General features: G+C 44.4%; 2 protein-coding genes across 2 annotated transcripts; both read left to right on the forward strand.

The window, feature by feature from the left end:
- Positions 1–35,353: 35,353 nt before the first annotated feature.
- LOC115475856 (chemokine-like receptor 1) lies at positions 35,354–46,625 on the forward strand. Its single transcript, XM_030211900.1, has 2 exons — positions 35,354–35,692; positions 44,126–46,625. Exon 2 carries the CDS (start codon positions 44,134–44,136, stop codon positions 45,268–45,270), a length of 1,137 nt encoding a protein of 378 aa, XP_030067760.1. The 5' UTR covers positions 35,354–35,692; positions 44,126–44,133; the 3' UTR covers positions 45,271–46,625.
- An 18,379-nt stretch (positions 46,626–65,004) lies between these two features.
- LOC115476049 (chemokine-like receptor 1) lies at positions 65,005–116,047 on the forward strand. The gene is made up of 2 exons (XM_030212173.1): positions 65,005–65,041; positions 114,065–116,047. Exon 2 carries the CDS (start codon positions 114,089–114,091, stop codon positions 115,172–115,174), a length of 1,086 nt encoding a protein of 361 aa, XP_030068033.1. The 5' UTR covers positions 65,005–65,041; positions 114,065–114,088; the 3' UTR covers positions 115,175–116,047.
- Positions 116,048–144,179: the final 28,132 nt, after the last annotated feature.

The raw sequence follows: 144,179 nt of genomic DNA on the forward strand, positions 1-144,179 counted from the left end.
CAAAACCTAGAAACCCCTATTATTTTCAAACCTCACTACGCTTTTGGTACTTATGACATCTCACAGCCTCCCCCCTCTCCCCCCATGACACGTGCACACAAAGTACAGTATGTGCAAATTTTAATTTGGTCTGCCCACAGCAACCTCAACTGGTCCTGCCCATGGTAACTTGCACATAGCAACCAATCAGAAAATTGTATGATTTTTTTTAATGTAGTTTTCAAAGCAGAAAGAAATAAAGGGGTAGAGAAATGTTTACATTCCTTGTAAATGTATCTGTGGGGTCTGATTGTGTTTGTGTATATGTATGTACGTATATAATACACACACACATATATATTTGTTCTGTGCTGAGTGTGTGTGAGTATGTGTTGTGGCTATGTTGTGGCTGTGGGGAAGGTAGCATGAGATGGAGGGCACTTGCAGAGTGGCAAGTGTTACTACTACTACTTATCATTTCTATAGCGCTACTAGATGTACGCAGTGCTGTTTTAGGGGGTGAGGCAGTTTAGAGCATGTAGAAGTGTTATGATGGACTAAATTTGGGGATTAAGGAATTTGTGGGGTAGTGGTGCAATTGCATGGGGTAGTTTTAGACAGGATAGTTTATGGAGCGTCATTTGCAGGTAGGGAAGTTTTCAAGATGATGGGGCAGTTATGGGGAGTTAGATGTTGGTAGTGGGGCAGTTGTGGGGGTAGCTTTTGGGGAGTGATGGGCAATTGTGGTAGTTTCTCTCTTTTTTTTAATAGGGTAGTTTGCAAGCAGTAGTTTTAGAGGGTGAGGCCAGATTGGAAGTGGTGTAGCAGTTACAGCTGATATTTTTTGGGTGTGGGAGCAGGATACAGGTTGATAATTGTAAGTGGCTAGTTTTTGGGATATGGGGGAAGTTTGGGGAGCTGGGGCATTTATAAAGAGTGATAGTTTTTGGGGGAATAGGAGCAGTTTAGGGGTTTGGAAGAGTAGGGAATGCTACCCTTTAAACTGCGTAACCCTGTTCTCTGACTGATACATTTCCCTGTATCTAAATTTCTGTGCTACAGAAGCTGGAACTCCTTTTCCTATAGAAATGAATTAGGTCATTTCTTGGAGGAGGAGGGACTTATTTCTCTGGAAATCCCAATCCAATGTGGCCCATTTAAAAATCTCAATGTTTTTCCCACATGTCAAATTTCATCCCATTCTGTTAATTTTTTCTATGCTATAGAAGCTGGAACTCCTCCTATAGAAACAAATTGGGCTATTTAAGGGGTGGGGATTATTTCTCTGGAACCCCTATTTGGATTTGGCCCATTTTCAAACTTGGTACATCTTTTTACCCATGTTTTTCCATAATGCTAAATTTCATCCTCTTCTGTTAAATGTTTGGAGTTATTTTGCCCTCAGATAGACAGATGGACAGGCAGGTATTCTTGATACCTTTTTGCATAATTTCTTTCCAACTTCTGTTGGGTTGGAAAGAATAAAATAGAAGTTGCCCAGAGTACAAAGCAGGAAAAGAGAAGATACTTCTACTTGTGGCTGTGACTCAGATGGATGCACTCAGACATGAGCTGTGGGGAATATATGAAGATGTTTATATGCAACCAAAGGCAGAGATGAGGCAGCAACATATAGTCACTGTATGAGCACTGATCGTGTTGGACGATAGAGGAAATAAAAATCCCTGATACTTTCCAGGAAAAGTTGAAAATATAACTACAAAACTCAAAGGGCAATAGGCAGAACACTCTTGAAGGTATGGTAAGATGTTACCAAAGATGTTAAAGGACGTGTAGCCCCTTCTTTTATTTCTTCTGTGCAGAAATCAGGGGTACAGCTTGAGGAAGACCATAAGAAGGTCAATCCAAAGGTCCATCTAGTCCAGTATTGTGTTTCCAACAGTGGCCAATCCAGGTCACAAGTACCTGGTAATGGAAGAGTGATGTTCTGTGTGACGGTGTTTCCCTGGGAAGACTGCAAGTGTTTGTTTATCTGGCAGTGCTTGGGATACTTACCCCTGATGTCACCAAGGGGTCTACCAGCCTAGAAGAGCCTGCAGTTTTGTGGCATGTGGCCTTAGATGTGTGGCTGTAGATGTGCGCCCGAAGGATCATTCCCAAAGGGTCATACCTTGCACCTTGAAGTACCGCTGGAGAAGTAAAGCAGAAGTAATGGATCGATAATATCGATGGTCAAGTGAGTTAAAGACTGTATTGCTGTTCTTGTTTTTTGTCTCCTTCTGTCTGCCTATGTCTAATAGGGAAATGTAAAATCAATTTAAATGTACTAATGTCCCCATAGTTAGATAAACATTTGACAGTCACTGATGTCAGGAATTCTGCCATACAGGGGCATAGCTACCATTGAGTGAGTCCAACTGAAAGCCCAGGACTGTCCAATGGTAGGGGATACCTGCTGTTGTACCAAAGTGCCCTCTACTCTATGTCCCTGCTGTACGTAATATATCCATCTTTCTGCTTTCCCCCATGCATGCCTGGCATCTCTGTATTCCTTTTCCCCATCCACAGATCTAACATATCTCTCTGGCCTACCCATAGCACTACAAACTCATGCAGCAGCAGCAGCTACATAAACAGGCTGCCTCCTGCTGGGGTTTTTTCTCTGTTGTGTCCCACCCAGTGGTGTATCAAGGGGGGGGGCAGGGGGTGGTCCGCCCCGGGTGCATGCTGCTGGGGGGGGGGGGGGTGCCGCGGCACGCGCCTGCTCCGAGTTCACTAACTTGCTCGTTTGCTGCAGCTCCCTCTGCTCCGGAACAGGTTACTTCCTGTTCCGGGGCAGAGGGAGCTGCAGCGAATGAACAAGTTAGCGAACTCGGAGCAGGCGCATGCCGCGGCACCACCCCCCAGCGGCGTGCACCCGGGGGGGTGTCATTTCGCCGGAGGGGGAGGTGTCATTTAGCGGGGGGGGGGGGGGGGAGGGGGCGCATCAGCGATCCGCCCCTGGTGCCATCCAGGCCAGGAACGCCACTGGTCCCACCTCCTCTGATGTAACTTCCTGTGGGTGGGATGTAGCAGAGGAAAGGCCTCTTCCATTGCTACCACTACTGGTTTGAGGGCTTCAAGAGCGGGGTGGGGGGAGTGGGGATAGAGTGAGACACTGGACCTGTGGGAGGGGGGAGGAGAGGAAAGGAAAAGGATGCCAGAACCATGGGAAGGGGGGAAGGAAAAGAGACTAGGCCTAGGGGAGGGGAGGAAGAAAAGGGGGAAAGATGCTGGACCTGGGGGGAAGCACGGGTAAGAAAGAGACAGAGAGAGAGAGCACAAGAGAGACCTTGACCAAATTGAAGAGGAAGAGAGGGGGAGCAGAGGGAATGGAGACAGAGAAACTGGACCAGGGGGAGAGATACTAGACCAAAAGAGGGAGGAATAGAGAGATGCTGAACCATGGGGATAGGGGTGTCAGGATGAGAGAGGGAAAGATGCTGACCTGGAGGGAGGCAGAGATGCCAGGGGAGAGAGTGGGAGAAATCCTGGCCTAGGGGTGGGGGATGCAGAAGGAAAGGAAGAGAGGGGGGAGAAGGTGGACATGGGGAGTGACAGGGACAGAGAAAAAATTGCTGAACAGAGTAAGGTAGGGATATAGATGAATATGGGGGAAGAACAGGGACAGGGACAGGGACACAGAGGGGGAAGATACTGGGCAGGATGGATAAGGGATGCAGACAGAAGATGAATGGTAGACAGAGGGAAAGAAAGAGAAAATGTCAAAAGGACAGGAGATCCGGGAAAGAGTTTAGAAAAAAAATAGAGAAAAGCAGAAAACAGATATTGGGACCAAAGCAATGCTTAGACAGCAAAGATAAGAACATTTTTTTTTCTGAATTTATTAATTATAACATGCCAGCTATGGGAAATGTGCATCTCTGATATCTTGCAATTCAGTTTTTGTTTCTATTACTAATGCAGGTTTTCTGTATAGGTCTGGAATGTGTTTCCTTTAGTGTGTGCAGAAAGAGCAGTACACAAAAGCAGAAAAATCTTCTAATTATTAAAAAGCCTTTTATTCTTGCCACTTTAAAACACAACCCAACGTGGCCACACTTCGCCTTTCTAAAGGCTGCATCAGAGATTAACAACTATTAGGGCTACGACAGTTGTGTTTTAAAGTGGCAAGAATAAAATCCTTTTTAACTATTAGAAGACATGTGTTCTGCGTTTGTGGACTGCACTGCTCTTTCTGCAGAACTTTTGTTTTCCTCTTCTGGATTTCCTTGGTGGTGGGAGGAGGCAACATGCATGAGTCTAAAATGTCGGCTCATGGCACAGCAGTCCAGCGGTTGCGTGCTGGATTAATGTTAAAAAATAGCCCATACTTTTGGAAGAAAAGATATGTGGGAAAAAATAAATACATTGTACTTTATGTCAATTTGGGGTTCTTGTGGTGTAGCAAGGCTGATTTTAGGTGGATTACTGCTGTCGGAGTCTTGAGGCAGGTCTCGAGGCAGAGAGTCTGAAAGGGTTCTAAATGGTATTGTTGGGCATTTGGGAGGAAGAAATTAGAGTGAACAAATGTGTGTGTGAGAGCTCATCTGTCAAAGTTTTAAATTAAGTATTTTTGTGTCAAAACGAAGTGTGAATGAAAGCTACAAGTGAATTGGTTAAAACACTGAGCCCTGCAGTAATTAAGGCTCAAGGCTGTTTGAGTTGGGAGGGAACTGTAATAGTGAGAAGAGGTGTGTGAGTGTGTTTGAAATAATTTATAACAACTATTTATGGAGTTTGAGTTTGGGGTGCAGAGGTTTAGTGAATATGCTTATCGTGAATTAAGTGGAATTAATTATGACTGTAAGAAGTTTAAAAACAAATCTGTAAAGGTAACATTTGAGACACGACTGTGAAGAAAGAATGTGAAGGGATAATGCTGTGGGTTGGGTGGTTAGGGTTCTGTGAATATTTCTTTATTTTGAAAGAAGTTAGTAAACACAGACAGTAAAATGTTAAGGTAAACACATTAGAAGAGAGCACACACAGGGAGAGAGTCTTCTAAAGTAAGGAAAGTAGGGTGAAGAGAACCCGATGTCCGGAAGTTGAAGCCAGCCAACGCAAGAAACAGAAGATCAAAGAAACAGTACTGCAGACCAAAGTTAAGTGGTTCCTACATTAAGGACTGAGATATTAGAGACATTTGGAGAAAATAAAGAGAGAGGTAGTAGAGAAAAGGAAACAAACTTACCTGATCCTGAGTTTGTCGTTCCCATGTAGAATTCGAAGAACCTGTAATACAAAACGTATTCACAAAGAATTATCCCTAGAAAGGAAAAGGTTAAGTTAGTAACTTGTTTATTTCATTATACTGCTAGAAGTACAAGAACTACAAAATCCCAATGAATAAATAAATAAATATGATGTTTTTGTGGAGTTCTAACATGATATGTTGTTGATATATGCTCTGAGAGTTCTATAAAAGGGAAAGATGGGTGATTGCTGCTGTTAATTTGTTTAAATGTTTTCAAATAAAATATGTTTTTATTGTTAAACTCACTGGTTGGCATAGAGTTTATTTGGGGAAGCATGGGGGGGGGGTCTTTTACTAAAGCTTAGCTTGAGTTATCTGCAGCAGTACCCATTTTATTTCTATGGGCCTTGCTGCAGATAACTTGAGCTAAGCTTTAGTAAAAGACCCCAATGGTGACAATTTTATTAACTTATTTGTACTACCTTGTTCTGACACCACGGAGCTTACAATTAGCATCATGGACAGGATCAATCATCCCACCTAACACTGTAGAGGTAAGCTTGCCTGTAAATTTAAGGTGTATTGTATCAATAGAAATCAAACAAAATAAAACATGGAAAAGAAAATAAGATGATACCTTTTTTATTGGACATAACTTAATACATTTCTTGATTAGCTTTCGAAGGTTGCCCTTCTTCCTCAGATCGGAAATAAGCAAATGTGCTAGCTGACAGTGTATATAAGTGAAAACATTCAAGCATTACTATGACAGTCTGACAGGGTGGGAGGAGGGGGGTGGGTAGGAAGTATGCATGGGGACATCAACGCATATCATTGATATTCTAACAGGGTGGGTGTGGATAGGTGAGGGGAGGGTGATCAACAGAGACATACAGCTTTATGGTTTATAATGGGCTAGGAACCCCAGATCCTTGTTAAGTCCTTTCTGTTGGGTGTTAAAATATTCAATCATTCTGACTTCAAAGGTCTTACGTTCTTGTATGGTTTTAAAGTTACCTTTGAGGATTCTCACTGTGAAGTCACTGGTACAGTGTCCTGGTCCTGTAAAATGTTGACCAACAGGCGTGGGAACCCTGCTGGCACCAGTATTGTTCATATGATGTCTATGTAAATTGAATCTTGTCTTAAGCATCTGGCCTGTTTCTCCAATATAGCATCCTTCGTTACATTTTTTACACTGAATGATATATACCACATTGGAAGATGAGCAAGTGAAAGATCCCTTTATGTTGAATATCTTTCCTTTGTGGATGACTTTGGCTACTACTTACAATTCTGACTATGCAGAGAAACTCTGCAAACGCACTAGTCAGAAACTGAGAAATGAACTTATACATCAACTCTACAAGAAAAAACTGAGGAAAATCATAAGAGATCTACAACCTATACTCCAGGAGGATGAATTACTGAAAGAGATATTCCCATCCCCACCAGTACTGGCCTTCCGACAGCCACCCAATTTAAAACACAAGCTAATCAGAAGTAAACTTCCTTCACAGACTGAAAAGGAACAGAAGGGCACACTTCCCTGTAATTTATCCAGTTGCAAACTATGCCAAAATATTTCACAGGACCCCAAAGTCATCCACAAAGGAAAGATATTCAACATAAAGGGATCTTTCACTTGCTCATCTTCCAATGTGGTATATATCATTCAGTGTAAAAAATGTAATGGAGGATGCTATATTGGAGAAACAGGCCAGATGCTTAAGACAAGATTCAATTTACATAGACATCATATGAACAATACTGGTGCCAGCAGGGTTCCCACGCCTGTTGGTCAACATTTTACAGGACCAGGACACTGTACCAGTGACTTCACAGTGAGAATCCTCAAAGGTAACTTTAAAACCATATAAGAACGTAAGACCTTTGAAGTCAGAATGATTGAATATTTTAACACCCAACAGAAAGGACTTAACAAGGATCTGGGGTTCCTAGCCCATTATAAACCATAAAGCTGTATGTCTCTGTTGATCACCCTCCCCTCACCTATCCACACCCACCCTGTTAGAATATCAATGATATGCGTTGATGTCCCCATGCATACTTCCTACCCACCCCCCTCCTCCCACCCTGTCAGACTGTCATAGTAATGCTTGAATGTTTTCACTTATATACACTGTCAGCTAGCACATTTGCTTATTTCCGATCTGAGGAAGAAGGGCAACCTTCGAAAGCTAATCAAGAAATGTATTAAGTTATGTCCAATAAAAAAGGTATCATCTTATTTTCTTTTCCATGTTTTATTTTGTTTGATTTCTATTGATAACCTTAAGAGTGGACTAACACGGCTACCACACTCCTCTACTTAAGGTGTATTGTAAAATGTGCATTTCTGCGTTGTCTCTTGCTAACTTTTGGATCTCCCTGAGGGTCGGAGTTCACTCTTAACCACAGAATGCAGAACTGTGAAAGATATTGGAATTCAGGAGCCATTCCAGACCAAGCAGATGGCTGGGAAAAGCAGGAAGACCATTGGCACTGGAGTGAGGAGGATCGGTACCACTGGCAGCGGTTTGAGAAGGTAGGGAGATTTGCTTTTTGGAAGGAGCAAAAGAGCCCATTGGTCTGCTATAAGTGCAGCTATCAAATATGTTAGGCACTTCTCTACTGTTGCTATCCTGCATACAAAACTAAATGCAGTAGAGCACTCCTTGGAGTAATTTTACAAACACTTATATAATAGTAAGGGAAGAGTCTCATATAGTCACCACAGCCGATTTCACTTCACCCACGCGGTGAACCTCTGCTCGTGTGTGTGTGAGCACACCGGCAGATACAGATAAGTGTTATTGAGCCGTCAGCATTAATGACATTATTGAAAGATTATTGTAGTAAATTATAGAGTGAATTAAATTCTGTACATAGTGGATAGGTGGGGGTGAGTCAGTGATTAAAAAAAACAAACACGAGCAGAGGTTCACTAAGTGTGTGAAGTGAAATTGGCCATGGTGACTATATAAGTGCAGCTAAGCAGGACACATCTGGCGATATTGCTGAGAAGAGTGGGCAGTGGAAGATTCCTGCTTCGAGAGGATGCAGAGGCCAGAGGCACCTAGGTGGTGTGAGGCAAGCCACAATCAGGAACAATGACAAAGACAGCAAAGTCTTAGCCCAGAAAAGAATGGGGAATTGGGTCCCAGTCTAGAATGGTGGTACTGTGCTTACCAGACTGTTGAACACCTGACCCTCACATCTGAGGAGTTAGTCCAAAGACAGAAGGAAGCTCACCTACTGGTGATGATGCAGGAGAAGTTAAATAAAATTGAAGAGGCGTTCAAGAAGCTGGTTGAGAAGGAGAAAAGAAAGAAGAAGGAAGCAGTGGAAAATCAGTGTGTCCAGTTGGAGGTGGAGTCGCAGGTTCAGTGGGCAGAGGAAGAGCGCTTAGTGGTTGAGAAGAAAAAGATGTCTTAATGGCAGAAACCTCAGAGAAAGTAATGAAGGGTACTTAACTCAAGTTCCAGAGATGGAGGAGTCAACCCCAGGGCCAACAATGCTGTTCTTGGAGTCACGGTTGGAGAACAAACACACAGAGAACCTGTGGAAAAGGAAGAGCTCCAGGATGAGAATTCTTCAGAGAAGGGGATTTTGGAGCTACACCTCAAAAAAGACAGGGCATTACAGATACAGGTTGCAGTTCTAATGGTGGCTGAAACCGGGAAATACCCCTGAAAGTGAGGCTTCTGAAAAGGTACTGGAGATTGAGGACTTTGAAGTTGAAGAGAGAGTACTGAGAGACGTGCCTGAGCAGAGGGAGGAGCCTCATGTGGAGAATTCTCCAGAGGAGGAGGTGATGGGGCTGCAGGTAGAACTGGAATTCCTTGTAGAAGATGGAACTGTCAGAGGCTGGAAATTCAGAGTTGATAGAAGGGGACAGACCGTTCAGAGAAAAAAGGAGCTGGCACTGAGCAAAATGTGGCAAGAGTTTGAAGAAAACTCTAAGAACAGTTTGAGGTCCGAGGAACGTTATGAAAAAGACTATAACACTGAAAAATGATAAGGAAACAAAGCAATGAAAAGCAGGGGGTTGAAACAGATGAACAAAGGGGCAGCCAGTCTGTTTGGGAGCAAAAGCTACATTTATCCTTATGGGCTGAGATTTGAAGTGGATTGAAGGAGAGGGACAGTATACTGGAATTTCCTCAGCAAGAGCCAGCCCGAGAATATATATTGAGGAAGAATGCAAGAAAGCATAAAGAAAGAAGAAATTATGTTTATAAGAAAAGGAAGAAGAAACATTCTGTGGCTGAGGGGTGAACTCTGATCCATAGGTGGGTCTGGAGGTTACCCAGAAGGAACTCTGTTAATTCATTCTGTTTGTGAAAATGTGGTATTAACAAAATGATCAATTATAACTGTTCTGTAGTAAACATTTTGAAAAGTATACTATAAAATGTTCATTCACATAAGAATTGGGGAAAAAAGTTGTGGTTAAACAATGAAGTGTAAAAGCTAAGTGTGTATGGGGGTAAAATGTATGAAAGTTGTAGTAATAGTGGTATTTGTGTTTGCACATAAATAGATGTGACAAATGCAAATGGGAATGTGTGTCGGGATGTTTGTGAAATGTGAGTGAGGGATTTTCGGTGGTTGGGGTGGTGTTAAAAAATGATTATTATATGCACATTTTTTTTTTTAGTTTGCATTGCAAGCCTGAATGTAACCCTATGGGCTTAAAATAGAAACATAGAAACATGATGGCAGATAAAGGCCAAATGATCCATTCAGTCTACTGTTCCTCAGTACCCACTAACTCCTCCTTTTCCTAAGGGATCCCATGTGTCTGTCCCAAGCTTTCTTAAATTTCGACACAGTCTTCGTCTCCACAACCTCCACCAGAATGCCATTCCACACATACACCACCCTTTCTGTGAAAGGGTATCTGTTTAGATTCCTCCTAAGCCTGTTTCCTCTTAACTTCATCCTATGCCCTCTCATTCCAGAGTTTTCCTTCATTTGAAAAAGGCTGGCCACTGAGGTATTTAAAAGTTTCTATCATATCTCCTCTCTCCCGCCTCTCTTCCAACTTATACATGTTAAGGTTCATGAGCCTATCACTACTGGGCTCATTATCGAAAGAGAAGGACGTCCATCTTTCGACATAAATCGGAAGATGGACGTCCTTCTCCCAGGGACGTCCAAATCGGTATAATAGAAAACTGATTTAGGACGTCTCCAACTGCACTCCGTCGCAAGGACAGCCAAAGTTCAACGGGGCATGTCAGAGGTGTAGCAAAGGTGGGACTCGGTGTGCCTAACACTTGGATGTCTTTGACCCATAATCGAAAAAAACAAGGATGTCCCTGACAAACACTTGGACTTTTTCACCCGGACCTGTTTTTCTTACGATTAAGATACAAAAAGGTGCCTGAAATGACCAGATGACCACTGAAGAGAATCGAGGATGACCTCCCGTTACTCCCCCAGTGGTCACTAACCTCCTCCCACCCTCAAAAAACATCTTTAAAAATATGTCGTGCCAGCCTCAGATGTCATACTCAGGTCCATGACAGCACATGCAGGTCCCAGGAGCAGTTTTAGTGGGTACTGCAATGCACTTCAGACAGGCAGACCCAGGCCCATACCCCCCTACCTGTTACATTTGTGGAGGGAACAGCGAGCTCTCCAAAACCCACCACAAACCCACTGTACCCATATATAGGTGCCCCCCCTTCACCCGTAAGGGCTATGGTAGTGGTGTACAGTTGTGGGTAGTAGCTTTTGGGGGTCTGAGCACACAAGGTAAGGGAGCTATGTACCTGGGAGCAATTTATGAAGTCCACTGCAGTGCCCCCTAGGGTGCCCAGTTGCTATCCTGGCATGTCAGGGGGACGAGTGCACTACAAATGCTGGCTCCTCCCACGAGCAAATGGCTTGCATTTGGTCGTTTTTGACATGGACGTCTTTGGTTTTGAAAATCGCTGAAAGTCAGAAACGTCCATGTCTAGGGATGTCCAAATTTAAGGATTTGGACGTCTCTGATGGTATTTTTGAAACGAAAGATGGACATCCATCTTGTTTATCGTTTATTGTTTATTCATTTACTAGACCGTCACTTATTACAAAAGTAAGTCAGAACAGTTTACAATGTAATATAACATTAAAATATAACATTAAAATACTATAAAACATATTCTGAAATCCATTTATGATAGGAAAGCACAGCAAACCAGACAGTCAATTAAACAATTCATACGAATTACTTAAGCTATAATCATAATCATAAAAACATTTAATAAAATCTGAAAAAAATAAAGAGAAAAGAAAAGTATATTCTTTCTTATTTTTTTCCAACCTTTCTTTCCCCTTTTCTCCTATTCTCTCTCTCCCCCCTTCTTCTTTCTTCTCTTTTCCTATCCCTTTCCGCTATTTTATATTTAGTTTTGTATTAAACATTATCTTCAAATATATCTCAAAAATGCATTTTTAAGATTTTGCGGAAATGAGTGTAGGAGTCTTCAAGCGTAAGTTCTTTGTTTTAAAAATGCGGGTTTCCCCGCCCCTGGATTTCGACGTTTTGCAAGGACGTCCAAATCGCAACTTGGACGTCCCTTTTGAAAATGCCCCTCTATATGTTTTATGACCGAGACCGCTTACCAATTTGGTAGCCACCTTCTGGACCAACTCCATCCTGTTTATATCTTTCCACAGGTGCGGTCCCCAGAATTGCACGCAGTACTTTAAATGGGGCCTCACCAGAGACTTATACAAGAGCATTATCACGTCTTTTTTTCCTGCTGGTCATCCCTCTCCTTATGTACCCAAGCATCCTTCTGGCTTTGAATGTCACCTTTTCTACCTGTTTGGCTACCTTAAGATCATCAGACACAATCACCCCCAAGTTTTGCTCTTCTTTGGTACATAGAAGCACTTCACTCCCTATATTTTATTGTGCCCTTGGATTCTTGTAACCCAAGTGCATGAGCCTGCATTTCTTAACATTAAATCTTAGTTGCCAGTTATCGGACCATTCTTCAAGCTTCACTAGATCCTTTTTCATGCCATCCACACTCTCCAGGGTGTCCATCCTATTACAGAGTTTGGTATCTTCCACAAAGAGACAAACCTTACCAAACAGCCCTTCCGCAATATCGCTCACAAAGATATTAAAAAGAGCCAGCCCGAGGATCGACCCTTGTGGTACACCACTGATAACATCCCTTTCTTCAGAGGAAGCTCCATTTATCACTACCCTCTGCCTCCTCCCATTTACCAGTTTTTAACTCAGTCAGTCACTTTAGGTCACATACCAAGGGCATTCAGTTTATTATTGTGTGGAACCGTGCCAAAGGCTTTACTAAAATCCAAGTACACCACATCTAGCGCCCCTACAAAATCCAATTGTTTCATCACCCAGCCAAAGAAACTGATCAGATTCCTCTGACATGACCTGCATCTAGTGAAGCCATGCTGCCTCGGACCCTGCAGGCCATTCGATTTGAGATACCTCACAATCCTCTGCTTTAGAAGCATTTCCATTAGTTTACTCACCACCGAGGTCAGGCTGATAGGTAATGTAATTCCCAACTTCCTCCTTACTTCTGCTCTTGTCTCCAGTCCTTCGGGACCACTCCAGACTCTAAGGAAGCCTTGAAGAGGTCTGACAGCGGACTCGCCAGAACATCTCGAGTTCCTTGAGTACCCTCAGATGCATCCCATCAGGCCCCATCGTATTGTCTACTTTTAGTTTAGCTAGCTCCTCACGAACACAGTCTGCTGAGAATCGGTCCCGGTGTACCATACATCCATTCACATTAGCATTTGTTTTCTGTGGTCCTACTCCAGACCCATCTGTGAACACAGAACAGAAGTAATTGTTTAGCAGTTCAGCTTTATCTTTATCAGCTTCTATGTATTCCTCCCCCTCAGGTTTGAGCTTCACAATGCTATTGTGGCACTTCCTCTGGTCACTTATATATCCGAAAATGTCTTGTCCCCCAATTTAACCATGTCAGCTATCCTTTCTTCAAATTGCCTCTTCACTTTCCTTACAACTTTTCCTGTTTCTCTTAGTTTGTCTAGGTATCTCTACTGTCTTCCTCTTTCTGAGTCCTCTTGTATCATATGAATGCTAACCTTCTTTCCATTACCTTTACAGCTACTACATTTGAGAACTAGAGCAGTCTTCTCTTCCTTAGTTTTATGAAGTTTTCTAACATAAAGGTTTATTGTCTTTAAGATGGCTCCTTTCAGTTTTGCCCACTGCTGTTCTGCTTCCTTCAGCTGTTCTCATCCAACTAACTCTTCCTTGAGAAATTCCCCCATCTTGGCAAAGTTAGTTCTTTTGAAATCTAGGACCTTCAATCTCAAATAAGCCCTCTCCTCCTTTGTCTTGATATTGAACCACATCATTTGGTGATCACTAGATGCCAAATGATCTCCCACAGTAACATTAGAAACATTGTCTCTGTTTATAAGCACTAGGTCTAGAATAGCTCCATCCCGCATCGGTTCCTTCACCCACTGCTGAAACAGTTCTTCCTGTAGAGAATCCAAGATCCCTCTTCTTCTATACGACCCTGCAGCAGGGATGCCAAAATTGACATCCGGCATATTAAAATCACCTATCAGTAGAACTTCCCCTTTCCTAGCTATCTTGTGGATGTCCTCGATTAAGTCTCTGTCCAATTCTTTAAAAAAAAAATCAAAATACCTGGTGGGGGCTGTGCATTGGCTCTGGGAGTGAAGGCAATGCAGCCACAGTTTCTGCAGGGGCTGTCAGCTGTGGCCTGAGGTGGAGCCGCAGCTATGCCAGTTCTTAGTGGGAGCAGGCATGGTGGCAGGAGTGGGGCCACTGTTCAGTTTGGGTTTGGGAGGAAGTTGGAAGAAGAATTTGGGAAGGCAGGAGGCTCAGGAGTTCTACGTGTGCGGTGGTGAAGTAATCAGCTATGTATGTGTGATGGACGTTGCAGGCCCGATGCCTTACTGAGTGTGGAAGCAGCATTGGAAGTGCTCGGAGGTTGGGGACACATGCGGACTGTGAAGCTGTGTCAGAAGGAGACAGGAACCTGTAAACGGAGATATGAGCTTTGGGAGAGTATGGGGCTGAATTGTGCATGCATGTGCACCAGTGATGTGACGATGGCACGAGGAGGCAACGTGCCTGAGCCTGAAACGTTGGCTCGTGGCAGAGCCATCCAGCGGTCATGTGTTGGATTAATGTTAAAAAAATAGCCCATACTTTTGGAAGAAAGGAACGTGGGGAAAAAAATAATACATTGTACTTTATGTCAATTTGGGGTTCTTGTGGTTTAGCAAGGCTGAGTTTGGGTGGATTACTGCTGTCGGGGTCTCATGGCAGGGCTCAAGACAGGGAGTTTGAAAACGAAGTATGAATGAAATCTACAAGTGTATTGGTTAAAAGACTGAGCCTTTTGGTAATTAAGGCTCAAGGCTGTTTGAGTTGGGAGGGAACTGTAATAGTGAGTAGAGGTGAGTGAGTGTGTTTAAAGTAATTTATAACAACTATTTATGGAGTTTGAGTTTAGGATGCAGAGGTTTAGCGAATATGCTTATTGTGAGTTAAGTGGAATGAATTATGACTGTAAGAAATGTAAAATAAATCTGTAAAGGTAACACTTGAGGCACGACTGTGAAGAAAGAATGTGAAGGGATAACACTGTGGGTTGGGGTGGTTAGGGTTCTGTGCTTATTTCTTTATTTTGAAAGCAGTTAGTAAACACAGACAGTAACATGTTAAGGTAAACACATTAGAAGGGAGCACACACAGGGAGAGAGGCTTTGCTATTGAGTTTTTAAAGAAAGGAAAGTAGGGTGAAGCAGTGGCGTTCCTAGCTTGTTCACCACTCAGGGTGGGTCATCCCTGTGAGGCGCGTCACCTCCCCATGGCACGTCACCCCCCAAATTGCATCACCTGAACTTTCCTCCTAGCAAGGGTGTGTGCGAGCATGTGCATGGCTGTTGGCTCTGCCGGTCCCCTGCCAGGAATAGAAGGTAACAGCAGAGGGAGCAGGGGACCGGCAGAGCCAACAGCCACACACCTGCTCTGCACACCCCCTTGCTGCCCTGCATCTGGGGCAGACCACCCCATTGCCCCATCATTGATATGCTACTGTGGTGAAAACCTGATGTCCATAAGTCAAAGCCAACGCAAGAAACAGAAGATCAAAGAAACTGTACTACAGACTAAAGTTAAGTGGTTCCTACCTTAAGGATCCTACATAAGGATTGAGATATTAGAGACTTTTGGAGAAAATAAAGAGAGAGATAGTAGAGAAAAGGAAAACAAATTTACCTAATCCCAGGTTTGTTGTTCCCATATAGAATTTGAAGAACCTGTAATACAAAATGTATTCAGAAAGAATTATCCCTAGGAAGGAAAGGGTTAATTTAGTAAATTGTTTATTTCATTATACTGCTAGAAATAAGTACAAGAACTACTTATCTGATGTTTTTATGGAGTTCATACCTCTCCATTGGCCAAGAAGCAAGCATCCAGCTCAGGAGCAGAGTTGAAACCTGGATGTGCCTGCTATGTTTTACGAAATAGAAAGAGGAGAGCAAGGATTCAGCAATTAAAAAGGGGAAGAGCCAGGGAGCCAAAACAGGAAACATACAGAATTTGTGAGATAATATGTCAATTGTTCTCTCCCCTCCCTACCCCCCAAACTCTGCTATGAGTCTCCTGTCACCTCTTCCCACTGCTGCTGCTGTGCTACTTCTTTAGGCTTACATTGCCCATTGCTCCTGCAAAGCCCTCCATTTCTACCTTCTGTGGAATATAATGGAAGAATAATATTTATATTTTTTTTATTTAATACAGGAACAGTGTTACTATCCATTCTCCCTCAATTCAAATCCTGACCACAGCCCCTCTCAGTATCAGAGCTATCAAGAGAAGTTACGCTTCAAAAATGATTTTCAGTTCATTTTATTTCCATGCTTCAATAACCTCCTCCTCTTTCCCCATCCTTCTAATAAAATACCCCATTTACCCCTGTGACTGCAAAATTGAAACTGACCTAGCCCAATTAGCAATATTATATCTCCTACTCAGTGATACTTGGTCTTGCTCAGTTCTGGGGAGCAGCTGATAATTTTCAAGTTTTTGTGCATATGGCTATCTTTCTACTTTTCTTGATTTTCTCTTCCTTCTGCCTCTTCCATCCCTCTCTTCACACCTTAGTGCTTCTTCCATCCAACCTGATCTTCTATCTTCTCAGAACCCTCAGCCTGTCTCTCCTATTAACCCCCTTTTCACTAGGAGTTTCTCTCACAGTCTACTACTACTACTATTTAAACATTTCTAAAGCGCTACCAGGGTTGTGCAGCACTGTACAATTAACAAAGAAGGACAGTCCCTGCTCAAAGGAGCTTACAATCTACAGGACAAAAAGTGCAGTCAATCAAGATTGAGGCAGTCTAGATTTCCTGGATAGAGGTGCAATGGTTAGGTGCCGAAAGCGACATTGAAGAGGTGGGCTTTGAGCAAGGATTTGAAGATGGGCAGGGAGGGGGCTTGGCGTATGGGCTCAGGGAGTTTATTCCAAGCATAGGGTGAGGCGAGGCAGAAAGGGCAGAGTCTGGAGTTGGCAGTGGTGGAGAAGGGTACGTAGAGGAGGGATTTGTCCTGTGAGCGGAGGTTACGGGTAGGAGCGTAAGGGGAGACGAGGGTAGAGAGGTAGTGAGGGGCTGCAGATTGAGTGCATTTGTAGGTTAGTAGGAGAAGCTGAACTGTATGCGGTACCTGATCGGAAGCCAGTGAAGTGACTTGAGGAGAGGGGTGATATGAGCATATCGGTCTAGGCGGAAGATAAGACGCGCAGCAGAGTTCTGAATGGATTGAAGGGGGGATAGATGGTTAAGTAGGAGGCCAGTGAGGAGTAGGTTGCAGTAGTCAAGGCGAGAGGTAATGAGAGAGTGGATGAGAGTTCGGGTGGTGTGCTCAGAGAAGAAAGGGCGAATTTTGTGATGTTATAGAGAAGAAGCGACAGGTCTTGGCTGTCTGCTGGATATGGGCAGAGGAGAGGGAGGAGTCGAAGATGGCTCCGAGATTGCGGGCAGATGAGGGTGTTATTGACTGAAATAGAGAGTGGAGGGAGAGGAGAAGTGGGTTTGGGTGGAAAGACAATGAGCTCGGTCTTGGCCATGTTCAGTTTCAGGTGGCAGTTGGACATCAGGCAGCAATGTCTGATAAACAGGCCGATACTTTGGCCTGGGTTTCCGCAGTGATGTCTGGTGTGGAGAGATAAAGCTGGGTGTCGTCAGCATAAAGATGATATTGGAAACCATGAGATGAGATCAGCGAGCCCAGGGAAGAGGTGTAGATTGAAAAAAGAAGGGGTCCAAGGACAGATCCCTGAGGAACTCCAACAGAGAGCGGGATGGGGGTGGAGGAAGATCCATGAGAATGTACTCTGAAGGTACGGTGGGAGAGATAAGAGGAGAACCTGGAGAGGACAGAGCCCTGGAACCCAAATGAGGATAGTGTATCAAGAAGTAAATTATGATTGACAGTGTCAAAAGCGGCGGATAGGTCAAGGAGGATGAGGATGGAGTAGTGACCTTTGGATTTGGCAAGGAACAGGTCATTACAGACTTTAGTGAGTGCTGTTTCTGTTGAGTGTAGAGGGCGAAAACCGGATTGAAGCGGATCGAGGATGGCATGAGAGGAAAGAAAATGAAGGCAGCGGCTGTGAACAGCGGCATTCAAGTATCTTGGAGAGGAAGGGTAGGAGGGAGATGGGGTGGTAGTTGGAAGGGCAGGTAGGGCCTAGTGATGGTTTTTTTGAGGAGTGGTGTGACTACAGCATGCTTGAAGGAGTCAGGGACAGTTGCAGTTGAGAGAGAGAAGTTGAGGATATGACAGATGGGGTGGGGGGGGGGGACAGTAGGAGAGATGGTGTTTAGTAAGTTAGTGGGGATGGGATCAGAGGAACACATGGTGCATTTCGAGGAGGAAAGAAGGTGGACGGTTTCCTCCTCAGTGATATCAGGAAACGAGGAGAAAGAGGCCTGGGTTGGTTGGTTGAGGGAGTGGGTTAAAGGGTGAAGAGGAAGAGGTGGCTTGGTAGTGAATTCAAGGTTGATCTTCTGCACCGTGTCATGGAAGTAGTCAGCCAGTGATTGAGGAGAGAGTGGGGGGGGGGGGGGGGAGCAGAGGACACTTTGAGGAGGGAGTTAAGGGTGGTGAAGAGACTACGAGGGTTAGAGCCAAGAGAATTAGTCAATTGGGTGTAATAGTCCTGTTTGGCAAGGAATAGGGAGGACTGGAAGGAGGATAGCATGAATTTGTAATGAATGAAGTCACTATGGGTGCGAGATTTCCTCCAGAGGCGTTCAGCAGATCAGGCGCAGGAGCGAAGGTATCGGATGCAAGGGGTCAGCCAGGGCTGGGGATTAGTACGCCTTTTGGGGGCGGGAGATGGATGGTGCAAGGGTGTCCAGAGCAGAGGAGAGAGTGGCATTGTAAGTAGAAACAGCCTTGTCGACAGACTCGGAGGACATGATGGACGGGAGGAGATTAGAGATACTAGAGAATAAGGTTGGATGGTCGACAGCCTGGAGATTCCTGAAAGTAGTGGTTAGTGTGGGTGGGGACTGAGGGGGAGGATGATGAAGTGTGAAGGTGATCAGGTGATGATCTGAGAGAGGAAGAGCAGAGGCGCAGGAATTGGAGGGTGAGCAGGTAGAGAGAGGATGAGGTCAAGGCAATGACCAGTTTGGTGAGTAGGGGTGGTGAGCTCAGCTGGAGGTTGAAGGAGGATGTCAGAGTGAGGAACTGAGAAGCGTAAGAGTCGGATGGGTCATCAGCGTGTATGTTAAAGTCTCCAAGAATGAGGGATGGAGATGAGGGTTCAAGAAAAACAGAGAGCCAGGATCGAAGTCAGTAAGGAAGGAAAAGGGGGACTTATCAGGGGAGCGGTAATGACTGCAACTCTGAGTGGCAGTGGGTAGAATAGACGGATGGAGTGTGAACTTCAAAGGATGAGAAGCAGTGAGACTGCGGTAGGAGGAGGGGTTGAAAACTACAGGAGGGCGAAAGTAGAAACCTGACGCCTCCTCCGCATCCAACTTGGCGGGGAGTGTGGGAGAAAAGATAACCTCCATGGCATAGGGCCACGACTGAGGCGGAGTCGTCGGGGGTGAGCCAGGTTCAGTTAGGGCGAGCAGTTGAAGGGAACGGGAGATGAAGAGATCATGGGTGAGGGAAGTTTGTTGCAGACTGAGCAGGCATTCCACAGGGCACACGAGAAGGGGAGGGAAGAGGGGGGAGGAGGGGAATAGAGATGAGATTGGAGACATACCGGAATCGTTTGCATGGATAGGACGAGGACAGGTGTTTGCATGGATAGGACGAGAGCTGATGTGGAGGACCAGGATTGGGATTAATGTCCCCAGCGGAGAGAAGGAGTAAGAGAGTATGGAGAAGAGTAGGAAAGGTACAACGACAGCGACGAAGGCGAGATGTTACTCAGATAGAAAGGAGATGGGTGAATGGAAGGAAGGAAATGTTTAAGGTTGAGAGCTGAGGAAAAGGAAGAGGAAAAAAAGAGATGGTGAGATGATGAATACAGATGGTGGACAATGTGTTCCTGCAGTGTACAGTGGTTTAAGATGGAGAAAACAAATTAGGAAGGGACAGTGCCAAGAGAAAAAGTGTACTGGAGCCATAAGTAGTAACTGAGAGAAAAGTAGATGTAAAGAGAAAAATGCCCGGCGCGCGGCACCTAGAGCGGAGGCCCTGAGTGGATCGGAGTGGACCTGGGAGTCATCCTGGAGAAGGCTGTAAATGATATGCAGATGAGCTGCAAGTCCTCCACAGCACCTGAAAGGCAGCTGGTGGTACAGCTGGGCACCTCTCAGCTGAGGAAAAGGCTTACCAGGGGTTAGGCCGAAGCCAGCATTCCTCCCCTGAGGGTCCTCTTCATCTCTTCCAGCCACTCTCTGTGGTCTTTTCTCAGCCCTTCTCCTTTCCTTCCCTTTTTATCAGCTCCTCATGGCTTTTCCATTGGCCCTTCTATAGAGTCAACACTTCACTCTATGGTTAACCAAAGGCAGGGAGGAAGCCTGTGACCTGCTGTCTGTCTTCCACTGCTGCTCTTCCCTTCTATTAGTCTATGGTCAGATATGCTTTAGCCAGCCAATAAGCGCAGGGGAGGCAGGACCAGTAGCTTAGGGACACCAACCTTCCTTCCTGCTATCCTGCAGGCCATTGGTCAGACATTTCTTAACCAGGCAATAGCCTGCAGAAAGAGAAGGTGGGAGCAGTAGCCAGGAGACACAGCTTCCTGCGTGCTTTGCTTTCCTTGTAGCACTACTGCATCCCAAGGTTTTCATTCAGCATAATGCTGAAAAAATATTGGGGGTGTCCTGACACCCACACAGAGCTGGGACTGTGGAAGGAGGGAGTTTGATCCTTGTTAGAAGGAAGGGGATCAGAAGGAGAGGGAGCTGTTTTGGATGTGTGTGAGGAGGATCAGAGGGGGGTGGGGAAGTTACAGGGAGAGGGAGGGGACACAGAAGAGCTGGAACCATATAAAAAGTTATATGGGTCCCAGCTGATATTCAGCCAAGGCCCGTATAATTGTTTTATAGTGAGCACTAGCTGATATCGACCAGGACCCGCATAAAATCCTGCAGCTAGGACAAATCACAGATATTCAGTGTTGGTGCCTGGACATGGCCCAACGTTGACTATCTAGGGCTAAATCTAGCCAGTGACAGTCAGCATTTTAAAAAAATGCTGACCACTGCGAGCTGAATATTTGACCCATCTGGGACTGAGTGGCTGGAACTTTAGGCATGAAGGGCTTTCTCCTCACATTTAGGGGTCAAAGACCAGGAAGGCAAAACTCAAAGAACAATGATTGAAAATAGGTTTATTATACTCGTGGAGTCTCCTACCAAACTGTTCCCACCACCTGTTTATAATATTATACTCATAACTACTCGCGCTTCCTGGAAGAGGCTAGAATGGTCCAAGAGCTATGTATTGCCAAGTCACATGTACTAGGCTCTCAGCAAATCCCACCCCCCAAGGTCTGACATCTTTTTCTCTCTCCTTTCTTTCTCCCCCTCCCACAGCCTCTCCTTCCCCCCTGGAGGCCTGCTAACTGCCGGCTGTGTCCTGCTTCCTCTGAGCTTCTAGCCTACAACCACTGGTAGTGAGGGTAATATTTAAATAAATGTTGTACTTCCTATTTCTGGAGGGCAGATGTGGCAGAGGAAGAGGCCTTTGCCGGCTGAAGGCAGTGTGTCTTCTATGCACCAACAACAGAGGTGAGGTTGGAGAGCCATGGGGCAGGGAAATGAAGTGATGTCCACCAAGGAGGGATGAAGAGATGCTGGGAAGGGAAAGGAAGAAAGATATCTTGACTTGTAGGGGAAGGAAGCAGAAAGAAGAGATGCTGGACCCGTGTGGGGGATAGGGACAGTGGTGCTGGAGCCGGCTTGCACCGGCTCTGCAGAGCCAGTTGTTCATTTTTTAACAATTTGCGAGCCGGTCGTTGTGCTCCTCAGCCGGGACGTGAAGGCTTTTTTTTTTCAATATTTTGCAGCGGGAGGCTGAAGGCAGCACGCCCAAACACACCAGCGGTCACCTGTTATTGGTGCATGCGTGGTGTGTGGCAAACCCTGCCTCCTCATGCTGCACTGCAAGCAAGAGATTCCTATGCTCGTGGGCTAGGCTCGCTTTCGCTTACCTCAGCAGTGCTCCTGATCACATCTCACCTATGATCATGGAGCTCTACTGCAGGGTCCAACACTCCAATTCCAACCTCATCTTGGCTGCCCCACCGCTGTCCTCCCGGAATTCAGCTGCCAGAGAGGACAGAGGAGAGACCTGCTGGCTGCTGGGCTGATCGGTGCCCTTACCCGCCCCATGCGTTGAACATTTGTCCTCCCTCAACCTTTATCCCCCCCGCCGCTGCTCCCTCCTTCAACCTTTAACCCCCCTGCCGCCGCCGCCACCTCGTTGTCGTCCTCCGGACCGGACCGTTACCATACCTGCAGCAAGGCAGTGGTTAGGACAGGATGCCAGCGTCAGGGTCCTTCTGCTGCCACGTCCAGCCTACTCTAATTCAACTTGCTGTTTCCGCGTAGGCAGGACGCGGCAGGCAAAGAACACCGTCGGGACCAAGGAGGTTTGAAGACAAGTGATGATGAAGCCGCCTATCCACGGTAAGCAAGGAAGCCAATTTGGTTTATCTCTAGTACACTCAATCCAAAGCAAGCAAACCTATGAGCTGCTGCATCCACATTGTCGATCTTTATTGTTTGTCCATCTGTACAAGTCTAAAGCTGTTTCAATTGGATAGCAGTAGTGCCTTGAAAGGTAGAGGTCAAAAGTGTTTGTCTTTTTTACTTATTGGACAGCTTTTTAATTTATTTGAAAGTTTCCCATAAGACAAATATCATGAAATAACAATTGAATATCACTAAAACCATCATTAAAAATTTATTATAACTGGTAGAAACAGCAATTGTAAACTCTGTATTTTGTGCTCATTTTGCTACACTAAAAACTAAATAAATCCACTGTATACAATACAGATGGGCCAAATTTCAGTGAGGATATCCTGTTTCCTGATGGGTTCATCTTACTGTTGTTGTCATTGGAGCCGACTCTGTGGGTGCTTGTGGGTGCTTGAGCACCCCCAATATTGAGAAAATTCTTGTATGTGTCCAGGGAGGGGTTACTTCCATGGTCTTAGCACCCCCAATAATTTTGAAAAGTTGGCTCCTCTGGTTGTTGTAATCTACCTTGGGAAGCCTGGTGTTATAAAGATGATGGAATATATGGAAATTAAATGGAAGTAGAATTAAACTCTCCTTTCATTGGGGTACATGGAATCAGATCTTAATCTGTTTTGTAGAAGTTTATCTTTTAGATACACAAATGGATTATTCTGTTTTAAACATGTTTTCAGGGGCAAGTGGTTTTATTAGTCAAACTAAAATAAATATTTTGTTTCATGCAGATTTCGTTTGTTTAAACATAAATGGGCCATAAGCCCCTAATGCAGCCCATATTGTTTTCTTATATTTTTTTCTTGTGATAAACTTATACTGTGCGAAAACGGAAAACTCATCTCTGTCTGGTCAGTAATAGAAGGAGCTCATTGTGAACACTATCCACCCTAAAAGGTTGTTTTGTGGCTGTACATGAAGAATTGTGATATTGAATAAATAAGTGTATGTGTAGCATGCCTGCACGGGTAGGGGGGGGGGGGAGAGAAATGTGTTGTGTCCCCCCCCCCCCCCCCCACACCCCAAATTGCAGGGGCTGGCTATGCCCGGAGAGAGAGCCTGTTTAAACTATTACCAGCTCTCTCCCTGGGAATAGCCAGCTTTGCAATTTGGGGGGGGGGGGGGGTGGCAGAAGTGGATGGGGGGCGCAGAGGTGGACTGGGGAGAGACCCTGTTAAAATTTACCAGCACACCACTGGGATAGGGACAAAATGGAATAGAAGAAGAGATGCAAGGATTTACAGGGGAAAGAGGGTGAGAGATGCTGAACCAGCTGGGGAGGAGGTGTGGAGACAGAATGGAGGGAAGTGAGAGGAACACCTCCTGGACCTGGAGAGGGGGGGAAGGAGAGGAAGAGATACTAGAATTTGAGAGGAGGAATAGGGAGAGATGGCAGATCCCTGGTGGGAGGATAGAAGGGAGGGAGGGACCTGACAAGAGGGACCGTCTTTGCTCCAATTTTACCAAGTAATTAAGTATATTTCATCTGCATTTAACGGGACAATTCATCTAACTTGTCACCCTAAAAGGAGTAAGTTCTGTTACTTCTTAGACCCTAGATTCATGGTCGGGTCACCAAGGGAAGAATTGATGTTCAAGTTATATGATTAAAGAAATTGAGTTCAGATTTTAAAGGCTCCTTGTGCTTCTTTTGATATTTGGACTTTGTTCTGTACTTTGGACCTTCTCTGCGCTATTCTGTGGCTAATTTGCCACTGCGCACATAACAGACTTACGCCTCTTTCTAGGAACAGCGCGCCTAACTTGTCTCATTGTTAGAGAATAGTATCTTAGCACCCAGTTTTTTTGGTACCTAACTTTTAGCCACCTATATTGAATTTACTCCTTAGCTTTACTTTTTTAAATCTCTGTTACGTTCTAACAGTTTCCTTGTATTTTCATAAAATTCAACAAAATATAATTGAAAAAGAAAAAGAATGTACCTCTTAGTGCTCTGTAGCTTATGTTAAGGGTAAAGCACTCAAGAATAATTTCAGCTTATGATGGAATCAATTGTCTTTAAAAATTCAGAAACTGACGCATTGTTGATTATTTCAGACATCATTTAATTCATTTTTATGTACTATGGGGCCAATATTCAGACCATGGTAGTTACCGGGCTGACTCCTGCGGTCAGCGCTGAGCCCGATATTCAATGTTGGGCCATTTCCAGTGACCGGCATTAATTATCTGGTTTATTTTGAGGCAGTTTCAAGTCAATATTCATTACTGGCCAGTTAAGCTGAAATCAGCCAAAGATAGGCCTGCTATTTCAGCTGCCCAATTTGTCTGCCAAACTTAGCTAACGATGTGCTGAATATTAGCAGGTGGCTTGCTATATCATGTGATATAGGGCCCACCCATATTATCTCTGGGCCCAGCCAAAATGTCAAGTCTGGCTGCGCCACTGATGCTGATTATCAGGGGGGGGGGGTAAATTTGTAATAACTAATCATTAGGTTCTGCTTTGTCTATAATCAGTCTTTTCTGTATATTCCTGGCCTCTTAACTTTGTGACCTGCATTGAGTCTCTAATAAGGACAATTTGCGGGATATAAGAAACAAAATAATGTAATATTATAGAACTAGTAAAAAAAGACCCGTTTCTGACACAAATGAAACGGGCACTAGCAAGGTTTTCCTCGGAGTCTGTATGTTTGAAAGAGTGTGTGTGAGAGTGACTCTGTGAGAGAGAGAGAGTGAATGTGCGAGTGTGTGGTGTGACAGAGAGTGAAACTGGGTGCAAGTGTGTCTGTGAGAGAGAGAGAGTGTGTGTGTGTCAGAATGAGAGTGTGTACCAAGGGCCCCCCTCCCTCCCAGTTCCAGGGTTGTCCCCTCCCTCCGAGTTTCAGGGGTCCGTCCCTTCCTTCTCCCGAAGTTCAGGGTCTCCCTCCCCTCCCTTTGAGTTTCAGGGTCCCTTCCTCCGTCCCTCCCAGCTTCAGGGTGCCCCCCTCCTCCCTCCCTCTTCCCCATCCCAATTTCAGCATCTCTCGTTCTGTCACCCTACTCCCAACCATGTCTATTATCTACCCTTCTCTCCCTGAGCAAGCATATTTCCTTTCTTTCCATCCTTCCTTGATCCAGTATCTCCTGTCTTCCCTATTGGCTCTACTCCTCTATCCAGCATCTTCCCCTTGACCAGTGGAGTAGCAAGGGCGGGGCGGTGGAGGCGGTCCGCCCCGGGTGCACGCCGCTGGGGGGGTGTCGGCTCCGCTGTTCCCTGTTCCCTCTGCCCCGGAACAGGTTACTTCCTGTTCTGGGGCAGAGGGAGCAGGGAACCAGCGGAACTGACCACCCCCCCCCCCCCCCAGTGGCGAGCACATGGCAAGCAAGAATGCACTCGGGAGTGGGGGCTTGGGTGATGCCGAGGGGGGATGTCATGCTGCACCCCCCCCCCCCCCCCCCACCCCCCCCCCCCCCCCCCCCCCACCCCCCCCCCCCCCGTCCGCCTCTGCTATGGAGCCTAGCAGACCAACTCGAAGAAGTCCGAGAACCAGCCAGCAAGACGCATAGAACGTTGGAGGTGAGAATTATATATAGGATGAGGTGGGCTACTCAGCAAGTATACATCAGCCTGCACCATGCATAGTTTAGGCATTACCTAATTTTATAAGAGGCCTTTTATGTGAACAAAACAGTTTTACATGTGAAAGAAGTTTATAAAATTACCTCCACATGTTTATTTTAATTTGAAATGTTTAATTGGGTTATGTTGGTGGCAGTGCATTTTATGAGATGGATCATGCCATTAATCCTAAACTGGTCAGAAGGAAAGGATAGTGTCTTGAGGGTATCACTCTTTTTTCCCCCCCCCTATTCTAGCCATGTCAAATCACAACATTAGGTGTACATTTGGCCCCGTTTTCCACCTCAAACGCCCAAAATGCCTTCTCTCCAGTATGGCATATTGCTCCTTGCCCACGTGGTAAGATAGAACTAGTCCTTCCTTTGCCCTGTCCTCCCTTTCCCCTCAGTCAGTATTCTCTCTCATTCCCACTCCACCCACCCCCCCCCCCCCCCCCCCCCCCCCCCCCCCCCCCCCCCCCCCAAAGTCCTTTAAACCTCGTACCCTAGATCGTGGTAACTGCAGTGTTGAAATAGGCTACCTCTGCCAGCCTGTGGGACCTTCCCTTTGCTGGTCCTGCCTTCTCTGATTCTACTTCCTATTTCTGGAGGGCCAAATCAAACTCATGAATATTCATTGTGATATCCTGAAAATCCGATTGGCTGGGATTCCTCCAGGACTGTTTGGGAACCTCAGTCTTAGGGATTTGAATTCACTTGCAGCTCTACATTCTTTTCTTAGTTCAGATACCTGGAGACCCTCTGGCACCCTGTTCAGTCTTTTTGTTTTGCCTCCAGCTTCATGAGAGCTCAGAGACTCCTCTGGCTTGGATTAGTCCAGTGTTCAGGCTGGCTTGGTAGAAAAGGGAACCCTTCCATGTGGCTGCTTTCACACTGTACCTGAGGTAATACAGATTTGGGTATGGGAGCAAAGTCAGAACATTCAGGTCAGCTCACAGCAGTGAGTAGCCATCTTTCTCTTCCTTCCCTTATTGGAACAGAGTGTTTTCCTATTCCAAACTACTGTATGTGCTACAGTGTCCATTCATCACTTCAGAGCTTTGGGAGGGGAGTTTGGCAAAGGAACAACAAGTCTGCAGATCCCTGGCTGAAACCAAAGGAAATGAGAGAGTTGAACAAAAATAATAATAACCCCTCCCCCACACAGCGCCCACCAGAGGTCTCTGATTCCTCTCTATAATCAGTTCAGGAAGGGGGGAAGGCAGCATGATCCACCTCTGACTCCTACCGAGGGATTTATGAGGAAGGAGGAGATACTCCTAACTCTGGTTGTAACTCAGATATGATCTGTGGGAAGGATAATCATATGTTCATCTATAACAAATCCAAATGCACTGTTACAAAAAGTGTGTTGATGGCCATGGACAGGAATGGAAACAGAAGCCCTGGATTCTCTCCTAATCCAGGTTTTCAAATAATAATCCTTAATAAATGAAACTCTCTAATCTCTTAATTGTCCTGCTTGTGTGTCTTGAATACATTGTAAACTCTGTTGAGGGGGGACTGTCTCTTACATGTTTGTGTACAGTGCTGCGTACATCTAGTGCGGGCCAGAAATCTTATAAATAAATAAATAAATAATTTCAAAGGGCATTTCAGCTCTTTAATGTAGGATTTCTTTATTAGAAATGCTATTTATGACTGTTTCTGAATAGAGTTGATGATATTTGTTATATGCTTATGTTGTTTGTATTTATATTTATGTGTACAATTATGATTGTATTTTGTTACCCGCTCAAAATTGTAGATGATGCTATCTCTGTGGATAACACTCTCATCCTCCCTCTCTCATCAGCTCGTAACCTTGGGGTCATCCTTGACTCTTTGTTCTCTTCTCTACACATATCCAACAGACTTCTAAAACCTGTCATTTCTTTCTCTATAATATCACCACAATTTGTCCCTTCCATTCTGAGCACACTACCAAAACCCTTTTCCACACTCTTATCACATCTCGCAACTTGTTTCTCACAGGTCTCCCACCAAGCCATCTCTCTCCCCTTCAATCTGTTCAAAATTTTGCTGCACGACTTATATTCCGCCTGTGTAACCATGCTCATATTAGCCCTCTCATCGTCGCTTTATTGGCTCCCTATCTTTCTTTGCATACAGTTCAAACTCTTATTGACTTACTAGTGCATTTACTCTAAAGCTCCTCGGTACCTCTCCATTTTATCTCTCCCGACTCCTCCCCAAGAACTCAGTTCATCAGGTAAATCTCGCTTATCTGTACCCTTCTCCTCCACTGTCAACTCCACACTCCATTCCTTTTATCTTGCTGCACCATACGCCTATACTAGACTTCCTGTATCAGTATTCAAGTCCCATCTCTGTCATCAAATCTAAGCTAAAAGTCCACCTTTTTGAGGCTTCTTTTAACTCCTAACCCGTTTTCACTTGTTCAATACCCATATCTGTTTTATGATTCTCACCTTAAGTAATTCCCTTATCCCTTATTTGTCCTGATTAAATTGTATGCTCTGTCGCGCAGGGACTGTCTCTTTATGTTCAAGTGTACAACGCTGTGTATGTCTAGTAGAGCTATAGAAATAATAAGTAGTAGTAGTTAGTATGATGCAGGCTAGAAATCTTATAAATAAATAAATGAGTGCTGTAGTAGTAGTACCGTGTTTCCCCGAAAATAAGACAGTGTCTTATATTAATTTTTGCTCCCAAAGATGCGCTAGGTCTTATTTTCGGGGGATGTCTTATTCGGGAGTAGTAGGGGGAACAGTATTGAAGTGGGGGGCTGTATCCTGCAGGAGTAGGCTGTGGCTCGCCTATCTGCCCACAGTGACCGCAGAACTCGAGCAGAGCAGAGCAGAGCCACCCTGGCGGGCTGGGAATGGAGGAGGGGTATGAACTAGGGAAGGTAATGGAATGTGGGGCCGGGCTGCTCTGGCTGGGGGTCTCGGGAGGTTGTGAGAGGGCTTAGGGCGCAGGATCATCCCTACCATATTAAAAACATTAAAAAAAAAAATTTACGGTAGCTCGGTTCCCCGTTGGTGGCGCTTTATGCGCTCCTCCTGTACATTCACAACACTTTCCATCCTTCTAGTCTGACTTAGCCCTTGGGCAATGGAGCAGCGCCGAAAGGGCTCGGTTACTCATTTTCTTTTCTTTTATTAGTTCTGCAAGGGGGATGTTTCTTTTCTTTCCAGGCTCACTTACCGGTAGTTGATCTTCACAAAAGCATGAAAGAGGATGGTAGGAGTCCGCTGGACGATATATTTTCCACCTCAGTCTTGTTTTTTGCATTTCTTTTATGTTATTTCGTCTTTGGGTTGCAGCGAAAAAAATTAAGGTTTCTGTGTCCATGTCCCATCAGGGCCAAACAAAAACTTTGCTAGGTCTTACTTTTGGGGGAGGCCTTATATTTAGCAATTCAGCAAAACCTCTACTAGGTCTTATTTTCAGGGGATGTCTTATTTTCGGGGAAACAGGGTAGTGAAACTTCATTCCAGACCTTGACTGATGCTGAATGATTTTAAAGTTCAAGAATGGGTACTGTGTGAACATCCTAATTTCATGCTGTTCTGTGTATCTACATGGTCCCAAAATAAGTCTTTTCTCTGAGGAAAACTAAAAATTTTGTTTACAGGTATTAGGGAGACGGTTTTATAAGGTCAGTTGAAATGCTAAAATCTGACATCCCGATATGTAAACCCTGCAAACATATATGTGATCGCTATTCTCAGGGGCCCTTATACTTAAGGTGCGTAGGCGCTTATGGAAGCCCAACGCACGTCAATTTGGAGTTACTGCCCAGCTACCGCATGGCCCGGGCATTCATTTCAGTTTTACGCGCGTCCGCTACGCGCACCAGAAAATAATTTTTATTTTGTGTCACGCGGCAGAAACTGGGCAGTAATCATCATTCTATGCGCGTAGACGATTACCACATGGTTACCGCATGAGACCTTACTGCTGTCAATGGGTGGTGGTAAGGTCTCAGACCCAAAATGGACGCGCACCAATTTTAATTTTGCCGCATGTCCATTTTCAGCAAAAATAAAAAAGGCCTTTTTTACAGACATGCTGCAAAATGAATCTGCGTACACCCAAAACATGCGCCTACACTTGCACAGCCCATTTTCAGCGCACCTTAGTAAAAGGACCTCAAAGTGATTTATCTGACCAGAAACTGCTCCTGGCTGGTTAATTGCTTGTTCAGGCTAACCGGTCATATTCAATGGCACTTACTGGTTACTGCTGCTGAAAATGTCCGGTTAGTGCCCATTGCGAAACAACAATTGCCAATATTCAGCACTTAACTAGCCAAGGTAACCACATAAACAGAACTGCATAAAAAGTCCTATCTTTATGTGGTTCACCATAGCCGGTAAAGTGCTGAACATTGCACTTAAGAACATAAGAGTAGCCATATTGGGTCAAACCAATGGTCCATTTAGCCCAGTATCCTGTTTCCAATAGTGGCCAATCCAGGTCACAAGTAGCTGGCAGAAAGCCAAATAGTAGCAACATTTCATGCTACAAATCCCAAGTTAAGCAGTTGCTTCCCCATGTCTGTCTCAATAGCAGACTATGGACTTCTCCTCCAGGAACTTGTCCAAACCTTTTTTGAACATAGATATGCTAATTGCTGTTACTACATCCTCTGGCAAAGAGTTCCAGAGCTTAACTATTCATTGAGTGAAAAAATACTTCCTCCTATTTGTTTTAAAAGTATTTTCATGTAACTTCCTCGAGCCCACCTCTTTAACATTGCTTTTGACTCGTAACCACTTGTAACCACTCGCCTCCACCTACCCTCCTCTCTTCCTTCCCGTTCACATTAATTGATTTGATTTGCTTACTTTATTTATTTTTGTCTATTAGATTGTAAGCTCTTTGAGCAGGGACTGTCTTTCTTCTATGTTTGTGCAGCGCTGTGTATGCCTTGTAACGCTATAGAAATGCTAAATAGTAGTAGTAGTAGTAGTAGCATCCCCTAGTCTTTGTACTTTTGGAACAAGTAAAAAAACAATTACTTCTACTTGTTCTACACCACTCAGGATTTTGTAGACCTCATCATATCTCCCCTCACCTGTCTCTTTTCCAAGCTGAAGACTAACCTCTTTAGTCTTTCCTCATATGAGAGGAGTTCTATCCCCTTTATCATTTTGGTCACTCTTCTTTTAACCTTTTCTAATTCTGCTACATCTTTTTTGAGATACGGCAACCAGATCTGAACGCAATACTCAAGTTGATGTTGCACCATGGAGCGATACAGAGGCATTATACCTGCTATGTTTTCACTAGCTCCATAAACCCAGAAATTCAATGTCTACACAGCAGTCAGCAAAACACTGATTGCTGCTAACTGAACATCGAGCCCTATATATTTTTTAAATGTCTGTAGAAATGCTTACATTATGCATATATATATATATTGTAACCAGGTACCTCTAGGTGCAGCCAAGGATAGAACAATCTCCTTCAGCCACAGGCTCCTGGTACAGTCAAGAAAACAAATTTCCACCTGCAACTTCAATTTTAAGGCTTTTATTCCATGCAGGTTTCTAGTAGACCTGATACACGGTTCCAACAGCAGCATTCACCTTTAATCTTAAGCACATGTAAGCCACCTGAAAGTGTGTGGCAAATAGTCCCCTTTAAGCAGTAGGCTACCAGCACCGACCAGGATTCAATACAGGCTCACAATCAGCTTCAGTCTGGGCTCTTTAACCAGTGCACAATAAACAGCAGTTCAATTCCCAAGACAAACACTTCAATCAGTTCATCATCCCAGTTCAATCACAAGCAGCCTTTACTTTCAGGAGGTTTCAATACTTTAGGACTCCTCACACCCAAGGGATTTCAGCCTGCTTCAGCTTCACTGGTAAATTCAATACTTTAGGGACCTCCCTTCCCAAGGATTTCCAGCCTGCAAATACTTTTGGGACTTCCTCACACCCAAGGGATTTCAGCCTGCTTCAATACTTTAGGTAGGTTACCATATAGCTCCAGAAAAAGGAGGACGGATTGAGCCAGCCGGGTTTTACTTCCATTGCTTTCAATGGAAAGCAATTGTTTTCAATGGAAGTAATTGCCCATTGCTTTCAATGGAAAGCAATGGAAGTAAAACCGGGCTGGCTCAATCCGTCCTCCTTTTCTGGAGCCATATGGTAACCCTACTTTAGGGATCTCTCTTACCCAAGGGTTTTCAGCCTGCAACTGCTTCTCTCTCACTGAACTGAACTCCTGAGACTCCTTCCCACCTGCCTAATCAATCCCTGGCTTCTGCTCTCACAAACAATCATTCTCCTTCCATTAGCTTCCCTCACACCCATACCAGCTGAGTTAAGCATTAGACTAATGATGAGCTCCTGCACACAGGTTTCCTAACACTCTTTCCCCCTAGTGGCAGCCACTCTACACATCCTGCCAGCTTACACCCATATCTTCCCCTATTGCAGCTAGGAGTCCCAGTCCGGGTTATTCATCTCACCCCCTGGTCCTTTGCCTGCCATGCATTCTGGGACTTGTATTTCAAAGTGACACTGCCTTAACCCAAACTATCCTGGATGTGACTTTATCACAATATGTAGTGTCATTATCCAGATAAGAGGTTGCACTGAGTATATGTGTGGAGCAGTGATATTGAGTGTGTTGTGTGTGTGTGTGGTGTGTGTGTGGGTGGGTATCAGCATGGGCTACTGTTAAACTCCACAACAAAGAAAATGTTCTACTCAATGTGAAAACTTAAACGCATAAAACCTTTCTTCCCGAGGGAAATATTTCATAATTTAATACAATCGATGGTACTAAGCCATGCAGACTACTGCAATGGAATCTATGCGGGATGTAAAGAACAACTCACAAAGAAACTCCAGACCGCTCAATACACTGCAGCCAGGCTGATATTCGGTAAAACATGATTCGAAAGTGCCAAACCCCTCCGAGAAAAACTGCACTGGCTCCCAATCAAAGAATGTGATCACCTTCAAAATCTGCACCCTGGTCCACAAAATTATCTACGGCGAAAGTCCCAGGTTACATGATAGACCTAATAGATCTACCAACCAGAAACAGAACCAGATCGTCACGATCATACCTAACCTCCACTACCCAAACTGCAAAGGACTCAAATACAAAGCAATCTATGCATCCAGCTTTTCCTATATAAGCACACAACTATGGAACACACTGCCAAAAACTGTGAAAAATAATCTACGACCACCTAAATTTCAGGAAATCACTAAAGACCAACCTGTTCAAAAAGGCATACCCTACCGACCCAACATAAATGCCTAAACTCTGCAGCACAGCAAAAGCAAAGACCCGTACAGGACCACCACATAACCTTCCCTCTCCCCAACTCCATTGTGCCTGTAACACATGTACCTTATTCGACCACTACATCACTTGTATCTGTCTCCGTACCGGACTTGGTGAACGCCTTCACGGTACTATGTAAGCCACATTGAGCCTTCACATAGGTGGGAAAATGTGGGATATAAATGTAATAAATAAATAAAATACTGTTAACCCTGGGACCTGGACTAAAATAGCATGAAATTAGTGGTAAAGTAACAAATCTTGTAGCCCACATTGATAACTGCATTCATTAATCTGCAATCTGTAAACCTTTAGGACAGCGTTTCATATCGACCTGTGCTTTGTTTTCTTTATGTTCTGGTATGTGTAGAAGTGGCCAAGACAAGGTAAATCTCCTCATGCATGGTACTCTATTGACATGTCACAGACATAGCCCCAAACCTGAAGGAGAACAATTCAGCTTTACCTTTTATGCTGACTAGGCAAAAGCAATGATACCAGTTAAAGATCAGTTAGGTCTGTTACCACATCCACATCTAGGAAGCACTAGGGAAAGAAGAGGCGACTGCATGCCATATCTCTGAAGTCTGCTGTCTGTAGTCCCAGAATCCAGGGCGCCAGAGAGGGGGACAGGGGGGGGGGGGGGAAATTCCCTGGGCCCAGGCCTCCAAAGGGGACCCAGTGCCGGGGTCTCTCATTCTCTCCTGCTCCTGATGGGACCCAGGTTGATTGCGTCCCGACAGGAGCAGGAGAGAGAAAACTCCGGCCTCGGTTTGGCGGCAGCTTTTTCCCTCAGGCTGCACATGCTTGGTTTTGAAAACGAGCATGCGCTACATGAGAGAAAAAGCAGCCACAGGGGCAGACCGTGCAGCAGAATGAAGAAGAGCAGCGCTGGAGGAAGACCTCTTCTGCTGGTGGGGCCTTGGGATCCCCACCAGCCAAGGTAATTGCAGACTGCATTTGCTGCGGGTGTGGAGCGACAGTGATCCGGGGAGCAGCAGCGGTGGCGATGGTGATCCTGGGATCCAGGCCCAGTGACAGTGGCCCTGCCCCGGGCCCGGCTCAGCCTCTCGGCGGCCTGCCAGAATCCATGAGATTTCTTTAGTTCCCACCTGATGCAGGTCAAGCCTGACAGGCTGATCCAATTTGGGTTCTCTAGAAATTGGAATTGCAAGTCCATAGAAGCAATGTATAAAAATCAGGACAGAATCATCATGGCAGGACTGGCAACCAAAATGATAAAGAGGATGGAATGAATCCTCTATGAGGAAAGGCTAAAGAAGTTAGGGTTCCTCAGGTTGAAGAAGAGATAACTGAGAGGAGGCATGACAGAGGTTAACCAGATAACTCCTACCTCCGCCTCTGGACTGCCCCTTGATAGTATCAAGGCAGTCTGTAAGACAGGGATTCCCAGACCTATCCTGGAGGAACCCCAGCCACTCAGGTTTTCAGGATATCCATAATGATATGCTAAAAGCTAGCTATTTTCCAGTTGTAGCGCTAACCTGACGGTAATCAGCAGTGCCGTGCGCTACCCGGTTACCACTGATTAGCATAGGAGCCCTTACTGCCAACCTCAATGAGGGGTGTTAAGTGCTCCCCCTCCCCATGGACATGCGGTAAGTGAAATCTTACCACGTGCCATGTCATTTTTTGGCTTTTTTTACCTGACTGCAGTAAAAGGGCTGCAGCACGCAGCAAAAACAGCCCTCACTACAAGCTCAGGGCCCTTTTCACCACAGCTTGGTAAAAAGACCCTCAGTTTTTACATTTAGGAGATTAAAGCTAGATGACCTTTCTCCTTTTCTGCAGCATCCTCTGCCATTACAGTACTGAGACCTCCGTGTACTGCCAATGAATCTCTCTCCTGCATCCAGAAGCCCTGGCAAAACTCCCAGAGCACCTCAGTCTTGCCCTCCAGGGCCACTGCTGAGATCACCCAACATAGCTCTGCCAGTCTTGCTGTGCAGCACGCCCTGTATTGAACCTCTTTTGAACTGAGACAGCTAAGTGTGCCAAACTGCAGTGGCTTGGTAAGGGGATGATCTATGATCTATGATTCAGGAATGGCTGCATTGTATTTCTCTCCCTCTCTCTCTAAATTACAGACTCAAGCTCTGTAAACCAATCCTTGGTGGACATGCCCAGGCTCTTTACATTTTGTAGAAGTAACATGGAGTGGTTTGTTTTGGGGGGCTTCTTTTCTCTCAGTCTCCTCCTGCCCGGCTATCCCGCCTGCTCCCTGCCTCGCTTGGCAGATGCCTGACTAGTGCTTCCAGCTGAATCCTTGCCTTTGGGAGCATTCAGCAGCACCGTGCCGCTCTCTCGTCTCCAGCCATTGCCTGAAGTTACAGAAAACTTTGTGTCAGAGCAGAGCGGTCAGTGGGAGAGACCTACAGCCAAGCAAAGAAGAAGGTAAGTCATTTTTTTTAGACATTAAATGAATAAAGGCCAAAATCAGTTGCTAACAGTATTAGGGAAAGAAAAGCACACATTAAATAACACAGAACACAAGACAGACAGAAGCCACTTAAAGTGAGATAAATATATCTGACTTGGTAGAGCTATTTTCTCTTTATATATATTGAGATGTATTTACATTTTCCCAGCCTTAGACAAAGAGCAAATCTCCTCTATTACTACACTAATTAATGCTGGCCTAAGAGAAAAACAGACTTTCAGAACTTTTGTCAGGGTATATACATGCATAGATTGGCAGAATGTGGTTAAGTGGGGGGAGGGGTTATTCTGCCTAAAGCTACAGTACATTGTACTTTTACAATGCAGAGAAATTTGGCCACAATTAAAAGAGACATTCCAGGGCTCTGGTATAATAACTCCATGCATTGAAATTTGTTTGCCAAAACTTATGATGTAATTGACACCCTGATAATACACAACTTCCACTATCCTTCTGAAAGTATTAAAGTTAAAGAGATGTTTTATGCATGTGTAACTTTGCAGGTAGATGTTCTCCTGAAACTTTACCCAAAATGGCTCTAGACTCAGTGAAGGGAAGGTCTCATTTGCACACACACTGATTACAGATTACATCTTGAAGGGGAAGGCAGTTTTCCTTTATCACTACACACTACCTTGAGGGAAGGACAGATCTCCTTTATCAGTACACACAGTAACTCCAGCCTGAGAGGAAGGCAAGTCTTCTTTATCATGGTACACTGTGATTCCAGCCTGAGAGAAGGGCAGGTCTCCTTTAACTCTACACACAGGGCAGACACAGATTCCAGTCTGAGGAAAGGCAGGTCTCCTTTATCACTACATATATTCATTCCAGCCTGATGGAAAGGCAGGTCTCCTTTTTCATTACATGCACAGATTCCAGCCTGCGAAAAAGACAGGTGTCCTTTTTCATTACACACACAGATTCCAGCCTGAGGGAAAGACAGGTCTCCTTTATCATTACACACATAGGCTGCAGCCTAAGGAAAAGGCAGGTCTCCTTTATCATCTTATCATTACATGCACAATTATAGCCTGAGGAAAAGGTAGCTTCTTTAATACCATACACACGGATTCTGACCTGAGGAAAAGGCAGGACTCCTTTAATATTATACACACTGTTTCCAGCTTGAGAGAAAGACAGGTCTCCTTTATCATTGCACACAGAGATTCCAGCATGAGGAAAAGGCAGGTTTCCTTTATCATTAAACACACAGATTCCAGCCTGAGGAAAAGGCAATTCGCTGGTAGTCTGAGGAGCTACATAGGAGTTTTTCAATTTGTTAAAACACAAACATTTCCTCAAAAATGAAACCCATTTAGAAAGATAAACCTAGTTCATAAAGATCTTATGTAGCCTTGAAGTACTGAAATCCCCATTTTGCTGTGTATGCTAGTTCCAGTTCTTCCGTTCAAGCTGTGCCAACAGCTGTGAACATCCCAGCATCAGATTTAAGCAGTGTCAGGAATTCGTGGGGGCTTGAATCATTACATGTTATATGATTTCTGGCTGCAATATAGAAACTAGAGCCTTTTCAACCATTATTAAATGTTGCTGACGCATTGTATCTCACAGATCGAGCAAAAATGTTGCTATCAGTCCAAAACAGAGAGCATATTAGAAGCTGGAAACTTTAATACTGATATCTGAAAGAGTCAGGGAAACTTTATGAAAATATAAGAAGATAAGCATAGCCATACTGGGTCAGACCAATGGTCCATCTAGCCCAGTATCTTGCTTTCAACAGCTGCCAAGCCAGGTCACAAGTACCTGGCAGAAACCCAAATAGTAACAACAGTCCCTGTTACCGATCCCAGGTCAAGCAATGGCTTCCTCCATGTCTCTCTCAATAGCAGACTATGGACTTTTCCTCCAGGAACTTGTCCAAGCCTTTCTTAAACCCAGATATGCTAAACTCTGTTAATATAACTGTTGTTAATTAACTCCTGGTTGCCCTTGAAGAACAGGAGATCCATAGGTGTGTGCCAGCTGCTTTCTTTCTCTGGATATTCACAGAGGCTACATGTAAGCATCCCTTGAAGCATTTCACACTGATGCCACTGACATGGAAATCGGGAGGGAAGGGGGTTATAGGCCTTTTTCAGCTTTATTTCTCAGTAGCTGCTCTGTATGTCATCAGTGAATCTACACATCTTTTAGCTGCTCTTTCTCACTGCAGGGCCGCACCCTGAGAGATACCACTGAAAATGAAGTTTGTGTTCCACTTTCTTTACTGAGTTATATACAAATAAAAAGAAACCAAAGATCCTTAAAACAACAGAGGGATACAATACAAATGGTTGTAGTAATGTGTGCGCTAAAAAAGGGATAAAAAAGATTTAAAAGGTAATTCCATGAGCTGGCACTGAAATGTGGGCACCAACTGTTTATAGAATAGTGGTGCTTATGGGCATGATTTGTGCCAGTAATTGGCAGTTGTGTACATAAGTACTACAGTCCCCCCCCCCCCCCCCCCCCGATATTCAGCTGGCAGCAGGCAGCGTGGTTAGCTGCTACCACTGGTTCTGATACCAGATATTCAATGCCGGGCCATTTCCGGTGACCGGCAATGAATATCCGGGAATTTTTTTGGCCAGCTCTAACTTAATCAGCTATGTCAAGGTTGTTCAACCTTGGCCCTTGATAGGTCGGGTTTTCAGGATTTCCCCAATGAATATGCATAAAATTTTTTCTATGATCAGAGCTTATACCAAATGTTAATAACAATTATTATCACTATAAAAATATAATTTAAATATATGTGAATAGTGCTTAGAGCCAGGTGCCCATTGAAATGAGGACAACCAACCATCCCATCATCGCATTTCACAGTTCCTACCAAAGTCTTGATTGAAAAGATGTTCTGTTGCATTTGCTGTGAAACTGTGATATCAATGTCTTATTAAGGTCCCAAACATCCAAAATTCAATAATGCTATAGTTCTTCCATTCAAACTTATACAGCAACAAAACAAATCCAGCTTATCTGTTGTAAAACCTCTTATCCAGTTCTCCTTCTCAGATGAAAAAATCCAGCGCAATGGGTGGCAGAACCGGTTGGCCTTGTATCTCCAAGTAGGTGAACAAATTCATAGCCCTGACACAAGCTGTGATTCTCAGAAATGGTGGTGCCCAGGCCCTGCCCAGTGCATTCTGGGATGCACTAGGCAGGGCTAAACATCATATAAGGAATTTTTTTCCCTTATATGATGTTTAGCCCTGCCCAGTAAATCCCAGAATGCACTGGGCAGGGCTTGGGCACCATTTTATTCCAGGCACGCCCGGGGCAGGATGGGGGAGACATTGCTCCTGCCCTCCTGCCTCCACCTTGTTGTAAGGTGAGGTGAGTGACGAGGGTGTGGGTTGGGTGCGGGAGGGCGGGAGGGGTGTGTATGCCTGCACAGGGGAAGGGGTTTGGTCCACTGGACCACCAGGAAAATTTTCTTAAAATAGGTTCCGGGGTCACAGAGGGGAGGGGGGTGTTGTGCTCCATTGGACCACCAGGGAAAATTTAAAAGATAATTCAGGTGGGGCACCGGGTGAAGTGCATAACTTAATTGGTAACTAGCTAATCAGCGCTGTCAATTGGATGTTAACAAGCAATTATCAGCACTAATTGGTATTAAGATTTACACGCACAACTCGCTGAGGGCATTAAGATTTACGTGCCAGCTTGGAACTACCACGCAGCTACTGTGTGCCTCGGGCGGTAATTTCATTTTTCACGCATGCTCAAAACATGCAGTAGAAAATATTTTCTATTTTCTACCACGAGGCGTTTAACAGGCAGTAATCGGCAGTTTACGTGTTCTGGCCACTTACTGCTGGCCACTTACTGCCCGGTGCTCCTTGAAACAAGGTGCCAGGAGCTCTGAAAAACGTTGGTGCCAAGAGGACAGCTCCCCCCTCCATGGAGTCAGTGATGATGCAACAGCATGCTCAGAGCTGGTGGTGGGAGGCAGGACTGGTAGTTGGGAGGCGAGGATAGTGCTGGGCAGACTTATACGGTCTGTGCCAGAGCTGGTGGTGGGAGGCGGGGTTGGGAGGCGGGGATAGGGCTGGCCAGACTTATACGGTCTGTGCCCTGAAGAGGACAGTACAAATAAAAAAGTAGCACATATGTTACTGCCTGGTTAGCGCATGAGATCTTATCGCTAAGTCAATGGGTGGTAGTAAGGTCTCAGACCGAAAACGGACACGCGCTGGTTTTAATTTTGCCACACGTCCATTTTTATCCACAAACAAATGCCTTTTTTCCAGGTACACTGAAAAATTGACCCGCCCGCATCCAAAACATGCGCCTACACCTACGCAGGCCACTTTTAGGCGTACCTTAGGCCCCTAAGTGTATTCTGTAGCATGGTGTGCTTAAATTCTAAGTCATATAATTGAAAATGCTATGTGGCCATGGGTGGGGCATGGGTGTTTCTAAAATCCATATGCTTTGTTATAAAATACACCAGCTCTGTGCCTAATTTAGGTGTCAGGATTTATGCCAACCAAAGCATGGTGTAAATGGCCGTGATTAAATTTGGTTGCGTGGAGAGGCACTTGGCTTATTCTATATACTGTGTGGAAATCTAAGTCTATTCTATAAAATATAGACGTGCTTCAGAGAATACGCCTAGGAGTATTTTTTTCCACATGGAATTTTCAGGTTCCTTATATAGAATCTAGCCTTTAAGGGGGAAGTTATCAACATGTACTACTATTAAGACATGTTATTTTACTGTTAACCTCATGTATTAGTAAATAGGTCCCATTGCATAAAATGAGACCTGTGCTAAAATAGCACAAGTTAGTGATAAAATAACCCGTCTTAATGGCAGCCCACATTGATAACTTTCCCCCTTAGTATGACAAGTTTCAGTTTGGTAACTAGAGCTGATATTGTGAAGTCATTATGCCTCATTCCATCAATGCCTAAGGTGTATTTTCAAAGCACTTAGACTTACAAAGTTACAAAGTAACCTGTGAAACTTTGTAAGTCTAAGGGACAGATGCACAAAGCTTACCTTGCTATTAATGTTTGCTTTAGACTGGTTATAGCCAGTCTATAGCAAATGTTATAGGTAGCTAGAAATGCATAAAGGGTTTTCTGTGGCTCTAATGTGTGCCGTTAGCAGCCACTGAGAACCCCATGCAAATGTATTACAATGAGCTCATTAGTAATCAAATGTGTATTCCATGGGATGCACAGCTCCAGAGCAGCCCTAATTTAACAAGCAAATTTTACAGCTGCTCTGGAGCTGTCGGAGAGGAGTGAAGCACAGGCAGGAAGCTATATAGGCTGCCTGCTTGTGCTTCCTACCTCTCACCTCCTGGTGCCCCACCCCTGAATTATCTTTTAAATTTTCCCTGGTGGTCCAATGAAGCACAACACCCCCCTCCCCTCTGTGACCCCGGAACCTATTTTAAGAAAATTTTCCTGGTGGTCCAGTGGACCAAACCCCTTCCCCTGTGCAGGCATACACACCCCTCCCGCCCTCCCGCACCCAACCCACACCCTCGTCACTCACCTCACCTTACAACAAGGTGGAGGCAGGAGGGCAGGAGCAATGTCTCCCCCATCCTGCCCCGGGCGTGCCTGGAATAAAATGGTGCCCAAGCCCTGCCCAGTGCATTCTGGGATTTACTGGGCAGGGCTAAACATCATATAAGGGAAAAAAATTCCTTATATGGTGTTTAGCCCTGCCTAGTGCATCCCAGAATGCACTGGGCAGGGCCTGGGCACCACCATTTCTGAGAAAGCGCTTTCATTTCCACACGGAAATTAAGGCATGATACAGAATCCCAGGAAAGTGGCTTAAAATCTAGTTTAGTGTGCTTTAGATAATGCTGTATGAACAGTATGTCCAGATGTTTTTGAGACTTCTAAGATTTTTAATAAATGAAAGCATTTTGCAATAAATAAAATAAATGTTGCATTGTTAGGCATTTTTAAAGTATAATATAGAGGGCTTCTTTGCAGAGAGCCCCATGTAGTTCTTTAAAGGCTTTTGAGGTCACCATTAATGTTGGCAGTTTGCTACATTCTGTAAGGAGAGACATCATGGGAAGAAATTTAACTGGAATCGTATCAAGTAAGGTTTCTTCCAATTGAAACGAAAATAGTTTTCAACAATAGTAACATCATTAAGACACAAGCCTACCACCCCCACCCCAATGCAGAAGAAAAGCAGTATGGTATTTCAGGAAATCTGGAAAAGTTATTTATTTATTCAATTTATAGCCCACCTATGTCAAGTTGGGCTACAGTAAAAGCATGCAAAATATAATCACATACAGTCAACACTTACTTAACATATCCCTCTCTAATAGACCGAAAAATATGCTGCATTATCCTCATCTATCTCAGCACCCAAACCACTTAAACATCAGGAAAAGCAAATGTGTTTTCAGATATTTCTTAAACTGTTGCAAATTGGTACACAAATTTCGGGAGCTTAAGATTATCTATAGCAAAATGAGGGGTCTTCTTTTTCCATAAAAACGTAGGGGTCCTTTTACCAAACTGTGTTAAAAGGAGCTCTGTGGTAGCGGGGGGGGGGGGGGGGGGGGGGGGGCCGTTTTTCCTGCACACCAGGGCCCTTTTTCCAGCAGTGGGTAAAAAGCCCCCCCCCCCCCCCCCAAAAAAATGGCTATGTAGTAAAATTACTCTTACTGTGTGGCCATTTGGCAGAGAGCACTAACTGCCACCCACTGAGGTGGTGTTAAGGGCTCCCGTGGTATCCTGGCGGTAACCGTGCAGTGCTGCCTGATTACTGCCAGGATAGCACCATAGTAAAAATTCCAAAAATATTTTTCATTGCGCTGGAAATGGCATGTGCTCAAGGCAGAACTACTGCTGGAGGCTGCGTAAGGCCGGCGGTAGTTCCGGATTACCGCATGGCAACCCTTTAGTAAAATGGCCCCTTAGACAAGCATCTACCCATCTTCTGATATAAGGCATCTGGAAAGGCAAAAGGAATCATGGTAAGTATATGAATATGTGTAGGGACAATCAGTGGTGGCCATACCATTAGGCCACCTGAGGTGGGGGCTTCAGGTGACACGCACCAGGAACAGCACTCTCCCTTTCCCGTCTCAACCTTTTATCTTATTTGTTTCTTTTCTCCAAAAGGCAACAGTGGCAGCAATTCCCATAGGCTGCTCTGCCGCCGCCACTGGTCTCTTCTCTCGCTGTGGCCCGCCTCTTGAGATAACTTCCTGTTTCCTCAGAGGTGGGATGCAATAGTGAAGAGGCCAGTGCCGGCAGCACTGCAGCAGGGCAGTTTATGGAAATCGCTGCCACTGCCACATTGTGGGAAAAAAGTAAGGTAAGCACGGGGAAGAGGGTTGAGGAGGGAAGGGAGGAGATGTTAAACCGTGCATGTGTGGTGGCTTGGCTGGCATCTCATCCTGCCTTGGGAAACAAATTGCCTTGGACCACCCCTGGGGACAATCACCATCTTTATGGACATGAAATTTAAACCTTCAAGGGTTTTGCTGCTCAGTTTAGACAGATCCTGTTCAGTGTGGATCCAAATAAACCAAGAGGTAGCCCTGTGCTGGCAGCACATGAAGATGGCATCCTGTTGAGGCTGAGCCAAGCCTGGTTATCCCCAATACATCAGTGGACGTGTGGTTCCTGCCTTTGTTTTTGTGGGACCTATAGCTTTCAGCTCAGGATTAAGAATAGGATCTGGCACAAAGCCTTCATTTGCACCTACGAAGGGATTTTTCTACTGTTTTAAGCTCCCCCTCTCCTCATTTCACCCAGCCTGGTCATTTCAGCAACAGGATCCTTCCAAAACCCTGCAGTCATGGGCATTACATTGGTTCACTAACTGTGGGCATTCCATGATGACAGGGACTGTGAGTATTGCCTCAGCAGCAATCCCAGTTTGGAAAGCAGAAGATATGATCTGGTAATCAAACCCAGTTACTCTGCACAGTACTGCTCCTACTTTCCTTAGAGAAACCATTGATGCAACAGGAGAAAAATCAAAATCTAATCTGTCTCGGCCTGCCCCGATGACTCAGAGGTTGTTGACATTCCTAACCTGAAACACTCAAAACGCTTTATTATGTGATGTCTTTAAAGTGTAATTAAATAATAAATGATGCATCTCCAGAATAATGATAGATTAAACATTATAATTATTACAGATCTCAGAATGTAATTACAGCATGGCTCAAATTAAAATGATGTAGCTACAGTATAGTTACAGCATGCTTAGAATGCAAATAACACTCTTGCTTTTTGAAATACTTCTCTGATCTATCTATCTACGAAAGAGGAGAATTTACATAGCACCTGACACTAACTTTCTCCTAGCTTACATTTATCTTTGTAAAGTAGACAGAATGGATATAATATTATGGTATTATACATATTTCTTCCAGGTGAGAGAATGTCTTCATTGCATGGGATGGAAAATGCCATGCTAAGAACATTACCACCAGACTTGATAACCAATCTGTCAATTAACTGGTATGACTATGATGAAACCGATGAAGAGATAGAGGAAGATTACTCGGAAATTGAGAATTTCATGCATATTTTATCTATGGTGTTCTACAGTGTCGCCTTCCTCTTGGGAGTGACAGGGAATGGCCTGGTCATCTGGATCACCAGTTTCAAAATGAAGAGGACAGTGAACACTGTATGGTTCTTGAACTTGGCCATTGCTGATTTCATCTTCACCTTCTTCCTCCCCCTAAGCATTGCTTATACTGCACTGGGTTTCCACTGGCCTTTTGGGATGCTCTTATGCAAACTGAACAGCTTTGTGGCCTTTCTCAACATGTTTGCCAGTGTCTTTCTCCTGATGGTCATCAGCATTGACCGTTGCCTCTCTGTGGCTTCTCCAGTGTGGTCCCACAACCACCGATCATCAAAGCTGGCTTCCCTTGTTGCTTTGGTTGTGTGGTGTTTGGCTCTCACTCTTAGCTCCCCCTATCTGGCATTCCGGGACACACGTTCTTCACACAATACCTATAAGAACAGCACAGTGACACACTGCTACAATAATTTTGCCTTTTCTGATGACAACAATAGTGAACATATTCAGTATCTGATAGCAGTGAGACACAAAGCTATGATCATAACTAGGTTTGTGTGTGGATTCTTCATACCTTTCATAGTTATCATTGTTTGCTACTCTATCATTGCCCTCAGATTAAAGAAGAATCGACTAGCAAAGAAGAGTAAGCCATTCAAGATAATTGTTGCTGTTATTGTGTCTTTCTTCTTCTGTTGGCTTCCATACCATGTATTCTCCTTCTTGGAAACCACCACCCACTCCTCTCCAAGCTCTGCAATGATGAGGGCAATAATTATTGGGATCCCATTAGCATCCAGCTTAGCCTTTATCAACAGCTGCATCAACCCCATCCTCTATGTGTTTATGGGCCAGGACTTCAAGGAGAAGTTCAAAAAGTCTATCTTGTCAGCCTTTGAGAGTGCCTTCAGTGAGGAATCTGCCCAGACAAGTATCAGTAAGAACAAGTGCAAATCAATTTCTGATGCAGAAACAAATTTTAATTAACCCCTTAATTCATGGCTTGCAGAGTGTGGTTGTGGTGACCAAGACAGAATGCCACACAGTGACCACTGCTGACTGAGGGATCTGCAAATGGATTCCAGTCTGCAAAATTCTTCTTCTTCCCAATATTGGGACTGGCAGACCTTGGTGTGACAAAATACTCTGTTTGTAGATATTGACCAGGTTAGGAGCAGCTAATCATGGCTGGATACTCTTACATCATCTGTATGAATTTTCCTCCTCTTTAGAGAGGGAAGTTGCTTACTGTTCAGCCTGAGTGAGTCATGTTAACTAGTTACAGCATCCCTGTATTAACTCCTTTATGCTTAGTTTGTACAGCTTTATGAGTGCTATATAAAAATAGTGACCATGGCTGAGAATAGTTTACAATGGTTAGGACTATTGAGCATAGCATAATCACAGTCACTTCTAAGGGCAATTCTGTAACAGGGTACCTACCAAATTTACCATACGGAATACTGCCATTTTGTTTACTTAAGCATGTAAGTGGCAGCAAAACACCTAAGAGCTGTTCTGTAAGGGCGCATGCAAGTGGCATAGCACATAGCACATGGGCGGGGCTGCCACTTACACTTGCAACTTACAGAATACAGTAGGTTATGTGCACTCATGCTGCAGTTAAGTGTCTAAATATAAAGTGGACAGATATTGGGCTATGCTAGTATTCTATAATGGAATCTGGGCACCCAGGTGTCGTTATAGAATAGACTCTCACCATGTGGCATTGGGGCACCTAAATGAAGACGCCTATTTGTAGAATTGTCCCTGTTATAGTCCATTCAAAGGTATTAGACAAATAACCATATAAGAACGTAAGATTGGCTAAATTGGGCCAGATTAATATTCCATCTAGCCCAACATCCTATCTTCTACAGTGGTCCAAAGTTGTCAGTAATACCAGCAGACCTTAACCAAAGTATATCTATGTGTTGTTCCCTGAAGACAGGTGAAAGAATTAACAATACTGAATAATTCCAAAATGCATGCATTGTCTTGGGAAACCTTTTCAGATGTGTCTCATATTTCAAGTCAAAAGAATGTCACATAAATTCTCATGATTTTAAAACCTTTATTATATCAAAAAAGAAGAAAGAAAAAAAAAAAAGAAAGAAAAACATTTGTAGGGCATAAGCTTTCTGAGAAGTCATACAGCCTTGACGGTCTATTGTTCTTCTCATCCTTATTAAGCTTCTCCTTCATCTTCTGTCCTGGAAAGTGGTTGGAATCAAAGTTCAGGATGCCCAAGCCTATGTAGAGTACATAGAGTACCGCTGCTGCTCCATGTGATCTTGGGCAAGTCACTTAACCCTCCATTGCCTCAGGTACAAACTTAGATTGTGAGCCCTCCTGGGACAGAGAAATATCCAGTGTACCTGAATGTAACTCACCTTGAGCTACTACTGAAAAAGGTGTGAGCTAAATCTAAATAAATAAATAAATAAATATGTATGCTGAATGCATTGACTAATAATTGTAATAAGATATATATATTGAACACAAATGGCATGCCTAGGTTGGCTGCCACCCGGGGTGGGACCCCACTACATCCCCTGGCACATCACCCTTCCATGGCGCATCACCAATCTCCCTCCCTGAAGCACATCATACTCACCACCTGGGGGTGCACAGAGTAGTCGTGCGACTGTTGGCCCTGCTGGTCCCCTGCCCCTGAACAAGAAGTAACGTCAGAGGGGGCAGGGAACCGGCGGAGCTGACAGCTGTGTGACTGCTCCATGCACCCCCTTGCTGACTGCACCCGGGGCAGACCACTCCCACTGCCTCGCCCTTGTTACGATACTGTTGAATGCTAATTCACAAAAAGGGCAATTCAATAAAGGGCCTAGATTTTGGTGGCAATGGTGTGCACCGATTTATGGAATAGGTGCATTTAGTGCATGAATGACATAAATTGGCATTTATATGTGTATGTGCTGTTTGGGCCTGTCAGTGTTGAGTCTCAGAACCAAAAACCCAACACCTCACCCATACAAATTCCCCAACTGGTTTCTTAGCACTACTGACCTGATAAGTACCAAAAACAACTATAAACAAGAGAAGCTTCTCACATTACCAAAGTTTATTCTTACCCAAGAACATGAAAAATAAGAAATAATAGAAAATTAGAAGCAGCACATAAGAAGCAGGGTAGTGAGGGAACACAAAAGGGGGGGAGCCATGGAAATGGTCACATATTCCTTAGTCTATTGCTTCCAGACCAGGCATTTATATAGGGTTTCTCAGCCCAAAGTACAAAGAACTGATTTTTTCAGGAATAAATCATACAGGATATGTCATTTGTTTGTTACAATTGTCAAAAGGTACATAAAAACATATATTGCATTTCCTTAAAAGATACATCTCAGTCCTTTTGTTAAATAAACACATCCCTAATAAAACAATCTTTATCTTACTTCAAAAGAGTCAGGATTCCGTTCTCACAGACCTTACCCCTGCAATATGTCATTCTCCTTTCCTATCCTGACCACAGAATCTTGTCTCTCTCCTCTGCCAGATGCCCTGCCCCTGTCACATGGAAATTAGTTCTGCAACCTAAAAGTCTCCAATTAGCCTCCTTGGCTTGAACACACTCATGGTAAACAGTGAATGGCATGACTCATTGTCTTTCAATTACCTGGCCAGAGGAAGGGGGTGGGGTACTTGCTGGCCCTGAATACCAAATGGCCTTGTTTATTTCATTGTAATCCACAGAAAAAAAGGGGGTCTTCATACCTTACCGTCTGTAGATTAAGATGAGTTCTTTATATTAAATATATTATATTAAATATTACCAGCACTGGAACTGCAGGGTCTAGGCCTTCATAAGTGCACCTCCACCAACAGTGCTCAGCACTATGCTATAAAATTGGCATACTAGTAGCATGCCCCTGGTTTCTCTATATGACATCCAAAGTTGCACGCTCAACTTTTCTGTGCTTCTGAGATGCGTGCACAAATGGATAATGAGTTCTGAACCATCAAGAATTGGGTGCTAACAACCAATTATTGATATTAAATGGCACTCATTAAAATTTGTCCATGCATCTAGATGCACGCTATTCTATAAGGCACGGGGCCTAATTCCCATGGTGCGTATCTCAAAAGGGGACGTGGCCATGAGCATGTTGGGGGCATTACCACACCTCTCTACTCAAAAGGTTGCACACAGAATTGCAGATTACTGTGTAACTTTGGCACTGGCATTTATACCAGGTTTCAGCAGGCATAGGTCTGGCACCCAACAGTTAGGCGTGGTATCTGAACTAAACTCTATCGGGCTTAGTGATGAATTTTTTTGGAGCCTAAGTTTTGGCACCATTTATTGCATTCCTTCCATGGCGTGTACCAGCAAATGGGTTGTACCAGTGGGTGGAGCATGGGCATGTCATGGGTTTTCCATCTAGCAATGTGCACACCTTATAGGATAGTGTCAGATGTGCACATTGAAGGGGGCACTTAGCTGTGCCCACTTATGTCTGCCATTGACCTGGTGTAAGCTGTCATGCCTAAGTTTCAGTACACCAAAGCAGCTTCACGGTATTATTCTATAATGGTTTAGGCACACCTTAATGCCGTTACAGAATTGGCACTAAGTGCGCTTCTTTGTCGCACCTTCATTTAGGCGCCACTTTATAGAATTATCCCCAGACTGAATTTTTCATTGGTTAAAATGATGAGTGAAAATCAGTGTCAGGTGGCTACAGATCTTCTCCATCCTGAGAAGGCCCCCAGTATGGCATAACCACGGGTGGGCCGGGGCCCACTCAGTTTCTCTTTAGGCCCACCCAGTAGCGACACACATTATTGTGTAGCTGTGAAGCTCCCCATGCCCTGCCAGCTGAAGAGTCCTTTCAGCCTAGAGTTCCACGAGCAAGCAGTCTCAACACTGCAGCACTCAGCAGCATGCTTCCAGCCATTAATGCTGGCACTGCCCCTCCTCCCACCATTTGCACATGTTCAGTTCAGTTGGCATCATCGCACATGCATGGATGGGGATGCTGGTTGAACTGAGCAAGCATGGGGAGGGGGTCATTGTCGGTGTCGGCAGCTGGAAACATGCTGGTGACTGGTGTTTGGATGAGAATTCTCGGACCTCGAGGGACTCCAGAAGATTCTTCATCTGGCAGGGCCTGGAAGTTCCCTCCAGCCAAGTTATCTGTATGGGGGTGGGGGTGGACAAAAAGGAAATACATGGTTCATGTTCACTCAGTCCTTTCCCAGGCCCACCCAAAAGTTGAGGTTTGGCTATGCTACTGCCTGATCTACCCATTTTTCGAGTCATTAATTTTTTCTCTTACTCAAATGAGGCAATATAGTTTAGTCACTGTTTGGGGGTGGGGAAGAAATCCATGCCCTACTGAAAATTGCTCCTCAAGTTTAACTGTATTTCTTCAAAAGCCAAGAATCTAGTTTCTATGGTGTAAGTTTTAAGTGTTTTATGCCTAATGAAAGCTGCACTCTCTGTACTGAGCAGCACTTCACAAGTATATCTGCTATGTGGTGATATTTGCCCTATATCAGTTGCCCAAGGTCATGTTAGTGACCAAGCCAGGGATTAAAACTGAGGCACAGGGAAGCAAAGTGACTCTTGCTAAGGTCATGCAGAGAGAGTGAATGCCAGAGGTGGGATTAGAACTGAGACACCTAGAAATTTTGTAACCCTATGTACTGAGAATTTTATCTGTGGAAACCTAATCCGAAAAACTCTTCAAAATACCAGAGGTTCCCTTGATTGCTACCAATCACAAAACCACTTCCCCTAAAATAGCTGCATCTGCTGTAAACAGGCCTGCAAGAGCTGTGTTGTAAACAATCTTTGGACAAAGAAATTTCATAAATGGGCTGTATGTATCAGTGATTATCTGATGCACAGCACAAGACAGATTTCCGAAAACATTTCTTTCCCCAACCCCTCCCTGCCTACACAAACATAACTACCTGCTAATTTAAATTCCTTTACCTTACTTATTTCAAACTTTCAGCCTGATTTACCAAAGCTATATTCCCAGTCTGTGCCATGGTGGTGCAGGACCATGGAAAACCAGACCCTTCACAGCTATTAAGAGAAGAGATTAAGGGGCTCATTTTCAAAAGATAAAAATGTCTCAAAAGTGGCATTTGGATGTTTTTCTAAAAAAAAAAAAAAAATTCCAAATAGCTTTTTTCAGATTTGGATTTGAGCCTTTTTTCCTGAAGTGTGTCCAAATCTCAAGGGGGCATGTTGGGGGCAGGATTTGGGCGTTCCCAGAACGCGGACATTTTTCTGCCATAATGGAATAAAGCAAAAATGACCAGGGCTAAAAGTTAGATGTTTTGATCTAGACCTGTTTCAATCATATCTAAGTCACAAAAATGTGCCCTAAATGATGAGATGATCACTGGAGGAGTTAAGGCATGACACCCCCATTACTTCCCCAATGGTCACTGACCCCTCTCTCACCCCTCCCCCAAAGATATCAAAGAAACAGAACATACCAGCCTCTATGACAGCTTTACATGTTATGGGCAGTCTATTACAGCAGCAAGCACTGCTGCAGTGCACTGTAGAGAAGGGGACCCAGACCCATATCCCACTCTAACAGTTACACTTGTGGTGGAAAGTGTGAGCCCTCTAAAACCTACCAAAAATCTACTGTACCTACATATAGGTGACATCTGCAGGCATAAGGGCTATTGTAGTGGGGTTTTTAGTGTGGTTTGGAGGGCTCACCATTCAATATAAGGGGGTAATGGTGAGATGTGTACCTGGGATCTTTTAAGTGAAGTCCACTGCAGTGCCCCCTAGGGTGCCTCACTGCTCTGGTGGGATGTCTGTGTGGCTAGTCTACTAAGAAAGCTGCCCACCCCCCATACATACTAATAGCTTGTTTTTATGCATTTTCCCCCTGGATGTCCCCCCCCCCCCCCCCCCCAAAATGGTCCTAAAAGATAGATGCGCTGAATATAAAAACATCTATCAAAAGACCATTTTCAAAACAAAATGTTGTACATTTTTCTGGTTTGAAAATAGCTATGTTCGCTACTGGGGTTTTGGATGTTTTTTTTGCAAAATGTCCGAAGTTGTATCGAAAATGCCTCTCTACAAAAATAGCTAACGGACAATATTACAAATTAAACAAGAATGTGCAAAAATGACACCGCTTAAACAAATCCTACAGGATTGAACCTGAGTGTATGATACGGATGTGCAGCGATACCCAGCCAAGTAGTAATCATATCAGAGCTTGAAAGGAATAACAGGGCATCTATGCTGTGCCTATTTTGTCAAGACACATTACAGCTTCCCTCACCAACGGCAGCAAAACTTGATTCTACAAGACAATCAGCCTTCTATCGCATGGCTCCATCTTTCTAGAATTCACTGCCGCATCCCCTCCGTCTTGAATTATCATTCCCAAGGTTTAAGTCGGCCCTGAAAATTAACCTTTGTAGGGCTGCATTTGGAGATGCTCTTTGATTAGTATCTGGCAGTGGACATCATCGGACTGAGTTTTGCTCTGATTGCATGATGATAATGTGTTATTATTTTTTTAACTTCTTGATTTGAATGAACTATCTTTATTTCTCTTTAGTCAACATGTTTTGTATTGTGAACCAGTATGCTGTTTTTATGAAAAGTGGTATATCAAATATATTTAAACCATAAACCTATACATTATTTCAGAAGGATAAGTCAAACTATAATAAGATTTCAACATTGTACTGTGTTCTTGTCCCTGACATCCGCACAGGATATGTTATCACATGCACAAGTCACAAGTTGATTAGACTATTCTTTTCTATGTTCTGCTACATTCTTAACCCTTGATGCTCCTATCTGGATAGGGGAATCCTATTCTCATAAATGTTATCAGGGTCTTCATGATATGGAGATGCTTAACCTGAGGCACCAAGTTATAGACTTATTTATTTATTTAAAATATTTATTACTCACACTATCCACAGATCTAAACAGGGTACAAATAAAACACACATCAAATCATAAAAACATAAAATAAAATATAATGCCAACCAATTATCACATGTATAAAGTGTCCTGGATTTCATATACTGCCTTTCTGTGGTATAACCAAGCAATTTACATTTATTACAAACAGGTACTCTCTCTCCCTAGTGGGCTCATAATCTAAGTTTTTGTATCTGAGGTAATGGAGGGTTAAGTGACTTACCTAGTATCACCAGAAGGTACAGTGGAAATTGAACCCACTTCCTCAGAGTCTCAGCCCACAACATTATTAGTCTATGCCTCTACTCCTCCATAGGTGTATACCAAGCTCATCTCTAGTAATCAAACTGCTGCCAAATGCTTTAAGAAAAATAATCTTTTCAACTGGTTTCTGAAACTGTAATATTTTGTTCTTGCTCTTAACTCAGTTGTGAAATGATTCCATTCAAATGAACCACTGATAGTAAAAGAACAAACATGCATTTCTATTAATCGATAAGTTTTAGCAGAAGGCCTCAGTAGCAGTCTGTCAGCTTGTTAATCTGATCGTGAGCCATTGTGCCTAGGCCTAGGCTTAGGAAGGACCTTGGCCAAGGCCTAGGGTAGACCAAACAGGCACTAAGCAATACTACGGGCCACAAAGCCATGCACACTCAGGACAATCAACAAGCACCACCAGAAAAGGGAGATAGACCACTCAGGCGGGCCACAAGGCAGGAAGGAGCTTACCATGGACAGAAAGACTGCCTAACAGAAGCAAGACTCACAGAAGGTAAATATCAAGCTCTGTACATAAAGGGTTAACACTGAGTAAAGGGAAACTTAAACAAAACCAGCTTACCAGGGACAGAAAGGCTGCCTAATAGAGGCAGGGAGAAACAAGGCAGAAGACAGAGCCAGCTGCACTGCAGAGAGGCAATCAAGGACACACTGGTTGCAGCCAGCACGCGCGCGCACACACACACACACACACACAGACCACAAACAAAAGGAGAACAAGCGAAACTCCTCAAAATACACACTGTGCCATGAGCACAGACACAGTAAGAGAACCAAAGCTCAGCTGACCGGAATTAACGCTAGAGCGTCCACAGTAGGGAGAGATAAGTTTAAATAAGGTCTGACTTCTGACGTCTTCTGCTTCAAACGTCAGCTCAATCTCTGACAGGCCAATCAGAAGCGAGTCCCATTCATTCCCCTGCCTGTCTCAGTAGAATCATAACACAGCTTGAGATTAAAGATCTCTTCCGGCAAACATAAGGTATAAAAGATTCAATAAAGTATTTAAGGATCATCACCTGACAGGGCCCGAAAAATCAAACAATGCATTTTAAATTTGAAATGCCATATAATTGCTAGCCCATGTGAAAGCAAGGAAATAGATGATGTGTGTTCATAATGATAGAAGTCTATAAAATAATGAGTGGAGTGGAACGGGTAGACGTGAATTGTTTGTTTACTCTTTCCAAAAATACTCGGACTAGGGGGCATGCGATGAAGCTACAAAGTAGTAAATTTAAAATTAATTGGAGGAAATGTTTCTTCACTCAACATGTATGTAAACTCTGGAATTCGTTGTCAGAGAATATAGTAAAAGCAGGGGTTTAAAGAAAGGTTTGGATGGCTTCCTAAAGGAAAAGTCCATAGACAATTATTAAAATAGACTTGGGGAAAATTCACTGCTTATTTCTAGGATTAGCAGCATAAAATGTATTATACTTTTTTGGGCTCTTGCCAGGTACTTGTGACCTGGATTGGCCACTGTTAGAAACAGGATGCTGAGCTTGATGGACCTTCGGTCTTTACCAGTATGGCAATACTTGTACTTAGGCACTTATGAGGCAAGCAGTTAGCAAATGGACTGCTGAGTCCTGAGCACACTGAGGTGCCTTCATAGTAGATTTTGGTGTACTTCTGAAAAGATAGAGCTGTTTGTGGTGTACAGAAGGACAGCAAAAGAGGCAAGACATTTTATTTCACATCTTTTCAGCAGCTGCTCAAAGTGAGTTACATTGAGATACGCTAGGTATTTTTCTATCCCTAGGCTTACAATCTAATCTTGTACATGAGACAATGAAGAGTTGAGTAACTTGCCCAAGATCACAAGGAGCAGCAGTGGAATTTGAACAAGGAGACCCTACATCTCAAACCTCGTGTTTTAACCACTAGGCTATTCTTAAACACAGAATAGCTAGGGAAGAGGTGAGATGGGGTAGGATAGAGCTTTTAAATGCCTGGAAGATACTACTGATGCACAAGAAGCAAATCTTTTTGAGAAGAAGCAATATTCTAGAACAAGGAGTCCTGAATGAGGCCCTGAAAGGGTAGCCTAAGGAGAAACAACAGGAAATATTTTATGGGTAGTGGATGTGTGGAATATCATCTATGGGTAGCTGGGTGGTGGTGATAGTAATTGAGTTTAAGAGGGCAAGGAGAAGCACAAAGTGAAGAGAGCACTGAACACAAACTGGCAATGTATGTTTGTGTGATCACAGCACGCTGCTGGTCTGCTTCGGCAGTGGGTTTTGGGGCTGCCAGATTGTAGGACAAAAGGATAATATGAAATGTTAGAAAGTCATCCACGTGACTGGACTGCCTGACAAGCTGCGATGGTAGAATTGGAAAATAGCTGGGTTTGTCTGGCAGACCTCATCCTCTGTAATAACTAGGGGTTACATTTATTAAAAGGTACTACTTCTCGCTAACGCATGCTATTTTCCACAAGTCCTATGTTACAAAGTGAGACCTATTTACTAATAACAAGCATTAGCAGTGCCTAATAAGCATTTACCCCCGATTCTGTAAAGGTGACCATAAATTGCATACGCACATTTAGGCGTGTTCCTGATTTGTGTATGCAATTTAATACAATAACAAGCCAATTAGTGCCAAGAATTCTTTTTAACAAGAAATTATTGTTACTAATTAGATTTAATTGGGACCACCTTTCATAAAGAGAGGCACGGGATCCATGCCTACAATTTACGCATGGTCCAAAAAAGTGGATACCGAAATGGGAGGGTCGTGGGTGTTTTAGGATGGAATGAGGCTTGGCTTTGAGTTACATGTGTAAGTACAGAATAATGGTGCTCAGCACTTAAATTTAGGTGCAGGCATTTGCACCATGTTTTCGTTGGTGCAAATGGCCATGTCTAAATTTCTGCACGACTCTTTGCTTAAGCATGCATTCTTTAAACCACCCTGAACTTCAGGTGCGGCTTATAGAATACCGTTTACATAGGTATTTTTTGGCGCTGACTATTTAGGTGCCATATATAGAAGCTAGCCCTTAGTGTGGACGACTGTGGTAGGGTAAATCTAGCCCTAGAAATCCTTAATGGAAACACTGGTGCTCACATAGCTGGAACTGTTTAGCAGGCTACACAAAAGACCTGAGATGTTCTCCAGTACTGGCAGCTACTTAGATTATACTAAATATGAGAGAAAAAAAAAAGGAGCGCAGGGAGGGAGAGGGGAACGCATGGTCAAGCAAATCAAAGCGATAGCAGGGGATACAAATATATTCTTCTTATCCCAGTATTACAGAAAATTGAATTCTTATTTATATCAGTCCAATTTTCAGTATATATATCCCCTGCTATCGCTTGACCAAGTGTTCCCCTCTCCCTCCCTGCCCCCCTCACTGCTCCTTTGGTATGATTGATTGCTTTCCTATATTTTAATGTTCCTTTACTATTTCTTCTTAGGATCAGTTAGAGCGGTATAGAAAGTCTTCTAAATAAATAAATGATTTGTAATAACTGTGGGGCCTACGATGAAGCCACGATAAGTAGTCAATATGTGGGAATTAGTGTGCATCGTTGGCATGGAGGCTTAACAGTGGATGATGTTTCCTACATTAACTGCCAAACGTGGAATGGGCAGGGCTTATTCCTAAAGTACACAGCAAGGTGGAAGTGGGACTGTACCAAGTAACCAAGGCAGACCATGGGTTAAAAATGTGCAGAAGTTTATTTACCAATGGAAACCTGACCCAATAAAAAGACCCAACACGAGCTGTGTTTCGTCTGGAGAGCCTTCCTCAGGGGTCAAATCCTTCAAATCAAAAATGCCGGTAGTGATGAAATCACTTTGGAGTGAGTGCTCCTGCTAGCGTTACAAATTGTCAGGGAATGTTATACAAAGCTGACTGATCTGAAAAACCAAACAGCTCTATACAATTTGAAGGATTTGACCCCTGAGGAAGGCTCTCCAGTCGAAACACAGCCCGTGTTGGGTCTTTTTATTGGGTCAGATTTTCCATTGGTAAATAAACTTCTAGACACTTTTTACCTGTGGTCTGCCTTGTTACTTGATACAGTCCCACTTCCACCTTGCTGTGTAATTTTGCTTCTTTCCTTGTGGAAGATGTGTAGACCCCTTTGGGGGTTTTTTCTTTGTCAGGGCTTATTCCTTACAGGTAACACAGAGGTAGTGAACTACTCTGTGTTATCTAGAACACAGTTAACACCCGGAAAGTGTATTGTCTCCTTGTTAAGAGTATAGGAAGATACTGACCACACCCCCAACACTTCACTTGGATGCTTTACAAATGCCACACATTAATTTTGCCTGTTTTAATGGGAACACAGGTACTTCTGACTGGCAGGCTACACATAGCACTACTAATCATTTCTATAGCACTACTAGACAAAGGCAGCACTGTACACATTATATGGAGGTACTTTCTCTGTCCCCAGAGGGCTCACAATCTGTTTTTGTACTTGGGGCAATAGAGGGTTAAGTGACTTGCCCAAGGTCACAAAGAGCTGCAATGGGAATTGAACCCTAGTCACCAGGCTCAAAGCCCACTGCACTAACCATTAGGTTACTCCTCCAGTTATGGATGTTTTTGCAACAGTCATGCTAGAATTGTTATTTATTTTGTGGTTAGGCAAAGGAAAGGAGGAGCTAGAAGAAGTTAAGCGTGGATTTTGTAAGCTCCTCTAACCAAGAAGGTGGAAAACGAAAATAACAACAAAAAGAGACCCTGAATAAAGAGAAATATTGCAGCTGATCACACACTGTGACTGACAGTTGGGAGGTATCCTTTGCAGTGTGGACTGGAGTCAGGATAACAGACAGGTCTTTTCCTTCAGTTATTTACTATATATCAGGGTCAAAACGCAGGAGATATCTTTTATACTCACGTCATGCTGGACACAAACTCATAGATCTAGAGAGGTTTCAAATGACATTTGTAGATTCTGTAAGAAAGAGCTAGAAATAGTTACTCATCTCAGATGGCTGTGAAGTGCAGATGGCAGAAAATGTATGTATAGAATAGAACAACAAGGTGGTGCATCTCTTTCATTGAAAATTCTGCAAACATTACAATAATGCTGGACTAGAAAAGCATGGGGATCATGATCCTAAGAGAACTGTGGAAAATGAAGAGGTTATCAGGGGCATTTTTGAAAGAGAAGGGCGCCCATCTTCCGACACAAATTGGGAGATGGGCGTCCTTCTCTCAGGGTCGCCCGAATCGGCATAATCGAAAGCCGATTTTGGACGTCCTCAACTGCAGCCCGTCGCAGGGATGACCAAAGTACACAGGGGTGTGTCGGAGGCATAGCAAAGGCAGGACTGAGGCGTACTTAAGAGATGGGAGTACTCGGCCGATAATGGAAAAAAGAAGGGCGTCCCTGATGAGCATTTGGTCGACTTTACTTGGTCCATTTTTTACACGACCAAGCCTCAAAAAGGTGCCCAAACTGACCAGATGACCACCGGAGGGAATCGGGGATGACCTCCCTTTACTCCCCCAGTGGTAACCAACCCCCTACCACCCTAAAAAAAAAATTTTTTTTTTCCAGTCACTATGCCAGCCTCAAATGTCATACCCAGCTCCGTGGCAGCAGTATGCAGGTCCCTGGAGCAGTTTTAGTGGGTGCGGTGCACTTCAGGCAGGCGGACCCAGGCCCATCCCCCCCTACCTGTTACACTTGTGTTGGTAAATGTGAGCCCTTCAAAACCCACCCGAAACCCACTGTACCCACATGTAGGTGCTCCCCTTCTCTCCTTAGGGCTATGGTAGTGGTGTACAGTTATGGGGAGTGGGTTTGGGGGGGTGGGGGGGGGGCTCAGCACCGAACGTAAGGGAGCTATGCACCTGGGAGCAATTTGTAAAGTCCACTGCAGTTGGTGGACTAAAGTTCAGTGCCTAGTTGGTGTCCTGGCATGTGAGGGGGACCAGTGTACTATGAATGCTGGCTCCTCCCACGACCAAATGCCTTGGATTTGGTCGTTTTTGAGATGGGCGTCCTCGGTTTCCATTATCGCCAAAAACCGGGGACGACCATCTCTAAGGTCGACCTAAATGTTGAGATTTGGGCATCCCTGACCGTATTATTGAAATGAAAGATGGACACCCATCTTGTTTCGATAATAGCGGTTTCCCCGCCCCTTTGCCAGGACGTCCTTAGAGATGGGCGCCCTTAGAGATGGTCATCCCCGTTTGATTATGCCCCTCCACGTCACCTGGGATATCCTCATCCTGACAGATAAAAAGCTGGATGAAAGAAAACCGGACAAAGTGATAAAAATGAAAAACACCAGAAAGGCGTTAATCATGGAGGCGTCAGTCCCAAGCGATTACTTGTAAATCATATTGAGAGAGAAAAGATCCTCAATAAAAAAGAAATGCAGTCTGACACCAAGAAAATATGGCAGAAAGATACAGAAATAATTTCCCATCATTTTGGGTGCACACCTGGATATATACATGTTACATTACTACTACTACTTATCATTTCTATAAAGCTACTAGACGTACACAGCGCTGTACACTTGAACATGAAGAGATAGTCCTTGCTCGAAAGAGCTTACAATCTCATCAGGACAGACAAACAGGACAAATAAGGGAATTACTAAGGTGGGAATGATAAGTCATACATGGGTATTGTACTAGTGTACTGTTCTTTACTTGAATTCCCTATGCTAATAGAACCATACACCATGTATACATTGTTGCATCCCATACACTTAGCCACATACCATTTCCTGAAATTTTCATACCAAGATTCAATCCCCAATCTATCCTCACTCCTTTCACCCCTTTTCACATTACCCCAACTCAAACAATGACACAAGCTTACTTCCTAACACTCAAGATTACTTTCATATATTTTAAAACCCCAAATTACCCTTCACAAGCATCCACTCTCCGTACAATACCTTCTCTGTTTCCAATCTCATCAAATCAGTCACTTCAAACCCTTTTTAGCACACCAAAATCTGTTCCTACTCCACTGCCACTGACACACAGCAAAAACACCTCCTCTCTCATTCACAGTCACTAAGCACTCTGCCAACTGCCTGCTGCACCTTTGCCTAGGAAACAGACCTTTGGCTTGGGGTTCCAAACCCACCTAGCCAATCCAAAGTCCTTCTCAGCATTCCGAACTTTTCTGCTGACCTGCGGAATGTTGGCCAGCCCTGCTACATCTCCATTTTAATTGAAAAATTTCCATAGAAATTAATGGGAAATTATTCAATTAACTGAAATCTCCTTCTAACTTTAACCAAATCACCCCAAATTTTCCATCCTAATTAAACCCGACGCCCCTTTTCAATTATGTTTTTAGAATTTAAAAATACCTATATTTAACATCCACCCCACTAATTCCTCCTCTAAAACCTCTTTAAAAATCCCAAATTTAATTAAACTTATTCCAAAAATTAAGTTATCCCATCCTACACCTGATGCAGGAATTACCACTATTGTTACCTACCCCCATTTTTAACCCTTACCCACCCCTCTAAATTAGACCCTCTCCAAAAGGCACCCTAAAAATATTAAAATTCTAAAACTAACCCGCCTGAAAAATTCCCCAAAATTCCCTGAACCCAAATATGCAAAAATAATTTGAAAAACTTTAACCCCTGAATTTTTAAAAATAAAAAACACAACTTATACAATTTAAAATTAAACTAATTAAAATTTTGGGTTAAAAACCCCTTACCTGTTTTCCTGAATTTCTCCTCTCGCGACGCCTGCCACTGGTTCCGTTCCCGCTGCTCAAATCGCGAAAACGGACTAAAAACAACAAAACGCCCCAAAAATCGCCATTTTGTCTGGAGCTCCGGTTTAAAATCGAGGCCCAGGCTTCTAGGCCTCACTGGAGCTCCGACAAAACAGGTTGATGCGCGCTCCCGATTCGTGCATGAGGCGCACGCTTCACGGGGGCGCGCCCGCACGTTTTCCTGGCCATCTTCCTCTCCTCTTCGGCAGGCCAGCTGCATACTGAGGCCCTCTCTGTCCGAGACTCTGCCTCCCACCTCAAGCGCTCTGGCAGGGCCCGAAAATACCGGGAATGCCCGGTTCGCTGCTACATGTCTGGGGATGTGCTCAATCGTCCCCGGACTTACAAACAGAAGCGCTACTTCCCGCAGCGCTCTTTATCTCGCACGCCCTCAGCACTGCCGGCCCGAAACCAGCCCCAAATGAGCCCCCAAAACACCGGGACCATCCGGTGCAGCTCGCCACACCCGGGAATGTGTCCACCCTTCCCAGGGTCCCAAAAATCGTGGTGCTGCATCTCGCAGTGCCTCACCGGACCACCTCCTTCCAACAGGCCCCAAAATAGCACCGGAAGCACTGTTTCCCTCCCGCAGCGCTCCCGCATCCAAAACCCTGCCGCCAGACGCCCTGCCACTCCGTGGACCCTCACCACAACCCAAAACCGTCCTGAAGACCTCCGGGGCGCCCGCACCAAAACAGTCCCGTCTTCCCCTGCATCCCAAATTTCAGCCTCACTCTTTCCCCTGCATCCCAAATTTCAGCCTCACCCTTTTTTCGGCCCGGGAGTGGGCCCAACAACACCGGAGCATGGCTGGTGCAACTAGTCACGCCCAGGGACGTGCCCAATCATCCCCGGGCCCCCAGAACTTTGGCGCCAACTCCTGCCTCTCCTCCTCTCCACCAGCGCTCTCGGAACGGCACAAAAAACCGGCGCCCTCACAAGAGCCGGTCCAAAACTGCCTTGCAGGCCTCCCAACCTCCAGAACGGCCCCGGAACCCCAAGAGACCCCCCAGGTAATAATAATAAAAAAATATTCTTTCTTTTTTTTTTCCCCCTATGTTACATTTACCTTGTGCTAAATATTAGCTGTGTAAGTGCCATTTAACCAGCCAGGAGCAGTTCATGGCCAGTTAAATAGATTTGAATATTTATATGGGGACAGACAGTATTATTACACCCATCCTAGCAGAGGGTTGTTGTGACTGTAAACCCCCAGGGATCTCTCATGTGTGCTGGGGCCCTCTAGTGGCTCCTGGCCAAGCTTACAGGCTTACCATCAGGCCTCACTAGTCCTTGGTTTCTGAGCAGAACCCCAGCCAATCTTCTCTAAGTTACTTGCAATCACCAACCTCAATATCCTGGGCACCTTCCTCACTCAGGGTGACTGCTCTGCCATGCCTTTCCTCCTACTGGAAATCCTTTCCGGTTATGTCCACTGGGCCCCGGTCACTCCTCTGGTTCACAGACAGTGACCCACTGCACTTTCCCTGGGACTATAACTCTGATTCTCCAGCCTTCACCAATATGCAAATTAGACAGTCAACAAATGCAAATTCACTTTATTAGTTCCAGTCTTGTGGGGAACAAGTTCTTTCAAGCTTATCCTTCAGTTTGTTCCTCTCCACTGAGCCCACTTTCTTGGGGGACCTGGGTCTCAGTGTAAAACAGCCACCTCCCCTGGATAGGACTTTCTTCACTCTCTAACTCTATAGTCCTATCCTCCACCCCACGGCTGTTAGTCTATTTCCAATAATACCCAAGTCCATCAATAACATAGCCTGGTAAGTACCTTCCTGGCTTTTGTGTGTGTGTGTGTGTGTGTGTGTGTGTGTCTGTCTCTCTCTCTCTCTCTCTCTCTCTCTCTCTCTCTCTCTCTCTCTCTCTCTCCAATCTGCCAGGTACTCCTCCTCCAGCAGGCTTTCCAGGCTCCTATCTCATCTCTCCTCTCTTGTCTTAGAGGGCACTCTTTATAGGGTAGCCAATAATCCACCCCACCTCTTTAGGCCCCTCCCCCTGGTTCCAGAAAGACCCAGGCCCACCTGTCTCCCCAACTCTGACCACTCCCCTAGTGGCCCCTTCTGGAAAAACAGGTCCTGTATCCTGAGCACCCCCTAGCTGTCCCTCCAGGTCATTACGGGGACGTACCTCTCTTGGCTCCCTCTAGTGACCAGAATGGGCATTTTCCATATTTTCTGTAGGACAGCGCCCTCCTCAAGGTAGAGCAGTCCTGTGTTTATCACATGACCAACTGGCATATGTTCCTCCTCTACACTGAGTTGATATGGTCCTGAATGCAGAAACATGAAGGACTAGTGAAGATCCTGAAAAGAGCCTTACACATATACGTTCAAGAATTATAATACAAAAATGCACATCAGTATTTCTAAGCAATAAGTTGAAGAGTAAGGTGATAATTTTAGAAGCTCTGTTCTTGTGTTGAATGTCTAAAAACTGGCATTTAGATGTCCCTATTGCATAGACGTCCAAACCCAAATTTTACAAAGGCAGGATATGGATATCTAACTCTGCAGTAAGTCCGTATGGCAAAGGGGTGTGGTCTGGGTGTGTTATGGGTGGGATTAGGGAGAGTCCAAAATTTGGACATCCAACACGGATCACAGAAGGGGAAAGGACGTCCAAGTCTAAAAAGAGAAGCTTGTACAATGATTAATTCCCACTGTCTGAAATGAAAAAAGAGTATGTGCAGGGCCAGCATAAGGTACACTGGGGGACTGGCCCAAGGTAGAGAGTAAGAGGAGGACCTGGTCAGTGTTTTAGTGGCATCACTTAGCATCGACAAAAAAGGAGGGGGCCTCTCTTGTGGTGCCAGCCCCATAGACAACTGCTCTGTTCATTCCTTTCCTAATGCCAGCCCTTACTGTGTTTGATGCCTCTCTGAAGAAGCTGAGATTAGAAAGTGCTAGGAGAGAGACCATGCCTGATGGTTTCTAAATGAAAGCCAAAACAAGCCATCAATAAATCATCCTAAGCTTAGTGAAACAAAGAACCAATACACAATTTTTTTTCCCTTTCTTTCACAGGTCTAGGGAAGTCCCATCATGTTCTATACAGTGGGGGAAATAAGTATTTGATCCCTTGCTGATTTTGTAAGTTTGCCCACTGACAAAGACATGAGCAGCCCATAATTGAAGGGTAGGTTATTGGTAACAGTGAGAGATAGCACATCACAAATTAAATCCGGAAAATCACATTGTGGAAAGTATATGAATTTATTTGCATTCTGCAGAGGGAAATAAGTATTTGATCCCCCACCAACCAGTAAGAGATCTGGCCCCTACAGATCAGGTAGATGCTCCAAATCAACTCGTTACCTGCATGACAGACAGCTGTCGGCAATGGTCACCTGTATGAAAGACACCTGTCCACAGACTCAGTGAATCAGTCAGACTCTAACCTCTACAAAATGGCCAAGAGCAAGGAGCTGTCTAAGGATGTCAGGGACAAGATCATACACCTGCACAAGGCTGGAATGGGCTACAAAACCATCAGTAAGACGCTGGGCGAGAAGGAGACAACTGTTGGTGCCATAGTAAGAAAATGGAAGAAGTACAAAATGACTGTCAATCGACAAAGATCTGGGGCTCCACGCAAAATCTCACCTCGTGGGGTATCCTTGATCATGAGGAAGGTTAGAAATCAGCCTACAACTACAAGGGGGGAACTTGTCAATGATCTCAAGGCAGCTGGGACCACTGTCACCACGAAAACCATTGGTAACACATTACGACATAACAGATTGCAATCCTGCAGTGCCCGCAAGGTCCCCCTGCTCCGGAAGGCACATGTGACGGCCCGTCTGAAGTTTGCCAGTGAACACCTGGATGATGCCGAGAGTGATTGGGAGAAGGTGCTGTGGTCAGATGAGACAAAATTGAGCTCTTTGGCATGAACTCAACTCGCCGTGTTTGGAGGAAGAGAAATGCTGCCTATGACCCAAAGAACACCGTCCCCACTGTCAAGCATGGAGGTGGAAATGTTATGTTTTGGGGGTGTTTCTCTGCTAAGGGCACAGGACTACTTCACCGCATCAATGGGAGAATGGATGGGGCCATGTACCGTACAATTCTGAGTGACAACCTCCTTCCCTCCGCCAGGGCCTTAAAAATGGGTCGTGGCTGGGTCTTCCAGCACGACAATGACCCAAAACATACAGCCAAGGCAACAAAGGAGTGGCTCAGGAAGAAGCACATTAGGGTCATGGAGTGGCCTAGCCAGTCACCAGACCTTAATCCCATTGAAAACTTATGGAGGGAGCTGAAGCTGCGAGTTGCCAAGCGACAGCCCAGAACTCTTAATGATTTAGAGATGATCTGCAAAGAGGAGTGGACCAAAATTCCTCCTGACATGTGTGCAAACCTCATCATTAACTACAGAAGACGTCTGACCGCTGTGCTTGCCAACAAGGGTTTTGCCACCAAGTATTAGGTCTTGTTTGCCAGAGGGATTAAATACTTATTTCCCTCTGCAGAATGCAAATAAATTCATATACTTTCCACAATGTGATTTTCCGGATTTAATTTGTGATGTGCTATCTCTCACTGTTACCAATAACCTACCCTTCAATTATGGGCTGCTCATGTCTTTGTCAGTGGGCAAACTTACAAAATCAGCAAGGGATCAAATACTTATTTCCCCCACTGTATCTTACGTCATAGCTTCAATCTGATATAAGGAAGGAAAAAGAAGTTGAAGCAGGACACTTAGACACCAGCCTGATAATCAAAAGAAGCAAAACAAGTGTCAGAAAAATCCACATAAGGGTGAAGTAAGTACCCAGACAAACAAATCCTCTCTGGCTTAAAAAAATGTTGTTGTTGTTGTTGTTGTTGTTGTTGTTGTTGTTGTTGTTTTTTCTTTTTGTAGAATGGGAGAGAGAAGAACACAAAATAAACACATGGTAGAAAGTTTTATTTATCAAAATCATACTCCATTTCCTGTGTCCTTCCATGAGTTATTTTTCATTTCATAGTTTTACCTGTTTATAATATTTCCTTCTAAATGCAGGATGTGTGACTGAAAACTTTTTATCTCTAAAAAGCATTTTACTGCAGGTAAATAATTAGCATTTGTGCAAGACAGAAGAAGAGCTGGGAGAAGGGAGAGAAATGTAAGTTCTTCAGCACTGGGTTTCTGTTAGAAGTTAAAGTCTCCTGAATTAGAATTGTTTGGTCTTGATTTCATTTCTGATTTGATTTGACCCAGTAGAGTAACTTCTTTTGCAGTGTATTAGCCCCATTCTTTTAAAGATCCTCTTCTTGTACAGCGAGAGACAGAAGGAGACAGAGAGTTGGTGAGAAAAGCGGGCAGGAACAGACAGACATAATGAGCTTAGAAGACAGAGATCAGATAGGAAAAATAAAGACAGAAAGTAAAAGATAAAGAAAGTTAGAGACCTAAAAGAGGAAAGAGAGAAAAAAAGGCAAAGAGGAAAAAAAAGAGAACGGAAGAAATAAAATATGTTGTATCCTGCCACCAGGTCAGAAATGTAATAATCAGAGACTGTAGAACCAGCACCAGAACCCTGGAACTGTCTTTATTGTCCTTTCTGTATTTTGTAAATATTTAATGGTAAAATGATGATGATAATTATTTTTATTATCATGGTTTTGCACAGCCTACCAGATGCTCTTGACTGGGTTTTGTGCTCAAGTCCTTATCAAGAAAGTGGTTTGGTGCAGGATGTGGGCAGTTCTAAGCAGTACATCCTTCCACAGTTGGAGGATTATGATTATGCTAATGCCGAATGTGTTCCGATGTTGTTCAAGGTTTTTTTTTTAATAAAGCTGTAAGGCTTCCAATTACTACAGGGTCCACTATGGCAATTTTTCACCACAGTCACTTAGCTTCAGTCTTCAGGGGGCCAATATTCAGAGTAATTTAAGCTGGCTGGAGAGGATCTGGCCCACTTAAATCGCCTGTAGATGCCCAACTGCCAATATTCAGTGGCACTAAACCAGAGAGTGCCGCTGAATATTACCTCTGACTGGCCCCCAAAAAGTGGGCTAGTCAGAGGCGGGCCAGGGGGTGGTGTTGGGGAGGAGACAAGGCTTATGCGGGTGCTGGCGATATTCAGCTATGGCCCGCATAAGCTAAGTGGCACTGAATATTGGGGGCTAATTAAGCCAGCAATGGTAAGTGTTTAAAAAAATACTGACTGTCGCCGACTGAATATCAGGGGCCAGGTCTTCATATTTAATGATCTTCTCCAACTGTTTGTCTTCAGCATAGCTGTCTTCTGATACTGTCACTTCTATGGTCCACACCAGCTTCTTTTCAACCACAGTGATATCGGGTATATTGTGCAACAAGTGTTTCTCAGTCTGTATTCTGAAGTCACAGAACATTTTAGCTTGTTCATTTTCTACCACTGCTTTGGTTTTGTGGTTATGGGTAAATGATACTTTCAGCAGGTGCTCTAGTGTATCATGGCTACTGCTTTGTTGTGCCTTTCCTTGTAGTCAGTCTTGGCAATCTCTTTTGCAATTCCAGGTCACAGGCAGGGGTGTAGCTACGGGTGGGCCTGGATGGGCCCAAGCCCACCCAATCACAGCTCAGGCCCACCCAATTTGTCCTGCTCCTCCAATCCGGTGCTGGTCTTCTAGGTGCCGGTTAGGCTGCAGTGAGAGTGCTGCACAGCCTGAGCCTTTCAGTTCTGCCCTGGCTCAGCGACGCTTCTGCCCCTTTAAAACTTTCCTGAGTCAGCTGCTCGGCAGGCTGGACCCGAGGAACAGCGAGGGAAAGTGATCGGGATGTGGCTCGTGCGCCGACTTTTGCTTCTCTTATTGCAAGTGAGCCTTTGCTGGGGGGGCTCCGAGCCCTACAGGAGGGAGGTGAGTGCAGGGCTACGGATCCGAGTAATCTTCCTACCCACCTCAAAACTTGTAGCAAACTGTGGTCTCTTAGTACTGCTGCAGATCAGAAACTTAAAACCCTTCTGGTCCGACCCCCAACACCTTCAGCAAGGCAGAATTTAAGATTAACATCCCCCCCCCCCCACACCACACACACACACACACACACGGGGTAGAATCCCTAACGTCTTTCGGCCTTACAGTGAGAATCTTCTTCGGATCTTGTCCCACTACCAGCTAAAATGAAAGGGCTGAGGATTCCCATTCCACCAACCTGTACCTCCTCTGTAATACTCTAGCAGTAAAAAGAGAGGGGAATTGTAATTTCTAAAGTAGCTAGGGGGGCGCAGGGGAGCGGTCGCTCCCCCAAATAGATTTGTTGAAAAAACGGCACCTATGCGCATTCACCACCCACCACTTTAGTTCACGCGGTGCCGCTGTCTTCCTGCTTGCACACGGTGCCACCTAAACCAGAGAGTGCGCTGAGGCTGAGATGAGCTCTCTCGACGTTTTGCTCCTTGAAGGGAAAATACGTTATTGGGCCCTTGCTGCCTGGGTCAGCCTTCAGTTGGGAGTGAGACCCCCAGAGTCAACATTCACCCATGGCCCCAAACAGGAACAGGAGTCAGAATATGGAGCACAGTCTGCAAAGCTCTCGGAGTCTGCACCTGCCACCACATGCATACAAATTTGGTTTGAAGCCCAGCTGCCCAGGTAAAATAAACGCTTTTTAACATGTACAGTGAGTGTTTGCTGGTGGTGGGCTTCTGGGTGGGGGTGGGCTCTTCACAACCTAGGGGAAGAAAGGTATATTGAATCATTATCCCCACCCATAAACCCACCAACAATTAATTAATTTTCTGGGTGGGAGTGCACTCCATGCCCAGGTTAAAATAATAATTAAAGAAAAAGTTGTGTCTTTTTACGTTGGCGAGTTTTGGGGTTGGGAAGTTCTCTGCTGTGTCCAGCTTAAAATTAAAAAAAAAGTTTTATATTTAATGTAGGTAGGTTTCTGGGTGGGGGTGGGCTCTGCAGTGGTGTGCTTCAGACATGCCAGACTATGGTGGGATGAGTAGGGGGTAGGACAGGGCTGACACTAGGCTACAGGGAGGGGTGGGGGGTAGGGTGGGGCTGATGCCTAGGTACGGGATGGGTGTGGAGAAGGGGTGGGCTGATGCCAGGTTATAGGGATAGATGGGGGGGTAGTGTAGAGAAAGGAAGGGCTGATGCCAGGCTACAGGGATGGATGGATGGTGGATAGGAAAGGAAGGGTAGGATTAATGCCAGGTTATAGGGATGGATGAGGTGGGAAAGGAAGGATAGAACTGATGTCGGGCTACAGGGAGGAATGGAGAGGTAGGGAAGGACAAAGCTGATGCTGGGCAATTGATGAGGGTTGGCCTGTGTTCTGCATGTGACCAAAGTGATTCTTCTCGCATGTGGTTTGTATTGGGATCTATATCAGTCTGAGTAGTCTGACTTTTCCAGTGAGACACATATTGCTGTTGTGTATATTCACTGCTGCCTTTTTAAAGGTACTGTTATTAGTATTTCTGTGTTCAGAATTGGTGGTGTTAAAGTTTGCTACATAGGCTTTGAGTATGTATGTGGTTTATATTGATGCTGAACATATAAAGAGGAATCCAATAAAATTTATATGGAAATATAATGTTTGATTTTAACAAAATATTTCTAAAAAGCAAGGAAAAGACCTCAAAACGCCCGACCGCTTACTTTCAGTTTTCAGCGGCTTTAACTGGGGGCATGGTGTTCATCACTGGTCATAAAAACCTTGCTTGGAAAGAATTATTTTAACTTTTAATTTATTTCCAAATAGATTTTAACAATTTTGCTCTTTTTACAAGAATTTTTTTAAAATATGTATATATATATTTTTTGTTACATTTTTGTACCCTGTGCTTTTCCCACTCATGGCAGGCTCACTGTGGCTTACATGGGGCAATGGAGGGTTAAGTGACTTGCCCAGAGTCATAAGGAGCTGCCTGTGCCTGAAGTGGGAATTGAACTCAGTTCCTCAGGACCAAAGTCCACCACCCTAACCACTAGGCCACTCCTCCACTTTGAATTGTTTTTGGTTCATAAAAACCTTCACTGATTCTCATGAAGTGCTCTAAAGCAGCTTTACAAAGATAAAGTAAAGTCGAGCACTTATCTGTTGCCCGACGGTGGCCCCATCCATTTCGCTTGTGGGCTTTTTCAAGGGCTGTGCATCGACAGAGAAAGTATTGAGAAATTTTTTCCTCTCTCTTGATCTGACCATAACTTAGTGCTGCTTTATGTCGAAGCACAGCCCTTGAAAAAGCCCACAAGCGAAACGGATGGGGCCACCGTCGAGCAACAGATAAGTGCTCGACTTTACTTTATCTTTGTAAAGCTGCTTTAGAGCACTTCATGAGAATCAGTGAAGGTTTTTATGAACCAAAGAAAATTTGAAGTTAGCATTGATATCCCAGCGACTGAAATGACAGGGAACTGGGGAAAGGAAGAAGCGATATGGATCACCTTAAAAAGAGAGGATAGAACCTTGGTCCACGTGGGTGTTGTTTATAGACCCCCAACACAATTGGAAGAACTAGATAAAGATCTGATCGCTGATATTCAAAAGTTGGGGAAGAAAAGAGAGGTGCTGTTGTTGGGAGATTTTAATCTGCCGGATGTAGATTGGAAGGTTCCGTCTGCAAAATCGGAAAGAAGTAGAGAGATTGTGGATGCTTTCCAAAGTACTCTGCTCAGACAAATGGTGAACGAACCCACGAGGGAGGGAGCCACGTTGGATCTGGTGCTCATGAATGGGGATAGTGTGTCAAATGTCCGAGTGGCTGCGCACCTGGGAAACAGTGACCATCAAACGGTTTGTTTTGATGTAACGGCTCATGTGGACGGCCACTCTAAACTCAAAGTCCTCGATTTCAAGCGAGCTGACTTTAACAAAATGGGAGAATACCTGAGGAAGGAGCTGATGGGCTGGGAGGACATACGAGAAGTGGAAGGACAGTGGTCCAGGCTAAAAGAAGTAATAAACAGGGCCACAGACCTTTATGTAAGGAGAGTAAATAAAAGCAGGAGACAAAGGAAACCAATATGGTTCTCAAAGCAAGTGGCTGAGAAAATAAAGATTAAAGAGTTAGCATTCCAGAAATATAGAAAATCTCAAGAGGAGGAACACGGGGAGAAATACCGGATGAAACTGAAAGAAGCCAAGAGAGAGGTACGTCTGGCGAAGGCGCAAGCGGAAGAACAAATGGCTAGAAATGTAAGGAGGGAGACAAAAACTTCTTCAGGTATATTAGTGAAAGGAGAAAGACTATAAAGGGAATTGTGAGACTAAAAGATACAACAAAACGCTATGTAGAAAATGATGAAGAAAAAGCCAATTTGCTAAATAGATACTTTTGTTCTGTTTTCACTGGGGAAGGACCGAGAGAGACTGGCAAAAGTACACCTGAAAATGAGGTGGATAGAGCGCCGTTCACGGAAGAGAGTGTGTATCAACAACTTGGAAAGCTAAAGGTGGACAAAGCCATGGGGCCGGACGGGATCCACCCCAGAATACTGAGGGAGCTCAGAGAGGTTCTGGCGGGTCCTCTTAAAGACTTGTTTAATAAATCATTGGAGACGGGAGAGGTTCCGAGGGATTGGAGAACGGCGGAGGTGGTCCCTCTTCACAAAAGTGGGGATAGGGAAGAAGCTGGAAACTACAGGTCGGTAAGCCTCACTTCGGTTATTGGAAAAGTAATGGAAGCCATGCTGAAGGAAAGGATAGTGAATTTCCTGGAAGCCAATAAGTTGCAAGATCCGAGACAACATGGTTTCACCAAAGGGAAATCGTGCCAAACGAATCTCATTGAATTCTTTGACTGGGTGACGGGAGAATTAAATCAAGGACGTGCTATGGACGTCATCTACTTAGATTTCAGCAAGGCTTTCGACACAGTTCCCCACAGGAGGCTCTTAAATAAATTAGACGGCCTGAAAATAGGACCCGAAGTGGTGAACTGAATTAGGAACTGGTTGACGGACAGACGCCAGAGGGTGGTGGTGAATGGAGTTCGCTCGGAGGAAGGAAAGGTGAGTAGTGGAGTGCCTCAGGGATCGGTGCTGGGGCCCATTCTGTTCAATATATTTGTGAGTGACATTGCCGAAGGGTTACAAGGTAAAGTTTGCCTTTTTGCGGATGACACCAAGATTTCCAACAGAGTGGACACCCCGGAGGGTGTGGAAAACATGAAAAAAGATCTGAAGAAGCTAGAAGAATGGTCTAACGTTTGGCAATTAAAATTCAATGCGAAGAAATGCAAAGTGATGCACTTAGGGAGTAGAAATCCAAGGGAGACGTATGTGTTAGGCGGGGAGAGTCTGATAGGCACGGACGGGGAGAGGGATCTTGGGGTGATAGTATCTGAGCACCTGAAGGCGACGAAACAGTGCGACAAGGCGGTGGCAGTAGCTAGAAGATTGCTAGGCTGTATAGAGAGAGGAGTGACCAGCAGAAGAAAGGAGGTTTTAATGCCCCTGTATAAGACGTTGGTGAGGCCCCACCTGGAGTATTGTGTTCAGTTTTGGAGGCCGTATCTTGCGAAGGATGTTGAAAAAATGGAAGCGGTGCAAAGAAAAGCTACGAGGATGGTATGGGATTTACGTTCCAAGACGTATGAAGAGAGGCTTGCTGACCTGAACATGTACACCCTGGAGGAAAGGAGGAACAGGGGTGATATGATACAGACGTTCAAATATTTGAAAGGTATTAATCCGCAAACTAATCTTTTCCGGAGATGGGAAGGCAGTAGAACAAGAGGACATGAAATGAGATTAAAGGGGGGCAGACTCAGGAAAGATGTCAGGAAGTATTTCTTCACAGAGAGGGTGGTGGACGCTTGGAATGCCCTCCCGCGGGAGGTGGTGGAGATGAAAACGGTAACGGAGTTCAAACATGCGTGGGATATGCATAGAGGAATCCTGTGCAGAAGGAATGGATCCTCAGAAGCTTAGCTGAAATTGGGTGGCGGAGCAGTTGGGGGGAAGAGGGGGTGGTGGTTGGGAGGCGAGGATAGGGGAGGGCAGACTTATACGGTCTGTACCAGAGCCGGTGATGGGAGGCGGGACTGGTGGTTGGGAGGCGGGAAATACTGCTGGGCAGACTTATATGGTCTGTGCCCTGAAAAGGACAGGTACAAATTCAAGGTAAGGTATACACATATGAGTTTGTCATGGGCAGACTGGATGGACCATGCAGGTCTTTATCTGCCGTCATCTACTATGTTACTATGATATTGTCAATATATTAAAAAAAATGTTCTTGTATAAAGAGCAAAATTGTTAAAATCTATTTGGAAATAAATTAAAAGTTAAAATAATTCTTTCCAAGCAAGGTTTTTATGACCAGTGATGAACACCACGCCCCCAGTTAAAGCCACTGAAAACTGAAAGTAAGCGGTCGGGCGTTTTGAGGTCTTTTCCTTGCTTTTTAGAAATATTTTGTTAAAATCAAACATTATATTTCCATATAAATTTTATTGGATTCCTCTTTATATGTTCTGTGATCTTACATCTTGGAGTCCTGTATGGTAATCCTCTTACTATTGTCTACTTATATTGATGCTGGACAGCTGTTGGGCAGACTGTTTATTAGAAATCCTTCATCAAGTGCACTTTAAGGCATTATTTAGGAGTATCTCAAGAAATGCTACTCTCACTTATATACATAGTGCCCACCCATATTAGCTCTGGGCCCACCCAAAATGTCAGGTCTGACTACGCCACTGATTTAATGTAGGTCTCTGTCATCCCCTTCCCTTAATTTTCAGATCTACACTGAAGCCTCCATTCCCTTCTCTCCTTCCCAGGAAGAGTACTTGGGGTGCTGCTCACAATTAATACTGAACAAATGCAATGTTGCATAGGTACTCAGCTTAGAGTTCAGCAAAATATTTATTTAGGGGTGATCTTATAAAACTTGATGCAAGTTTAAGGCCTGTTTTACACACAGAAAAGGACTTTTGTAAACTTGCATGGCCGCATGTGTTTGTACAATTAGGCGCATGAAATAAGTATAATCCCCCATTATATTGGGAATTACTAAAAAAAAAAAAATTACTAAACTGATGAGAGACCCTCCTTCAGAACTACTGGGGGGAGGAAACTGGCCAGAAAGGCAGAGTGAGAAGCCCCAAGGGGGAGTGTTTATGGGAAAGTGCTGAGAGGAATGTTGCTGGTTATTGAATTACAGTAGGGGTGGAGTTTGGAGATAATAAAAGTTGTTGTTGTTGGGTGGCGGGCCTCGAGTTACCATATAGCTCCAGAAAAAGGACAGAGTGAGCCAGTCCGGGTTTTACTTCCATTGATAGAAGTAAAATCCAGACTGCTCACCCCCCCCCCCCCCTCATGGGACCCATGAGGAAAGGGAGTGTCCTGGATAGGCCCAATAGTGGAGGTTTCTACCAATAAAAATATTAGCCGTGGGGAATGTGAGGACTGTTCCGGGTGGAAGAAGAGTTGATCCACCTTGGGAGCAAGAACAGGAAAGGAGCTGGTTCAGTGCCAAAGGCAGTAGCCCTGAGAGGTGTACCTTTGGGAGAGAGAGGACAGACAGGGAGGTCTGGTCCTATGCAGAGACAGCTTGCTACAAAAGTGCTGCAGGCACAGCCTTGGATTATTCTGCCCAAAAAGATGGGCAAGGGACTGGAAGAGCTGTAAATATCCTAGAAATGATAAATTACACCAAAAGTCTTGAACTGGCACTTAACCCTTTTTCAACTATAAACCAATTGGATATAATTTGAACTGTTTGTTAGTGAAAGAACTACTGTTGCTGACCTGAACATGTATACCTTAGAGGAAAGGAGAAACAGGGGTGACATGATACAGACGTACAAATATTGGAAAGGTATTAATCCGCAAATTAACCTTTTTCGGAGACGGGAAGGCGGTAGAACTAGAGGACATGAATTGAGGTTGAAGGGGGCACACTCAGGACTAATGTCAGGAAGTATTTCTTCATGGAGAGAGTGGTGGATATGTGGAATGTCCTCCCGCGGGAGGTGGTGGAGATGAAAATGGTAATGGAATTCAAACATGCGTGGGATAAACACAAAGGAATCCTGTTTAGAAGGAATGGTTCTGCGGAATCTTAGCGGAGGTTGGGTGGCGACGCCGGTAATTGGGAAACAAAATGGGAGCTGGGCAGACTTCTATGGTCTATGGCCTGATTGTGACTGAATACGGATGGGCTGGAGTGTAAATTTTAAGGGGGTTCGACGTTAGCATCAGAACTTAGTACAAGAACAGTGCTGGGCAGACTTCTACGGGCTGTGCCCTGAGAAAGGCAAGGACAAATCAAACTCGGGTATACATATAAAGTATCACATACCATGTAAATGAGTTTATCTTGTTTGGCAGACTGGATGGACCGTACAGGTCTTTATCTGCCATCATTTACTATGTTACTATGTAAAATGGACTTGGGGAAAATCCACCGCTTATTTCTAGGATAAGCAGCATAAAATGTATTGTACTTTTTGGGATCTTGCCAGGTATTTGTGACTTGGATTGGCCACTGTTGGAAACAGGATGCTGGGCTTGATGGACCTTCGGTCTGTCCCAGTATGGCATACTTATGGACTTATATAAAGAATAAAAGTGTGGCTTAAAAACCCTACAGCCTACCGGTATAAGTCTGGCCCCAGCCTGTGCCCAGCTCAGAAGTAGAACTAAAACTTTTGCTCTGACCGTGGCTTTGGGTGCTGAGCCAAAGAGCTAGCTGGTGCCCGGAACTTTATGGTGAGACCAGGGTTACAAACGTAATCCTCTTTTTTGCGATATGCACATAGGTATTCCCAGGGGCATAGTTTGGGATGTACAAGTATGTTTATAAAATACACAGGTACACACATAAGGAAAAATTCTATAAATGGCGCTCAAAATTTGGCACTGAAATAATTGGCGCTGAACAGTTTTTTATAATAGACGTTCTGGGATCTGAGCCCTTTATAGAAAAGCATAAAGCGCTAGGATTTGTGATCAAATTTGGGCATGAGAAGTTCCTCCAATTGAAACTAAGTGTAAATCCTGGCACATATGCTGAGCATGGATCTCCAAAATTCTATAATGCTGTGCACATTTTAAGAGAATGTCCATGACCCACACAGACCCCTCCCATGGCCATGTCCCCTTTACAGATCCGTGCGATACGACTTAAGCACTGTTCTGTAAATCAGCCAATGTGTTTTCCTATGGATCTGCCATTTCTGCCCCGTTTCAGCACCTGGCATCCATTAGAACACTTTCAGTGCCCAAACTTCCACACACAAGTATACTTTTTTCAGAGCAGGTGAATTTGTGTGTAGGTATTTGCATGGCTGGCCCAAGGATATCTGATTTTCTAGGTGACTCTTCAGCTGCGTCACCCCCTAGCTCCTCTACTCCTCCTATGACCCAGCAACTCCTTTTCTCTAGCTCATCCCCTATAGTCCAGCATCTCCCTTTCCCTTGCCTATCCCTGTTCTCCTGCATGCTTGCCCTTTTCTCCTCCTTCCCCAGCATCCATTGCCCTGCCACTTCCCTATAACCTTTTACCCCTTCCCCAGTATCTAGTGCCCTACCACTTCCCCACAACCCTCTTCCCCTTCCCTAGCGTCTACCCATATGCTTCTTTCTCCAGTATTCATTTACCCTGCCTTTGCTTCTCCTTAACCAAGCATCTATCCATCCCTTTCTACCTTCCTCTGCATATGACTTCTTCTTCCAGCATCCTTCCCTGCCCTACTGCCCTCAGGTGGTCAGTATCTCCATCTCCTCTTCCTACCTCTCCCCATGTGTCCAGCATCATATTACCCCTTCCCTTCCCTCCCCCAAGTGACCAGCATCTCTCCTTCCCCTCTTTATTCTCCCCCAGAGGTGGCTAGCATTTGCCACTTCCCTCCCTACAAACTCAAGCTGTCCAACATCTCATCTCCCATTCCCTCCCCCTTCCTCCCTGTGTCCACCATCTTTCCCCTGCTGAGCCTGCCACCATCGTTGCTACCTTTGCCCAAACCAGAAGGAAAACTAGATCAGCCTGCTGTAAGACCTTCCAGCAGAAGTTTACGCTCAAGCACTGCTAAGAACATGGTACATAAGCATTGCCATATTGGGACAGACCGAAAGTCCATCAAGTCCAGTATCTTGTTTCCAACAATGACCAATTCAGACCACAAGAACCTAGCAAGATCCCAGAAGAGTAAAACATATTTTATGCTGCTTATCCCAGGAATAAGCAGTGGATTTTCCCAAGGCCATCTTAACAATGGCTTATGGACTTTTTTTTTTTTAGGAAACTGCCCAACCATTTTAAAACCCTGCTAAGCTAACAGCTTCTACCATTCTCTGGCAATGAATTCCAGAGCTTAATTATATGTTGAGTGAAGAAATATTTTGTCTGATTTTTAAAAATTTACTACTTAGTAGCTTCAGTGCGTGCCCCCTAGTCCATGTATTTTTGGAAAAAGAAAACAAGCGATTCACGTTTGCCCGTTCCACTACATTCAATATTTTATAGACCTCTTGGATGCAAACTTTCTATCTGAAGGTGTGGGTTGCAGCAGGCCTTTGCCATGGGTCTATACTGAAAGGCCTTGTGCTATGCCCTGTGTCACTACTCCCCAAATTCTGCTGCTCTATGTATTTCTGCACTATTGGAACTGGATCTGTGAATGTATTTTATAAAGCTACATCAGTATCTATGTAACCTTTACAAAATAGACTTACAACAGACGACTTTTTGGACTTCTCACATAGGCCCATAACGTGTTAGATAGCCAAGATCTATGTGAAGTCCTTTCTTGTTAGCTTCAAGTATCTATCTTTGAAAAATTCCTTTGAGCATCCTGATTATCTACTGCTCCTTGGTCTGTTTTGGGGAATCTGATTGATTCTTATCTTTAAAATCTGGCCTGTTTCACCTTTATAGCATCCTTCTTTGCATTTTCTGCATTGAAAGGCAGATGATCAAAAACCCCATGCTGTTCCAAGTGGTGCTGTAAATTTAGCACTGGAACAGCATGGGGAAATAATGCCCTGATGATCAGAGCTAACAGAATGCAAATTTATGTGCACTATTAGCTCTGATCATTGGGGTACTTCTGCGGGACGATTGTGCCCAGGTTTTTTGTGCCCAAGCTGTCAAAAAAAGCCCGAACCTGTCAAACAGACCACCAGACCCCCCCTACACACCCATGGACAGGGGACTGGAGGTCTGTGGAACTCCAGACTCTCCCACACCCCCCAGACCACCTACCCCCAAACACAGAGGGCTGGAGGTCCAATGGATCCCCCAGAACCCCCAACAGTAGTGGTGCAGTGTGACCCCCCTCCACCCACCCTGGTGGCCTAGTACCTCCCCAAGCTCCTTGACCCTCCCTCTACCTGTTAGCTGGAGGAGGGCAGAACACTCACTCCTCCTGCAAGTGCCGTCTTTAAAATGGTGACACCCTGCCCTGCTCATCCTGGGATGTGCTGGGCGTGGCTTCCCTACCATATAAGATCCATTGGATTTCCATCCCCCTGTGTCAGGGGCTAGGGGGGTCTGGGGGTGTGTGAGCATGTGAATGCATGCTGGACTGGGTCTCCCCCTTCCTCCCTAATGCTCAGGCAAACTCTTAGAGCTGGCATAGGGTTTACCACAGGAGCAGCACCCTTGTTTGGCACACTGCCCGCTGAGCATTGGGGAGGAATAGGTAATGCCCTGTTTAGCATGCATTTGCATACTCCAGTGGCGTAACCACAGGTGGGCCTGGGAGGGCCAGGGCCCTCCCATTTAGGGCTCAGGCCCACCCAACAGTAGTGTAACCAGTGGTAGAAACTGGTTTAATTTGTTTACCTTACTGCTGGGAGAGCAGGGGGGTTGGCTGGAGGTGTCCTGGGTTGCCAGGGAGATATTTAACTAGGATGAATTCCTGCACATGAGCAGTTCATACCAAAGAGACTTGCACTGACACCTGAGATTTTAAAAGTGCTAAATATAAGTTTTTAAAGTATTTGCATTAAATCTAATTGCAGAATTTAGGTACCAGGACATGGGATTGGTATGCTATGTACTCAAATTTGCTCAAGCCATATGCAAATTAGTCCGTTTTTGGGATGTTCTTATTTGCATATTTATGGGTAAAAATTGATAGAAATGTTTACAGCCTTAATGTTAGGGCATGGCTGTGATCAAATATGTGAAGTTTGATCCAAAAATGAAGGGTTTAGCTAGTGTTTTTGACTAAAAATTCCCATTAGAGTGTCTGTATGTTAATCTGCATTCAAATAGAGCTCTCTGATTGGATGATCAGCTCCTGTTAGAAATCTGCCCGGGAAGGCGGGAACAGAGAGCAACTGAAGATTTGAACTGAAAGGACATGCAGCTTTGAGCTCGGTGTGTATGAAAGGAAAGAAAGAATTGTTGTTTGATCTAAGTTGACTGAAATTGTAAAAGAGTGCCTGATTTTGTGGTAAATGAGAAAATATGAGTGAAAAGAGATTGTTGGAGATTTACAAGTTTGAGGTTTCTCTACTGAGAAAAGAATCTGAATATTTCAGGATTACTTGAAGTTTATGAAGAATAGAAAAGGGTGAATTTCAGTTTAAGAGTGTTTAAATCCTATAAGCTATATAAAGGCTAGGTAGATTTAAGTGCCTGTAAGCAAGGAAACCTTAATATTTGATCTGAAATAAATATTTGACCTGAAATAAATATTTGATCTGAGATAAATAGTTGATCTGAGATAAATATTTGATCTGAATTATATCCTTTGGTGAAAAGGAGATAAGTTAGAAAAAGAATCTTTGCTCACATTTTGAATTAGCCAGATTAGTAAACTTACTGAGTAGAGAGGGAAATGGATCTATGAGTGTGTGAGTGAGAGAGTTTCATTCAGTTGTGAATCCTCCATTTTAGGAGCTTCAAAAGGGAAGAAGTGCTCTCCATCTACATAGATAGGGCTATAAATTTGCAGTTTAATAATTTGAGTCGGGAAAATTAGAGTGTAGGAAATTTGGTTATTTAATTTTCTTTAGTTTGGTACAGTTCAGGTTCCTGCTGTAGGTAGGCAAATCCATAGTTCCACACACACACTGCAGGGAGGCAGTATTTCTCCTTTTATTTTATATTATATTAAGTTTAGGGGGAAGAATCAATGGAACACAACTTCTAAAGGAGAGATCTCTTGAAGACTGAGTCTGCAATTGGAAGTTTTCCTTCAGCTAAGTACTGTGAAAAAGAAGTAAACATCTTCATACAGGAAATTGAGGAAGAGAGAGAGACAATTCACACTTTTTCTGAAACTCCTGTTTACCACACAAGTGAACTGAGATTTAATTTTGAAAATAAAGGAAGAAGGAGAAATCCAATTAGAATAATTATACCACTATAAGACTAAGGTTTGAAAGATTTTGGATAGTTACTTTATAAGTAAAGCCTGTAGGAAAGAAGTTGATAAAAATGTTTAAATGAGATACACCTAAGAAGCATTCCTATTTTGAGTTGGAAATCTTTGAAGTGTTATACTGACTTGTAATTTGGTTAGGAGACTAAATGTTTGGTTAGTAAAGAAATTAGAGTGTATACTGGATCCAGTAGGGAATCAGCAGTTCTACTGGTCTAATCCTGTACAATCTAACTGAAGAGTATTTCTTTCTGTTTACCAGTACAGTCAAATAATTCCATTCCACTTAAATAAATAATTTTTCGTTATATATATAAGGGAGTAGTATCTGGATTTATTGTAAATCAAATTGATTCCGTTCACAGGAATTCATATTCACCTTTATGCCTTCATCTGGTATTATCTTTTAAGGATGATGTTTTATTTTATGTTCACTCTGTCTCTGGTGAGCTGAGCACAGTTAGTTCCCTCGGCTGGCACGACTACATATTAGAGGTATTTTTTTAAATCATTTATTTATAATTTTTCATTTTACAAGGGTCACTTGCAAACAGTAATACAGAGATGATTGCACATTAATACAATATAAGAAGAAAACAATCCCAACTAGATATATGGATTATATACAATCTTTCTCTTTCTTAGACCACAAAGTGAAGAAAAATAGGGAGAGTGAAATAAGACAAGGAGATCAATTAAACAGTAAACAGAAAAAAGAAAACATGGTATTAACCTGATTATCCCCAGATATCACTCATCTACTTCATTATTCCACATTGATCATCTGGTTGGCCACATTGATCATCTGGTTGGCATATTAGAGGTATTTTGATACTGTGTGAAGTCTTACCACAGACGGGTGACAGTAGCACATGTGTAGCGGTAGCTAGTGGGGATCCCAAGCTTAGCCAACTGAAGACTTCCCCCTGATGGTAACAAAAGCGCTACTCTCCACGATACCGGCACCTGAGCATGCTCAGTTTTCAGCGCATGCCTGCTGCAGACTGCCAGGGTGGAAAGAAGTGTTTTCCCATCAGTTGAGATGTTATTTTGGTGGTGGTTGGTGGGGGGGGGGGAGAACACTTGGTGCCCACCCTCTTCTTGTCTAGGCCCACCCAAAATTTATTGTCTGGCTACGCCCCTGGTCACAGATATAAATGTATTAAGAATACTCTTATGCAAACCTTTCTACAATTTAAGGCTCTTTAGTGGAGATTCATCTGGGGTTAGCGGTCACTGGAAAATGTCGAAAGAAAATGTTGAAAATTAAGATTCATTTAAGGTGGAATCGTAATGTGCCTTTTGACAAAGCTAGCAGCGAAACTCGGCCATGGTCAAGGCAATGCACCTTATGCAAGTGAAGTACTGAAGGACATAATTTTGTTTCATCTTGAAGAGTGAATATATTACACAATTGGTGGTGTGGACAATGCGTGATGTTGATAAATTCTCTTTGCTTTATACCCAAGAGGAAGATTAACTGTTTAGCGACAACTTTATATTCTTGAAAAGACTGCATGGAAAGATCAGTTTGTAATTGAGGAGATTCCCCTGAGACGATATAAGAACTATTGATGTATGAACTTTCCTTTTTGCATGTTATCATGCAGGTATGATTAGTAGTGAGGTCTAACAGTAAAGCTGCATTATATTACTCATTGAATAAATATGTATACCATATCAGTATGAATTTGGTTTGTTATCCCTCCACTAAAGGGCCTTAAATTGTAGAAAGGTTTGCATAAATGAAAGTATTAAGTAACAAATAGTGAGTATTCTTAATACATTTATACCTGTGACCTAGAATTGTTATATGTGAGCACAGGGGTGGTAATTGTTATATCCTCCAGTTGTGATTTTTGTACAATCTTTCTTGCAGCTAGCCCCCCAATATTCAGTGCTATTTAACTGGCCAGAATAGCTGCTGACTGGTTAAATAGCACTTAACTGGCTATCTGCCAATATTCAGTGGAGGATAACCAGCTACCCCCCACTAAATATCCCCGGATAGCAGGTAGCAGATAGCCGACTATCCAGCTTATTTTCAAACGAGAAGGCCGGCGATCTTCCGACACAAATCAGGAGGTGGGCGGCCATCTTCTGAAGCCGGCGAAATCGGTATAATTGAAAGCCAATTTTCGCCAGCTTCAATTGCTTTCCGTCGCAGGGCCGGCCAAAGTTAAAGGGGGCGTTTTGGCAGGGTATGGAAGGCGGGAGGGGAGCGTGGTTATGACATGGCCAGCTTTGGCTGATAATGGAAAAAAGAAGGCTGGCTCTGACGAGCACTTCGCCGGCTTCACTTGGTCCATTTATTTTTAGGACCAAGCCTCAAAAAAGTGCCCCAACTGAGCAGATGACCACTGGAGGGAATTGGGGATCACCTCCCCTTACTCTCCCAGTGGTCACCAACCCCCTCCCACCCAAAATAAAATTAAAAATCATGTTTTTACCAGCCTCTATGCCAGCCTCAAATGTCATACCCAGCTCCACCACAGCAGTATGCAGGTCCCTGGAGCAGTTTTTAGTGGGTGCAGTGCACTAGGCAGGTGGACCCAGGCCCATCCCCCCCCTACCTATTACACTTGTGGTGGTAAATGTGAGCCCTCCAACCCCTCCCCCAAACCCATTGTACCCACATGTAGGTGCCCCCCTTCACCCCTCAGGGCTATGGTAGTGTTGTACAGTTGTGGGTAGTGGGTTTTGGGGGGGATTTGGGGGGGCTGAGCACACAAGGTAAGGGAGGTATGCACTTGGGAGCAATTTTTGAAGTCCACTGCAGTGCCCCCTAGGGTGCCCAGTTGGTGTCCTGGCATGTGAGGGAGACCAGTGCACTACAAATGCTGGCTCCTCCCACGACCAAATGCCTTGGATTTGGCCGGGTTTGAGATGGCTGGCATCGCTTTCCATTATCGGCGAAAACTGATGCCGGCCATCTCAAACCTGGCCATCACTGACATTTGGCCGGCCCCAATCGTATTATCGAAACGAAAGATGGCCGGCCATCTTTTTCAATAATACGGGTTCTGGACTGGTGTTTGCGGCGTCGGCCATATAGATGGCCAGCGCCGTTCAATTATGCCCCTCTATGTCACCCAATATGACCGGCTAGCTGCCAATTTTTAAAGCCAGTTTAGTGGCCATATTTGGCTGCATGAAAATGTGGGATATCTTTGGCTGGTTTAAAGATAACCGGCTAAATCCGAATATTGGCTTATAAGTAGCCAAAAACAAACTGGATATTCAATGCCAGTTACTGGAAACAGCCCAGCATTGAATATCCAGGCTCAGTGCCATCTGCAGGAGTTAGCTGGTTTAACTCCCACGGTCTGAATATCGGCTCCCTAGTTGTTCCATAGTTTCTTGGCACAGGCAGCACTTGCTGTCAGTGGATATTTTATCAATTTTAGGGGCCATTTTACTAAGGCATGCTGAAAAATGGCCTGCACCGATGTAAGCGTGTGTTTTGGACGTGCGCAGGCCCATTTTTCAGCGTGCCTGCAAAAAAGGCCTTTTTTTTTGTGGCCGAAAATGGACGTGCAGCAAAATTAAAACCAGCGTGCATTCATTATCGGCATAAGACCTTATCACCACCCATTGACTTAGTGGTAAGGTCTTACGCATTAACGGGGAGGTAATTGACAGTGTGCGTACACTGCCAATTACTGCCGGGTAAGCACCACGCAGTAGAAAATTTCTACCACATGCTTTGGATGCATGTCAAAAATGGAATTACCACTCGGGGCATGCGGTAGCTGGGCGGTAGTTCTAATTTGACACGCGTTGTACATGCGTAGGCACCTACGCACCTTAGTAAAAGGGCCCCTTAGCCTTTAATGCATTTGTTCAGTCTACAGCGCTGCGTACGTCTAGTAGTGCTTTAGAAATGATAAGTAGTAGTAGTAGTTGTTCAAGTGCTTGCTCCGGTGCTGCCATGACAAGTCCTTCAATTTCTTTCTTCAAGGTTCCACATTTTGGATTTATTGTGCCACTTTTCTCTTTTGATTTCTTATTTTTTTCTTGTGTGTAGTTCTGCTTGGCTTCTTTGGACTTATTTACTATTGTTAATGTAGGTAGCCATTTGTAGAACTTGCAGCAGTCCTTTTCCACCTATGCTGCAAAGAAGATAAAAGCCTACAACAACACTGTGGGGATGCAGATCATGGTTGATGGTCATGATTTTTTAAGTTCTTTATTTCAAAGTTTCTAGCTCTGCCTGAATCCAACTTACAATTCCCACACTGTTTGTAATAACCGATATGGTCCCAATATTGATTGCCTCAATGGTATTTCCACCATTGAGTTTAGTCTTCTGATATATTCTTTGGAGACTGTGTTCTTTACTATGGTATATTTGATGTTATCCACCTGTAGGATATCCAGATGTTTACAGGTTCCTTCACTGTCTATTCCATAGATGATCTTATTATAGAGCATTTCTATGCCTTTCATGTCACCCATTTTTCCCTTTTTCAAAGTTAGGGTGACATATTTCTCTAATCCAAATTCCATGGCAATAGATTTACGGAATATTTGGATGGTTTTTGCAGCGATTCATTTTCCATTTGTGATTTTTCCTAGAGTTTCAAATTGACAGTGTACCGCCATAGATGTGAAATTTTTAGAGATGTCTTTCCAGTTTTATAGCCTAAGGCTGTCTTTTTCAGTATAAGTGGGAGTGGAATCATAATGATCACAGGTAACAAAAGTGAAAGTGAGTCTCCCTGAAATATTTCTCTTCTGATGTTCAATTAAATCACCTCTTCACCATCAGTTGTCAGTTTCACTTTCCACTGACATTGATTTCTGTATACATTTTCTGATATTTTCTCTCACTCATAAGTACATACAGTAAGTATTGCCATACTGGGAAAGACCAAAGGTCCATCAAGCCCAGCATCCTGTTTCCAACAGTGGCCAATCCAGGTCACAAATACCTGGCAAGATCCCCAAAAAGTACAAAACATTTTATACTGCTTATCCCAGAAATAGTGGATTTTTCCAAAGTCCATTTAATAATGGTCTATGGACTTTTCCTTTAGGAAGCAGTCCAAACCTTTTTAAAACTCCGCTAAGCTAACCACCTTTACCCCATTCTCTGGCAACGAATTCCAGAGTTTAATTACACATTGAGTGAAGAAACATTTTCTCTGATTCGTTTTAAATTTAATACATTGTAGCTTCATCACATGCCCCCTAGTCCTAGTATTTTTGGAAAGTGTGAACAGACGCTTCACATCTACCTGTTCAACTCCACTCATTATTTTATAACCTCTATCATATCTCCCCTCAGCCGCCTTTTCTCTAAGCTGAAGAACCCTAGACACTTTAGCCTTTCCTCATAGCGAAGTCATCCCATCCCCTTTATCATTTTCGTCACCCTTCTCTGCACCTTTTCTAATTCCACTCTATCTTTTTTGAGATATGGCAACCAGAATTGAACACAATATTCGAGATTTGGTTGCACCATGGAGCGATACAAAGGCATTATAACATCCTCATTTTTGTTTTCCATTCCTTTCCTAATAATACCTAACATTCTATTTGCTTTCTTAGCCGCAGCAGCACACTGAGCAGAAGGTTTCAACGTATCACCAACGACGACACCTAGATCCCTTTCTTAGTCTGTGAATCCTAACTGGAGCCTTGCATGTCGTAGCTATAATTTGGGTTCCTCTTTCCCACATGCATCACTTTGCACTTGCTCATATTAAACATCATCTGCCATTTAGATGCCCAGTCTCCCAGTCTCATAAGGTCCTCTTGTCATTTTTCACAATCCTCCATCGATTTAACGACTTTGAATAACTTTGTGTCATCAGCAAATTTAATTACCTCACTAGTTACTCCCATCTCTAGGTCATTTATAAATATGTTAAAAAGCAGCGGTCCCAGCACAGACCCCTGGGGAACCCCACTAACTACCCTTCTCCATTGAGAATACTGACCATTTAACCCTATTCTCTGTTTTCTATCTTTTAACCAGTTTTTAATCCACAATGGAACATTACCTCCTATCCCATGATTCTCCAATTTCCTCTGGACTCTTTCATGAGGTACTTTGTCAAACGCCTTCTGAAAATCCACATACACAATATCAACCGGCTCACCTTTATCTACATGTTTGTTCACCCCTTCAAAGAAATGTAATAGATTGGTGAGGCAAGATTTCCCTTCACTAAATCCATGTTGGCTTTGTCTCATTAATTCATGCTTTTGAATATGCTCTGTAATTTTGTTCTTAATAATAGTCTCTACCATTTTGCCAGCACTGACGTCAGACTTACCGGTCTATAATTTCCCAGATCTCCTCTGGAACCTTTTAAAAAAAATCGGCATTACATTGGCCACCCTCCAATCATCCGGTACCATGCTCGATTTTAAGGATAAATTACATATTACTAACAATAGCTCCGCAAGTTCATTTTTCAATTCTATCAGTACTCTGGGATGAATACCATTCGGTCCAGGAGGTTTAATACTCTTCAATTTGTAGAATTGCCCCATTACATCCTCCAGGTTTACAGAGAATTCATTAAGTTTCTCCGACTCATCAGCTTCGAATACCATTTCTGGCACCAGTATCCCACCCAAATCTTTCTCGGTGAAGACCGAAGCAAAGAATTAATTTAATCTCTCCACTACGGCTTTGTCTTCCTTGATCGCCCCTTTTACTCCTCGGTTATCTAGCGGTCCAACTGATTCTTTTGCCGGCTTCCTGCTTTTAATATACCTAAAAAAAAAATTACTATGTGTTTTTGCCTCCAACGCAATCTTTTTTTCAAAGTCCCTCTTAGCCTTCCTTATCAGCGCTTTGCATTTGACTTGACATTCCTTATGCTGTTTCTTATTATTTTCAGTCGGTTCCTTCTTCCATTTTCTGAAGGATTTTCTTTTAGCTCTAATAGCTTCCTTCACCTCACTTTTTAACCACGCCGGCTGTCGTTTGGTCTTCCATCCTTCTTTTTTAATACACGGAATATATTTGGCCTGGGCTTCCAGGATGGTGTTTTTGAAGAGCATCCACGCCTGATGTAAATTTTTGACCCTCGCAGCCGCTCCTCTAAGTTTTTCTTCACCGTTCTTCTCATTTTATCATAGTTTCCTGTTTTAAAGTTAAATGCTAATGTATTTGATTTCCTATGTATACTTACTTCAAAGCTAATATCAAATCGGATCATATTATGATCACTGTTATCAAGCGGCCCCAGCACCATTACCTCCCGCACCAGATCATGCGCTCCACTAAGGACTAGGTCTAGAATGTTTCCTTCTCTCGTCAGCTCCTGTACCAGCTGCTCAATAAAGCTGTGCTTGATTTCATCAAGGAATTTTACCTCCCTAGCATGCCCCGATGTTACATTTACCCAGTCAATATTGGGGTAATTGAAATCACCCATTATTATTGTGTTGCCCAGTTTGTTTGCGTCCCTAATTTCCTTTAACATTTCTGCATCCGTCTGTTCATCCTGGCCAGACGGATGGTAGTACACTCCTATCACTATCCTTTTCCCCTTTACACATGGAATTTCAATCCACAGTGATTCCAAGAAGTGTTTTGTTTTCTGCAGAATTTTCAATCTATTTGATTCAAGGCTCTTCTTAATATACAATGCTACCTCTCCACCAATTTGATCCACCCTATCACTACGATATAATTTGTACCCCAGTATGACAGTGTCCCATTGGTTATCCTCCTTCCACCAGGTCTCAGAGATGCCTATTTCAAACTATGTTTGTTGTTCCTATTTACATCATGCTTAGTACTTGACAGTGTTAATTTGCAATCTTTTGTCTGATTTTTATTTAAGGACACCTGATCTACTATGGTCTCTTTTGCAACCTCACTATCAGGATAGCCTATCTTCCCTGTTTTGGTGATATCTTTGAAAGATACCTTATCTCGAACCATGCGCTTTTGAGTGACTGTTGGCCTTCCCCCCATTTCTAGTTTCAAAGCTGCTCTATCTCCTTTTTAAATGCTGATGCCAGCAGCCTGGTCCACCCTGGTTAAGGTGCAGCCCATCCTTTTGGAATAGGCTCCCCTTCCCCAGAATGTTGCCCAGTTCCTAACAAATCTAAAACCCTCCTCCCTGCACCATCGTCTCATCCACGCATTGAGACTCCGGAGCTCTGCCTGTCTCTTCGACCCTGTGCATGGAACAGGTAGCATTTCAGAAAATGCTACCCTAGAGGATCTGGATTTGAGTGTTCTACCTAAGAACCTAAATTTGGCTTCCAGAACCCCTCTCCCATGTTTTCCTATGTCATTGGTACCCACATGTACCAAGACAGTCGGCTCCTCCCTAGCACTATCTAAAATCCTATCTAGGTGACGTGTGAGGTCCACCACCTTCTCACCAGGCAGGCAAGTCACCAGGCGATCCTCACGTCCACCAGCCACCCAGCTATCTATATGCCTAATGATCGAATCACCAATTACAACAGCTGTCCTAACCTTTCCCTCCCAGGCAGCACTTGGAGACACATCCTCCGTGCGAGAGGATAGTACATCCCCTGGTGGGCAGGTCCTGGCTACAGGAGTACTTCCTACTTCACCAGGGTGATGCTCTCTTCTAGGAGACCTCCCTCCTCCAAGGTAGCATAGGGGCTACCAGATTGGAGGTGGGACTTCTCTACAACATCCCTGTAGGTCTCCTCTATATACCTCTCTGTCTCCCTCAGCTCCACCAAGTCTGCTACTCTAGCCTCAAGAAAATGAACACGTTCTCTGAGAGCTAGGAGCTCTTTGCATCGGGCACACACATATGACATCTCACCAACTGGGAGATAATCATACATGTGACATTCAGTGCAAATGACTGGATAAGCACCCCTCTTGCTGCTGGACTGCTGACTCCATCTTAGTGTTTTTGAGTTTTTCAATAGTTTAAAACTTGCTACAGTATTAAGCATATTAGCCTAATATAAAAGTGTCTTTTAGTTTATATAGTATATTGTATGATTTATTTGGTGTTTCCTTCTTAGATGGTAATGAAATGTATTTAAAACTCTGTAAGAGCACTGCTTGCTTGTTACCCTAATTCCAATAACTGACTATAAATGAAGAGTTGTCCTAGGGGTGGGCGGGAAGACTAAACTAGATCCTGCAGTGCCTGCTAGATTCTATCTGTTAATGCTGTGGTACAAAGTTTTTAAAACTAAGTGGAAAAGATTATGGAGATTAGTTGATAAAATTAGCTTTTTATATTTTTATTTTGCCTATCACTAACCTACAATTCGTCCTTTAAACCCCAATCTTTCCCAAAGCACAAAGCAAAATAGTGTTCACTTACTAGAGAAATGTCCTCTTCTCTCGGAACTTCTCAGAAAGAAAGTTCAGTGGGACCTTTCTTCTTTATATAGTTTTGAACCTAAGGGGCCTTTTTTAAATAGGCTCTTTGAAGCTGATTCAGCAACCTATGCAAGTATTCTACTGCCCCACACCTTAATTAACACTTAATTAAGGTCACTGGATGTGCTACCTCTCCAGGAGCCAAGGAACCGAAAATAACTGCCTTTTAGAACAAGAGTTTTTGACAGTTTAGTTTCTACCTCTAGAAAAGGTTTCAGTTTAAAACTATAGGGAAAATGCCTATTTCTAGAGAAAATTTCAGTTTAAAACTATGGGAAAAGGGTTTGTACACTATCAGACTTATTTTTGAAAGAGAAGGGCGCTCATCTCTCGACACAAATCGAGAGATGGGCGTCCTTCTCTCAGGGTCGCCCAAATTGGCATAATCGAAAGCCGATTGTGGGTGTCCCCAACTGCTTTCCGTCGCGGGGATGACCAAAGTTCCCAGGGGCGTGTTGGAAGCATAGCGAAGGCAGGACTGGGGCGTGCTTAACACATGGGCGTCCATTTTTTCTTGCGACCAATCCTCAAAAAGGTGCCCTAACTGACCAGATGACCACTGGAGGGAATCGGAGATGACCTCCCTTTACTCCCCCAGTGGTCACCAACCCCCCTCCCACCCTAAAAAAAACTTTAAAAATCCCGCCTCTATGCCAGCCTCAAATGTCATACCCAGCTCCCTGACAGTAGTATGCAGGTCCCTGGAGCAGTTTTAGTGGGTGCAGTGCACTTCAGGCAGGCGGACCCAGGCCCATCCCCCCCCCCCCCACCTGTTACACTTGTGGTGGTAATGTGAGCCCTCCAAAACCCACCACAAACCCACTGTACCCACATGTAGGTGCCCCCTTCACCCCTTAGGGCTATGGTAGTGGTGTACAGTTGTGGGTAGTGGGTTTTGGGGTTTTTTGGGGGGGCTCAGCATCCAAGGTAAGGGAGCTATGCACCTCGGAGCAATTTCTGAAATCCACTGCAGTGCCCCCTAGGGTGCCTGGTTGGTGTCCTGGCATGTGAGGGGGGACCAGTGCACTACGAATGCTGGCTCCTCCCATGACCAAATGGCTTGCATTTGGTCATTTCTGAGATGGGCGTCCTCGGTTTCCATTATCGCCGAAAACCGAGGACTACCATCTCTAAGGACGACCATCTTTAAGGTTGACCTAAATGTTGAGATTTGGGCGTCCCCGACCGTATTATCGAAACGAAAGATGGACGTCCATCTTGTTTCGATAATACGGGTTTCGCCGCCCCTTCACGGGACGTCCTATGAGGATATCCTCAGGAAACTTGGGCGCCCCGGCATTCGATTATGCACCTCCATGGCAACTAGTTAATAATGCTTGCTTTTCTCTCTCTCTCTCTCTATCTATTTTTATTACCCCTTAATACTAAACTATGTCCTGCTTGCTTTTTCCTCTCTCTCATTTTATTCCCCCTTAATACTAAACTAGATCCTGCAGTGCCTGCTAGATTCTATCTGTTAATGCTGTGGTACAAAGTTTATAAGACTGGAGATTAGTTGATAAAATTTGCTTTTTATATTTTTATTTTCCCTATCACTAACCTACAATTCCTCCTTTAAACCCCGATCTTTAAGTTCCCAAAGCACAAATCAGAATAGTGTTCACTTACCAGAGAAATGTCCTCTTCTCTCGGAACTTCTCAGAACTCCATTTATTTCCAGGTATTTCAAAATCCAGCTGTGTGGCAATGAATGGAATGCTCTTGGAATCAATCCAAGCTACATTCAAGTATGGTTTTCAATGTTTGCAGTTTTCCAGGATCATTTTATCAATCACAAGCTGATTTTTTTTTTGTGTTTCTGGTGTTTCAGTGGTTTGCTTTTTGTTCCACTGGAAGCAAATTGTTTATTTCCAAGTGGTCCTGGTCTGCTTATGCTATTTATTATTCTTGTCAGCAGTTTGAACATTGTTGGCAGGCGGGTTGTTGACCTGTAGCTATTTAGAACTGTCTCTTTCACTGGGTCTTTTTCAGAAAGTAGATCTTTTCAGTTGTCAACTGTTCAATCTGCCTTCCTTGCAGTATGTTGTTAAACTGCACAGCTATTCCTTGATATAAGCTGGTCAGATGTTTCAGCCAGGAACTATGTAGCTTGTCTTTTCCAGTTTCTGTCCAGTTGTTGACCTTCTTTGTTCTGCCTTCAACCAATCTAGCTGTTACTATTAACTCTTCCATAGATTTTCCAACCACTTCATTTTCTACTTCTTTTAACTATACAGCTTTCTTGTTGTAATCTTTATTGTTGTCACACAGGTTCTTCTAAAATTGAACAGTTTCTTCTTGGCCAGGCTCTCTATAGTTTTTGTTAGCTTTTCCACTGATATTCTGGTAGAGTCACCTCTAATTTGACTGGAATAGTTGGTTCTGCCTATACCGGATGATTTTGGTCTCATATCTAGTAATTATAATGTTGATGTTATTTGCTGCTTTGTAATTTCCATGGCTTCACTGATCTTCCTATTGTCTAGTTGGTGTCTTTTAACAGTATCAGATGAGTTTCCCACCCAGACAGTTCCCATCAGACAGTTCCCACCCACCCATTTCTCCGAGACAATTCCCACCTAGGACAATTCCCATCATGGACTTCCCCCCCCCCCCCCCCCCCAGTCATTTACCACCCTCCCTAGCCTTTTTTTCGAGACCGTAGCTTCTTTCTTGTATCGGGTCCCATAAGTCCTGGCAGTGCTTTTTTTTTTTAACGGCACCTGGAAAATGAGGTTAGAGCAGCATACGGATGTACACAGAGGATGTATAATAACAGAGTAACTTTTCATACATAGAGTAGTAATTTGTTATACATTGTAATCAGTGTATCATTTTGAGGGGCAGTTGGGTGGGTGTGGGGGCATTGCCCCCTCCACATAAACTGAAGTTTGTATTTATCTATTTACTTATTTATGACATCTAGATCCCAGATTAAACATGAATTAGGTTGAAACCTAGTTTGGGGTGTGTGGGAGGCCATAGATAGAGTAGTAATTTGTTATAAATCATAATCAGTGCATCATTTTGAGGGACTGAATTAGGTTCAAACCTAGTTTGGGGGTGTCTGGGGGACATTGCTCCCCCCCCCCCCCCACATGAATTAGGTTGAAGCCTAGTTTGGGGGAGTGTTGGGGGCATTGCCCCACACACACATGAACTGCATGTCTGGAAAGGGATTTGTAAAAATAATGTTTTTTTGGGGTGTGAGGGGGGTACTGGCCACCCAAACAAACTGGAAGAGAAAAGGGAGAGAGATTACTTGCCTTGTGTGTTTTGTATTTTTGTGATTATGGGTGGGAATTGTCCTCCCTGGTATGGTGGGAATTGGTTCAGTGGGAATTGTCCTAGTTGGAAATTGTCTAGAAGGGAATTGGTGGGTGGGAATTGTCTGGTGGGAACTGTGTAGGTGTGAACTGACCTACAATCCTTTTAACTAGATCTTCCTTTGTTTTCTTGATCACCACTATTGCACTATAAATGAGCTGGTTAATTTGTCCAAACATTGTTGATTCTATAGATTTAACCACTTTGCTGAGGTTTCTCACAGCCAGATGCCATGGAAAGAGCCCTTCCCTTTCCGATCCCTTAGTGAATCAGTAAAAGACGGGCATGCATGAAGGAAATCGCATGCAAATGAGTTGCTTGCTGTTAGCTCATTTGCACGCAATTTCCTTCCTAAGGAGGGGAAGCCAGTCGGCCAGCTGAGCATGCGCAGAGCAGCCAAGCGTTATGCTGGCTGCTCTGCGCATGCCAAAGACGGCTTCATACACGTCCTTCACTGGTGTCAGCTAAACACACTGTGATTGGCTGAGAGAGACCTGGAGGGGCATAATCGAAAGGGACGTCCAAATAGTTTTGATTTGGACGTCCTCGCACATCCCGATCCCCGATTCTCGCCAGCGGTGGTCATTTCGGGCACCTTAGTCGTAAGAAAAACACGTCCAAGAGAAGGACGCCCATCACAAAATCTGAAGAAAAAAAATATCCACGTGCTCGTCAGGGACGTCCTTTTTTTTTTCTTCAGACCTTTTTTTTTGAGTGAAGGACGTCCAAGTGTTAGGCACTTGAAAGGACGTCCCTGATGAGCATTTGACATTTTTTTTCCTTCTGATTTTTGCGATGGGCGTCCTCCTCTGCATGGGTCCCGCACACAGCAGCCCGAACAAGAGGTGCAAACCTCTCGTTAGGTTTTCCACGGTGCATGGGGGTCAGAAAATGGCTGTGCATCTGCCTTGCAATACTAAATATAGTGCTGGGCAGACTTATACGGTCTGTGCCAGAGCCGGTGGTGGGAGGCGGGGCTGGTGGTTGGGAGGCGGGGATAGTGCTGGGCAGACTTATACGGTCTGTGCCCTGAAGAGGACAGGTACAAATCAAGGTAGGGTATACACAAAAAGTAGCACATATGAGTTTATCTTGTTGGGCAGACTGGATGGACCGTGCAGGTCTTTTTCTGCCGTCATCTACTATATTATAATAACTTTTAGATCATTTGCATTCCATGTTCGTTAGCTGCGACCGTGACAGGAAAACCCTTTTGTGCATGTCTTGTTTTACTACTTGCTCGCTACACTGGCTAGAACTGGTTTAAAAACCACGTTGCTGGCTCGTTAAGTTTAGTGCATCTGGCCCTCAGTACCAGATCTTTTTTGGCAACAAGTTTTAGTGCAGACAGTCTTTGAAGTTGTTTTTGTTCTCTCATATGTTCTAGGATCTTCTGTTTTGGTTCTTTTTGTTTTTGATCTTTGTTTTGATCTTGTGCTCTTTGTGCCTGAGCTGCTGCCTGGGATTGATGGTAAACGATATATAAAACCTGATTTTTGCATATATTACCTAGGTAGAAAAAGGGGTGTCTGAGACAGGTCATTCAAAGTTAGCATAGTATTTTACAAAAGGCTTGCTAAAAGTGGACACCAGAAACATGAAACTTGATTGATGAACTGCTCAATGTAGCCACGTCTGCCTGACTAAGCTGTGATTTTTTTTTTATTTCATTCCATTCGGTGATCATACTTACGTTTAAAAGAATTCATCTTCTGCAGTATACACACAGGCAAATAATACTTTCAGCAGATATTCCAGTATATCACACCCACTGCTTTGTTATGTCTTTCCTTGTAGTCAACCTGAACAATCTTTTTGCAGCCAATGACTAGTGTTCCAGCCTTTACTGTATTTGTTCAAAGCTCGTGTTCCTGTGCTGCCATGATAAGTCCTTTGATTTCTTTTTTTTTTTTAATTTAAAAAGTATGTATATTCCGCATGATCTGAGCAGTTCTCAGTGGATTACAACTAAAACATTCACAGTAAAATAAAAATAATACAAAGACCCATCAACAAACATAGAGTACTACAAATACTCACAAAATCCATACATAATTCACCTCTAACTACAGGTCTTCTCCTAACCCCAATAATACAAAACTCTATTCTCAGTAGATCACAATTAAAATATGCCATATGCCTTCGACAAGTACTCGTTCTCTCTTAACCCCAACAAAATGGGATTCTATTCTCTTAACATCAGTGTTAATCTCCACCATATGCTTGACTGAAAAGAAATTTCTTCAACTGCTTTTTCAAGAAATCAAAGCTATGAATCTTTCTTAAGAGACCCTTTCTTCAGCCACTGTCACGTTCTGGATTTGTCGACTTTTCCTTCAGTGTCTGTTCTACACTGACTATAGAGTGGTTTATTGTGCTACTTTCTCTTTGATTTCTTATTTAGTAACATAGTAAATGACGGCAGATAAAGACCTGAATGGTCCATTCAGTCTGCCCAACAAGATAAACTCATTTTACATGATATGTAATATTTATATATATACTCGAGTATGATTTGTCCTTGCCATTCTCAGGGCACAGACCGTAGAAGTCTGCCCAGCACTTTTCTTGTACTAAAAGTTCAGAAGCTAAGGTTGAAGCCCCTTAAATTTACACTCCAGCCCACCCATATCTATTCAGTTACGATTAGGGCGTAGACCGTAGAAGTCTGCCCAGCAATAGTTTTGCTTCCCAATTACTGGCATTGCTACCCAATGTCCGCTAAGATTCCATAGTTCCATTCCCTCTAAACAGGATTTCTTTGTGTTTATCCCACGCATGTTTGAATTCCATCACCGTTTTCATCTCCACCACCTCCCGTGGGAGGATATTCCACGTATCTATGACCCTTTCTGTGAAAGTCTGCCCTCCTTCAACCTCAATTCATGTCCTCTAGTTCTACCACCTTCCCATCTCTGGAAAAGGTTCGTTTGCAGATTAATATCTTTCAAATATTTGAACGTCTGTATCATGTCACCCCTGTTTCTCCAAGTTATACATGTTCAGGTCAGCAAGTCTCTCCTCGTATGGTTTGCAATGCAAATCCCATACCATTTTGTAGCTTTTCTTTGCACTGCTTCCACAGTTATTTGTTCATGTCTGTAGATCTGTTTGGCTTCTTTGGTGTTAAGTAAGCCTAGCTGATTTGCTAGTTATAGTGCATCCTCCTCACTATTTTCCTCTTCCACTGTTTGTAGTGCCTCCAATCTTTGCTGCAGGGAAGATAAAACCAGTCAGCACCATTATTCTTTGATTTTAACCACTTATTTATTTATTTGGATATTTCTCACACCTTTTTCAGTAGTAGCTCAAGGTGAGTTACATTCAGGTACACTCGGTATTTCCCTGTCCCTGGATGGCTTACAATCTAATTTTGTACCTGAGGCAATAAAGTGGCTTGCCCAAGATCACAATGAGCAGTAGTGGGATTTGAACTGGCCACCTCTGGATACCAAGACTGGTGCTGTAACCAGTAGGTTATTCCTCCACTCTTGAGGCAAAGTTTTAAACTTAGGAAGGAACAAACAGACTAGCTGCCTTATTTTCTAAAGTGATGGGTGCCCATATTTCAACCCAAATCGGGAAATGGGCGCCCATCTCGCGTGGGCGTCCAAATCGGTATAATCGGAAGCTGATTTTGGCTGCCTTCAACTGCACTCCGTCGCAGAAACGGCAAAAGTTGACGGGGTGTGTCGGAGGCGTGGTGAAGGCAGGACTGGGGCGTGGTTATCGGCCGAGGAGAGATGGGTGCCTTCGGCCGATAATAAAAAAAAAGGGGCGTTTTTAGCGCAAATTTAGGGCACTTTTTTGGACCCTTTTTTTTCACGAACAAGTCCCAAAAAAAGTGCCCTAAATGACCAGATGACCACCGGAGGGAATCGGGGATGACCACCCCTGACTCCCCCAGTGGTCACTAACCCCCTCCCACCAAAAAAAACTAATTAAAAAAACATTTTTTCAGCCTCTATGCCAGCCTCAAATGTCATACCCAACTCCCTGACAGCAGTATGCAGGTCTCTGGAGCAGTTTTAGTGGGTGCAGTGGACTTCAGGCAGGTGGACCCAGGCCCATCCCCCCCCTACCTGTTACACTTGTGCTGGTTAATGCTGAGCCCTCCAAAAAACCCCAAAACCCACTGTACCCACATGTAGGTGCCCCCCTTCACCCCTTAGGGCTATGTTAATGGTGTAGACTTGTGGGCAGTGGGTTTTGGCCAGGATTTGGGGGGCTCAGCACACAAGGGAAGGGTGCTTTGCACCTGGGAGCTCTTTTAAGGTTTTTTTTAATTTGTAAAAGTGCCACCTAGGGTGCCCAGTTGGTGCCCTGGCATGTGAGGGGGACCAGTGTACTATGAATCCTGGCCCCTCCCATGACCCAATGCCTTGGATTTATTCGTTTTTTAGATGGGCGCATTCGGTTTCCTTTATTGCTAAAAACCGATAGCGGCCAGCTCAAAAACACCCAAATCCTAGGCATTTGCCCTGCACAACCCATATTATTAGAAAAAAGATGGGCGCCCATCTTTTTTCGAAAATACGGTTTGTCCCACCTACGGAGATGGGCGCCCACGGAGATAGACGCCCATGGAGATGGGCTTTCGCATTCAATTATGCCCCTCCACAAGCCCTCCAGGGATATATGAATGCAACTCACATTAAGTTACCAATGAAAATGTGTGAGCTAAATCCAAATAAATAAAAAGCTTTGTCTAGGCCTACATGAGTGAAATAAGTGCTGCAGCCTCTTTGTTAGTTAGGGCTGAGAGTCTCCCCAGAGGAAGGTTACATAACCAATTTGTAGTGTCTATGGGCAAAATGAACTGCAAATCTCCGCAATCTCAATCTCATGCTATACTGATTATTTAGGGCCCTCCGTTGAACTGGTGATCTTACTGTAATGGTTTGAAAAGCTTTTAGGTGTACAATAGCAGCAAATGCAAAAAGGATAAGTGGAGATCTGGCTGTCTTTCAGATAAAAAGTACCTTTTAATATGTACTTCAGGATGTACAGTGGAAGAATGATGAAAGTAAAAGGCAAACTGCCATTGGATGAGGGTAAATTGCTTACAACACTGATCATAACATTCCATTAAGAAACATTTCTAGGTCTCTTTGATTTAGCCTTTCCTTCTCTCTCTCTCTTTCTTTATGTTTTTGAGTTACAACAAGATTACTGTACTCTTTTCCCAGTTGTATTTCAGTTAACTCTCCTTTAGGTGTTACTTATGTTCCCTGAGAGCTGTGAAGTTGTCTTATAAACAAGTTAAGGATAAGCCCTGGGTGAATTTATTTCCTGACTCTTAAGGCCGTTGGCAATCACCAATTCCACTGCTCTCAGTTTCCAATCCCTTCCCTGACTGGGAATGACTAAGATTTAGGTTCCAGTCTCCCTGTGACCAGACCTTTTGCCTTAGGGCACTCTGAGGGACATAATCGAACGTGAACGCCCATCTCCATGGGCGTCTATCTCCGAGAACAGGTACGTGAAGGGGCGGGACAAACCGTATTTTCGGGAAAAAATGGTTTCCGATAATACGGTTTGTGCCAGCCAAATGCATCGGATTTGTGTGGATTTGAGCTGGGCAGTTTCGTTTTCAGCGATAATGGAAAACGAAGGCGCCCAGCTCAAAAACGAACTCCAAGGCATTGGGTCATGGGAGGGGCCAGGATTCGTAGTGCACTGGTCCCCCTCACATGCCAGGACACCAACTGGGCACCCTAGGGGGCACTTTTACAAATTAACAAGAAACAGTAAAAGAGCTCCCAGGTGCATAGCACCCTTCCCTTGTGTGCTGAGCCCCCCAAATCCCCCCAAAACCCACTGCCCACAAGTCTACACCATTAACATAGCCCTAAGGGGTGAAAGGGGCACCTACATGTGGGTACAATGGGTTTTGGAGGGCTCAGCATTAACCAGCACAAGTGTAACAGGTAGGGGGGGATGGGGATGGGCCTGGGTCCACCTGCCTGAAGTCCACTGCACCCACTAAAAATGCTCCAGGGGCCTGCATACTGCTGTCAGGGTGCTGGGTATGACATTTGAGGCTGGGAAAAAAGTTATTAAAGTTCTTTTTTTTGGTGGGAGGGGGTTAGTGCCCATTGGGGGAGTCAGGGGAGGTCATCCCCGATTCCCTCTGGTGGTCATCTGGTCATTTAGGGCACTTTTTTGGGATTTGTTCGTGAAAAAAAAGGGTCCAAAAAAGTGACCTAAATTCTCGCTAAAAACGGCTATTTTTGTCCATTATCGTCGAAAGTCGCCCATTTCTGTTCAGCCGATAACTACGCCCCAGTCCCGCCTTCACCACGCCTCCGACACGCCCCCGTCAACTTTGGCCGTTTCCGCGATGGAGTGCAGTTGAAGACGCCCAAAATCGGCTTTCGATTATACCGATTTGGCTGCCCACGGGAGAAAGACGCCGATCTCCCGATTTGGGTCGAAATATGGGCGTCTTTCTCTTTCGAAAATAAGCTGGTCTGTGTCTCAGATGAACAGTTTTGGATCAGACTGCCCTCTCTGAGCAGGTCAATGAAGGTGGGAAACATTTGGATCTGTTCCTTCTGGATCCAGGGAGTAACTGATTAACAGACTGGCAGCCCCTGTGCTGATTCTTTCCTCCATTCCTCTCCCTTAGTTCCTCCCTCTGGGTACAGTTCCTCATCTAATCCTTTTCTACATTACTGGACCACTTCTAGAGAAGAAAGACCTCCTAACAGGAGCCCTTCTGGGAAAAGAAGACAAGCCTCCCCGTATTCAGAGTGATTTAAGCAAGCAGGAGAGGCTGCCAATACTCAGCGGCACCTAATCGGGCAGTGCCACTGAATATTGGCTCTGATGGCCATTTTAAAAGTGGGCAGGATAAGGATGTTCTGGAGGTAGAGCCGGTGAGGAACCGGGAGCTATGCAAGTGCCAGCTTTATTCAGTGCCAGTAAACGATTTAGGACTGCATAAATAGCAGTCCTAACTTTGGTCACTTAGCTATGAGGATGTCAGCACTGAATAATGCCAGCACTTGCATAGCTCCTGGTTCCTCACTGGCTGTACCTCAGAGCATCCTTATCCTGCTCACGTTAATATTTGACTATTCACCAGCATCTGCACAGTGGCGTACCAAGGGGGGGCAGTGGGGGCGGTCCCCCCCGGGTGCACGCCGCTGGGGGGTGTCGCGCGCCTGTCTGCTATGTTCGTTCTGTGCTCCCTCTGCCCTGGAACAGGTTACTTCCTGTTCCGGGGCAGAGGGAGCATGGAACGAACGAAGCGTACAGGTGCGCGGCACCCACCCCAGCAGCGTGCACACCGGGGGGTCCGTTCAACCGGGGGGGGGGGGGGGGGGGGGTTGCGCTGCAACCCGGGGGACGGGGGCGCATCGGCGATCCACCCCGGGTGTCAGCCCCCCTAGGAGACGCCACTGCATCTGCATAGCTTCCGGGTAGCAGTCAGCAATTTGTAGGTTGATTTTCCCCTTCCCACTCCCCCTGCCCAGTTGTGACCTCCTCCCACAACCCCTGAGTGCCCCCTTCTGGAGATGCTCCCGCACGGGACCAGCTCTGAGAAAGGCATCTCCAGATGGATCCCTCTTTCCCCAGACCAGCCATCCCCTGGGACCTACTTATTATTCCTGGTGGTCCAGGGGTCTTTCTAGGCAGGAGTGAACCCCATTTGCTCCTGCCCCTAGCAGCTGTATAGCTTAAAAGGGTGGCTGCAAGCTCTAGCGGTAGTATCGAGGTTAGAGATGGCCAGCTTCACCTTATTATGAAAAAAAAAAATGCCGGCTCGAAATAGTATTTCGCCGGGCGGACTTGGTCCATATATTTTTAGGACCAAGTCCCAAGAAGAGCCCCAACTGACCAGATGACCACCGGAGGGAAGCAGGGATCACCTCCCCTTACTCCCTAAGTGGTCACCAACCCCCTCCCACACACACACAAAAAAATTAAAACATTTTTTGCCAGCCTGTATGCCAGCCTCAAATGTCATACCCAGCTCTCTGACAGCAGTATGCAGTCCCTGGAGCAGTTTATTAGTGGGTGCAGTGGACATTTAGGCAGGTGGACCCGGCCCACCACCCCCCCCCAACCTGTTACACTTGTGGTGGTTAATGTTGAGCCCTCAAAAAAAAAAAACCAAACCCACTGTACCCACATGTAGGTGCCCCCCCTTCACCCCTTATGGCTATGGTAATGGTGTAGACTTGTGGGCATGAGTTTTGGGGGATTTGGGGGGCTCAGCACAGAAGGGAAGGGTGCTATGCACCTGGAAGCTAATTTTGGTTTTTTTTAAGGATTTTTAAGTGCCCCCTAGGTGCCCCGGTTGGTGTCCTGGCATGTGACGGGGCCAGTGCACTACAAATGCTGGCTCTTTCCCACGGCCAAATGCCTTGCATTTCGCCGGGTTTGAGATGGTCGGGTCCAGTTTCCATTATGGCTGAATATCGGAGCCGGCCATACTCATCTAAACCTGGCAATCCGCCGGTGATCCATATCTGAACCCAGCGAGCGATTTGCCCGGCGCCAAACATATTTCAAAAATATGCTTGTCTCCGCCCACTTACGGCGCCGGGCCCGAAGATGGCCGGCCATCATTTCACCGGCGCCGTTCGTTTATTCCCCTCCATGTGCTATCCCCTATACTGGAACAGAGGTGTCTAAATGTACACCTACTTCTGAAATATATCTATACATCACAATGCTGCCCTGTTCCTCACCCGTCAGCTGTTGTCAAGGTGTGATAGGCATTCCCGGGTTTTAGTTTGGTGGAGCAGGAACTGTTTTTTCATCATTTGTATAAGCAATATTTTAGAAGGCTGCCAGGGAAGGTTTGCCTCTTCATGGATGATATCAAAATCTGCAATAGAGCAGACAACTTGGAATGGTGTGGATAAAATAAGAGGGATCAAATGAAGTCTGAGAACAGTCTGGCATTACGGGCTCAATTCAGTAAAGGGCGCTAATACTTAGGTGCCAACATTTGGACACTACATACCAATTCTATAATAGCAATATTGCGCATTGTTGTCTCTCTATAGAATAGTATCAGAAGTCTGCATTTGGCACCTAAACTCTAAGTGCAAGCACTTAACGCCATGTCAATGGCTGGTGTAAATGTTTGTGTCCAAGTATTGGCACTTAAGTGCGTAAATTGACAGTATTCTATAACTTAGCACCTAATTGTTGACCTGCATGCCCCTCCACATCCATGCCCCTCCACATCAATGCCCCTCTGAGTTGCACACCTTTGAAATTAGACGCTAACCTCTGGATTTATAAGGTCACCCAAACTTGGGTACAGATCGCAGATCCACGTATAAACTAATGATTCATGAGTCATTAACAATCAAAAATTGGTGTTTATTTATTTATTGCATTTCTATCCCACATTTTCCCACCTCTTTGCAGGCTCAATGTGCTTACAATGTGTCTATTATTAGTAGATAGTAGATTAGGAGATAAAGTTAGTATTACATAGAAAGTACCATGATCAAAGTTTAGACAGGTAAATACAATTAGGAGACGTTACTGATAGCGGTAAGGTGGAGATGTCATAGAAAATAGCGTGATCGAAATCAAACAAATAGAATAGGCAAGAACATTGTTGATAATAGGCAAGGTTGCGATGTATTGCATTTATAGTTTGCTGCTCTTGTGGTATGCCTTGTTGAAATAGGTGGGTCTTCAGGGATTTGCAAAATTTAGTTAGCTCATAAGTATTTTTTAAGCTGTGCGGCAATGCATTCCACAATTGTGTACTCAGGTAGGAGAAGTTAGACGCATGCATTAGTTTATATTTTAGGCCTTTACAACTGGGGAAGTGTAAATTAAAGAATGTTCGAGATGACCGTTTAGCGTTCCTGGTGGCAGGTCTACCAGAACTGACATGTAGGGTGGGCATTTCCGTGGATGATTTTATGAACTAGAGAACATATCTTGAACTTGATGCGCTCTTTAAGTGAAGCCAGTGTAGTTTCTCCCTCAGGGGCTTAGCACTTTCATATTTTTGTTTTCTGTATATAAGGTCTAGCTGCGGTGTTCTGGGCGGTTTGCAGTCTCTTGATTGATTTGTTCTTTACAGCCGGCGTAAAGTGCATTGCAGTAATCTAAGTGACTGAGCACTAGTGGATTGTACCAGGTTGCGAAAGATGGTCCTTGGGAAGAAAGGTCTTATCCTTTTTAGTTTCCACATTGAATAGAACATCTTTTTAGTTGTATTTTTCACATGATTTTCAAGTGTAAGATGTCGATCAATGGTAACTCCAAGAATTTTCAATGTGTCTGATACGGAAGGGATAATTTTGGTGCTTTATGGTGATGAATTTGTTCGTGGTATGTTGTGAGATGAGTATGTATCTCACAAAGGGGTGTGGCATGGACGGGCATGGGCAGATCAAGGGGTGTTCCCAGAAGTTAGGTGTGATATTGTAGAATACTATCAATTGTGCACCCCACTGCCAGAGATTGGGGCCAGCATTTACCCCATATTTTGGCAGGTGAAAACTGGTGCCCAATGCTAGGCATGAGATCCACATTAAGGTAGTATTCTGCAAGGGTTATGTGCCCTTTGCAGAATACTATCTTAGCGCAGATCTTCCTGGTGTCTAATTTTGGGCAAACAAATACCACAAGAAGTGGAAAGAACACAAAAGTCCCATGGAATGAAACAGAGCCAAAAATACAAGGAGTGGGAACTGGATCAGGCTCTTCAACAACAGACTCAGGACTCCCAATGTAAAATTAAAAGCTGTTTATTTAAGGTTTATTAAAAATGACTCGACACGGTATCAGGTTCCGGCACATACATGCCTGCCTCAGGAGTCTTGATGCTTATTTAACAATCACATCTATCCTTGGCGATACGTCTTGTAAAATAAAAATGAGGATTAGCATGTACTAACAGGCAAAATACAGGACAACACTTTAATGCATTTTGCGGTAGCCTGTTAACATGCACTATCCGTATTTTAAGGGCTAGTGGCCCTTTAATAAATATACATATCCCTTAATGTTAAAGAAATACAAGATCTTGCATTTGCAATGCAAAAACATAAGAAGTGGAAGGGAATGGGACTTATATACTGCCTTTCTGTGGTTTTTCCTATTTACATATTATATACAGGTATGTATTTGTTCCTGGGACAATGGAGGGTTAAGTGACTTGCCCAGAGTCACAAGGAGTTGTAGTGGGAATTGAACCCAGCTCCCTAGGATCAGAGTCCACTGCACTAACCATTAGGCTACTCCTCCACATAAGAATAGGCATACTGGGTCAGACCAATAGCCCATCTATTCCAGTTTCCTGCTTCCAGCAGTGGCCAATCACAGGTCCAAGTCCTCGGCAGAAGCCCAAGAGTAGCAACATTCCGTGCTACCAATCCCAGGGCAAGCTGTGGCTTCCCCCATGTCTATCTCAATAGCAGACTAAAGGACCCCAAGGAAAGGCTTAGAGGGGGGTGAAGTTCTGAATATGAGAGAAGAGTGGGACCTGGGCATATCTGATAATTCTAAGGTGGCTAAACAGGTAGCTAAGGCAACAGCAAACCAGAAGGATACCTTGGATGCATAGAAAAAGGAAAGGCCAGAAGGAAAGAGGAGGTGACATTGCCCTGTGTAAGTGTCTAGTGAGAACTCATATAGCATACTACTGTATGTACAGTTCAGGAGACAGCATCTTCGAAAGGATCTGAACAGGCAGGATGGAGTCATTTCAGAGAGTGGCTACTAAAATGGTGATTGGTCTTCACCATAAAATAAATAGAAATGGACTTACTGTCTTATTTCTTTGCCAGATGAAAAATCTTTGTAGAAGCAAAAAGAGAGTAAAGAGAGAAACAAAGAGAAGAGGCAGAAATAGAGGTAACAAAAGGAGTTAGATTGCCACAGAAAGACAGAAAAAGTAAGGATGACATGATAGAGACAGAGGAAGAAAGACAAAGAGAAAGTGAGTGGGAAATAGAAAGAGAATGGAGAGAGTGTAAGAGAGAGGCACAGAAAACTAGAGAGCGTGATAGGGGAAGTTCAATACAAAGAGAAAGAAAGAGGGAGAAACAATGCAAGCTCCCTCAAAGAACAGCTACATAAAATGTTAGGTTAAAGGGAAAGCAGAAGTCCCTGATTCAGGACTGGCAAGTTATCCAGTTCCAAGACGGAGATGATTGCAGATGTGTTTTAATCAGTAGAATCAGGGACTATAAATCCCACCCACACTCCTTTGGAATCAGTTTAAAAACAGGATTGGCCAAAAAGTCTTCCACCTGGAACTGGATAACTTAGCAGCTCTCCTGACATCCAACCTTCTCCAGTTGCTTATCACTAGCTCTCTAGGAATGATCCATGGAAAAATACAATTTGAGGGAGAGGCAGGACCCACCATCAGGCTGGACATAGAGAAAGGCTTGTGCATCCTTGTTTATTTCAAGTCTGTTTTGCTGCAGGCCATCTGGCGGGAAACTAGGTTTGTTACTTCAGACCCAGCAGTCACTCACTAATGACATCATCCATCTGTGCTTGATGGTGCTATAAAAAGCCGAGTACCAGAGGAAAAGGAGTACCCAAAGAAAAAGGAGAAGGAGCACTATCTCAAGCCGCCACCTCCCCACAATCATCAGCGCTGCCGCCTCCCACCCAGGATTGCCACTGCTGCCTCCGCCACAACTGCAATTCAAGTACCTTGGCTGGTGGGGATCCCGAGGCCCCGCCAGCAGAGGAGGACTTCCTCCAGTGCTGCTCTTCACTCTGCCCATTGCCTGCCCCTGTGGCTGCTTTTTCTCTCAGTGCATGCTTGATTTCAAAACCGAGCATGCACGGCCTGAGGGAAAAGCGGCCATTGGCAAGCAATGGGCAAAGTGAAGAGCAGCGCTGGAGGAAGACCTGCAGTATCTGCTCTTCCTGGTCTTCCTCAGCCTCCAAAGAGGGCTCGTCGCCAGAGTTTTCTCTCTCCTGCTCCTGTTGGGACACGATCACCCGTGTTCCGTCAGAAGCAGGAGAGAGAGAGAGAGACCCCGGCACCAGGCGCCCCCCCCCCCCCATGGAGGCCCAGGGACAGGAAATCCCCCCCCCCCCATGCCCCCCTCTCAGCGGTTCTGTAGGAGTCTCTCTTGCCTGGTTAAATCACATTGAATATCAACCAAATTCTGCTCCCCAGCTCTTGTTATATCAATGAGGAGAGAAGGGACATCAACCCCTTTATAATCCTACTCTTAGATATTCAGTTGGGACTTCCCCACTCCCAGATTAGAGGAGGTGACCCCCTGCTGCTATGGGGGGCTCTTTGCAAAATATTTGCTGGGGGAGGCAAATTGAACTTATGCCATTAAATTTTCAGTAAGAATTTTTAATTTTCTCCTAAACAGGATGATTTCAGCATATAAGATGTTAAAGAGCTACCATGTGCAAATTTGAAAGTTATTCTCCACATCTGTCTCCAAGGTTTTGAAAAAGCTGGGCAGCAGAATGGAGGACTGGATAGTTTGGAGTTCACAGCTAGGCTGAATCCTAGTGACATATTGGAAACATCTATTGAAGTAAATAGATGTGCTATAATTGTATCTTTCATGTTAGTAGAGGATAGTGATACGATTGTTACTCTGTTGTTGAGGAACAAGCATTCTTTGTCTCAGGGTTCTAAGACTAAAATGTTCACTGATCTTTGCTCTACCATCCAAGCTATTAGAAAAGAATTTCTTTTGCTTTTCCCTTGGACTATTTCCTTAGGCCTGTCCTATTTTGGAATTTGTAAAGATTTTTCGGAATGATATAACTGTTGAAGTTGGGGCTGCTGCCTTTGGGGAACTTAGTTCCCGCCTCTGGTAGAAAATAATTACAGGCCATGTGGTCTGCTGTGTATTGCACTTTTGTCCTTCCCTCCAGAAGACTTTTGTAAAATGTAGTTCAAGGATATTCTTTTATGGAATTATATTTAGGATGATCTTGTCATTTCTTGAAGATTTAATAAATATGACATAAAAAGAAAGGCACCCCCCACACACACACCACCACCAACATACACACACTTTTACCACAGCAGTAGGGGCAGAACAGCCTTCATGACCCCCAAACTGGCAGTGTTCAGGTGACAGTGTTTGGATAGGAAAATTATGTCCTGTGTGAAAATATTGACCTTTGCTTCCCCCACACTGCATTAGAGTGTAGAAATGCTAGTTAACTTTGAATCTAAGAACTAGACCTATCAATGTGTGTTAACATATTGGTGCATGCTAATATGATTTATCACACATTATTTAATGCAAACCCTGTTACTGTCAATGGGTCCTAACTAAAGGACCCTTTTACTAAACCTTAGTGCGTACTAAATGCTAAGACGCCTATAGTTTAAAATGGGCTTCTTAGCATTTAGCGCATGCTAATTCTGTTAGCTTACGCTAAGCTTTAGAAAAAGGGTCCCTAAGTACCTAACTCAAATCTCTCTATATAATAATTTGTTCATCTGCGTCCTTGGATGGCTGGCTGGCTAGGTTCGTAACCGTATACAAATTAGCTTACGTCAGCTCACCTCTAGCGTTCTCTTCCCTCTCAGTGTCCTGCCCTCGCAGAAAGACAAAATGACATCAGAGAAGGGCAGAACACTGAGAGGGAAGGAAAGGGAAGGCTGGAGGCGATGCAGGCTGAGCCTGCCATAGCTGCGACCGGAGGTAAAAGGAAAGTTTTAAAGGCAGGGCGGCAAGAAGGAAAAGAGGAGTGTTGTGGGAGACGAGGGTGGGCAGGTGAGGGCTGGGGTTGAACTCGACCATGGGCGCTTAAAAGGGGGGCAGGTGGGGGCTAAGGTGAGTCACTGGACATGGATGGGAGGGGAGGGGAGAGGAGAATCGCTGGACATGGAGGGGAGAGAGGAGAAATCAAGGCAGGGTGGCAGGAAGGAAAAGAGGGCTGTTGTGGGAGATGAGGGTGGGCAGGTGAGGGCTGGGGTTGAACTTGACCTTGGGTGCTTAAAGGGGGGCAGGTGGGGGCTGGAGCAAGTCACTGGACATGGATGGGAGGGGAAGGCAGGGGAGAGAGGAGAAATCGCTTAGACAATACCCTTCCTAGGGCCCGTTTCATTTTTCGTGAAACGGGCTTTTTTACTTGTTAATACATAAAGACACATTCATAAATGTAGCTCTAAATTTGTGAAACTTATTGGAAACCAGAGTGCTCAGAAAAAAAGTCTGATAGTGGAAAGTCTAGCAAGGCTTCAGGCAGAAATGAATCTACTGCACCCCTCAAGGCTATGCAGGGCCCAGGTTCTTCCATGAAGAGACAGAATTCTTTGTTGGACTTCCCAGTGTCTCTACTGTTTCACAAATTAATAATTATATCAAATAAATATGAACAGTTGTGCAATTCCCAAAGAACATTAAAGTTTTACAAGAAGTTTAAACTGGTCACATCATCCTTCAAACAGTTGCTTCTATATATGCCCATGACAAATGATTTACACTGTTCAACCTTCACAGCCACATTTCAATCTTTAGTCTTCCTTAGGAGAGGTGCAGCTGAGCCTGGAAACAACAAGGCTGCTGACTGTCCCAAGATTTTTTTTGTTATTGGGCAAGCTGTTAATATGTTTACTCATAGCCTTAAAAGACTTTCATTCTCTTGTGTTCTGCAGTTATTCTCAGCCGGACTCAGTAATCTCAAAAAAGCAGGAAAATAGTTGAGGCACAGTAGCGAAGACCTCCTTAACTACTTTTCACAGGAGCAGGGCTTTTTTGAGGGGGTACTTGGGGGGGGGGGGTATTGAGTACCGGCGCCTTTTCCATTGTCTGTTAAAATTGACCCATGGTCCCCAAGTTTTAATGAACGACCTCAGGCTCTACACACCAATTCTGCCTTGTCATAGATTCTGTGACTGGTTGCAGCGGGTCTGGCTGTTATAGGGTGGGTCCCTCAGTGATCACCACACCCCAGATGGGTGGCCTTGCATTTGAGTACCAGCACCTTGTAGGAGAATTCAGGATCACACCTGTGAGCAAGTGCAAGCGATGCTTGTGGGAAAGAGGAACTCAAACAATAGTTACGTGGTGCAAGGTTCCACAACATGAGTCACCGACCAGGAAAGGGATCTAGGTGACATCATTGATGATATGTTGAAACCCTGTGCTCAGTGTGCAGCAGCAGCTAAGAAAGGAAATAGAATGTTAGGTATTATTAGGAAAGGAATGGAAAACAAAAATGAGGACATTATAATGCTTTTGTATCGCTCCATGGTGTGATTTCACCTTGAATACTGTGTGCAATTCTGGTCACTGCATCTCAAAAAAGATAATAGTGGAATTAGAAAAGGTACAGAGAAGGGTGACAACAATGATAAAGGGGATGGGATGACTTTCCTATGAGGAAAGGCTAAAGCGACTACGGCCCAGATGCACTAAACTTTAACGACCCTTTAATGAAGAATTTTTGAACCGTGGCATGCATTAAAGGCCATTTTCCGATGACGGTAGCAGAAAACGAAAATGGAATGCAGATGAGCAAATTGTGTAGAAACCCTATTGAAACGAGATGCACCAAAGTTTTCTGCCTAAGTAGATTACTTACGTCAGACGGGGGCGGGCCCAGGTCAGGGAAGGAGAGACGTCATGAAGACTGGCGGCGATCAGATGATCTTCTTCTTGCCCGTGCAGCGCCTTCAGACAGAGGTGAGAGGTGCTGCGTGGGCCGGTAATGCGGAGGGGGGGGCCTGGTGGAGGGGGGGAGCAGCGGCGACGACCTCAGGGGTGGCGGGGGCGGGACACAGGGGGCGGAGGATGGTGGGAGGCGGAGCTATGGGACAGTACAGAGAAAGGAAGAGAGGAAGGGAGGGAGGCCGGGGCTGCTACAGCTTTGATTTTTGTTTTGTTTTTTTATTTAATGCAGGGGGGGAAGCGGGGAGCAGCGGCGACCTCGGGTGGGGGGTGCAAGGCCGTCCATACAGGACGCTCCTGACGAGCGCCTTTGCCCCCTCCCGATCTATTCTGATTTTTGTTTTGATTAGTGCAGGGGGAAGCGGGGAGCCACGTGTTTGTGTTGTGGTTTTTTTTTGTTTGTTTTGACGTTTGTGGCATGCGCAGAGCAGCCAGCATAATGCTTGGCTGCTCTGCGCATGCTTTAGGGGCCAATTACCGATGGGGATTACGAATCTTTGATACATTGTACTGTTCAATATCGTACCGAACATGTGCGACTTGTTTTTTTGGTGCATTCTTCGTTTTTTCAAATTCGTTAAGGACTTTAACGTTTTAGATTGTTTAACGTTTGCTTGATGCATCTGGGCCTAGGTCTCTTCAGCTTGGAGAAAAAATGGCTGAGGGGAGATATGATAGAGGTGTATATAGAATAATGGGTGGAGTGGAATGGGTAGAAGTGAATCACTTGTTTACTGTTTCCAAAAATACTAGGACTAGGAAGCATGCAATGAAGCTACAAAGTAGTAAATTTAAAACAAAATTGGAGAAAATCATTTCTTCACTCAATGTGTAATTAAACTCTGGAATTTGTTGCCAGAGAATGTTGTAAAAGCAGTTAACTTATTGGGGTTTAAAAAAAGTTTGGATAGTTTTCAAAAAGAAAAGTCCATAAGCCATTATTAAGATGGACTTGGGGAAAATCTACTGCTTATTTGTAGGATGAGCAGCATAAAATGTATTGTACTGTTTTGGGATCTTGCCAGGTACTTGTAGCCTGGATTGGTCACTGTTGGAAACAGGATGCTGGGCTTGATGGACCTCGGGTCTGTCCCAGTATGACAACACTTATGTACTCTTAGGTCTCTGCCTTTCTTCCAGGGACTTTCCCCATCAACTCCCTCCTAGAAGCACCAGGAATGTACCTGTGACAGCCACTTTCCTTCCACTCCATCATTCAGGAGAGAAGGAAGAAGAGGCCACCTCTCTCACTTTAATGTGACTTCATCCCCTTTTTATTGGTGTGTGCTGCTGCACATTCTTTTGAAAAAGTACATGATTTTTCATAAGAGTGCACACTATTGATGAAAAATAGTAAAGCACAAAATGTTCGTGTTTTTCTGCTCATTTTTATGACTCAGTTATATATCCCAACACCCAATCTTTTAAGTCCATCAACTCATGGTATGTGAGTAAATGATTTTGGTGAGCCACAGGGTGGAGGACCTTATATGAAATGAGCCGCTACCGAAGCTCTTTCATGGATTGTAAAAGATGATTTGATGAACTGAAAGGACTAGGCGTTGGGATATATAATTCATGTGAATAGATACTCCTGCCATTTTCAAAGTGTTTGTTGGGACTTTTGAGATTGTATTTATCATTTTGATTTGACAACATGAAACGACATGGGATAACATGTTACTAACACTTCCCATGTTGTTTCAAATGAATTTTTATTTTATTATTAAGATTTATTTACTGCCTTTTTGAAGGAATTCAATCAAGGAGGTGTACAGTAAGAACAGATCAAGCATGAATGCACATTCCTAACACTTTCACTCCCAGAACTATGACAAGCTATTATGATGGCAACTGATTATTGAAATACATGTTCAAGAGCAGTGTTCTGAAATGAGGCCTTTTTGGCTTTCACAGGTTTCTGCCCACTGAACTGAACCTTCTTAGTATTGCAATCAAATTTGAAAATACTGGAGGGGCTCCACTGGAGTTTAAATATGTAGTGAGAAGGTTCTAGTGATATACCTGGGAAGACTGAGCCTCAGATGGAGGGAAATATTGCTTTACTGTGTCTGTGTTAAGATTCTAGAATAGCCTTGTAATACATTTCACTGCGGAGTCATCCACAGAGTTATCCAAAACACTCATTTTTAGCATCAATGGATATAAGGATACATTGAGGGGCAAATCAGTAACTAATGTCTAGTCTAGCACAGGGCCACCGAGATACAAAGTTGGGCCCGGGGCAACGAATCTTAAGGGCCCCACCCCAGCCCCTGTGATCTCTGTCCCTCTCCCCCTCTCCCCTTACCTGCTTACAGGCATCTCTCTCCCTCCCTGCACACAGGCTGGCATTCTTTACCCTTCTCCCCCCCACCCCCATGGTCCAGTATCACTGTCTTTATTCCTTCCTCCTCTTTGGCAGTCCTCCATCGTTTCTGCTGGCTGCTAGCAGCATCAATAAGGAGAGCAAGCTGCCTCTAAATGGTCCTGGAAGCCTTTCCTCTGCTGTGTCTCACCTACACGGACACAGGAAGTTGTGTCAGAGGAGGCAGGACACAGTAGAGGGAATGCTTCCGGGCCCAGCTAGAGGCAGCAATGCTCTCCTTATTGATGCTGCTGGCAGCCAGCAGAAACGATGGAGGACCGCTGAAAGGGAGAAAGAAAGGATGACAGGGCGGTATTGGACCGCAGAGGGTACGTCTAGGTTTTTATGGCCAGTGATGGGCCCTCCTTGGAGGCTGGTCCTGGGGAATTTTGCCCCCCTGCCCTCCTCCTCTCAGCAGTCTTGGTCTATGATACACTGAAGAAGACTAAATAAACTGAACAAATGTCTTTGTTCAGCTTGTTACTCTTGCTTTTCGGACTTAAATTTTTAGTTTTGATGTTTAAGGGTCTGGCCGGTTAAATCACTGGTGAGGTGCTATCTGCTGATATCCAGTGGCACTTAACTGGTTAGTGCTGCTAAACATCACCACAGACTTCAAAAGTGACAGCCAGCTATTTTGTGGGCAGTCCAGGGCCAGAGTCAGCACTTATATAGTTAAGTGCCGATATTCAGCACTTAACTGCCTAAGTGACCACATCTGACTGCATAAAAGTCAGTCCTATCTTTGGGGCCCTTTTACTAAAGGGTTGCCACATGGCAATGGGCTTTCCGCATGGCAACCCAGAACTACCGCCAGCCCAACACGGTCACCAGCAGTAGTTCTGTCTCGAGCGTGTGCCATTTCTGGCACAATAGAAAAAAATTTCTAGCACGGCACGCTGCCTGGTTACCACCATGTTACTGTCGGAGCCCATACTGCCACCTCAATGGGTGGTGATTAGTGCTTCCCCCTGCATGGCTACGTGGTAGGACAGCCACATAAATCTGGACGTGGCCTGGCATTCAATATATGGGAGTTACGCCAGTGGTAGCTAAAAAAACGCTCACCGCCACTCCTAAGTTAATAAAAAGAATTTTCAGCAGAAAACCTTGGCTTTTAAGTTTAGCTAAAACTGGGGCACCAAGTTTGGAGGCTTAACTTAGAGGCATAGGTTTTGGGTTTTTTTTTAATAGGCTAAAAGATTCCAGAAGTAAGTCTTCAATATTGACCGAAAGGAAGCAAAATGAGCCAGCCAGCCAGCCTGGTGGTGATCGATAATGAAATCAGAATAGCGCTGCGTAACCCTAGTAGCGCTTTAGAAATGTTAAGTAGTAGTAGTAGTGTTGAGAAACTTGGGTTAGAAGATGATGGTAATAAATTCTTATTTTTCTAAAACTGCTTTAGCTGGGGGCTACTTAGCTAGTGTTTCTAAGCAATTTCCCTGGGGAATACACAAACAAATTTGTTTTAGCTCAGCAATTAGGTCCCAAGGGACAGGACAGGAGCAAAGTGCTGCAAGGGCAAGGCCTCACTGGGGAACTTTGGCAAAATACCTTCAACTTCTTCACACCACTCAAAAATCAATGTCCACTCATATCTGTTTTTAAATTAAAAAAAAATCACTGTTGTTGTGATGAAATCCCCAATTAAAAGTGCATATAACCAAAAGTTTCAAATAGCACTTAAAGAAATCAATTTGTGGTAACTTAAAGTCCTCTTTTAAAGTCTCTTTCAAAATAAGAAAACCAAATTCTTTTAATGAAGACAAGTAGATCTCTTCCTGTACCTTTCTAGGCCACTTGGACATGAACTGACCCTTCTCCTCACTGTGGATTCCAGACTAAGTACTCCAGGCTCATGTATTTTTCTCTGAAAGACGCTGACAAAATACAGTCTCAACACAGGAGGCCCGATATTTAAAAGCATTTACCCGGGAAGCAGCCCCTGCTACCTAGTTAAAAGCTGCTGACTAGGGCCAGTCACTGAATTTCAGTGGCATTATCTAGTTAAGAGATTGCCCTAGTGCTAACCAGATAGTATGGGGGTTGGCTGGGAGCAGAGCCAGAAAACATCCAAATAGTAGCAATATTCAGCTCTAGTAACCAGATAACTATTTGGGTAATTTAGGACAGAAGTAATAGGATACCGGCACTGAAGATTGTTGTCATCCAGATAACAGTGGTGGTTGGTAGAATACCTGGATATTCAGCACTGATATCTGGATAGCATCTGATGCTGGATATCTTGGCAAGCGCTTATTTATTGATTTTATTTATTTCTGCATTTGTATCCACATTTTTAAAATCCCAATTGCAGATTTTAAATATTGACCAGAGAGTATTTTAGTAAGCTCTTCCAAGCAGGGACCGTCCTTAATTGTTAATTTGTACAGCGCTGCGTAACCCTAGTAGCGCTCTAGAAATGTTAAGTAGTAGTAGTAGTAGTAGATAATGTACATGTAAGTGCCTGTATCTATACCAACATTCAGCTTTACTCCATGGTGGGCACCTGCTCCCACCTAAAAACCTCTAGCCCCTTAAGTACAGGGCTCTTTATAGTTCCCTCCAAAAACTCAAGATGGGAACACCCTCTGGCAGGATGCACCTCTAGGTCCATTCTCCATTACATTCCCATAAGCACACAAGCAGATTAGTAACAGATTCTAGATTGTTCTTATCCAAAATGGCAGAGAGGCTAGTCGATGCCCCCTAACTGCAAATCTGTGAGAGATTGGTATCTGGCTAGGATGTCCAAGAACAAGCTGACATCTTAGGCAGTCTTTGACTGAGGTATGTTTGGAACTCTTGTATTATCCAATCTTGATTACTAATTCGCCCTTTGTGCTTGCATCTTTCAGGAATCTCCTTGGGTTCCACTAAGGATGGAAAACTCCACCTATGCACTCGAATCTAGAAATTCAACAGCCAATACAATTGATTATGAATATTATTACTATACTTTTGAACCTGAAGAAAATGAACAGAACTCAAGCAGCATATGGTCCTTGCATATTGTGGCCATGGTGTTCTACAGTGTTGCCTTTCTCTTGGGGGTGACGGGGAACGGCCTGGTTATCTGGATCACCCTTTTCAAAATGAAAATGACAGTAAACACCGTGTGGTTCTTGAACTTGGCCATCGCTGATTTCATCTTCACCTTCTTCCTCCCCCTTAGCATTGCATACACTGCACTGGACTTTCACTGGCCCTTTGGGTTGCTCTTGTGCAAACTGAACAGCTTTGTGGCTTTCCTCAACTTGTTTGCCAGTGTTTTCATCCTTATGATCATCAGCATTGACCGTTGCATATCAGTTATCTTTCCTGTGTGGTCCCAGAATCATAGAAACACTAGGATAGCCTGTATAATTGTTCTGGCACCTTGGTTCTGTGCTCTTGTCATGAGCATTCCCTATGCTGTTTTCCGTGACATTGGCCCAGATTCGAAAAACAAAAACATCATTAATTGCTATTATAACTTTGCCTTGTCTAGTACATCCAATGATATCATGGAAACAAGATTCAGAATCATGGTTATCATTAGATTTGTTCTTGGTTTTTTAATTCCATTTGTGGTCATTGTTATTTGTTACACAGTTATTGCTATGAAGGTACTGAGAAATCAACTGACTAATTCCAGCAGGCCGTTCAAAATCATTATAGCTGTCATTGTGTCATTTTTCCTCTGTTGGTTGCCCTACCATATTTTCTCTTTCTTGAATTTGGCAAGTGCATCAGCAGCTCCTCACTTAAGACAAGTAGTCAAATACGGGACCCCTTTAGCATCCAGCTTGGCCTTTCTTAACAGCTGTGTCAATCCCATCCTCTATGTTTTCATTGGCAAGGACTTCAAGGAGAAGCTCAGGACATCCATTCTGGCGGTGTTTGAGAATGCTTTCAGTGAAGAACATACACAGACCTCTCTCAAGAGCAAGTCCAATACTTCCAGCACAGACTGCCATGCTGTATGAGGTGTGAATCACTCAGGGCATAAGCCTTTATAAAGTTGTGGAGTAGAAAATGGAACAGGATGGTGCTCTCTCAGAAACAAAAACCTTAAGAAGTGACTCATGTGACATGACATATTGAAAAGACACTGGACAGATTGGGTGGTCCTTGTCAGCTATCACCTTCTGTACTTCTATATTTCACCCTTCATTATGGACCATATTAAAAAAGGGAATGGTACTAGCATTTAACAACCTAGATACTACTCATCTTTCTTCCTCAGTTCACTTAAACTTGTATTTTTACTTGAGAGCATTGTCCAAACTTTTACATTTGAGTCAATATTCAGCCAGCGGCAGTCAGCATTTTTTTAAGTGCTGACCACTGCCAGCTAAGTTTGACCAGGATATTCAATTTCAGACCATGTCCAGGTACCAATACTGACTATCTGTAAAATTGATGGGCCCAGAAGTTATGTGGGTGCTGTCTGATATTCAGTGCCAGTACCCACATACCTAACTGGGCAAAGAGAGGACTAGTTTGGTCTCACAGCTATTGATGGTCTTACCTCAAGAACTTGATACTACCTACTGTAAGCTAATTGCAGGCCTCTAGGTTAAGAGGCCATGTGGAAGCCTACTTAGGCATTATTTTATAAAGACATGCAGGTGTTACATATGTCTTTATAAAATACTAGCGTACAGGGCAGAGATTGTCTTGAATGCAGGTGTGGACGTTTGCAACCTGGGCTGTGCCAACAGTTATTCAGACATAGACAACATGTAGCAAAAACTCTTTGTACTTTCCGGCCTTGGCTTTGGGTCATGTTTTCTGATGTTCCTGGGTGGTGTTCTATAATCTAGAGAATGACACGGGGATGAGGACAGGGACAGATCCCACGGGGATGGGGCAGGGACGAGGACAGATCCCATGGGGATGGGGCGGGAATGGGATGGCATGTCATTTTCTACTTTGAAGCCTGTTAATGGACTGGACTGTTATTTATGTTTGAGAGATGCCTACAACAATATTTTGATTTTTTTGAAAAACAAGCAAACATGCTAGCCACAACTAGCAAAATTTTCATGAGGGATCCTGTACATCCTGCTACCAGCACATCTTCTATTGCAGGAAGGACCGTGAAAGACAGGAGAGCTAGATTGAATCCTGAGATTGTTGATGACTTCTTATTCATCCACAGATTAAAAAATCATAACAGTTCTTCATAGGGCATATTTTTCCCCTTCTAGGGCATACAGAACGGGTTGTATTTTATGCCCCTGGACATTTAAACAGGGTATATTAGGATTCCTTGGGGCAGCAATCAGCTATTTCGGGGATTGGAAGGGTGGTGGTGGGGAGGAGGGTTATTATAGCTGCTCATTGTTTATTATTGCTTTCTATTTGTAATTTATACACAACAGTTGCACAATACACTGTTCCTTTTTATACTTTAATAAAAATGTTTAAATATAAAATCGAGGCTTCTGCAGATGAGGACAGAGCTGATGGGGTGGGGATGAGGACAGAACCTGTGGGGACAAAGACAGGGCCTGCGTGGACTGGGTGGGGACAAAGACAGAACCCATGGGGACGGGGCAGGGATGGGGACAAACGTTGTCCCCGTGTCATTCTCTACTATAATCTTCACTGTCTCTTCTGTTATCTTCGCTACCCTTCTCACCTTTTGCACCTTAATTCTTTGGTTGTATCTTGTCCACCATAGGTAATGTGCTGAATATTTTTATAGCAATTGTAACTTAAGCCCCCTTTTTGTGTCTCTCTATTATCCCATTCCTTTCATTCTTTTCCTCTGATATTGTGAATTGCTTAAATATTATTTAATTGGCAGTATATCAAATAATGGTGAAAGAAATAAATAATTGCCATAATTGTCTTGATAATGGTGGCACTTGGATATTCGATGCTGATATTTGAGTAGTGGCTAGCACTGATTATCCTGGTATAAGATGGAATATTGATTGTGAAGTTTAAATATTGCTCCATTAGTTTCAAAAGTTATGCTTGACAAATATAATAATGAGTCCAATTACGATGGGTACAAAATTGCCATAATGGGGGTAATTTTATAAGGAGCTGCCGAGTTTAAGGTGGAAAGAATGAGTATAAATGGCTTCATAAAATACCAGCTAGAATAAAAATGCATGTTTTCTCTGCATTAAATACATTTTTACTTGGGTGTGCACATGGGCAGAGAGTGTACATGTACACATGTAAATTATAAAATACCATAGTTTATGCCAGAGGTGTAGTCAGATCTGCCATTTTGGGTGGGCCCAGACTAAACATGGGTGGGCCCTTCCAAAACTCCACCCACCTGCCTGCCTTTTGTCCTGCACTCTTTCCCTCTCCTCCATCTCTAGATCTAGCATCTGCCTCTCCCCTGCCCATGGCCTAGCAACTCCTCCTCTCTCTGAACCCCTCCCCTCCCTGCTGTACCTGAGAACTGCTGGTGGCAGCAGCAGCAGCAATTCACATCTGCTATTTGCATCAAGGAGATTAGATTGAGAATAGGAGATTGAGTGAGCCTATCTAGCCCATTATATGGGTTGGAGCCAGTAGGCACTAGGCAGAGCTTGCCGCCATTTTCCTTCACCCAATACAATAGCCAAAGATTGTTAGAAGTACCGGACTGCCTATGTGTGGTCTGTAAAAAGTCAAAGCAGTTCCATTTGGATAAGCAGTGCTTTAAAAGGTGGAGGGCAAAAGGTTTGTTTGTTTGTTTGTTTGTTTTTTACTTATTTGACATCTTTTTAATTTATTTATTAATTTAATTTAATTCTTCCCAAAATTAGATATAAATATCATGAAATAAAATTGAATATCAATAAAACAGTTAAAAAAATTATTGTAGCTGGTAAAAACAGCACTAATAAAGGCTGTATTTTGAGCTAATTTTTCCACACTGTTCTATACAATACAATAATACATGGCCAAAGTTCAGTGAGGATATCCTCTGTACTAATGGGCTCATCTTAACTGTTGTTGTAATCTGCCTTGGGAAAACTGGTGTTATAAAGATTGGAAGTAAAATTAAACTCTCCTTTCATTGGGGCACATGGAATCACATCGGCCTAGTGGTTAGGGTGGTGGACTTTGGTCCTGGGGAACTGAGTTTGATTCCCGGCACAGGCAGCTCCTTGTGACTCTGGGCAAGTCACTTAACCCTCCATTGCCTGCCACATAGAGCCTGCCATGAGTGGGAAAGCGTGGGGTACAAATGAAACAAAACACCTCATCACTTTTGTACAAATGGATTATTCTGTTTTTGAGCATGTTTCAGGGACACATGGTTTTCATAAGTCAAATTAATAAAAATAAATATTTTCTTTTATGCAGATCTCTCATTTGTTTAAGCATAACTAAATGGGCTATAAGCTCCTAATGCAGTCCATCAGTTTTCTTATATTTTGTCCTTGTGATGACTTGAAATACAGTGAAACAGAATAATAGAATTCAGTAACATCCAAAACTTATTAATTTACATTATAATTGTGTTTGTGTTTGGGTAATAACTGAGAAAATGCTGTTATCAAATCAAATTAGGAAGCTTGATGTTGACTTGGTTAACTTCTGCTGAATATCAACCAGTTTTAAGGCTAGATTTTGTTTGCTGAATTCATGTTGATTGATTTCCCCTCCACCAGATTTGTTCCTTCTTGGTTAATTTTAAACAAGAAGCTTCGAAATGATTTACTCTGGCCTTATAACAAGGCCATCAAGCTATGCATCACCATTTGGAGAACATAAACGTCATTCAGCTCCAAGTGTTCTACTGCTGCTTTCCCTTAGCCATCATTATTCCTGGGACTCATCTATACACAAACACACAGCCAGGAGACAGAGATTAACCCCCCCCCCCCCCCCCCCACACACAAAAAAAAATGCCTTTTAAAACCAAACATACTTGAAGAAGAAATACATATATATCACAGAACTGGAAAATGATGGCACATTTATACTGACTCTGGACTTCTGTATGAAGGTAGCTCTGCCCTCATCTCTATATATAAAAGGCACCACCAACGTTCTAAATGAAGCCTCCAGCCGGAAGTGTGAAGGGGGAGAGATATCCGGTTTCCCCATGAGTGTCTGCCTCGCCCTCGCTCTCTCTGTAACACAAACAGTGAAGGAAAACACAGCAAAGCACGAAATCAAATCGCTCTCTCTGTAACAGTGAAGGACTCAGAGGGGGGAGGGGAGAGAGGGCAGAAGCCCTCACTATCTCTGTAACACAAACACAGCACAGCAGGAAGCTTAACACTGAAGGACTCGACTCCGAGGGGGGAGGGGACAGAGAGCAGAGGGGACACACAGCACAGGGGAAGGGAGAGAGGGCAGAGGGCAGGGACAAACACACTCCTACATGCACACAGAAGAAAACCTTGCTAGCCCCCATTTCATTTGCATCAGAAACGGGGCTTTTTTACTAGTTATTCAATATCTCTCGTTTAAATAGTAATAATACACAATATTAAGTTCATTTTTATAATATACCACTGCATTCCACAAAACAAAAGGATCAAGTTCTCACAAACCATATTTCTCTTCCCAGGTTTCAACCTAATTCATGTTTAATGTGGAACATAAATATCATAAATAAGTAAATAAATAGACACACTGAATGTTGAGTACCTACTTCTCATATCATAACATCTGTTTTAGTAGCCCTTTACCAGGAAAAAAAAGAATTTCTGCATGAATATAACATGTGCTAGGGTTTCCCTATAACCAGCCCTTCCAAATGACATACTGATTATGATTTATAATTTACCTATGAAAAGTTATTCCGTTATTATGCTTCCTCTGTGTAAATCCATATGCTGCATAAGCTAGCATGTTTGAAACTATAAGTGAGATTAAATAAAAATGCTACCAACAATAAAGAATGACAACATAGATGCAGCAGCTCAAAGGTTTGTTTGCTTTGTTTTGAGTGAATGGGATGACAACTGTGCGGGAGAGGGGAAACAGAGATTAAACAAATCAACTTTTCAACTTTTTGACATCATGCCATCTGCTGTTCTCAATCTAACCTCCTTGGTTTGCATCGGCCCTGCAGTCTTCCCTCTTCTGCATCATGCCTTTGTGATGTCACTTCCTGTTTCTTCTCTGGTGGAATGTGTCAGAAGGAAGCCTGTGGGGCTGGTGCAGGCAACAGATATAAATTGCTATTGCTGCTGCTGCTGGTGGTTCTCAAGTGGAGTGGGAAGAGGAAGGGGGTCCAAAGAGGGGGGAGTTTCCAGGCTGTGGGCAGGGGTTGGATTTGGGGGTAGAGGAAAGGGAGACAGAGGATCAAGGAGGCCACCACTGAGGTGCTTTGGGAACCTCTTTGGCCACCAAACTTGGTGGGCCTGTGCCCACCCAGGCTCACCTGGAGCTGCACCACTGGTTTATGCGCATTCTTGCTAGATGTAGGTGTTTACACCATGCCTAATGCTGGTTTAAATGATTGTAACTTACATGAAAGCATGCTTCTGGCCACTTATTCTAGTAGTTTATAAAGAAAAATTGGTGCCTACTTTTCTTCAAAAAACATATTTATCAAACTCATGTTTTGGCTGCCTTCAACTATCCACCTAGTTGTAAAACTACCTCTGTGGGGCGTTAAGCACATAGAACAGTATTTTGTATGCTCAATTAGGCATTTGTAACCTTTCTACATGTAGCCTGTGGGGTTTTCCTACACCAGGCTTGTCCAACCTTTTTCTATCAGGGGCCACATTTTATATTTTGTAACACTCAGAGGGCCAAAACACGCAAACATGTTTTGTCAAATAGTGGCAAAATAAAACTTTGCATCATCCCCTCTCCAGATTTTACCGTCTTTCTTGCTCATGTAACCCACCCCCCCAAAGTCTTCACCAAGGGTCTCTGGCTCATGTAACCTCCCCCTTACCCAGCCTTTACTCAGCTTCTTTCCCCTCACCTGGCTTCAGCTGTAGAAGAAACAGCAGAATTCCCACCTTCCCATCATGACCTGGCTCTCTGTAAGCTTGAGCCATGAGGCACTGCAGGTTTGGGTTGATTTAGTGAGTTCAAGTCTCGAACTTCTGGCACTGCGCAGCTCATGCTTACAGAGAGCTGAGTAGCGGTAGGAAAGCAGAAATCCCACTGTAAGCACCCTAAGCATTACCAAGCTTCTGAGGGCCAGAAAAAAGCACTTGGTGGGACGTTGTGGCGAAATGGTGAATTTTCCAGCATATGAATTACAAAAATATTTCATAAAGTGTATTTCTCTAGTTTGGCCAGCAGGTGGTGAATGTTTATGTTTAAAGCTGTTATAGAGAAATGACTGTTCCTTATTTAGTTTAACACAGAGAAAATGTTAAACTGCAGTGATGTGGCCAGCTACTTTTAAAAAATAATGTTCTGGGCTCTGATTGGCCCAGGAGCTCAAATTCAGCTAGGATGTATTGCCTTTTTCTCCAGTCTTAGCCAGGGAGAAGAGAGAGAAAGATCTCTTTGTTGAGACCCTATGAACAGTTATATTTGATAACCTGTGAGCAGCTATATGTACTGAACTCCCCAGCTACTATTTAGATAGTAAACAAATGTTTAGATAGTGTTATAATTGATCCATATTTCAGTTACTTGTTATTGTTTGCTAAGTGCACCTTTTCTGTTCATTGTTCTAACATGTCGTGACAATAAACATTTTTAGTTTATTGCCTCTGCTTGTCTGGACTGACTAAAAATCCTGGTGATTTGTTTGTTGTGCCTGTGAGTGTTTTCTAGGAACTGTGGAACACTGGGAGTTTGGCCCCAGTAACCTAGGAATAACTCGGAATAATTTGAGAGTCGGTTTGCCCAGTCAGTGGGAGGGGGTGCTAGTGTAGAGCACAAGTGGCAGGTGGGGATAGACCCTCTAAGTGATCACAGTGTAGCTCCAGTCGGGTGGCTAGGCGTTTCGTGACAGACGGGTTCTGGCCTGTGTGCCATAGGTTAGACAAGCCTGTTCTACACAATTCTTAGTGCTGGAAAAATCCTTGCAGACACAGTCAATTAGAGAACAAACAGTGAATGCAGTGATATCACCTGTCACTGGTAAAATTATAGCTCTGATTTTCTATCTTCCCTTTCCTTTTCCTATTGGGAGGGAGGAATAAAGAAGTCACTTATTATAATGAAAGGAGGAGTTTTTCTTGAGGAAATTTTGCAGGGCTATAAAGCCTGAATCAAAATTCAAACCTTAAGGCCTTAATAGCCAGCAGCAGCCACAACAATTGTTAGCTGGGTTCTACCTCATGGTGAATCTTTAAAATAGTTGACAATATAATTAAGACTGTCAGGTTTCAGTCATCACACAGATAATCTCCTGCAGTCTGGGTAAACAAGGGGAATTGGAGAAGCCCTACTCACTTAATAGAATTAGGAGAAGAAAGCTGCTTTATTTTACTATTTTTACTGGCTTGGCAACCAGCTAAGTATTTTACCCAGGGCTGAGGAAAGGAAACCTCACACCACCTCAACAGTGCCCTGCCCATCCCAGAAGATCCCAGCTCATCTCTGGCCATCAGGAGTCTAACCATCTACAGAGTCCCAGGTACACAACACAGATAATAAAAATCACATGAGTGTGGTTCCCTTATTATAATCAGCACTGCTACTATAGGTATTTATGAGAAGAGATGTGATCTATGAAAAGCAGTCAAAGTTCTCTGCAGTGGTGTACCTACCTTATATGGCACCTGGGCTGAGCACCGCCCCCCCCCCCCCTTGGGCAGAGCACGCCACACCCTCTCCTCCAAGCAAGGGGTATACAGAGCAGGCACTTGGCTGTCTGCTCTGCCAGTCCCCTGCGCCCTCTGGCATCAACATCCTGTTCCAGGACAGGGGACTGGCAGAGTCAACAGTGGCTTGTCTGCTCTGTGCATCCCCTTGCTGCCGGCTCCCGGGGGAGACCACTCCACCTCCCCGCCCTAGGTACGCTAGAGATTCTCTGTGGAGTTAAAGAGATTGTCTGCATTGTGGAGTTGGAGCTTCTGTACTTGTAAATAAGTTTATTACCTGCTTCTGCTGAAGAAATACCTGTTCGACTTAAACTGAAGTATATTAATAAAACAAAAAAGTGGTTCAGAGCACATCTATGAGGTCTCAGTTATTCAAGAAGGAGAGTGTGTAAACTGTGTGTGAACTATAACAGCCCTTTTCAACCTCCTGGAGAAGTTTTCAGTCCTGGCTCCCGCTCCAGAAAACAAATATTAAGTACTTGACCCCCTCTCATGCTCTGAAAAGAACACTGGGGATCATCTAGAGTGACCCTAAAAGACCAGGGCTGACATACAGATTATCTATACAGACTATATATGCATAAAAGTAGGTGCTCGGAAAACACAGAGGCCGATAGTCTAAATCTTCTTCCCAACCCATGGGTCCTATCTGCTTTCTATATGTCACTAAAACTGTATGCCTTAGCTTTAAATCACACTTTCTTGTGGCATTTTTACATGTGAACATTGCCCTCATGTGGAAATAATAAAAACTATACACAGATTATACCAACATATAAAATTCATATTTTTCAATTACTTATAAGAGCAATATGGGATAAAAGAAGGCCACACAGAGATCTATGTAACAGGTTATAGCAATCAAAGAACCTCTTGATTGGCATATTTCCTTATGGGGCTTCTGATTTTGGGTGAAGCCTATAAGGCAGAGGTTCTCAACCCAGTCCTCGGGACACACCCAGTCAGTCGAGTTTTCGGGATCTCTAGATTGAATACACATGAGATACATTTCCATACAATGGAGGCAGTGCTTGAGATCTATCTCATGCATACTCATTGTGGATACTCGGAAAACCTGACTTCCTGGGTGTGCCCTGAGGACTTGATTGAGAATCACTGCTATAAGGCATACACACTGACCAAATGTGCCAGATCATAGGTGCTGTGACTTTTAAGGGGTTGGTGCCCCAAGCACTATGAACCTTGAGCAGACGCCATCAGCTCCAAAATGGTATTGAGGGTCTGTATGTCAACAGGGAGCCGCAGGACACAGAGAAGTAGGTGCATTCTAATGCTGATAAAGGTTTTTTTCTGACACGTCTTGATACAGCGTTTTTGGTGAAACTCTGGCCACAGTTGATGTGATTGAATGTTTACAAGCTGAAGAGCATTCCATCACTAAAGCTAAGTTTGCCTTTGGTGATTATTTTTCTTATTTTGAAGTCACAATGTTCTGGTCTCTTTGATTGAAAATAAATGAAGTTTTAAGATTCTTTTCTGAAAACGTTTTTTTATATGTTGGTATACAGTTCAAACCCGCTACAGATCCTTTTACCTTTTATAAAAAAGCAAGAATGGAGGAGTGAGAACTGAGGCTTTTTTTCCTTTTCAAGAATTTTTATAGATTACACTTCATTTATACATAAATGAGTTGAAGTCCTATTGCCAATATATTTTGAGAAGTGTTTGGAAGCATCCATGTGCCCAACAGGTGTTTTTTTTTTTTTAGCCTAGCTCTGTGAGACATAATATATCTTTTACCAGGCTCAGCCTAAACAGCTGAGGACTGTCTGGGGGTTGATCTCTCAGTGTATACATGGAGGGGCATAATCGAATGGGGCGCCCAAGTTTTCCTGAGGGCGTCCTCGCAGGACGTCCCCACGAGGGGGCAGAGAAACCCGTATTATCGAAAGAAGATGGGCGGCCATCTTTCGTTTCGATAATACGGTCAGGGACACCCAAATCTCCTCATTTAGGTCGACCTTAGAGATGGTCGTCCCTAGAGATGGTCGTCCCCGATTTTCGGCGATAATGGAACCTGAGGACGCCCATCTCAGAAACGACTAAATCCAAGCCCTTTGGTCATGGGAGGAGCCAGCATTCATAGTGCACTGGTCCCCCTGACATGCCAGGACACCAACCGGGCACCCTAGGGGGCACTGCAGTGGACTTCAGAAAAAACTCCCAGGTGCATAGCTCCCTTACCTTGTGTGCTGAGCCCCCAAAACCCACTACCCACAACTGTACACCACTACTATAGCCCTTACGGGATGAAGGGGCATCTAGATGTGGGTACAGTGGGTTTCTGGTGAGTATTGGAGGGCTCACATTTTCCACCACAAGTTTAACAGGTAGGGGGGAGGGGCCTGGGTCCGCCTGCCTGAAGTGCACAGCAGTACCCACTAAAACTGCTCCAGGGACTTGCATACTGCTGTCATGGAGCTGGGTATGATATTTGAGGCTGGCATAGAGGCTGGAAAAAATATTTTAACATTTTTTTTAGGGTGGGAGTGACCACTGGGGGAGTAGGGGGAGGTCATCCCCGATTCCCTCCAGTGGTCATCTGGTCAGTGTGGGCACATTTTTGTGGCTTGGTCGTAAAAACAAAAGGACCAAGTAAAGTCAGCCAACTGTTCATGAGGGACGCCCTTCTTTTTTCCATTATCGGCCGAGGACGCCCATGTGTTAAGCACACCCTAGTCCTGTCTTCGCTATATAAGTACATAAGTAATGCCACACTGGGAAAAGACCAAGGGTCCATCGAGCCCAGCATCCTGTCCATGACAGCAGCCAATGCAGGCCAAGGGCACCTGGCAAGCTTCCCAAACATACAAACATTCTATACATGTTATTCCCGGAATTGTGGATTTTTCCCAAGTCCATTTAGTAGCGGTTTATGGACTTGTCCTTTAGGAAACTGTCTAACCCCCTTTTAAACTCTGCAAAGCTAACTGCCTTCAACACGTTCTCCGGCAATGAATTCCAGAGTTTAATTACGCGTTGGGTGAAGAAAAATGTTCTCCGATTTGTTTTAAATTTACTACACTGTAGTTTCATCGCATGCCCCCTAGTCCTAGTATTTTGCGATGAAGCTACAAAGTAGTAAATTTAAAATGAATCTCAGAACATTTTTCTTCACTCAACGTGTAATTAAACTCTGGAATTTGTTGCCAGAAAATGTGGTAAAGGCGGTTAGCTTAGCAGAGTTTAAAAAAGGTTTGGATGGCTTCCTAAAGGAAAAGTCCATAGACCATTATTAAATTGGACTTGTGGAAAATATTTCTGGGATAAGCAGCATAAAATGTTTTGTACTTTTTGGGGGATATTTGCCAGGTATTTGTGACCTGGATTGGCCACTGTTGGAAACAGGATGCTGGGCTTGATAGACCTTTGGTCTGTCCCAGTATGGCAATACTTATGTACTTATGGCCTTTGAGAGAGGAAGGATTTGGCTTCTTTGGCTCTTGGCCCATTGCTCTAACCAGCAGACAATTCCTTTTCCTTTCCTTTCCTGTCTGAGAAGTAAAAGAGTGGTTTCTGGGTTGAGCTGAATTAAGCTGTTTAATCTTACAAATTGCTGTTAGTTTCTCCATTAAGTAAACATTGCATGCAAATTATTTATTTATTCCTGGTGAAGAAGCTTTTCTGGACATCTCTGGACACTATTCTGGTTGAAAATTAGCAGATGGTAGTGAGCATCCCATTCCTGGCAAGGTTGATTGAATGGGCAGGGCTAAGCAAATAGAAGGAGCTCACTTAAAAATCAACAGTTATTCAGATCCATACCAGCCTGGCTTTTGCCATCGTTATAATATAGACAGAGACTTCTTTAATATCTTGAGTTGATAATGTTAAACTGAATATAGATTACGGAAAAGCCTGAGTCCTCATTGATTTTGAGTTCAATAAGTTTTATTGGTTTTCAACAAAAAAAATCAGAAAAAAACAGTAAAAATTAAATCAAGAACATAAATAATAGACATGAGAAACAAATAGAATGCATTGCAAAGTAGTCTGTCAGCATACAAAAATGTCAGAGCAGTTCCCAGACTCCCCCCCACCCCCACCCCCATATTCAGCGTTATGTAAGTAGTCTGGAACAGCTGCTGACTGGTTAAAAAGCATTTTAGCACCTAACCAGCAATATTCAGCAGGAGATGATCAGTTATCTCCCACTGATGGGCAGATGATCAATAGCCTCACACTGTTCCAAACAGCGCTCTAAAAATAGAGCTGGAACAGCACGGGGCTTTACCTCCCCTATGATCAGAGATAATACCATGCAAATTTAAGCACGCTATTCATTTTGATCATAGGGTAAAAGTGCGGGAGGATTGTGCCTGAGCATGCACTTGGTCACAATCCTCCTGCACTTGTTTGACAGGTCTAGGCTGTCAAAAGCCCAGACCTGTACATAGGGGCTGGAGGTCCATGGGACCACGAGACCCCCCAAGTACTCCAACCCTGAGTCAAGCGACATGGGGGGCTGGAGATCCAATGGGTCTCCAGCCCCCCTAACCCCCCTGGGATCCCTGGTGGCCCTGTGGGCCATGAGTTGATCCCCTCTCCACCCCACCCTTGGTGGTCCTAGCAGCCCTGCCCCACCCCCTACCCCTGGTGGAGGTGGCCTCCCTCCTCTTTGATCAGCGACACCTCAAAAATGGCAGTGCCCAGCCCTACCCAGTGCATCCTGGGATGCGCTGGGTGGGGCTTCACCTATGTCGGGGGAGGGGGTCAGGGGGAATGGAGGTTCGCTGGACCTCCAGCCCCCATGTCACTGGAAGAAGGTGTTGAGTCAGGGTTTCTGCTCCTGCAGGGGGTGCGGGCTGCTGCATTGGGGGGGGGAATGGGGGCCTGCTAGCATGCAAATGCATGCTGGACAGGGCTCACTATTCCTCCCCATTGGTCTGCAAACCCTAACACCAGCTCTGAGCTGGTGTAGGGTTTGCCGCAGCCAGCAGGCCAATGTTTGGCGTGCTGGATGCTGATCATTGGGAAGGAATAGGTTTAGCATGCATTTGCATGCTACTTGCACTAAGAGCCCTGTTTTGCATGCATTTGCATGCTAGTTGCGTTCAGAGCCTGTGAGCATATTGTTTCATGCACTCGGGGGCTCTGCTCAGAGTACAGAAGGTTAAAAATATATAGAAAGGCACATGGTTAATACCTTAGTATAAATTTTGGAATCAAAGAAATGTTAAATAGTAGTAGTAGTAGTAGTAGATTGGGGTTAACTTTGACTCTTCTCTCTCCTTCTCTGCTCATATCCAGCAGATCGCAAAGACCTGTCGTTTCTTTCTTTACAACATCCGTAAAATCCGCCCCTTTCTTTCTGAGCACTCTACCAAAACCCTCATCCACACCCTTGTCACCTTTCGTTTGGACTACTGCAATCTGCTTCTTGCTGGCCTCCCACTTAGTCACCTCTCCCCTCTCCAGTCAGTTCAAAACTCTGTTGCCCATCTCGTCTTCCGCCAGGGTCGCTTTTCTCATACTACCCCTCTCCTCAAGTCGCTACACTGGCTCCCTATCCGTTTTCGTTCAAATTTCTTCTACTAACCTATACATGTACTACTCTGCTGCTCCCCAGTATCTCTCCACACTCGTCCTTCCCTATGCCCCTTCATGTGCACTCCGTTCCATGGATAAATCCTTCTTATCTGTTCCCTTCTCCGCTACTGCCAACTTCAGACTTCGCTCCTTCTGTCTTGCTGCGCCCTATGCCTGGAATAGACTTCCTGAGCCCCTATGTCTTGCCCCATCCTTGACCATCTTTAAATCTAGATTGAAAGCCCACCTCTTTAACATTGCTTTTGACTCGTAACCACTTGTATCCACTCGCCTCCACCTTCTCTCCTCTCCTCTTTCCTCTACACATTAATTGATTTGTTTACTTTATTTTTTGTCTACTAGATTGTAAGCTCTTTGAGCAGGGACTGTCTTTCTTCTATGTTTGTGCAGTGCTGCGTACGCTTTGTAGCGCTATAGAAATGCTAAATAGTAGTAGTAGTAGATTAAAAAGTTGGGTGGTAACAGTAGCATACCAAGGGGGGGCGGTGGGGGCGGTCCGCCCCAGGTGCACGCCACTGAGGGGGTGCTGCGCGCCGGTCAGCGTCGTTGGTTTCCATGCTCCCTCTGCCCCGGAACAGGAAGTAACCTGTTCCAGGGCAGAGGGAGCATGGAAACCAACGGCACTGACCGGTGCGCGGCACCCCCCCAGCAGCATGTACCCGGGGGGGTGTCCCTTCGCCGGGGGGGTTGTGCTGCACGGGGGGGGCAGGGCGCATCGGCGATCCGCCACGGGTGTCAGCGCCCCTCGGAACGCCACTGGGTGGTAATTTGTGTAGTCATTTAGATCCCTGTTAGGCTTGCCTAGCAGAATAATAATAAAGGCTTCTTAAAAAGTACACAGTGCCTTCCCCTTCACTAACAACTCCTCATATTGACATAAATATTTTGGAAAAAGGGGACCAAAAAACCCTTGTATACACTAAATATAGAAACACAAAAACAGAGAAAAATAGAAAATGATGGCAGATAAAAATTATATGACCTATCCAGTCTGCCTATCTATACTGTCTACTATCCCTTCATTTCCCTTAGAGATCTTCTAGGCTTGGCCCATGCTTTCTTGAATTCAGATGAATTCTTCGTCCCTGCCACTTCCATCAGGAGGCTGTTCCACACATCCGTTACCCTTTCCGTAAAGAGATACTACCATGTTATTTCATTATCATGTACCCAAAACACTTCTGCGAATACTAAATGTATACTTCCTCATGTATTCCCACTATTCATTGAGCCTACAAAGAGGTGGGAAAATGTGGGATATAAATGCAACAAATAAATAAATATTTCTTTAGATTACTCCTGAGTCTTTCCACTTTCACCTAAATCATATGCCCTTTCATTTCACAGATTCCTTTCAATTGAAAAAGACTTTTCTCCTGTGCATTTATGCCATGGAGGTATTTAAATGTCTCTATCATATCTCCCACCTTTCTTGCAAAGTACATATATTATACCTTCCTCTGAGTATCACTATTTCACTATGGTTACAACCAGCAACCACCCTTTAATATCATCAAAATTTCACTGTATTTATCACAACTTTATTAAATAACTTTAAAATATTAGAATATCGGCAAAAATGCTATATTTTGCTCAGTCTGCCGATGTCAAATAGAATGTCCTCCTCTATTAAAGTCTTCAGTAGCATAAGGGAAGGAAATATCACTTCATTTTTTGCACTGATTTTACATGTGTCTCTCACAGCATTCAATGCCTGTGTTTAAAACTTGTCAAAAATCCCAACACAATAACGATCTCTCTCTTATATGGTCTTTGAATCGTTCTCCAAAATATCCTCTCTCCAGTTCTCAGTTCTGTCCACACGCTGATTAGTATAGCTCCAACCATGTGTCACACCCTACAAATAATTTGTGTTTCGCTGTCCGCATCATCAGGGATTGTGTGACTACAAAACAACAATTCAGTGAGGACATCAGAGAATTTCTAATAACTTGTACTATAACCTACTTGCTCCTATACCACTATTTACTAATTCTTACCATATAAAGAACCAATCTCTAAATACGTTTGCCAAGTCCTGGAAGAACCTTAACTGGCTGCAGGAGAAAATGGCGCCTCTGTTCCACCCGATGCCGTGCCGAGTATAACCTTGTTACTCTGATTGTAAACTCTGGAGGAAGTACATCATGTGAACAGTCCCGCCCATTCTACCTCTTTGTTTAACCCAAGCGGGACCAATGTCCACCACTCAAAAATCAATCTTTGTTCCAACCGTAATAACTTGCGTATACTAAAGCCGCCCTGATTTTCTGCAAACTAAACCAACACTAAAAATTTTAAATCTTGCATATAATGATTTTCTTTAATCTAATGTTCAAGTATATATATTGAGACCTTTAAGTCTGTCCCCATATACTTTATTATGAAGACGACTGACCATTTAAGTAACTACCCTCTTAATGAACTCCATCTTGCTTATTTCTTTTTGAAGGTGCGGTCTCCAGAACTGCACATAGTACTCTAAATGGGGTCTCACCAGAGACTTATATAGAGCAGGGGCGTAGCCAGACTTCCGTGGGAGGGGGGTCCAGAGCTCAAGGGGAGGGGGCACATTTTAGCCCCCCCCCCCCGCCGCCGCCCCCCTCCCGCCGCCTTTGTCGCCCCCACGTCTCTGCCGACCCCCCTCCTGCCGTGAACCCTTCCCCGCCGCCGCCTACCTTCCGTTTTGCTGGCGGGGGACCCCACTCCCCGCCAGCCGACATCCTCTCCGACCATTCTGCTGCAGAGAAAAGTCTTCTTCCTTGCATGCTGACGTCCTGCACGTACAGGACGTCAGCATGCAAGGAAGAAGACTTTTCTCTGCAGCAGAACGGTCGGAGAGGACGTCGGCTGGCGGGGAGTGGGGTCCTCCGCCAGCAAAACGGAAGGTAGGCGGCGGCGGGGGCAGGTTCGCCGGGAGGGGGGGTCCCGACTGAAATCTAGGGGGGCCCAGGCCCCCTCAGGCCCCACGTAGCTACGCCACTGATACAGAGGCATTATCACCTCCTTTTTCCTGCTGGTCATTCTTCTCTCTGTTCATCTAAGCAGCCTTCTGGCTTTTGCCATAAGGACATTGATCTGATTGGCCACCTTAAGATCATCAGATCCAATCACCACCCCCCTCCACAAGTCCTGCTGTTCTTTCATGCACAGATGTGCTTCAGCCCTTGTACTGTACTACTGCTTCAGCCCAAATGCATGACCCTGAATTATTTTAGAATTAAATCTTAGCTGACAAATTCTAGCCCATTTTAGCTTTGCTAGGCCCCTCTTCAGGTTATCCACACTATCAGGAATGTCAACCCTATTTCATATTTTGGTATCATCCACAAAGAGGCAAACATTACCAGACAGCCTCTCCGTAATATCGTTCACAAAAATGTTAACTGGCCCAAGAACTGATCATTGTTGCACATCACTGGTAACGTCCCATTCCTCAGAATGAACTCCATTTACCACCATCCTCTGTCACCTTCCACTCACCAATTCCTAACTGGGTCATTCACTTTAAGTCTCATATGGAGGTCACTCAGTTTATTTATAAGTCACCTATGCAGAACTTTGATAAAGGCTTTTCTAAAATCTAAGTATCCATTGTTCTGTCCTCTGACAGCCTTGCACTAGTTTATAAGTGATCCTAAAATGTGTTTAATGCTTTTATTGTTAATCTCATTTCTGAGGACCTTCACTGTTGTAGTTTCCTCGGCAAAGATATGTGAGCAAGGCATTGTGTGTAATGTAGTTCACAGGCAATGCAACCACACTTGTCTGTCTTAATAAGAACTGTTACCACTGGTTGTGAGGCTGCCCAAACCTCCTCTCTCTCTCTGCCAAGCTTGGCTCTTTTGTCTTCCTGCTATCATTTCCTGGTCATTCTTACTATCTCTGTCCTGGGGAGGCAGCCAGGTATGACCTTTCCCTTCAATCGAGGGCTATCCTCTAGCACCTCCCTTGCCACCCGGTGGCAGGCTCTGTCCCCATTGGTCTCTATCTGCTCCTCCCTGAGCCTGTGTGAAGCCTCAACACCCCTTTGTCCCTTGAGCCATGAGGCATTCACCATCTTGCTAGAGACATGGGGCATGCACCATCTTGGCCCAGACAGCTGTCCTGCTGAAACTCCCTGCAATGAACTTGGTTTTTTACCTTGAAAATATCTCCTCCCTAATGAGATATCGCACATTCCAGTCACCCAGCTTTGAACCACTTCTACCTGTTCAATTATCTTTCTCCCTTGCAATAAGGCTACCTCTCCTCAGATCTCCACCTCCAACAGCTCTCAGATTAAGGAGTCTCTGTGCCCTGGAGAAGCACTTCTGAACATCTGTCTGTGAGTAAATTATCTGTGATTTATTCAAATAGACTTCAGAAAAATAATAGAGTCTTCAGGTGTGCCAAGGTTATACTCTAAGATATCATGGTTTTACAGTAATAAGTCTATGAGAATCTTAACATCCATGTGTAGTGCACTCCCTTATCGAAATCTCTGGTCATCCAGTCAAAGAAATTAATCAGGTTTGTCTGACATGACCTGTCTCTAATGAAACCATGCTGCCTCGGGTCCTGCAATCCATTAGAATCCAGAAACTTCAGTATTCTCTGTTTTAGAATCCTTTCTGCCTCCTGCTCTAGGAAAGAAAACTACAGATAGCGGAAGTGAGTTGAGAAGTTACTTGATTGCAAATTACTTCTGCAAGTATTACAAAAATACCACATAATCCTTGCATAACCTTGACAGAGGAAGAAAACAAGCACATTTGAGGGAGGAAAGTACCATTTGTGGTTAGAAGTATTGGCAAAGCAAGGGATCCTGCCTGAGTCCCTAAGGTCACTTCACGTCCAGGCATCTTTTCCTGCACATGCACGGGTAAAGTGCCAGCTGCTGAAATTTCGCACACTTAAATGGACTCATTCCTTTCTAAATTGAACATTTGTTTCTCAGTTGGATTCATATAGCTAATACCCACACAAGGCTTAGTGGGAGCACGGGAGTGCCCTTTGTAATGGACAACAGTCCACATTTGGACAATTGATTTCAGAGGTATTTGGCAGTGATGACAAGGGAGGAAGGAATTACGGGGCCCTTTTACTAAGCAGCTCTAAAAAGTGGCCTGTGCTATTTTTAGAGTGTGGATTTCCCACACACTGAGGCCACTTTTAGCATGGCAGCAAAATGGCTGCAATTTCTATTTTCTTCTTAATGTCCATGAGCTAATTTCCCATTTAGCACGTGTGCTCTTACTGCCTCCTATTAACCAGGCTTTAAGGGCTCATGCGCTAACCCCGTGCTAATTGGGCAGTGCGGGCGGTTCGAGCAGGGACTGCCTCTTCATGTTCAAGTGTACAGCGCTGCGTATGTCTAATAGCGCTTTAGAAATGATAAGTAGTAGTAGTAGTACCCACATTACCCAATTAGCGTAGGGCACGCCTACTCTCCACCTCTAAACACGCCCCCCCTCCCATGGGATTGGCTCTCACTGATCCCAGAAATACCATAGGTTATCTGCTCCAGGGTGGAAAAAAACTGCAGAGAGGACTCTTTTTCCGAATTGAGAGTGTCCCCCAGTATTTGTTGATTAACCCCTGGGGAAATTCTGAAAGCATGTAATGTTTTGTCTGGAACTGAATTATTATCCAAGAAAAGATGTAAAGAACTCAGTCTGAAAATTTGGCCCCAGGTTACAATCGGTGGCCCCAGTTAGGATCCATTGACCATTCAAAATTTGAGAGGAACACTGGAGGATTCCCGGTTTAACCAAATAGATTACTGGTACATATGGGCAGAAGCTGCAGAATTGAAAATCCCAGTAATAGCAATTCCTTTGAGTACCCAGACAAAGGGTCAGGCATTCCTCCTCTGTATACTCAATCTTCCTCCCAGATTCAGAGGAATGGTGTCCCTCTGCTGCCCCCCCCCCCCCAGTCCCCTGCCACTCCCGTGTTGCAGCTTCACAGGATCTGGCGCCAAACCCAGCATTATCTAGGGTGTTGCCAGTTCCATCCCTTATTTCTAGTTGTACCCACAGCCAATGTCTCCATCAGCAAAGTGGCCCACACTTCTTTCCCTTTCAGGTTCAGTGCTTTTGCCAATTCCCGGGCCTGACCTGAGATGGCGTTGCCTATCCCAACATGTTTACCCCTCAAGATATCCAAGACTGGCAACAGACTACCCCAAAGTTTAGAGAGGACCCAGAAGCTGTCCGCAGAAAATTCCAGACTGTTATCAACACCCATAACCCCACATGGGTGGACATGAATCAGTTATTGGATGCCCTTCTGACTTCTGCTAAGAAACTAGAAATAATAATTCAAGGCAATCAGTGGCAGCAAGCAGATACAAATAATAGGATTGCTTGGCCCTTGAATGATCCTGGTTGGATAACTAATAGGGACAATAACGAGTTACCCACTTTAAGATGAGCCTGTGAGACCCTCTTAGAAGGAATGAAGAGAGCTGCCCCTAACCCCTAAAACTACTGACTGGTTAAAGGTACAGAGCATTGCGCAGGACTCTAATGAACACCCACAAGATTCTTTCAGCAGACTTTAAAAGATTATAAAACAAAAAGGGGATGGATTTGGCATGGATCTCTCAGCCAATCAAGTGTCAGCTTCTACTTTTGTTGGACTGTCAGCTACTGATATAAAGAAATATATTACCAAATATAATCCAGACTAGAATACTAAAACTATTTCTCAATTCCTGGACCCAACAGTTCATGCATTTGATCGCTGCCCCAAAATACAGAAAGCAGAAACAAAAACCTGAAATTAAAACAACAGGAAGCTAAATTTCTGGCTACTGCCCTAACCACTCAAGCCCCCATACACAAAGCTTATTGTGCTATCAGCGGTTGCTTTAGACTGATTGTAGCCAGTCTAAAGCAAATGTTAGCAGCCACTGAGAACCCTATGCAAATGTATTACAACTAGTTCATTAGTATTCTAATGAGCATTCCATGCAATGCACAGCTCCAGAGCAGCAGTAAAATTGGAGCTAGATTTTACGGCTGCTCTGGAGCTGTCAGAAAGGAAGGACACAGGTAGGTAGTTGCAAAGGCTGCCTGTTTGTGCTCCCTACTTCTCCCTTCCTAAGACCCTCTGTCCCAGGAGGGCTCACAATCTAAGTTTGTACCTGAGGCAATAGAGGGTTAAGTGACTTGCCCAAGATCACAAGGAACAGCAGTGGGATTTGAACCAGCCACCTCTGGATTGCAAGACCGGTGTTCTAACCACGAGGCCACTCCTCCATATTTACCAGGTATTGCTGTGCATTAGCCCCTTAATTTCAACCTGAAGCTGGTTGTGGGACAAACCGGGGCAGAGAACGTCAGGAACACCCGACCATAGAACTAATACTGCCAGAACCCCTTATGAGCAGAGTCCTGAGGAGGATGATTGCTGCAGATACTGCAAGCAACTTGGACACTGGAAAAACAAGTACCCAGTATGACCAAAAGGGGGCCCCCCACTACAACCTATGAATCACCCTTACAACACTCAGTGGAACAGTGCACACCCTCAAGCCCCACAACTGGACTGCAGTGACAGTTCGCAATGACTAGAAACTGAATCAGAGAATCATGTACTTATGTGCTCTAATATAGTGTTAAATGTTGACAGTGCTGCTCCCTATGTACCTGTGAAAGTGGGAAATTGTGTATATTCTTGTCTGATTGATACTGGTGCAGATCTTTCTTCTCTCGGGATTTTGGCACAAAAGGCTGGTCTGGAAGTTGTAGGTCAAGAAACTATTATGAGGGTAGAGGGAAAACATTTTGCTGTTCCAGTTAGTTCTCCTGCTACCATCTCTCTAAGCCCCCTCATCACTGAGCATTCTTTCTTGTTATCAGCACACTCTCCTGTCAATCTATTGGGAAGGGGTCTTCTGTGTAAGTTCGGGGCTACCCTTACCTGCACCCCTGCTGGTATGACTTTATCCTTTCCCTCAGATCAGCTCTCTCATATACAGGCAGTTCTGACATCTGCTCTTGATGGAAAGCACTTGATTCCTCCTGAGCTTAGGGATTTACCTGAGACACTCTGGGGTGGACACACCGATATGGAACTCCACAAGTCTGCAGACTGTGCGCATTAAGGTTAAGTCAGATCCCCCACCATCAGTTCCACAATATACTCTGTCCAGAGAAGGTCTAAGGTCCCTTATAGAGAGTTATCTGGCCCAAAGGATCCCTAGGGAATGCCAGTCTTCCTGTAATACCCCTATATTGCCCGTGAAAAATCCCAAGCTGTCCCCAGAGAGTCTCCTGGTATATAGGTTTGTGCAGGACCTTAGAGCTATTAATAATTATGTGATCCTAAGACACCTGGTAATGCCAAACCCTGCTATTATTATTACCTCCTCAGCCACCTATTTTTCTGTCGTAGATTTATACACTGAATAAGTATGAGACCAGAGAAAAATCTTTTAGGAGATATCTAAGTGAAGGAATTGACCCAGTGGAACTCAATACAAAACAAATAATGATATATAATATATCTTTTTGATAATAGAGGTGTTCTCAGAGTTGTAAACTCACCCAAGCGTGGTGCCACTAGATTAAGTAGCACCTCTGAGGATAGATAAGCTTCTCGATCATAGAACTCCTCTTAAGGTATCCTATATAATAATTCTCACCTCCAACGTTCTAATGTGCCTGGTACCGTGGCTCCCTTGGAGGTGGTCTGCTAGGCAGTTTAGAATGCACTGATGTCAGTGATGTCACTGACAGCTGATTCCAAGGCAAAGGGAGGAGTAAGGAAACACGCGGAGCGTGTTTCCCTACTCCTCCCCCTGCCTGGGAAACAGCTGTCAGTGCCCCCCCCCCTCGGCGCAACACCCAAACCCCTGCCCTGCAAAACCGCAAGCCAGGCAGGGGGAGGAGTAGGGAAACACGCGTTTCCCTACTCCTCCCCCTGCCTGGGAAACAGCTGTCAGTGCCCCCCCTCGGCGCAGCACCCAAGCCCCTCTGCCCCAGCACAGCACCCAAGCCCCTACCCCCCCTCGACGCATCACCCAAGACCCTCCCCCCGGCGCATCACCAAAACCCCTACCCCCCCTCGGGCACATCAACTCCCTTGCCACCCGCAGCCGCCAATACTAACGCTGTCCAGCCGCTGCTGCTTCTCCTGTGGAGCAGCAGCGGACGGTACAAAAAGAAAAAAGCCAAAAAAAGATTTTTAACCTGAAACGCGGCTCCGTAGACAGCCATCTGGCATTGGCAGTCGTCACTGCAGCCGCTCCTCCTCTCCCCTCCACGTCACTGCCCCTGCAGGAAGACCCCGGAGGAGCGCAGCGATGTCAGAGAGGAGAGGAGGAGCGGCTGCAGAGATGACAGCCAATGCCAGATGGCTGTCTACAGAGCCGTGTTTCAGGTTTAAAATCTTTTTTTGGCTTTTTTTCTTTTTGTACTGGCCGCTGCTGCTCAACAGGAAACGCAGCAGCGGCCGGACAGCGTTAGTATTGGCGGCTGCGGGTGGCGAGGGGGTTGATGTGCCTGAGGGAGGGGTAGGGGCTTGGGTGATGCGCTGGGGGGGGTAGGGGTTCGGGTGATGTGCTGAGGGGGGAGGGGAGGGGAGGGTCGCTGGACATGGGTGGCTTGAAGGGGGAAGGGGAGGGGAGGTTCGCTGGACATGGGTGGCTGCAGGGGGAGAGGAGGGTCGCTGGACATGGATGGCTGCGGGGGGGGGGGCAGGGAAGAGGGAGGTGGGGAGGGGGTCCTGAGACCAGATGGGTGGCTGCAGGGGAGGGCAGAAGAGACAGAAGGGACGCTGCAGGGGGGGCAGGGGGAGATGAGGGTCACTAGAAATGGGTGGCTGCAGGGGGGGCAGGGGGAGAGGAGGGTCGCTGGACATGGATGGCTGCAGGGGGGGCAGGGAAGGGGGAGGTGGGGAGCAGGGCCGTGCCTAGGGTCTCTGGTGCCCCCCTGCAGACTATCAGTTGGCGCCCCCACCCCCTCCGTCTAGCAAAGCAGGAACAGAAGGGAGCAGGCAAGTAAGCTGGACCTCAGGAAAAAAATAGCACTGTATGTATCCCTCATTGATAAGGCTCTGACTCTAAAGTTTAGCAATTTCATTAAAGCAAAATGTATTTTCATAACACTTCAAAGATTTCCAACTCAAAATAGGAATGCTAATTCAAAATGTGAGCAAAGTCCTCTTAGTTTCCAAAGATTCTTTTTCTAATCTCCTTTGCAACAAAGGATATAATTCAGATCAAACATTTGTCTCTGATCAACTATCTCAGATCAAATATTTATTTCAGATTAAATATTAAGGTTTCCTTGCTTACAGTCACTTAAATCTACCTAGCCTTTATATAGCTTATAGGATTTAAACACTCTTAAACTGAAATTCACCCTTTTCTATTCTTCATAAACTTCAAGTAATCCTGAAATATTCAGATCCTTTTTCACTAGAGAAATCTCAAACTTCAATCTCCACCAACCTCTTTTCATTCATATTTTCTCATTTACCACATAATCTGGCAGTCTTTTATAATTTCAGTCAACACACACAGGAACTCACAGCTGCATGTCTCTCTTGGCCAAACCGACAGTCAGTTGCTGTCTCACTCTGTTCCCTTCCGGGCAGATTTCTAACAAAAGCTGATCATCCAATCAGAGAGCTCTATTTGAATGCAGATTAACATACAGACACTGTAATGGGAATTTTTAGTGAAAAACACTAGATAAACCCTTCGTTTTTGGACCAAACTTCACACTTTTGATCAGAGCCATGCCCTAACATTAAGGCTGTAAACACTTCCATCATTTTTTATTCATAAATATGCAAATGAGAACCTCCCAAAAACGGACTAATTTGCATACGATTTAAACAAATCTGAGCACATGACAACCAAGTACAGAGTCCCAGCACCTGAATTCTGCAATTAGATTTAATACAAATACTTTTAAAACTTATTTTTAGCACTTTTAAAATTTCAGGTTGTCTTTAATTTGAATGCGGTTCAAGCTCTGAAGCTCACCCTGAGTGAGGAATTAGCCACAAACCACAGCATATATAGCAATTTGGTTGCATTCTTTAAAATAACTTGAAGAGCCTGCCTGCCTCAGTGAATAATGCTGTTGCTTTCACTTCCGGTTTTAGGGCAGGGGCGATCGCAACTTCAGCTAAAAGATTTTGCAAGTGAGTGGAAGGCAGGGACCGCAGGGCAGCAGCGCCCCTCGAAGGCAGGCGCCCCCCTGCATTGCTTACCTGGCTTACCGCATTGGCACGGCCCTGGTGGGGAGGGGGTCCTGAGACCAGATGGGTGGCTGCAGGGGAGGGCAGAAGAGACAGAAGGGACGCTGCAGGGGGGGCAGGGGGAGAGGAGGGTCACTGGACATGGGTGGCTGCAGGGGGAGCAGGGAGAGAGGAGGGCCGCTGCACATGCGTGGCTGCAGGGGCAGAGGAGGGTTGGTGGGGGGGGAGTCCTGAGACCAGATGGGTGGCTGCAGTGGGGGCAGGGGAAACAGGAAAAACGCCGCGGGGGGGGGGGGGGGGGGGGGATTACCTTGCTAGCGCCCATTTCATTGCCTACCGAAACAGGCCTTTTATACTAGTTTTTATATACATTTTCTTTTAAAACACACCCATGTGTGTTGAACTCATTATGATTTCGCCTTGAAGTGGAAAGTATCGGGAGGTTCTCACTGTTGGATGGTAAAGTTTTATGGGACTATCCTCATGGTTTATGGATTTAGTGCAATCTGCATGAACCTTTAGGGATTACAATCATCGAGGAACCTCTTTAGGATGACAAAAAGATGCCAAGTCAGGACTACAAAAGACGTTAAGTGCCTAAATTTATATTTTGTATTTTTCTAGTATTATATGATTGAAGCACATGTTATTTTGAATGTGCATTGAGGTTTTTATTGGAGCAAGTGTAGGAATTGACTCATTTAGGCTCTAAGTTAGATAAGGTATTAGACACATCTCTATAAATATTTGATTGGCACATGGGTGTGTTTTAAAAGAAAATTTATATAAAAATACCTTAAGAGGAGTTCTATGATCGAGAAGCTTATCCACCCTCAGAGGTGCTACTTAATCTAGTGGCCCCACGCTTGGGTGAGTTTACAACTCTGAGAACACCTCTATTATCAAAAAGATATATTATATATCATTATTTGTTTTGTATTGGGTTCCACTGGGTCAATTCCTTCACTTAGATATCTCCTAAAAGATTTTTCTCTGGTCTCATACTTATTGAGTTTTTCCAGAGGTTGAACTGGGAATTATAACTTTTGTATATTTGGTAGATTTATACACAGCATTTTTTTTCAATCCTGGTCCATCCCGCACATTAGAGTGGGGGATGGGGTAACTCTACTGGACTAGGCTCCCTCAGGGGTATGCAAATTTGCCCACTGTTTTCTCCTAGACCTTGCCTAAGGACCTGCCAAGTATTAATTTTCACTCAGGCACTTCCCTTATTCAGTATGTAGATGACGTCTTACTTGCTTTCCCCATCTCCTCTCAGTGTGTGTAAGACATCATTTACTATCTGAACTGGCTGAAAAGGGTCAACAAGTGTCACTACAAAAGTTGCAGTTCAACTCCCAAGAAGTTGAATATCTGGGATTTATTTTGAACCCTAGACATTGTAAGCTCTCCCCAAAGCGGTCAGAGGCTATTAAGCATCTCCCACATCCCTGTTCCAAGATACATGTTAGCTCTGCTTGGCCTGGCAGGGTTTTGTCATGCCTGAATACCTGCTTATGGGGAAGTAGTGAAACCTTTTGCAGCCTTGACAGTGAAAGAAGCCCCTGAGAAAATTGTTTGGATCTCTGATTTAGAGACTGCATTGCATAGACTTAAATATGCGCTTATGACAGCACCTTTTCTGGGCCTTCCTGATTATAACAAGCCTTTTACTCTGTTTGTTCACAAAAGCTGGGGTGTTGTTTCTGGGCTCCTGACTCAACTTTTGGGCCCCAATAATAGGTCCACTGCTTATTTCTCTTGTCAGCTGGACCCTGTGGCTAAAGGAGCAGTTTCTTGTTTGAGAGGTGTAGCTGCTGCAGCTGCTATTATTGAAAAAGCGCAGGACTTGGTTCTAGTCATCCATTAACTGTTATGAACCCACATACAGTGGAAGCGTTATTGTTGCAGCATAGTACTCAACATGGAGGAGTGGCCTAGTGGATAGAACTCCGGTCTTGCAATCCAGAGGTGGCCGGGTTCAAATCCTGCTGCTGCTCCTTGTGATCTTGGGCAAGTCACTTAACCCTTCATTGCCTCAGGTGCAGACTTGGATTGTGAGCCCTCCTGGGACAGAGAGATATCAAGTGTACCTGAATGTAACTCACATTGAGCTACTACTGAAAAAGGTGTAAGCAAAATCTAAAATAAATAAATAAAATAAACATTTAACCAGTGGCTTAACCATTATAAGAACATAGTGTTGCCATATTGGGACAGACTGAAGGTCCATCAAGCCCAGTATCCTGTCAGTGGCTAACCCAGGTTACATGTACCAGGCAAGTTCTCAAAGCGTGTCAGGGGTGTGTTAAAGGCAGGATCTGGGCGTTCCTAACACTTCAACATTTTTCTGCCATGGAGGGGCATAATTGAACAGGGCGCCCAAGTTTTCATGAGGGCATCCTCACAGGACAGCCCCATAAAGGGGGCGGGGCAACCTGTATTATTGAAACAAGATGGGCATACGCCCAAATCATGAAATTTAGGTCGACCTTAGAGATGGTCATCCTTAGGTCGTTTTTGAGATGGTTGTCCCCGGTTGTCGGTGATAATGGAAACTGAGGATGCCCATATCAAAAGCGATCAAATCCAGGCCATTTGGTCGTGGAAAGAGCCAGCATTCGTAGTGCACTGGTCCCCCTCACATGCCAGGACACTAGGGGGCACTGAAGTGGACTTCAGAAAAAGGTCCCAGGTGCATAGCTCCCTTACCTTGGGTGCTGAGCGCCCAACCCCCTCCCACAAAACCCACAAGTGTACACCACTACCATAGCCCTTAGGGATGAAGGGGGGCACCTACATGTGGGTACAGTGGTTTTGTGGTGGGTTTTGGAGGGCTCACATTTACCACCACAAGTGTAACAGGTGGGGGGGATGGGCCTGGGTCCGCCTGCCTGAAGTACACTGCACCCACTACAACTGCTCCAGGTACCTACATACTGCTGCGATGGACCTGAGTATGGCAGTTGAGGCTGGCAAAGAAGTATTTTAAAACTTTTTTTATGGTGGGAGGGGGTTAGTGACCACTGGGGGAGTAAGGGGAGGTGATCCCCGATTCCCTCCAATGGTCATCTGGTCAGTTCAGGCACATTTTTGATGCTTGGTCATGAAAAAAATAGACCAAGTAAAGTCGCCCAAGTGTTCGTCAGGGACGCCCTTCTTTTTTCCATTATCGGCCGAGGACGCCCATCTCCTAAGCACACCCCAGTCCGGCCTTCGCTACACTGCTGACACGCCCCCATGAACTTTGGTCATCCCCGAGACGGAAAGCAGTTGAGGGTGTCCAAAATCGGCTTTCGATTATGCTGATTTGGGTGACCTTGCGAGAAGGACGCCCATCTCCCGATTTGTGTCGGAAGATGGGCACCCTTCTCTTTCGAAAATTCACCTAACAGTGGATCAAATCAAAACTGTCCAGGTCCAGGACTAAAATTAATACGTTTTGAGCTAGACCTGTTTTTATAACCAATAACGCACAAAAAGGTACCCTAAATGACCAGATGAACACTAGAGGGAATCAGGGGTGACCTTCACTTACTCCCCCAGTAGTCACTGACCTCCTCCCAACCCCCACCCCCAAAAATGTGATTAAAAACATTACTTACCAGCCTCTATGCCAGCCTCAGATGTAATAATCAGGTCCATTAGAGCAGCATGCAGGTCCCTGGAGTAGTCTAGTGGTGGGTGCAGTGCACTGCAAAAAGGTGGACCCAGGTCCATACCTCCCCCGACCTGTTACACTTGTGTTAGAAACTGTGAGCCCTCCAAAACTCACCAGAAACACATTGTAGTGGGGTACAGTTGGGGGTAGTGGGTTTTGGGGGCTCAGCAGACAGGATAAGAGAGCAACGGTGAGATGTGTACCTGAGAGCATTTATTTGAAGTCCACTGCAGTGCTCCCTAGGGTGCCCCATTGCTCTCCTGGGATGCCTATTTGCCTAAGAATGCTGCCTCCATCTACATCCCAATGGCTTGAATTTGTTCGTTTTTCACTTGGGCGTGTTTTTTCAAAAATGGACCAAAAAGATAAACGCATATGGCACAAAAACATCTCACAAACAGCCATTTTCAAAAAAAATAAAAAAGGCATTTTTCTGTTTTGAAAATGGATATATTCCCCACTTGAATTTTGGACTTTGAGCAAAGTTGCACTTAGACGTCATATCGAAAATGCCCCTCCACATAAGGTGCAGCACAATGCTTTGTAATTCAGACAGAGAATCTGATTGTTGAATCCCTGTCAATCAGTGCTGATACAATAAACACTTGCTTATAACTCTATGGGGACTGGTTATTTAATTCTTTGCCAGTGCTGGTGGATGAGAATCTGAAGACTTTGAATTGGACTGTTTTGGATTGCCCAGGGATACTGGTTACCACTTGGCGCCAGGTAAGAAAATGTCGTCTTACTACGGTGCTGTGTATAGCTGGGTCTTCTCTGTGTTCCCTTCAATACCTCTTGATCTCTCACTTCATTTCTCCTGCTAGTACAAAGACA

Source organism: Microcaecilia unicolor, chromosome 8, assembly GCF_901765095.1.
Source record: "Microcaecilia unicolor chromosome 8, aMicUni1.1, whole genome shotgun sequence".
Classification (NCBI taxonomy): Eukaryota; Metazoa; Chordata; class Amphibia; order Gymnophiona; family Siphonopidae; genus Microcaecilia; species Microcaecilia unicolor.

What these genes read in the sequence shown, in the direction of transcription:
- LOC115475856 (XM_030211900.1), top strand. Translation starts at nt 44,134, where the DNA reads ATGTCTTCATTGCATGGGATGGAAAATGCCATGCTAAGAACATTACCA.
- LOC115476049 (XM_030212173.1), top strand. Translation starts at nt 114,089, where the DNA reads ATGGAAAACTCCACCTATGCACTCGAATCTAGAAATTCAACAGCCAAT.